This window comes from Fusarium redolens, assembly GCF_020744475.1.
Source record: "Fusarium redolens strain MPI-CAGE-AT-0023 chromosome Unknown BKA55scaffold_20, whole genome shotgun sequence".
Taxonomy (NCBI): domain Eukaryota; kingdom Fungi; phylum Ascomycota; class Sordariomycetes; order Hypocreales; family Nectriaceae; genus Fusarium; species Fusarium redolens.
Window position 1 is genome coordinate 674323 of NW_025763683.1, and position 130544 is coordinate 804866.

The following is a 130544-nucleotide window of genomic DNA, read 5'->3' on the forward strand; positions in this document are numbered from 1 at the left end:
ATCTCATTCTTGGGGTTAAGTTCTTGCTCACTGCCGATCTGAGTTTTAAGTCAATAACTGGTGGGTTATTATAGTGGGGGCTCAACGCTCCATGCCTCGCTAGAATACAACCGCCATCTTCCCATACTATGATTGGCCAGGAGTCCTCGGAGCGAATCTAATCGTTCTGATTGGCCACTCAAAACTAGAAAGCAAGATGAGGCGAGGGCTGTGACTCGCGATGACGCGCCGCGTCTTAACTCAATCTGCAAACCTCGAGCGTCGCACCTGGAATATGAGGAAGAGAATGAGATGAGTTCGTCTGGGCAGCTGCGTTTAAGGACTAAGTTGATTCCCGTGGACTGATAGCCCAGGACCTTTGAATGGCGTATTGACGTGTATGATTTAAGAATAACCCAAAACGAGCACCATGCTAATCTCGACCTTTCTCACGTATGACTCGACCACTCTCGACTGCATGCTTTAAGCGTGACTTCCTCCATACATTCTCTCCAATAATCTGCTAGATAGCGTCCATCCACCCGCCCAATACATATCCTCCATAGGGACAAAACTCTCCCAGCTCTATGGCGGCCGTAGAAATATTTCCCACTCCATAGCCTATCCGTTATCATAGTCCGACCTTTGGACTCAAAGACTTATCTGGATTCTCGGGCGAAGGGTGTCGCTGGGAAGCTAGCTGGCGTTGGCAATCTCCTCTTTATCTTCGGTCTGGCATGATCAAGTTGGGCCTTACCCTTGGCTGGCCCCGGTGCTCGCTGATGCACATCGCCTCGTGAATTGCTCGAAGTCGCCCTTCTTCATACCTGACACTTAGTATCTTCCCGTGGTATGTCAGCTCCTCATCCTTGATGAGGATGAAGGGTATAGGGCGGAACCACATTTGCGGTGTTTGCGATATCTTGGTGTTGATATTGCCCTGCGTTAGGTCATAAACTCGCAACGGCCCTCTAGAGAAGATGGCACATCTATCCAGATATAGGGTACAAGTGCGGAGGACATACGTATGGTCACGGAAAATCTTTGTGAGACAACACACAACACATGACGATCCATCGATCATCGTGTGATCATGTATGTAGGGACCCCTGGGCTGCAGGATGCCCTGTTAAGTTTGAACTCGCCCCTCACAACAAAATGGTCTCGACCGCTGCGTTGGCCAATCAAGGCATTACGGAGGCTCCGTAAGCCCAGGCTTAAGGCTTATTGCCGATCAGGTGGTGTGGAGGTGACATTATCTCAGGCTTTGGTTGGTTATTGGACGTGTTTTTCTACCGGTATCGCGGCTTCTGACGAATTCAAGGACATTAACCATGGTAATCTCCCAATAGCTTACAAATTTAGCTTCGAGGACCTGGTCCTCGTATACACAGTCCCTTAAGAGTAGACCAACGGAGCTTTGAAGCGATGAGATATAAACTGGGGTTTCGGTGTGGGAGCGTTGACAAGCATCCAATCAAAACGGGCTGGAGTTTGAGTTTTCTCCCTGAAAGCCAAAGATATGGGGGTTTGGCACACAGTCCACTAATAAAGAGGACCCGGAACCAAGTCGAGTATATGGAGGGAGAAGGTATTCAGCGTATAAGAAGGGCAAAGCTTAAGGTCCGAGAGGGCTAGACCTCAAGGTGTCTCTCATTCCGAAAAGACACTATCATGTCATTATTACCTGAAGTTATCTCAAATTTAGCTTTAGACGCTTCAAGACTAAATGATTTCACAGCCTATCTTTCAAAAAACCATTGCCTAGAAACCTTTCAATTCATCCAAGATGCCTCGAGATACCGAGCTTATTACGCAGAGATAGTCGAGGATAAAGAAATCCCTTGGGAATATCTAAGACGCCATTACGATTACCTGCAGGAACTATGGGAAGATATTCTAGGCACTTACATCCTTCCTAACGGACATCGCGAGGTCAACCTTCCCTCTGAAATTAGGACTCGACTTCTTGGGTTACGTTCTTCTGCACTTCCTCCACATCCATCGGGATTAGATGATGCCGTGAAGACCGTCCTTGAGCTCATGGAAGACTCGATCCTACCTGGGTTCATGGAGTCTTATGAGTCGCTGGATCGACCTGGAGGTAGAGGAGAGGTTGGTGGTTGGAGGGGAGTTCTCTGCAGACTTCAGCGGAAAATCTCAACGACCACATCAGAACAGAACTACAAAGAGTCTGTGCCGCGGGCTTCCGATTCGAGAGATGATAGTGAGGCCACTCATTGTACACGCCGCCGCTTCCTAGCAGTCGCAGCCGCATCGCCTTACAACCATCTACGGCGGCCCCTAGGAGGGTTGTTCGACCATACTGTTTGCAATGTCAGGGGTATAAGATGGTTAAAGTTGCCGCTAGAGAAGGATGGAGCAGCAGCAGACACCGAGATCGATGATAGGGATGAGCAGGTCAGCGCAAAGCTTCTCGAATAAGCTTGTTGGCGATGGCCATAGCGGAGTATTCGGATGGCCGCAAATCAGTGTCTGGGAGAAATTCGCCAGTAGGATAGTGAAACCTACCCGTTATTAGGGTTTAATCGGAACTCATTGAATTAAAGCTTCGTTACGCGGAAGTATTTAGGTCAAAACTCTCAGAGGTCAGAGGCTGATGCATAGCAGTTTGGTGGAGTGACGAATGAAAAGATCAAGGGTTTCTGCGCGTTAGTGAGTACACTGGAATTATTACTGTCAAGGTGTCATATCTGAGAAGCGTCACAGCCTAGACGAGCTGACTATGCCGTGCTAAGGCGCATAGTAAATACTAAGCGATGAAATAGGAAAATCGGCTACAACCAACACTCGTAGTACAGCAACAAGCTTTTTCCTCTCAAGGCGAAGGGATAACGCAGATCATCTCACTGTCCCACCCCGAAATCTTGTGCATCTTCCTCTTGGGCAACTCTGTCTAGCCCGTCTTTCACCAATAAGTGGTTGGCCAAGCTGAATAATCGCCGGCTTGGCTGTAGGGTTCATCTCCCCCTTTGTCTGTTGATCCAGCGCCACCGAAGGCCTGACACCGACATGTCCTCGCTGCGACATCGACCTCATTCTGACCCTGACCTACTATTAGACTTCCTCCTTGTCTCAAACGGTTCTTCTGGACACGGTGACGTCGACTGAGTGTCTCATTCTCCTCTCGAAGGATCTATACCTTCTGACCTTAATAAGACGATCTAAAACACTATTCCCCTTGTTCCTTTAGCAAATTGATCCACTGCATTGAAAATAGATGTTGGAGAGTTTCCCTGATGCCTAGAGATGCGGTTCTTAATCAAGTCCAACTGTAGAGTCGCCTTGATCGGGTTCTTTCGTATCCTGGACGCCCGCAGTGCCGGCAACTCGTCGACTTCCCGGCCTGGTGTCGGCGTCTGTAGTTCCACATCAAGCTAGTAATCACACTTTCCGAGCTCAGAGGCACAAGGACTGCTTCTTGAAAGTCTCCCAGGAAGTTCTCCTCTATCATAGACTCCTGGATTGCTGTGTGAAAGTCGGGAAAGGAATTCTCCCTACAGTACAGTCCGAACCCGGTCGAGTGGTAACTCTCATGGCCACCTAGGATGAGGAGGCGATATTCGCCAGTCATACGCGGCTTGGTGTACTTATCGAAGTACTGAATCCATCCTAGTTCTCTCTCGTTTGTCGTCCAGCGGTGGTCAGACGTGGCGATGACCTAGTCTTGACGCAGAGGGCTATATTCGTACTACGTCGAGAGGTGATATTGACCTACAATAATGATGCACGACCAAGGTGTTGAAGTAAAAAGGGTTGAGTTTGTTGTTGTTAGTTCTAAGTTACATGTGTCCGAGAGGAGCACACCTCCTTACATAGTATCCACATCCCAGCCACCAGCAGATCGGACCACCTTCGCCGCACTGTCTCAACAGGCGGAACCCCCACCTTGAACCAGGATCTCGTCAGCGATCGCGTTCATTTTGCAGCAAAACGCTCACGGTCGCGCCGGCCTCAACGCTCACTCCCCTCTAAAACTATAAAAATTGTAAAGATTGTAAAGATTGTAAAGATTGTAAAAATTGTAAAGATTGTAAAGATTGTAAAGATTGTAAAGATTGTAAAGATTGTAAAGATTGTAAAGATTGTAAAGATTGTAAAGATTGTAAAGATTGTAAAGATTGTAAAGATTGTAAAGATTGTAAAGATTGTAAAGATTGTAAAGATTGTAAAGATTGTGATAAGGATCTTAGGTGCACCATTTGTGCCCCTAGCGGTGCACGTATGAGTCCCCCGTGGCTGCCTTAAGCTGACTCAGCGATAATCTCCATAGCAACAATCAGCGTTATCTTATCTCTACTAAGCAACAAATTCGTACGTTATCCGTTCCAGTCGCCATTGACAGGCCCGAAACCCGGCACCAATTTCACTGTCTGCTGCCGACTTGGGCAAACCACCAGAACCTCTCTCCTTAATCTAGTCCGCGTAGGTCCGCCGTATTTGCCATGATGGAATCCTTCAGCGAAGTCCAGCCAGGTCTACCAAGTTTACGCAGGATTTCCTCCGCCCGAACCATCGGCCTGATCTCGTTTAGGTCTTGTCCATCAGAAAAGTTCGGAATGAAGCGGCGTCCTGGGTTCTGCTTGCGCAGGATGTCCAGGATGGCATCCCAATTAAACCTCCCCGCGAAGCCGAAAATTCTCTCCTCATTAACATCTGGGAGAACGGTGGCCGCTACATGGAGCCTTGCAGTATCCTGGACGTCGATAAAGTACTCTTTCCACAATCAGCGTTGTCACTGGGCTTACGAGAGCTTGGAACACGTACGGGGCACGATTGATTTCAACGACGAAACCTCACCATTCCAAAGCAGAACGGGAAATATTGAGCTGCTAGGATGCCCCTGCACTTCTGTGTTGAGACTTGGGCCAAAATTGACATTGGGTAATACTGCTAGAGTTAGTATCCCCACAATGGGAGAAAGGCAGGACAGACACACCGGTGTTAAGAACAAAGTCCCGTCGTCGAAAAGGAAACTCCCTGTAACACCTCCAGATTTCTTTTTCCGCCGCTGTCTTGCTGGCCGCATAAACGGCGGATGAACGCTGTGGTCCGTAGGGAGGTTCGGCCCACGCTTCTTGAACGGAAGCTTCATTCCACGTGTCTTGCGTAACAACTACCCCAGGGCTGCTCTGACTCGAAAGCACAGCTGCCGTAGATGAGGACGTGTAGATAAATCGCTTCACACTAGGTTCAGCTAACGCCGCATTCAAGACGTTGACTGCGCCCGCCACCACAGACGGTATGACATTATATGGATTGGGGTCAAATGACATGTTGGACGCGACGTGGGCAACTGCGCACACTCCTAAGACTATCATTAGTCGAGTTCTTCGCCTCGTCGTAGCCAGGAGCTTCTGAACCTACCTTTTATCACGTCACGAAACGCCCCATCTGCTGCCATATCCGTCACGGGGACAAGTTCAAAGTTGCCTTCGCCGTATTTTGCATCGAAAAGCGTCTTCAGCCATAATCCCTTCTCGGTATCACGCACAGTTCCTCGAACTTTGTAACCATAGTGGAGGAACTGATCCGCCACATTGGACCCGATGAAGCCACTCACGCCGGTGACGAGCACAAGTGACCCCTTGACAATAGCGACTTCCTGAAGGCCTGCCATCATAGTGGTTAGTCGCCGAAGAAATGTTTCGTGTCAATGCTTAGGTAAATGGCGGGTCGGATCTACACCGGGCTGAATTGTAGGCAAGAAGGTGCCTTTTATATGAAGTGCAGTAATTCAGAGGCGAAGCCGCCGAACTGCGCGACTGCAAAGCAGCGGTGATGCTGACAAATATAATACTGGTGCTAATTTTCCTACCAGCCAAGGTGACACCTGTCACATTCAATGGCTTGGCAGTGCTGATGCGGGTTCCAGGGGAGAGTTTTTCTTTCGGCGAATCGACCACTGAACATGGTAACGAAAATAGAGGGTAGAAATGAACCCCCACTTGATCAGTAATCACAACAGGCTCATGCGGGCCGCGTGCGAGCCACAGTGGAATCACAGCCTTCTTGATTCTCCTTGATCAGTAATCACATCAGGGTAATACGAGCATTCCTTGACCGCCGGCGTTATGCCGGACTGACCCATCGGAGATATACAGATATGCGTGATTCATGGAAACTCCAGGCCCGAACGATGGAATCCTCCGGCTAGGCTGCATATCAAACTAGTGCGCCTTCACGAGATAAATTTCACCGACAGGCTTCCTCAAACACACTTTTGGCAAATCAGCACCATACCTTGCCATAGTTCCACATCCTTCCCAGTCGGCACCGTAGCTTGTGATGATTCCACATCACAGTCTCGATCCTAGTTGAAGCCTGAATGCACTGCCAGGGGCGCATATGCGTACTCTATATGATGAGCTGAACAGGAAAGAATCAGACGTACTCTCGCAGCTCCGTACGAGAGATGGTGAGGATCAACAGCTAGGTTACGCAATTGGTGGAAACTATTCATGACAACCCGGCCACGCGATAAAGACGGCCGACAGAGCTAAAGCATCTTAATTCATGATTCCACCTTGGTATAAGATCATCTATCAAGCCCCCCATCAAAAAAGCTGTAGGCCATGATCATTGGTTCATTTTGCGCCGTCATCTAAGTAGTGGTCCAGGCGTGCGGCTCAGACGGGGTCCTTTCGCTCGGCAATGATTTCCGGCTATGGAACTCCACTTAGGCAGAATAAGAAGGTCGTATTCAGTGGCCAATGAGCTTCGAAGGCTGATAGGGCTGAGTGTTATTAATCACGGGTTGCTCCAGCTGCACTCCCCGTTTCAACCAAAATTGAGAAATCTCAAACTGTACGCAAAACACTGACATTTTCAACTGCATCGTATTCACCTCCAATCGCTGACCACAGAAATCCCGGGCCTTCTGCCACCCAGATCCGCTACCGAGCGCCGCTCCGCAGTAAGCTAAGCCCTTTGTCCTGTTGTGATGCAGCCCTCTCGATGCAAGACAAAGCTTTTTGACACCGATTCGACGCTAGATCATGATACCGAACACTGCACTCGTGAACTCGCTGCCGAGAAACATTCTAGCGCAGAAACGTGCTCGCACCAGCACGCCCAAAAGCCGTGGTGGCTGCATTGCGGTAAGACTCAACCCGCCTATTGGGCAAGTTTACAAATGTCGCTGGGGTTAAGCCACCATGGGGAGAGCCGGAGGTGACACTGATTGCCAAAGCTTGTTGTACCCCTGAAGCGAGGCAATCCCTGACTAAGTCGTCTCAGTGTAAAAAGATGCATCTCAAATGCGACGAAGGAAAGCCGACGTGCTCTCGATGCGACAGAGCGCACCGGGAGTGCCAATACTCTGGGCTCGACCCGCAGCCAGGTTGCCCTGTTGTCTCTCAGCAGAGGACGATCCTTCCGAAACCGAACGTGTCCGGGCTCGAAGTAACAGGCAAACTCTACATGCAACCAAGAGCAACCAGTCTGGAACCATCTGAGGTTCCTTACTTTGACATGTTTCGGTACCAAATGAGACAGGATTTTGCTTCTACTCACTGCACACTCTTCTGGAATCGGGTAATTCCCAGAGAGGCCATGAGAGACGACTGTGTGCGCTCGTCCGTTTTGGGTGTAGGCGCTTTGATCTTATCTTTCCGTCGCCTAGGCTCTGAGCCTTTCCTCGGCCCTTTCGGAGAAACTGGTGACAAAGCCCATCAATCTGCAATCCGATACCACGCCAGGGCTATCAAAGGACTTCAAGACAGAATGCAGCGGGGCTTTCATACTATTTCACGTCGCAATGTTCTGATCAACATGTTCTTACTGCTTCTCTTTGAGCTTCTGCACGGAAACACTAAAGCCGCCGATCGGATGCTGAGCAGTAGTGTTGAGCTCTTGCGGCAGAGGAAGGATCAACTGCTTGAAGAGGTCAGCTCACAATATCGACCGCAACGTCAACCGCTCTACCTTGCCGTCTCAAATGATGAAGGGCTAGAGGAGGCCGAAATAATCCTCCCTCGGCTACAAGTTTTCTGCAGCCTGAACTCACCTTTTTTCCCCTTGCAAAAGCGCTGCTGGGCCAGACTCCAATCGCGACCTACGCCTAGCGCTGTCCCATCGCCGACTACTAGTTTTGGGGAGTTGGGCGCCATGTGGAACAGCTTCACCACCAGAGCTGTTGTATTTGTCGTCAAGGCAATGCAGGAGTTGGTTGCAAGTGGGCATACAAGGGACCTTGAACCATATTTGGATCATCAAGCCGCCTTTCTCCAACAGTTGGGCCAATGGGAAGAGGCGATTCTGCAGAGATATGAGCAGGAGACAAACGCCATACAGCTACAGACCCTCAAGGTCTTCCACATGGGACAAAAGGTCGTTTTCATTCTTCTCAACTGTTGTCTCGATACCACGGAGCTTGGGTATGACAAGTTCGGACACGTCTTTCAGGACATCATCGATACGACGCATGCTCTAGCACCAGTGTCAAGGGGTATGTCGCGGATCGAGGTGATACTAGATATATATTTTCTTCCAGTTTTGAACTTTGTGTCGCAGAAATGTAGGGACACAGCTGTTAGGCAAGAGGCTCTAGACTTGTTTGAGAAGATGACTTCTAGCATGGGTGGGTGGGAGGCGAGGGCGAGTTTGTTGGCCAGGCGGCAGCTCATGGCGCTCGAGGAGAGAGGACGGACGGCGACTGGAGAGATTCCTGCAGATTCCCGGTACATCTGGAGCGACGCCACCTGGAATGAGTCTCAGTCGGCACTCGAGGTTGTTTTCACGAGGGCTTCACCGAATCCATTCGGTGTACGCGACACTGAAAACTTAGCAATTGAACTGGCAGAACTTATCGGGTAGAGAAACACAAAGGTGCTATAGCTAGCGTAAAGTCGTTTTATTTCGAATATCTCCTATCATTCCTATTCCAATAACGTACTTGATAAGCGAATGGTTAAAACAAGCGAACGATCAATTTGCCACCTCTACCTTCTCCTTCTTTTTCAACTAGTTATCTTTGTTAGAAAAGACGGCTTAGCTTAGGCTAATATTTAGGAATATTTATAAAGTAATATAACGTAGTTGATAAGCGATCCGACCAGACAAGTGATCCGATCAGCGCACTGTACAGCTAAAAATAGCCTACCCTATAATATCTAGCTACCTTAAATAAAATAGCTAAAAATCCAAAAATATTTATTTTATATATTTTATAGCTATTTATATATAAAAATAATTTTTCTAGATTTTTAACTATTTTATTTTATATACTAAAGCTTATTTATACAGTGTAAAGAGTATTAATAAGCTTTTTTATATATAATTTATATCACAAATTAGCTAGAATTATTTTATTAATAATATAGCTTTCTTATAAGGTAAAATATAAGCTTTTAAAATTTTAGCTATTTTAGGCCTAGTTTGAATTTTATATAAGCTTTTAAAAAACAGCTTTTAAGGTGTAAGTTAAGCTGGTCGGATCACTTGTCCGGTCGGATCGCTTATCAACTACGTTATAGTTAATAGATATAACGTGTATGATAAGCGAGTGGGCCAGACAAGCGAGTGGGCCAAAAATCCCTCACCTTCCATCTTCTCTACTTTATCAGTTAGTTCTCAACAATCAGATATGTCACAACCAAACTACGAGGCTAATCTTAATCTTGCACTTCAGGCCCTTCAAGATAATCCAAAACTAAGTATCCGACGCGCCGCAGAAATCTACACAGTCAATCGTAATACCTTACGTCGCCGCCAGCAAGGGGTTCAATCTCGGCGCGATACTATGCCTAACTCACGGAAGCTATCTGAACTAGAAGAAGATACTCTTCTTGAGTTCATTATCGACCTAGATTCGCGAGGATATCCCCCGCGACTGCGTGGTGTTGAAGAAATGGCTAATCGACTGCTTGATGACCGCGACGCGCCACGCGTCGGCGCGCGCTGGGCTATGAATTTCGTCAAGCGACAACCACTACTCAGGATACGTTTTCAGCGGAGATATGACTATCAGAGGGCCAAATGTGAAGATCCGACTATTATTCGCAACTGGTTTAGGCTCGTACAGAACACGATCGCGAAGTATGGTATCCACTCAGATGATATCTGGAACTTTGATGAGACCGGCTTTATGATGGGCGTTTTCTCAACCAGTATGGTCATTGCATGTATAGAGAGGCATGGACGGCCTAAAAAATTACAGCCTGGAAACCGAGAATGGGTTACAGTGATCCAAGCGATCAATGCAGCAGGCTGGGCGATCGAGCCGTTCATCGTGGCTGCGGGCCAAAATCACCTTCAGAATTGGTATCAAGAATGCAACATTCCGGGCGATTGGGCCATCGCCACGACCCAAAATGGCTGGACAGATAACGGGACTGGTCTCGAGTGGCTAAAACACTTTAACCGATGTTCATTAAAGCGAACAATTGGTACCTATCGTCTTCTGATCCTCGATGGCCACGAAAGTCACCATTCCGTCGACTTTGAGCTATATTGCAAGGAGAACAATATTATTACGCTTTGTATGCCGGCTCATGCGTCTCATCTACTTCAGCCTCTTGACGTCGGGTGCTTTGGGCCCCTTAAGAGGGCTTATAGTCGAGAAATAGAGCATATGATGAAAAGCTCTATAACCTATATTTCGAAGACCGAGTTCCTCCCGGCCTTTTATGCCGCCTTTCAAGCCACTATGACGGAGAGCAATATCAAAGGGGGTTTTAGAGGAGCCGGGCTTGTTCCTCTTAACCCAGAAAATGTGATCTCAAAACTTGATGTAAAGCTACGGACTCCAACACCTATTGAGGAGGAGGCTAGCGCATCCACCTCTTGGGTTCCAAAGACCCCAAATACAGTCCGCGAGGTAAAATCTCAATCTGAATACCTCGAAAGGCGAATCAGAGGACATAAGAGTAGCTCCCCAGAGTCAATTATAGAGGCTTCAAAGTCTCTTGCAAAGGCAGCAACCAGAATATATCATAAGGTTACCTTATTATCTGCAGAGAACCGAGAACTTCGACAGGCAAATGAGGCACTAAGCCGACGCCGCAGGGCAAAAAGAACCCGATTACAGAAAGGAGGGGTACTAACAGTAGGGGGAGGTCAGGAACTAATTGATCAGATAGATGTTAATACGCAGGTAGTGGCCGAATCGTCGAGAAGTGGTGGTCAGGGAAGTTCGGCGCGACCGAGGGAAAGGCATTGTGGAATATGCGGCAAGACTGGGCATAATGCAAGAACCTGTCAGGTAGTAACTGAGATATCTAGGGAAGAGAATAATGAGTAGGTTTAATTGATTAGATAGTTTATTATGTTTTTATGATAGTTTATCTTTTGAAGGGTAAGATTTCTGGCCCACTCGCTTGTCTGGCCCACTCGCTTATCATACACGTTATATATTAGCTATCTAATTGTTTTATTTATCCCTTATATAATTCCTAGAGAAAAGATAGCCTATATACCATCTACTATAGAGTAGCTTAATAATTTAAAAAAGTGTAACGGTTGCACTTAACCACTACCCATCTTGGTCTTTAGGTCTGCGCGGCGATTGATAAACTTGATCACCCAGTTGCGTCCCAAGTCGGGATGTTCGCCCTGCTGTCTCAACAAGCCCATGACACAAGCGCGGATCTGACTGTGGGACGGAGCATAGCCCAAGGACTCCTGGCGGAGGATCCAGAAAGCCAGCCTATCTTCTTGGTTCTTGGACAAACGTCGGCGAGGCTGGATCTGGTCTTCAGCGGCCCCACGGCCGTTAAGTCTATCGATGAGGGTCGTTCGGGGCACTCCTCTTCTCTGGGCCGCTTGAGGGGGTGAAAGACCATGATCGGTAATATCCAATATAGCCTCAGCCATATCGTCCTCTGTATATTCCCATTGAAGTCGTGATTTAGGCATTTTTCTGCTGTTGTCGAGGGTAAAGATCAAAAATCACGAGAAAGAGCGGTGAGGAGGTTAGTGACCATTTTGAAAATATTTCAATAGCATGACTTGCATATATCGCGTGCCCAGCACATCCTCAACAGGTCAGAATAATTATCTCCACTCATTTCTATAATCAATAAAAGAAGCTTCTTTTAGGTAGCTATTTATTCTGGCCAACTTTCGTGTAAGTGAAGTTGACGAATTTTGGTGGTGCTCTTTTTTTTTTGCTTGACGAAAGGGTGGGGCTGTCGAAAGGGGGGTTGTATATGGTAGCTGCTGAAGATAGGATGCTAAACATTTGGAGAAGTCGGTCTTCAAGCAGGCCTGTCAAGTAGAGTTAAGCGAGGCTAGAACGGAAAAGACTTCGGACGAGAAGTAGGGCTTTCCTGTATGTCAGACCGGATCAATGCGGAGGAATCGTAAATGGCTTAGCGTACCTACTGGCCCTATGAGATTCGTTCTCCGGGCGTAATAAACTCTATCTATCTATCTATCCACCTACTCCAATGCCCTGCCATGACACAGCCGTAAACACGCTAAGAACACGTAATAATCACATGACGAGAGGCTGGGACGAAACCACCGCAACGGAAGTCCAGGCAAGGGGGGTAAACATCGAACAGACAGCGAGAACTGATTTGGACATCACAAGCAAAACGGCCCGCGATACCGGCACTCCCGCCAGTGATCAGGCCCACGGCCTCCCTTCCTTACAGCCATGACTGGACGCACTACTGATATGCCCGCACTACACGTTGGCAAAAACCCCACCTGTGAATTGGACGATGACTCCCTTGTGTCGAATTGCAACCAAGCTCAGCAAGTCGACAACTCTCGCCATAAAAATAAGAGGATGGCAAGTGGCTCGAATTTCTATTTTCCTTTAGTCTGACACTGGACGAGGAGCTTCCAGACCAAACGAATGCGTGGACTCCGCTGACGTGATGTTGCAGTGCGTGACCCAAACCTCCAGCATCGCGAAAGCATCTCGATTGACAGAGAACAAGCGCCGTTACCGAGCGCGCCAGAAAGAGTATGTGTCGGACCTTGAGCGAAAGGTCGCAGAAGCGCGAGAGCAAGGGATCAAAGCAACGACGGAGGTACAATTGGCGGCACGGGAGGTCGTCATAGAGAACGGGCAGCTCCGGGACCTCCTTCGGCTGGCTGGCTTCACCGACGAAGATATCAACGTATGGACGAGGCGCGAATCCGGTGGAGATGATGCAAATGGAGCGAATTGCGCTCGAAGGCGAGAAATAGAGCGGATGGCCAAGCTACGTGTGACATTGGCATCTGGCCGAGGAGGAGGGACCATAAAAGGGGAAAAGATATCCTTTTCGAGCAAGACCGACGAGAAGGGAGAGCTTGGCCAGGCTAGAAACATATCGGAGAGCACCGGCATACCATCAATTCCAAACGAGCCACTAGATAGCGAGCCAAACCCCTCCAACTGTCCGGATTTCGATACAGCGACTACCTGCCCAGCACCCGAAACGAGCGAGGCTCCTGCTGCTGCACAGCCACAGACTCAAACCTGCCATGACAAACAATCAATGCCATGCAAACTTCTCTCGCGTCTGGCCGAGAATCCTGCTACAGATATTACTCAGGTCCCAGTCCCGCCAGGGTCTGTTGATCCTCTTGAGGATGCTACATACCATGAGGGAGATGTTGAATGCGGAAAGGCGTATGAGATGCTCATGCGCTACGCGACATCTGAGGAGAAGATGGATACCGTTGCTAAAGCATTGGAAAGTGGCTGCACTTCGACTGGGAAGGGTCGGTGTGTCGTCAAAAGGAATACTATTTGGGAGGCTCTCGATAGTATGTGTGGGTGAGCTGTCAACACGATCCTGCGTCAGATAGACTATATTTGGCTGTACCAAGGGCAATTTTTGAATCTCTCAATCAAAAAAGCTCACTCCTTGATACAAAGGACATAGCACTCCATTCCTACCTCGCCTACTTTTCTTAGCCTATCTCTTAACCTGAGCGGTTGGTCAACCATACTGGCCAGCTCACCCCACCACAATCTCCCGAGGCGGCATGGATCGGGCAGAGGTAATACTGGCTTTTATTCAGCGTATGCATTTGTTATATGCAGGCAATCTTTCCTCGTTTAATGCTTTACCAGCACCCAGATGTTCCAAGCAGCCAACCCTCAAGGGAACAATGTTTAGACGGCCATCCCCACATATTCCAAGATCTCTCGCCGTTGCAGCATGTGGCTCTTTTCCAATGCCAGAATGAATCTCTTCATTAATAACAGTCCTGACCGGCTATTGAATAGGAGCAATAATTAGTCTCAAGATTAGTTCACGCGGTGTGTATGTTTTACACTTATTTCTGTACTACGCCCAAATGTGAATCCGGCAATCACCTCGAGCGAGTAATCTACCTGTACAGTACAGGCAGTAAAACTGGGTGCAACTTTCTGAATAGGAATGTTTACCCGGGGAGAAATGACCGACTCCTCTTCGATCTCCTGAGCATTGGCCACCTCTATTTTGAGCCCAGTGAGACATAAAGGTTGTGGGATGACGTCCATGGCGTGCGTCGATTCCCATTTCTGCAATATCGCAAATTTGGAGATGTATCTCTAGACTTGTATTAGTCGCGCTCGTTTGTTTGGCTTTTTATATCTTCCATGGTTTGTACTTGCCATAGCAGCTCCTTCGCCTACATGAAGAACCCCCTTAGTCTTCACCTGCGGATATCGCAAGTCGGATCGAAATGGAGCAATATGCATACGATAGTGAAGATTCAGTGGAACCCAGTCGTCAGATTTATAGAGAGTTACCCTCTAACATGCCCACCTGGCAAACACAAGTCAAAGGCTTGGTCACTCAATAAGGTGATCACCGTGCCCAATGAACAAGCAGGAGTCCGAGCAAGCCCGGAGATAAGTGACCCCACCCTGAACTTCACGCGCAGGAGCGGTGTTACAAACTGCATCATCCCCAGAGTCTACTGAACCGCGATGCAAGGCTCAAGAGGCGGTCGTCATTATGACAAACAAGTCTCTCCCAGACAAGACTCAGCATACAAGTCCAGCAGTCTCTGAAAGACGGACAGGCAATGTTTGATTGGTTCATTATGAGGTGAAAATGCTATGTCTTTGCGCCGCTTCAGGTACCCGCATATGTAAGGCAAGTAGACTTAGCCGAGAAATCTTGTCAGAGGTTTGATATATGGTGCCTTAGTTTTTTTCGATATAATTGAAACTGTGGCCACCTCTTAGGAGAAGTAAGTGTTATTAGGGTTAACATCAGTACACTGGGGGCCGCATAAGAAGAGTTGGTACTTCTCAACCAGTGTCTATATGCTAGTGCTACCGCGCGAGCCATAAATAATATAGAAGACGGCCCCATAACTAGCCCAGTTGTGTACTCATGCTCCCATGGCCCGAAGTGGAGTCTTGCACGAAACCCTCCTCTGAGACTGGTGTTGCATTTAAGGCACGTATTTCACGTAGATTTTCCGAGGAAGCAGGCAAGCCTTGTTATCTTGATCGTAATGAGAGACAATATATCGCAGAACGCATTTTGAGAAAATTCATCTCTTCCTCTCCTTTCAGCACGCTGGGGGGGTAGTGTCATGGCCACATTGCAAGCAGCGGCTTTGTACTCCCTGTAATGCTTGATAACTGCCGCAGTCCCAGCATTTTCCTATCATGGGAGTCTCCATATACGAGTCTAGAAGTTCCTTTATGAATTCCGGAGTCGTACCCGCGATGCCTTCATAGATCTGCCTAACAGGTTTGCTTCCCAGACCCTGAGGCAGATTGATCCTTGCGTACTTGATGGCTTCATCTCTAAGATCTCTGACATAACTTGGCGTCAGTTCATAAACAGCCGGAATAGATCCAAGAAATTCAACAATTTCCGAATCTCTAAGCCTATCTAAGTACTTCGCTGCTGATAGTGATATCAGACTGTCGACTGCGTATTTGTCTGCCAAAGAAAACATTCTTGCATGAAATTGTAGCGCAGATATGTTCTGTTCTTCGATCTCGGGTGCTGCCGAAACATCGTAATCCCCATTATTAAAGTATTCAATCATTTTGTTGACAATGAACAGAGAATCCTCGCTCATCTCGTAAGTTCTCGAGGAGGATTCCTTGAAATAGATATCAGCCATCAGTCCCCAAGTTCTACGCCACCCACTTACTTGAAATGGGCCAGTAAAAGCGGTATGGAAAACCTTGGACTGTGTGAATAGGGCAGTTTTCCGAACATGAAACTTCTTGCTCTCACACATCAAGACAAGGAACTCGCCATTCTCATCCTTCCTAATACAAATTTTACAATCAACAATTAATTGTAAAGTCTGAAATGACGTAGCTATACATACCTCTGTTCGTCTTCCATGCTGTTACAGATAAAGGTATGATATCCTAGAAGCAAAAGTAGGATTCTCCGCCCGGAACCATATCAGGAAAATGCATCATTATTGCGACCGAGGCGGCAGCGAATCATCGGGTCGGTGTCCGTCCATCACATTACCCCGCAAACCTTAAAATACCAAGAAAAGATCCCAAGTGCCAGGAGAGCCCATGAAAAGAGCGGATGGGGAGGCTTGTTACCTTTCTATTGCGTTTCCGAAAATTGTTATCTGTACAAAGGCATTAGAGTCTGTCTCTTGGATGCATCGAGAAGGACCAAAAGGTTGCAGGGAGCGGATCAGGACGAATGCCGAATGTAATGGCCGCCTCATTTTATCCGGCCAATCCCATCTTTTCTATCAGTCCTCTCTCGTAAATATTCTGTAAATTGCACCATTCAGCCACATGATGGCGTAAAAGGGTGATTCGGACATCGAGAGTTATGCGCTCTTTGAGGGGGTCCTCGGCTGGGCTGCCGCTGGCAGAGAGTTTACGGACCTGATGGAGGAATACGATGAGGAAGTGTGGCGCAGAGACTATTCGAAGCACTAAGATGTCCTTATGATGGATAGGGTTGCTTAGAGACAGGTTGATTAATGTCATGGAAATCTCAGGAGATGATTAAACTGTAGCGATACTACACTGGGGCTGAACCATGCATGCAAGATTGCTATTAGTGCTTTGCGCCAGCCAATTAACGTTGTAGTGTCTGTCTCGACCTGAGCTTTGAGGGGATAAATTAGGTTTGCGCTTGAGCCTGATCAGCGACCCGCTTGCAAATAGTCAGCCAATCTTATTAGGTTTAATTTGTGGGCCTGGGATGCGGCATCTCCAGGAACGGTGAGTACCGTTGTAGCCTACTGGCCAATCAAAGCTTTCCTGTCCGTCCATTCTTTCTCAATATTCCCTAGCAAGAGTTAGAAGAGCATAAAAGTTTACTCGTATAAAAGCCAGGCGATGCGGGCTACTCACCGTAATCAGATTTCTCTTCAACCCGCAGGACAAGAGGACTAGGATTTCTAAACAATCGCCAACACCTTTGTTCTCAATGGTGGCTGAACTTACACCCTCGCTATCAGTTGCGACGAAGTTGCACGACAAGAAAGTGGATGAAGAGTCTCAGAAGGTTGACTCTTTTCAGCCTGACTGCAGCGGACCCGCCTCTGATACACATTGTACCGAAGACGACCAGGGCCTTGAAGATAACTCTAACGTCCCCAAACTATCGTATCCGAAACTTTTCTGGTTCTTCTTCTACAACTTTGGCCTCTTTGCTTGGGGCGGACCCGTCGCGCAGATTGCCCTGATCAAAGAAAGGCTTGTGGTCCAGGACAAATGGATCACCCTCCCTCGCTTCCAGCGCGTCTTCTCCGTCTATCAGATCCTCCCCGGGCCTGAGGCTGCCGAATTATGTATGTTCTTCGGTTGCTTGTCTGCGGGTAGGATAGGCGGGATTATTGCAGGGATGGCATTCATCCTGCCCGGGTTTGCTTTGATGCTACTTGCTAGTTATTTGTATACCCTAGCTGGTTTTGAGAATAAGTACTTCAATGCTTCGTTTCGGGCTTTGCAGCCTATCGTCGCGGCAATGGTAGGTGTCTCATCTATTGGAACACTATGAGCATTTTCGGTCATCTGATTCTTACGCTTATTTCCAGATCTTAAGAGCGACTCACAAGATAGCTGACCACTCGGTGAGAAAGCACAGTACGAGAAAAGTGGACCCGTTTCTTGTGATTGCAGCCATTTGCACGGCCATCAACGGCGCACTTCGGATAAACATGTCAGTATTCCCGTACCTCTAGATTAAACATAACTATACAACAGATGCTTTCTGCCGACGCCCGAATCTATTACGACGCTTTTAGGCAGTACGCTGACACCATTACTTCTTCATAGTTTCATCTCCCTTGGACTCTACGGCATAATCTATACTTTTATCGCTCGGCGCCTCTGGATCCCTGCGGCCGCGCTCTTCATCCTTCAATATGTCGGCTACGCACTCTATGTCGTCTTCCGTGGTGTACCCTCACCAGTGTCGTTGGCCCTCGGTATCGCTAAGACACCGTCATTGATCAACCTCTTCGTGCTAGGCCTTGTGGCCGGCACGCTCTCATTCGGCGGCGCGTATACAGCCATCCCGTTTGTGCAGGTTGAGGCCGTCTTGATGGGGGCATGGCTCCCACAGAGCGTGTTCATTGATGGCATTGCCATTGGGAATATCTTGCCGGCACCGCTGGTTATTTTTGCAACGTTTGTGGGTTTTCAGGGCGCATACTTGGATAGGTCGATTGGCAACGCGTTTGCGGGGGCGATTATTATCACTCTGGGAATGTTTTTCCCCTGTTTCCTGTTTACCATTGCGGGGCATGAGTTGTTGGAAAAGTTGGTTCGAAATAAGGTAAGCGGAGCTCTGATTTCCTTAGTTTCCTCGTCACTATCACTTCCGTTATCAACAGGTCTAGCAATAACCTCGCTGACGGCCACCTTCCGGCAAATAGTTCCTCGCTAGCTTCTTTGACGGCCTATGTGGCTCGGTCATTGGCGTTATAGCAATCATCGCGGCGCAGATCCTCAAGGCCAGTATCGTAGGCTCTCTGGAAAGGGTGAAGGATAAGCCAATTGGTGAGGTAATTGACACAACCGCTCAGGTCGGCCCGGCGGCGGTTCTGTACATGCTTGCCCTGGCGGTTCTCTACAAGTTTACTAATAAGTACACTGCACTCTTATTAGTTATCATGGGTGCAGTCGCGGGGCAGTTTCTATTTGTAGACTAGGGACAAGAAAGGTAGTTTGTACAGAATAGCGGCACCGGAGGAGTGCAAAGTCATGGCCCCAGATGGTGCCATTAAGATTGAGGAAGATAAACGATAGAAGAAGCTCTTGCAGGTTATGGGTATCTTTTCTATCATTTAATATCAGATTGAACGGAACACGAGAATATAGAATAGAGGAATACGGCAGGCGGATATCTCAATACCGGGTGGCGGGGGAAAACACCTGGAAGGACAGAAAAGAGACAGAAGAAAAAACAAGCTCTTGGGGACTAGATTGACCCTCCCCAGCCGCCAATCTAACAACGACTGTGCTGCGCCGCAAACTTTTGAACCGAATCTTCATTGGTCGGGTTTGGGGCACAAGTGCTCCGTACGAATGTTGGGTCACAGCTACCCCGCCGCATGCGCTTTTATTAGAGGAGAACCTCCACATTGCAAAATACCTCGCGCAACATCATTCTCAAAATTCGAACAAGCACCATGTCCCCTTTAGTTTACCTAGTTCGACATGCAGAATCGGAACATAACGTCTCAAAAGACTTCTCACAAAGAGATCCACCTCTCACTTCTTTGGGTCTTTCTCAAGCATCGGCCCTAGTCGATACGTTCCCTCATCCAGAGTCAATCGCCATAATATTCACTTCTCCACTCATGCGCACCCTACAGACGACACTGGCTGGCTTCTCCCATATCCTAAGCAAAGAATACCTCAAGAATAATGACAACGAAGAAGGCGCCCGTCTCATTATAGACCAGGACCTACAGGAGCGAAGCGACCTTCCCTGTGATACTGGATCCAAACGTTCTGCGCTAGAGATAGCTTTTCCGCTCCTTGACTTCAGCGTCTTGGCTGAGGATTGGTATATCAAGGATGGTCCTCACGCGGCCAACGATTCTGCTGTTGCTGCACGAGCTAAAAGATTCCGAGAGAGATTGCGGGACACGGTTCAAGCCATCCACGGGAGCGAAGATCTCGCAAATATGCCGAAAAAAGTTGTTGTTGTCACACATGGCGTATTCATGAAGTACCTTGGCGAAGATATGACTATTGATCTTCCCAAGGCAGGTTGGAGGACCTTTGCGATTGCTGATGGAGTTGACGGTGAAGCTGTTTTGAATCCTATCGAATAAACTATACGGTCGATCCTCGAATCGAAGCACTAGATCATATTGTAATGTGACCTACGTAACAATCGCAGCTGCCAGGCTCGAATAAGAATCCCAAATATGAGTCGTCGTAATGATAATAACTCCGGGCTTTAGTGCTTGACTTATCTCTGCTCGTTTAGTAGGATAGGTAAGTCCCCCACTATCATTCGCACGGCCTCATTTTGAGGTAAGGGATAATTACGGTTACAGCTGCCAGGAAGCCAGAACCCTGATTGGCGTGAGTCAGTCACTCCCTCAGCTTGATTGGTGCTGGACGGAGTCAAATTACCGGGACCTGGGACAGCTAAGATTCAGCAACCCCACGTGCTTTAAAGTAAGCCAATTTTTGGTTGGTGCAGTTGCGCCTTTTTAAATCCCTAGTTACTACTCTATATAATACCTTAGAATTGACATTTATTTATATTTATAGAGAGAGCTGCTCGTTCAATGGTCCCCAGAAGATTTTTCCGACTTTCGATATACACCCCTTTTCTATAACGATTTCAGGATGGCAGTCCGGTCCCGTATGGCCTGGCGAAGTTGGCGACCTGTTAATCTGAAGGCCAAGTTTTGGAATACCATCAGCACCAATTACCACCTTGGTTTCACATCCTTCGGCGGCCCCCCAGTGCATTTCAGGATCGTAAGTACTTGTACAATTCTTTGGCGATGCGTACCTAGCGGCGCATCTAAGCATCAAGAAATGACAAGCGCTAATGAATACCCTCCCTTGTCTTAGTTCCGTGACAAATTCGTCGATAAGCTGCAATGGATTGACAATCAAGTGGTAAGCAACTGTTTTTTATGGTTTATTTGCAAGAAGAACAGTAGCGCTGATCGAGATACAGTATCAGGAACTCTTCAGCGTCTGCCAGGCCTTCTCTGGCCCTGGCAGCACCAAGATGCACTACTGCATTAACTTGATTCATGATGGTTTTCTTCCTGCTTTACTGAGCTTCTTCATCTGGAGGTAGGCAACCGCAAGCACACAGGCACTCTCCTTACCGAAGTAACTAATTCCTTCCTTAGCTTGCCTAGGGCCTTGGGAATGTATGGTCTCTCTATTGGCGTCTCCAATATTGGAGACTTTCTTCCCGGACCTGTTTACGCACTTCTCTCCGGGCTCAACGCCTCAACCGTGGGCATTATCGCAGTCGCTGCTGTTCAACTATCAGAAAAGGCCATCACTGATAAAATAACTCGTATACTCGTCTTGCTTGGAGGTGCGGCCGGGATTCTATACAATGCGCTCTGGTACTTTCCTCTTCTGATGTTCATGGCCGGCTGTGCAACCGTCGTCCATGACTATCGCTGGCTTCATGGCCCTATCAAGACTATAGTCGGCTTGATAAAGAACCCCACAAAGCGGCTTAGGGCACAAGAGCCGGAGTCCATCGAGATTTCGCAGGCGCAATCTGCCGACCAGGACAATAATGCCGCTACCACTGCTACTTCTTTCGGCACTACTAGGGAACACAATGACGCGGTGGTCCGCTCGAGCCGAGAAGATAATGCGCAGACTCTACCAGTCACCGAGAATTCACATTCAGAGGCTGACTCAGAACCACGCGTTATCCCACCAGAGCGGTCCCTTAACTTTTCCTGGAGCTTTGGCCTTGGAATTATTGTCTTCTTTCTCATCACCTTCATTGTGATTATGGTCCTTCGTGGCAAATTGCGGGTCAAGACATACCTTTTTAGCTTCTTCGCCAATATGTACCTTGCAGGGACCATTATTTTTGGCGGAGGTCCTGTTGTCATTCCATTGCTCCGCGAATATGTTGTTGCTGAAGGCTGGGTTAGTCCGCGCGACTTCCTTATCGGCCTTGCGATCCAACAGAGCTTTCCCGGTCCCAACTTCAACTTTGCGGTATACCTAGGCGCTTTGACAGCATTTAATGGTGGATACAATTCGGCCGTTGGAGCAATGCTTGGGTTTATTGGCATATTTGCTCCTGGACTTATTACAGTTCATGGTACAATGGGTATTTGGAGCGCTATCCGTGGTCTGAGGTGGGTTAAGTCCCTTCTCAGGGGTGTCAACGCCGGTGCCGTGGGACTCATTTATACCGCGGTCTATCGCTTGTGGCAAATCGGGTATATTGCTGAAAGTTTTCAGCAGGGAACGAGTCTGGCACAGGAGCCGTGGTGGGTTGTTGTGACAGCATCGAGCTTTGTCTTTGGCTACTCATTCAACTTGAGCCCTCCAGTTATTATCATCATGGGCGCCGTCTTAGGCCTAATCTGGTATGCAGTTGCGCTCACTTAGCGACCGCCATATTGTCTGTAATGCTTAACCCCTTGTTAAGCTTTAGGAAAGCGTTAATATAGCGAGTATTGCAGAATAATTTAGCATAAATACTAAAAAGTATATCTTTATAGTTACTTTATTATAGCTAGGTTATTATCCTTGTAATGCCAGAATTTAATGCTTAATTACTATTAGCCAAATTTCAATATATAGAGCCTGATATGCTAAACTTACATGAAGTAAGAATAAGTTCCTGGTCTTGGAAGAACTTTGTTAATCTGCCGAGTACTGCAAGTTCGAACTTCAACTTTATGCTGTACGTAAAGTATTTAAGGACATTTTGAAGTATTCGAAAGCCTGCATATTGGACGCCTAGAAGAACGAAGTCCATGATGATAAGAACCACATTCATAATAATGAGCTCTGCCATCAATCGCTGTTTCCTTTCTTCTGACGTGTATGTCAGGATCTTAGCCGTTCCCCAGATGTAGAGCCCGGATATAACCAACTCTTGGGCGCAGAATATGGTGATTTGGAGGGGCTCCATAACCTTATATCCGAGTTCGACTGCCCTCGGGACTGGAACAATGTTATAGCAGAATGCTAAGACTGTCGTGGGAATAAGAAGGATAACAGCGTTGATAATAATCATTATCAGAACACTGCGAAGGATACAGGGGCTCTGGAGGACAAGATGAAGTCGTGACCACAAGACAAGCGATTGCCCAACGATGAAGGCCCACCATCCGGCAATTGTAATGGCGCTTTGAAGGTACGTGTGAGGGGTTATTTCAAAGAAGTAGGTCGAGAAGCCAATGGTGGCGACGATTAGGCCAAGGCTTGCGACTAAAAGACTCCAGAAATACCACCCGGAGAATCTCTTAAAGGTAACAAAGATTAAAATAATGATTTCCAAGGCATTATAGAGGGTGACTGCTATACAGCCAGCGAAAAAGAATGCCACTGATGGGCTGCTGTCGCTTGCTTGGCCAAACGTCAACATGTTTTAACGCCAAGGAAGGTCACACAATTACTGTAGTGGTAATAGATGAATCCTTGGCTATGGAATGGTTGCAAGAGAAGACTTGAATTTAATATAAGTACTAATTGGATGTCTCAGCATGTGACTGAAACCGCACTATAAATGCCGGACCCATAAGCACTACCCAATTTCATGACTCTGTACGGTATACTAATACAGGCCTCGCGGGTATGATGACGTTTATTAAACCGACTGCTAATATGCTTTTCGCAGGGTTGGCTGTTAAAGTCAGTAAACCTCCTTCTCATTGGTTGTATGGCGGGTAACTAAGAAAGTTTTCTCATGTCTTTAAACCTATCAATTAAGGTGCGAGAAATGCGATGCAGCGTACTAAAAGTTCTCGTATTTTAAATTAAATGCTGACGATTCATGCACTATTCTATGCCGATTTTCTTTTCTTAGTGCCCTAAATTCCATCTGCGGCAGATAGTAGAGATGTTCAATATCTTCATCTTCTTATAGGCGATTACGCAACATATGAATCAATTTGAACAATACGTTCAAGTGCGATAATAGTCGAGGTCCAGCAACCTGGGGTCAGATTGCGCTCTTGCATTCTCAACACCTACCAACAACAAAGAGCGGGGTAAGCACCCACCCAAACTAAAGCTGTCGCCCTCCCTTAAGCAACGTGTTCAGCAATGATGCCTAAGGGCGTTCCCTATCTATCCCGGCTCGTGGAATCCAAGCAGTATCATGACTCGACTGTCGTTTCTGGGGATGCAGCGTTCTCATTAATGCCGAAATCCTCAGATTATAGTTCACAGCCACACCCCACCCTCCGAACAATCACGAGGATCCTTCGCGGATACTCGGTAACAGCCGACACAGACATATCCGAGATGCCGGCGCTAGTGCAATTTTGCGCGCAGTTGTGGCTGTCACATCATGTCGCAACACACAGTAGTGGAAACAGGAGTTTCTGAAGGTAATGTCAGATCGCTATCCATATGGAAAGTACGAAAACTGGACGGAGTGCCAGAAACTGGATCCCTATGTTGGCCACTCCAATGGCGTTAAGGATGTTCTCATTTGTGGGCTTGCTTCGTTTGAAAGGCTCGGGCTGAGTACCAATAGATCCAGATCCATATCTGAGTGATAACCGATAACTATATAAGATGGAGTCTAGGTCGTTAACATGTCACTTCCCTAGCAAGAGTCTCTGAGGTTGTTCAAGACGGAAAAAGACATTCATATTCGGAGGTTTCTAATCCAGGAAAAACTCACTACCTGGCTGTATAAGCGTTAATAGCTGCATTCTATAAGTATACTGAGTTTTTTCTAGGCATATAACTCGAGGTCTACAAAGGAGCTAGGAACGCTGCGCTCTGCCTATCCCTTTGAGTGCCACAGCCCTTAGGGAGGTCACTCGCCCCACTTAGCTTAGTCATAAGGTTAGTACGTGCGGGGTACCGGATGTTCGTGAGATATTCAATTTTAGCAAAATACCATTAAAAGCTCATGCTAATTGATATCTATTGAAACGATGAATTCCCCACCGATTCTTGATGAAATACGAGTTGAGGAATACGACTTCGATGATCATAGCTTTCACACACATGCACAGCAAAGAGGCCTAGGCCCCACCGGAATAATAATTAACCCGCCTGAAGAGGCAGCCGGCCGCAACTTCATGCCTTTCAACGTAGAAGATCGTGATTTTCACATCAACATACTGCCTCCAACACCACTCGAGCTATTCCAGCTTTTTACACCTATATCCCTCGTACAGTCATGGGTCTACTACAGCGATAGCTGGGTCTCTTATCTTACGCAAAATGGCGTTATTGATAGCCATAACTCGGCCATTTCCGACCACTCACGGATCAACCGGTGGGACGGGCTCTCGGCTGCACAAGTATATGTATGGCTCGGGTTGCTGATTTACCTAGGAATTCATAAGGAAGATACAATCAAGAGCCATTGGAGCCCCCCTTCCCTAGGTGTTCAGGCCCCCCTGCATTCAATCATGAAGTTTATGCCTCTGTGGAGATTCCAGTTAATCTCACGCTATATACGGACTTTTGACCACACTTTGCTTGACCTAGGCAATGAGGAGGACCTTCCGAAGGCATTCCAAGCTGCTGAACCGTGGTCTGACCTCATACAGAAGGTGTCAGCCCAGCTCTATATACCAGGGAATAACGTTACTGTAGATGAGTGTATGGTCCCTTTTACAGGCAGGAGCAAGGATACAACCCTAGTCAAGAATAAGCCTACACCCGTAGGGTTCAAAGTCTGGGTTATCGCCCGAAATGGCCTCTTTATTCGGTGGCTGTGGCATGTAAAGGCATCACCATATACCGCTGTTATCATCGAGCTGCCAAAGAAGAAGAAGAAGCCGGCTGTAGAGCCGCAACAGGGGAAGAAGAGAGAGGGAAAGCCCAAGGAGACTGTGGCCCTCAGCAATACGGCAGGAGTCGTCATTCACCTAGTTAATATGCTGCCGAAGCAGATATATTATGTCTTTATGGATAACCTCTTCTCCTTGCCTAATCTCTTCCGTGCCCTTCGAGAAGCCGGTCACGGAGCTATAGGCACAGCCTGCCCTAACTGTGGCATCACTAAGGAGCTTAAAGTTGCAAAAGGGAAGGATAAGGCAGGTGCCTCAGGCTTTAAGTATAATGAAGTAGAGTCGATCCCTATAATAGATGACCTCGTACGCCTGAGGGACTTATTTACATGTAATTCCCTTATTAATTCGTCCTTCTTAGGTTGCTTAAAATCGCTTGGAAGGATAACAGCCTCGTGTTATTTCTCTCAACTGTATACAGTAGTGCTGATGACCAACGCACGCCAAAGAGAAGAAGGAAGCCTGCTAACAAAGGGGCACAATCCAAGCCGATACAGGAGACCTTTGGTTATGCTGCAATAAAGGTTATTCCTATACCGGCTGTATCTGCTTCTTATAACGATGAAATGAATCACGTGGACCGAGGAGATCAGATAAGGTCCTATACAAGCTACGAGCACCGATTTCGCCGTGGCCCGTGGCAAGCGCTCCTTTGGTCCTTCCTTCTCGATATAACACTTGCGAATAGCTTTATTTTGCAGCTTAAGACCTTACAGCCGCGGTGGCCGCCTTATAAGTCCCTCGAGAGCTGGAAGAGGTGCATTTCTGACGCCCTATTCATCAAATTTGGCCAAGAAAGTGGCGCAAGGAAGAGATCTAGGTCAGGGAAAGAGGAGGACTTGAACGATACTCAATCACGGCAAAACCATCTGCAAAGGGATATCAATCATGTCAATAGGGGGATATTCTCGGATTGCCTTGCTTGCAAAGGCTTCAAGTAGGGGCAGCCTTGACCCTTTAAAAAGAGGAAGGTTGAAAAGAGCTTCTTTTTGCAGCCGATAACAGGTAATGCATAAAGTCGGCACCGAGGAGGCTTAGGTAGGCAGACCTTGTACGGCTGTAAAGTCTGTGAGGTAGCGATTTGTAACAATCAAAACTGCTGGGACTTTTACCATCATACAAATTAGTATGTGTAGAGAAGTACCGCTAGTTTGATATATTTTGATTGGTCTGATACCCCTGTCGTGACCCCGCCTAAGGGCTGTGGCACTCAAAGGGATACACCTTAAATCCGGTTCTTAAAAACCTCTTTAAAAATCCAAACTAAGCCTAAAATGGCCACAATTTTAGTAGCATATATATAAGTCTTAAAATAAGCTATTCTATCTTTTTAAAAAATCTAACAAAATCCTATATAGCTATAAACTTTAAAATATATTTACACTGTAAAATATACTGTATAATTAAGCTTTTCTTTACAAAGGAAATTTTCTAAAAATGTAAGAAAAATATATAATATAGCTATTACTATATTATTACTAAAAATACTTTTTTTATATTTTTAGCTATTTTATTCAAGTTTTAAATTACTATAGGGTAAGCTATTTTTAGCTGTACAGTGCAGTGCGTCGCATGCTTATCTGCGTCGCATACTTATCAACTACGTTATCTCTTTGAGTGGCACAAGGCATCAAACAGGTCACGACAGGGGCCTAGAACCAATCAAAATTAGTCAAACGAGGGGTACTTCTACACACACCTAATCTAGCGTGTGATAGAGGTACCAACAAGTCTCATTGTTACATATTGCTACATCACACACTTTGCAGCCGTATTGGCTATACGCACCTCGTGCATTTCCTGATATCGGTTGGAGATAGCCTCCTTTTGCCTTCCTTTTTTTAAAGGGTCGAGGCCGCCCTTGCCGGCAGCCTTTGCAGGCTAGGCAGGGCGAATAGCTGCCTCTATAGACATGGTTGATATCTCTTCTTAGGTGTTTTTGCCGTGCTTCTGTATCTTCAATGTCTTCTTCCTTCCCTGACCGGCTTCTCTTCCTTGTGCCGCCTTCAGCAGCATATATGTTGAAAAGGGCATTGCAAATACACTCCTTCCAAGCTTGTAGCGTGCTGTAGGGCTTCCAATAAGGGTGCCGGGTCTTCTTCTGCAAAATGAAGCTATTCGCAAGTGCGACTTCGAGGAGGAAGCTCCAAAGCAACGCCTGCCACGGACCGCGGCAGAATCGATGCTCATACGTTATATAGGACCTTATCTAATCACCGCGGTCAACGTGATTCATTTCATCGTTATACTAAGCGGCAACAGTAGGTATAGGGATCATCTTGAAGCTATCCCCATTGAAAATCTGCTGCAGCTGTTGTGCCTCTGCCTTCTTGCCTCTCTTAGCCGGCAGCTTCCTCTTTTTTAGTGTGCGCTCGTGAGAGGCGCCGCTATGCACAGTTGAAAGGAAGAGCACCACGCCGCTATCCTTCCAAGCGATTTGGATGACCTAGGGGGAATAAAAAGGGACGAGGATTTTGATGAATTTGGTGGTGAAAAATCAAGCAGCTGTCTGACGAGAACTTCACGTACCCTGCAGGTACTAGCGTGGTTAGTCAGCTAAGTGGGGCGAGTGACCTGTTGATGCCTTGTGCCACCCAAAGAGATAGTTAAAAATGACCAGAGTACGTGGGAAGATTAGTCATCCATTTTCGTTACGTCAGCCAGTAGGCATAGTTATATCCATATACAGAGTTAAAGTTTAATACCATAGCAACACCAAAAGCAAGTTTAAGGAATATTCAAATTTTAAATAAATAATTCAATAAATAAAGATATCTATAGTATTATAACAGTCAAAATAGATCTGTTTATAAAATTGCCCCAGTTTCCGTTTGTAATTTGCAAAATATGCCGTTTTGCATATATTATAAATGAGATCGAGTTAACGTACATGATAAGCATGTGCACCAAACAAGTATGTGCACCAACAAATCTTAACCTTCAAAATGGAAATCATCACAAAAATACCACAAATCATCCGATGAATTGGAATTAATCGCCAGACTCTTCACCAGATATTGAAACAACTATCTGACATGTTCTTGCATTATGTCCTGTCTTGCCGCATGCTCCACAACGCCTTTCCTTCCCTCGCGCCGACCCTCCCTGACCACAACTTTTCGACGATTCAGCCACTACCTGCGTATCAGCATCCAACTGATCAATCACCTGCCTTCCTTCCTCTACTGTAATTGCTCCTCCTCTCTGTAGTCGGGTTCTTTTTGCCCTCCGCCGCCGGCTTAGTATCTCATTCGCCCGTTCAAGATCTTGGACCTTGACCCTCAATAAACTAACCTCATGCATAACCGCCTTTGTCCCCTTGGAAAGAGATTTTAATGCTTCCAGAACTGATTCCGGGGAGCTGCTGTGATGCCTTCTGATTCGTTTTGCGAGATACTCCGATTGCGACCCTGCCTCAAGCACAGTCTTTGGCGTCTTTGAGACCCATGGGGTAGAGGGGCCAGTCTCCTCCTCAACCGGCGTTAGAGTCCGTAGCTGCACATCAAGTTTCGAGACCACGTGTTCCGGGTCAAGTGGAACAAGCCCAGCACCTCTAAAAGCTGCTTTGATATTTTCTTCTGTCATAGTGGCCTGAAATGCGGCATAAAAAGCCGGAAAGAACTCGGTTTTGGAAACATGGTTTATGGAGCATCGGATCAGACGCTCGATTTCTCGGCCATATGCCTGCTTGAGCACGGAAAAGCACCCGACATCAAGAGGCTGAAGCAGATGAGACGAATGAGGCGGCATAAAAAGCGTGATGATCTTGTTCTCCTTACAATATCTCTCGAAGTCGACCGAGTGGTGACTTTCGTGGCCATCAAGGATCAGAAGACGATAGCGACTGTTGGATCGCTTGGCTGTAGACCTGTCCAAGTGCTTTAGCCACTCGAGACCCATCTCATTATCGGTCCAGCCATTTTGGGTCGTTGCAATAGCCCAATCGCCCGGAAGGCTACTTTCTCGGTACCAGTTGGCGAGGTGATACTGTCCCGCACCTATGATGAACGGCGGGATCGCCTGGCCTTCGGCATTAATTGCTTGAATGACGGTAATCCATTCCCGGTTTCCAGGCTGCACTGATTTCGGCTTTCCACGCCTTTCTGCACCTGTGACAACCATTCCACTTGCAATGACGCCCATCATAAAACCAGTCTCATCAAAGTTCCAGGTGTCATCTGATCGGATGCCGTACTTGGCGATTGTGTTCTGCACGAGCCCGAACCAATTGCGAATAATGGTTGGATCTTCGCACTTGGCTCTCTGGTAGTCGTACTTACGAAAAAAACGCGTTTTGAGCTCTTTGTGTCGCTTGACGAAGTTCATAGCCCAACGCTTGCCGACGGGTGACGCGTCACGATCGGCGAGTAATCGGTTGGCCATCTCTTCCACACCACGTAATCGTGGGGGAAATCCTCGCGAATCTAGGTCGAGAATGAACTTGACTATGATCTGTTCCTCCAGATCAGATAGTTTGCGTGATTTCGGGATCCAGTCACGTCGCGATTGAATCCCATTTTGTCGGGGACGTAACGCCCAATAGTTGACTTGGTATAACCTAGCAGCGCCTCGGAGACCTAACTTTGGGTTGTTTCGAAGCGCTTGAAGTGCAAGAAGAATTTGACATTCAGAATGAAGTTGAGGCATGGTCATTGGTTGAGCATTAATCGATCAAATTGGCGTTTGTGATGGCTGAGGGATTTTTGGTGCACATACTTGTTTGGTGCATATGCTTATCATGTACGTTATATTTAAAGAAATATTATAAGGGTATCAAAGCAGCAGTAAGGATGGAGATTGCAAAGCAAGTTCAGGGCATACCTAATATTATTATAAACTAAAGGGGATTATTATTATGGCAAAAGCCGCCACCTACAACGGATCCGATCCCATATATCTAACCGCTAACAAACGATAAGTTAGGTTGTAACGAGGAAGGGTGTTTATACGTGGATCAGATAACATCACTGTCGATCTCCTGAAAGCCGTATGACACATCATCGGGACACACGTTCGCCGTCTGTTCGAAAGATGCCTCTACAGGCCACCACCCAAAACCGTTCAAGGAGGCAGAAGTGGTCATGATCGCCAAGCCCGGACGCCGTGATCTCGCGTCGCCACGAGCTTGGCGACCTGTCTCTCTGCTCTGTTGCCTCGGTAAGGGACTAGAACGGCTGATCGCACGCCTTCTAGCGTGGGCAGCTATCCACTACCATCCACAACCCCTCTTTCGGCATAACCCCTCTTTCGGCAAGCAAAATAAAAAAAGCTTCACCAAAACTCATCAACTTCACTTACACAAATATTGGCCAAAATAAATAGCTACTTGGAGGACAATGCCTTTGCTGATTATAGAAATGATTGGAGTTAACGATTGTAGCCCTCTAAGGCTGTGCGGGGTACGCGATGTATGCATACCGTGCTATAGAAATAGTGTTAATTCGATCATCAAGTTCTTCACCGCTCTTTTCTGTGTTTTTTGGCCTTTATCTGCGACAACATATGAAAATGCCTAGGTCAAGACTTCGATGGAAATACACAGAGGAAGACATGGCAGAGGCAATATTGGATGTTACTGATAATGGTTTTTCACCTCCTCAAGCCGCTCAGAGACGGGGAGTGCCTCGGAGCACTCTAATCGACAGACTTAACGGCCGCGGGGCCGTGAAAGAGCAGGTCCACCCTTATCGACGCTTGTCCAAGAGCCAAGAGGATAGGCTCGCTTTCTGGATACTCCGTCAGCAGTCTTTGGGCTATGCTCCGTCCCACAGTCAGATCCGCGCTTGCGTCATGGGCCTGCTGAGACAGCAGGGCGAACATCCCGACTTAGGACGCAACTGGGTGAACAAGTTTATCAATCGCCGTGCAGACCTAAAGACCAAGATGGGCAGACGTCAAGAAGCCAAGAGGTTCGACTCTTTCACACCTAGAGCGGTTCATTGGTACTTTGATATCAGGGAGGGCCAATATGGTTGGATCAAGCCTGAAAACACCGTCAACGTTGATGAAGGCGGTATTATGACTGGTTTCGGCAAGTATTCACCTCTATTACTTGTCGGTGCTTGCATTTTGACCGACTAATTATCTTCATTCAGGCCTAGATAGCTTAGTTGTTGGAAGCGCGGACCCGAAGCGCAAGGCCTTCCTCAAGGGACCACAGACTCGGAATTGGACTTCATTCATCGAAGCCGTCACTGCTGACGGCCGCGCTTTAGTTCCTGGCATAATATTCAAGGGGAAACAACTCCAGAAACAGTGGTTTCTTGATGAGTTCAAGCAGATAGCAGACTGGTATTATATAACATCGCCCAACGGGTGGACTGATGACCACATAGGCATTGAATGGCTTGAAAGAGTTTATCTGCCCCAGACTACGCCTGCCGACGACTCTGATGCGAGACTGATCATTTTAGATGGTCATGGAAGCCATGCAACAATATGTTCACTATTTTCCCCACCTCAAGATCAGTGCTGAGTGATGGAAGGATGAATGGATGGCCACGTGCTTTTTGAACAACGTTTATTGCTGCTATCTACCAGCACACTGCTCTCATGGACTCCAGCCACTGGACAATGGAGTATTTAATGCGTCGAAGGCTGCATATCGACGAGAGTTGGAAAAGTTCGCTTCGTTGACTGATTCCGCTCCAATGGACAAGGTCAATTTCATCAGGGCCTACGCCAAGGCTCGCCGAGTTGGAATGACCAAGAAGAACATACTGTCTGGCTGGAGGGTCACTGGGAACTGGCCAATTTCACGTGCGAAAGCGTTACGGCACCCTGAAATCCAACAAGATGGGCCAAACGGCAGCCCAAGAGTGACTCCTGAACCCAGGCCGTATCTTGGCTCGGACGATACGCCACAGACGAGCCGTCAAATTCGTGACCTTGGGTTGAACAAAACACCAAAGACGCGGAGACGGTATAACGTGATAGCCAAGGGCTTTGAAGCTCAACAGCAGACAGTAGCGGCGCATACGCAGAGGATTGCCAGCCTAGAAGAAGAATTGGCTCGGCTGAAAAGAGGGAAGAAGAGGAAGGCGGTGCCGAATCCTAACAAACGTTTTATGACTCTTGGAGAGACTCTAGCTAGTAAAGAGTGCATACCAGAAGGGGCGACTCGTTATATGCCTGTTGGGGTGGAATTTGTCTCTTCAAGCGAGCAAGAGTCAGAATCGGAGGCTGGTTCTGTCATCGAAGTCAGAGAGGAAAACATACCCCACCAACCACCCAGGCGGTCGCGGCGGGTGGCGAAAAAAACCAGAGTACAATAGATAAACCCTATTTATGATTTATGAAACGAAAAATTTCACGGATTTCTATCAATTCGGTCAAGTTCTGTGTAAGTGAAGTTGTTGATTTTTGGTGGTGGCTTTTTTATTTTGCTTGCCGAAAGAGGGGTTATGCCGAAAGAGGGGTTGTGGATGGTATATAATAGAATTAAGTTTAGCCAAAAAAATTGGTCGCGGCCATAAGACCTAAGTCGCATTTGCCTACTGGATTGGACATGCTGGGCGATGCTGGTTGGCGGTACACGCCACACTGTTTGCAAACAATGATACGCCAAGAAGGATCGTATTAAAAGAGATCTTCAAGTTCCATAGTGGAAGTCGGCTATACTCGACTAGCCGTTCGATAACACGAGCTCGTAAAGATCGTTGGAAAGAAACCTCGGATTGAAATTACAGTAAAGAGGGTGGATAACGTATAAAAGCTAAAGTACGCGTTCACACGCGTGAGTGACGCGCGCGCAGATCATCGATCGAAATGGGACAAATCAGTCGCTATAGAATGGATTATATGGAAATAAACCGGAGATAGACAAGCAGTTGAGAAGTGGACAGGGGTACACGACAATTAGGAATAGAAGAGTAGGGATAAATTGCACTGCATGGTTCAGATTGCAAGTTCGAAGCCGTCATAGTAATCGTTATAGTGACTTGGTCCTTGATAGTAAGATCTGAATGATGATTATGTTTCGATCAATAATGAGACCATTTAGTAGTATGATATACCCCCCTATCGCACTTTACGCGAAAGGACGCGTCGCGTTCTGGATAAACCCCTGCCTGTTCTGATCAGCACTACTATTCCTGTATATAGAACAATGTCAAATCAACTCTACACCCTGGCAATAATCAACCCTACTAGGTTTAAAGTGGGTCAATAAAATCAACTCTACTAGAGTTAATTTTGGACTGGAGGACTAGGTGTGTTTCTTAATCGACTGAACACATTGCTTCAAATCACTGAGCTTGTGCAGTATGGAAGTAGCCCAAGCTGGTATTTCAGCTTTAGTTTTGTTATAGTCATCATCCTGGTTCGGGTCGTTGGTTTGTCGTTGAGGCAGCGCTGCCCCAGCGGCAAACCAAATCCAGTGTCATATTTGAGATATTTGATAGCCTCCAGTACTGGATTTGTTGTTTGAAATATTTGATCAAATATGTCAAACATTTCATATCTCAACATCTGTGTTCTCCATACTACTATTTCCAATCTCCCACTGGAGTTCATCCCTCCCCACCGCTGTCGCTCCCAGCTTCACCGCGCCATGTCTGACCCAGTTCTTGAGACATTGCAACTTCTCCAGTGTTTCCGTCGTCATCGAAAGCCTCTGCGTCGTCAGCGTTAGTTTGGCTAGGCTGAACGACCTCTCGCAATCAGTCGCCATCGCCGGTATCGCAAGTATATCGAGGGTGCTTCCCCTGGCGGTCAAGGAAATGAGCCGTGACTGCCATGACAGCGTGTCGATCCGGTGATGTCCACAGGTCGAACCCCAGGTGAATTTTGCTAAGGGCATCCGAGAGCTCCTGCTTGACCTTATCGTTCTTGGTCTTGTACATGTCATCCAACAAGCGGCTCATCGATTGCCGGCTCCCTGATATCTGATCAGATAGATGAGGGTCAAGTTGCCAGGTGAGCTGCTGAAAGAATGAATCGCTAAAGAAAGAAAAGGGAACATTGGTGTTGATCAGAAGTCCCAGGCTCAGTTCTCGGATCATCGCGACTCTAGCACGCGGCACGGCGCTGTACTGCAAGCGTCGTCGCTTCGCCTACTGTTGCTCTCATAATCATCCAACCCATCAGCGCCAACAACAAGCCCCCCCCCTCTCGTCGCCAGGGACAGCGGACAACTACCGCCCCACCCCGAGAGGACCTCCGTGTCTTCATCCGCCTTGAGGCCGGAGCTCCGGCCGGAGCCCAAAGTAGCTACGCGATCCGGACTCACATCTGCGAGAAGCTTGGTACCGCCTCGGACAAGATTCGACAGGTATTCCAAGTTAAATCGGGATGGGCTGCCCAGACGACCGATCTTGAGACCCGCGACTTCCTTGTAGAGAAGCAGGCCGAGTGGGCGTCAGGCTTTGGGGCCACCGCAGTAGAGACTAACAAGAAGTGGTTTACCTACGCGGTCGCAGACTTTCCTCGCAGACTGGCCAACTTCCATGGCAATGAACTGGATAGCGAAAGTGTTGTCAACGACAAAATAAAAATGCAGACGGGGCGCAAGCCGGTTGACGTGCGCCCTTCGCGACACTTGTCAGAGAACCCCTTGACTAAGACCTTACTTGTATCTTTCCTGAGACCGACCAAGAAATACTGGTCCCTCTTTGGCAGCCGTGTTAGCAAGCTTATCGACAAAACCGATCGTCCCAGACAGTGTGAAACATGCTGGGACTATCACCCAGACCGTGTCTGCAACAGACAGCCTCCTTGCCGACGCTGTGGCAAGACTGGCCACACGCCAGATGATTGCGCTGCACCAGAACAATGTGTCAACTGCCTTGGCCCTCATGAAGCCAACTTTCACAAGTGCCCGGCCGGCCCGAAGAAGATACACGTCGTCTTTCGCCGGCTGACCAAAGAGCAGAGAGAACATGTCCGAGCAGTAGGTGCTGAAATATACCGTCAGCGCAACCCAGGACCGCGACTAGAACCACAACGACGCGTATCTGAACCGCAGCAGAGTGATATCAGTCCATCACAAGAGCAGCTAGATACCCACGTGTCTAGTCCAGCCGCATCGAGAGCGCCCTCATGCATCATGGTGGCTACAACCTCCGAAGCAGAGGAAGAACCAGATCACCCTAGGCCTGGCCGCCTGGTTCACCAAGAAAGCGCCGCATAGTCCTTATCACCCGCCCTCATGACTAGGAATAGACATTCGCAGACACACAAGAGCGACGGAAAGCCGCTTAGGATCTTTCAGGCTAACATCGGCAAGATCCCCCCTGCCCACGACTGCGCCCTGGCGCTGGCCGATTCCGAACGATACGACATCATCCTTCTGCAGGAACCATGGACGACTTACACAGACACCTGCTTTCTGACCAAAACCCACCCGGCATACGACACATTCACACCTATCGAGACATGGGATAGTAATGACGCTCGGCCTAGAGTTATGACATATGTCCGACGACACCCGAGGTTTCTAGCGGACCAAGTTCGGCCCTTTTAGACTCGAGATACTCTTTGGCTTACAATCAACGACATGACGATAGTCAACTTCTATCGTTAGAATGACGACAGCGATGCCCTGAATACACTGCTACGATAGCCTGTTCCGGAACGCTGCCTCGTCGCCGGTGACTTTAACGCCAGACATCATGCTTGACAGACGGGACATAGGTACCGCCAACCGGGGTTAAGACATTGTGGACTGGTCCTCAGCAAATGACCTTGACCTACTAAACACTCCAGGTATACCGACAAATACGCACGGAAACACGATTGACCTTGCCTTTACAAACATACCCCTCGCCGAGGCCGTTGTCGAAGATCACCTCGTGTCAGACAACTGGCTCCACAGGGATCATTGATGGCACCAGTCAATTGATGAGAATTATCTGAAGAACAGAAGAAATTGAGCAGCCATGTGTTCGGGCAGAGCTACTTAAGCTCATGTCGTTAGGATTGGAATCCTTGATGCGACAAGTTGGATGTGAAACCGGATACACGACCCCAAAGTGTGAGCCACGACTCATATCCAGTCGCACGAACCTAGCGGTGATATGCGACATGGTGCCCTGGCCCGACTGCTGTTGTGGTCGTGTAATCGCCTTTAGGGATGACTGGCTGCTCGATAATACCGTAAGCTCTCGGCATCGAAGTCCGTCGGGCATACATCGAAGTGCCATCGCTATCACCTCCAGCTCGGCCGTGTATGAGTTCTGGTCGTCTCGCGAACCGAGAGTGACCGAGTACCTGGCTACTACCTTATTTGCCCGGCCAGGCGATTTGTGGCAGATGACGCCTCCCATGCCTATACTCAAAAGACGAGTTGTGCAACGGAGGGTGTGACCAGAAGAGATTTCTTTGCGCTGCTTAATTCTATCCAAGGGAGCGACGAAGGTCGGCCTCTTATACCTATGTTCAGTCTTCCAATATCATAGGCAGCAGGCTGCTGCCTGATGCAGGTTGTGATCGTTCACGATGATCGTGATTCTTGCCTTATTTCTATCCCCATTCCAACAACTTGTTTGGTGCACAAGCTTATCATCCACGTTACACCTAAATCCGCGTTATTTCTGCCTTCCAAGAGATCATCGTTCCCGCTGCTCGAGGTTCGCGTGGCATTGGTTGCTGCCCATTTCACTGTTCCTGAGCTTTTCTCTAGAACCTTCTCTTGCGCTTTGAGGTTCTCTTGAGCTCTTGTGCTGAGCGTTGTCGTGCGACGTGGCCGTTGGGTCCCAAACGTGCCAGGGCCGACCACGATTTCAAGTTCTGTCGGATCCCCCAAGGGCGTGTCCCGTGTGCAGCGCGACGCGCCCCGCTTCCATTGCCACGCGATTAAGGAGTGTAAAGGGGTGTGAAGGAGTCCAAGCCGATGAAAGTCTGAATCACATCATTAATAGGAGTGATTCCCAACAACATCCGTTGGTCTCAGTGTGTGTCGGAAGGAGGTTCTGCCTCGGTTTTCTGCCGCCTCCTTGTGTAGCCACGTTCTTAGCGTCGACCGAAGCGGGTAGAGCTCCCGTAGCGTCTCCGTTGGCGGCCCTGGGGACCGTTTTGTCTCCAGCCTGTGGCTTACTTAGCCACCTTGTAGGCGCCTTTGTTCCCACGGGTGTGCGCCTCGTATCCATCGAATCTCGGTTGGGAGTCCTTCAGTAGGTATGCGCATGGCTTGCCCTTGGGTTTAGGAGAGGTTGGCGCATGACGAAGCGTCACAGTAAGAACTACTCGACGGAATCAATCGGCAGATTCGAGACCAGAACGAGCGACTCGAGGAATGATGACAATGGCTCAATATTGGAACAGGAGAGATTGGATCGGCTGAAGGCAATGGTACCGCGGATCAGGAACAGAGGAGACTGACTTCTGGGGTTTCACGGCACATGACCCCAAGGAGGGGAATACCGAGATGAGAAACCGCGGAATTTGTTTATGCAGTGCTTAGAGCAGACGAATGATGGACCGATTTTCACTGAATGGATCCAGACCATGTCAACCCTGACCGAGAAAAAATGGATTAGTGGCGACGAGACAGACGATCCTTCCCTGATCTGTTGGGGGCAATTTCTCACGAGCCAGCGACGGCCACGGTTGCGTTAGGCAGGAAAATTAATATTATAATTAGCATGGCCGCTCAAGCTAATACCGCAGTGGGCTGTCCAATTCATCATCAGAAGGTACAACTACTCCCTCGTAAATAAGGTAGCTGGAGAGGTATTCGGAACTTTCCGCGGACTGCTGCTGTGCCAAGCAACGCCGTTTCCCTGAAAATCTCATGGGTCTGATCTATTTGACACAACTACAGCTCGACTCCGCCCCTATAATTTGGCCCTATGAGGTTAGTCCACCCGGCAGCATAGCTTATTCGGCTCGCCGAGTTCAGAAATGCCTCACACTAGTGGTAAGATGGCACAACTGACGGAGCAACTGACAGCTCCGTTGAAGAACGAGCTTATGGCAGTCAGCTTCTTTACTTTTGCGAGTCCAGGACAGATGTGAGATGCCTGGATTGACCCCTGCTAAAGCATCACCCTCAGGATAACTATAAGAGGCCGCTCAATGCATCGAAAGAAGCAAGAGGACTCGTCAACCTCAACTTTAACCATCGCCCCTCGAAGGTCAATACCCACACCCAGCAACTCATCATGAAGGTCTCCTCCATCCTCGCCGCCGCAGCCATGGCCTCCGTGGCGCAAGCCTGGACACTCGATTTCTTCGCCAGCAAGGGCACACGAACGAAGAAGGTCTTCGCAAACGGACATGAAAGGAACGAATGCACCAACCTTCGCTCTGATTACAACTGGCCTACAACTGAAATTCATTTCAACCCCGAGACTGGCGGCTGGCCAGACGCAAAGGGGTACACCGCCTACAGCAAGACCAACTGCAAAGGCAAGGCATACTACGGGGTGGAAGGGAACCAGTTTATGAAGAAAACATTCAAAAGCTACAAGGTCACGGGCTAAAAGTCTTCGGTGTATTCGCATCATCTTCGACAGGGAGTGCATTGAGCAATTCCAATGTTTGCAAATGCTAGGGCGAGGCAAATGGCTCTCAGTTGAGAAGAATATGAAGATTGGAGAGGTTTAGATGAAAGGGGAAATGGTCACGTTGGAGTACTCGAAGGAGTAGAAATATATTGCCGTATTTGGGACCTCGATCTCAGGAACCGAACAGCAAATCAGGATGCTTCTGTGTGACCACGGCCAAATTTGAGGGTCACCTTTTGAGCCTGTCCTTGCCTTGCAAATGCCGCATTGCTAAGCGTAAACTGGCTGGATTTGATCCTGATCAGAGTTGGGATCATCGTGTTCGGGGGCTCAGCCAATAAGATCGCGTCTTCGACGAATAGCACCCTTGTCGATTCTAGGAATTAATACGCATTGGTTTTAAATCGAACGCCATCCCTGTTAAATAACACGATACCCCGGTTCATTTGATAAGATCAAGGATAATCCGGATACCGCAATAAATGATAATCCGGACACCTCTTCACCCAGCCTCGGAAAAGCGCTTCATTTCTTTTATGTTTTACAATATTTCTTGTTTAATGAATATAGGACATGCGAATCGGGCTCCCTCCAGGAGGACTTGATGGAATTCGGGCGGGTAGTCGACAGAGGCATTTTATTTTGTCAAAATTCAACCACAACGATGTATCTAGCCATTTTTTTATTTATCGTTGGCTCAAAAACACGCAAACGAAAGCATCTGACTCGGTGTCGAGACGAAAGCATGGTCTGAGCTCAAACCAATGAAAGGAGGGCTTAGTATCCTTGTTGACTCCACAGAGGTTTCCTGAAACAGCCAGCTGAACTGAATACAGAAGGCAAACCGGTCGCGGTTTGCGCAAAAGAGCCTTGAGGAACGAAGATGGCTATGGCGGTTTTCGAGTGCTCCAACAGCCCGCTAATGAGATTTTCAAAAGTTTATTCAAAAGCTTGTGTGGGAGCATTTTTGGAGGATGTGTCTAGGGTATCCGGGTGACGCTTTGAGGATGCCTTGCAACGTTACAATTAAACGCAATGACGGTTTGAAAGGTGGAGAAAATGAGAGGCTGGGGAGCAGCGCTCATCATATGTCAATCAAATCAACTTTGACCTCAAAGTTGATCTGATTGATAGCCCTCGAGCTCAAAGTTGATTTGTTCGATTGATTGATGTTCTATATCAAATTCTATGGGTGGAGACCCCTACGCGAAGTCATCCCCTCGTGCACACCAAAAGTCAGCTACCCACCCAGCTGCCCAACTTTACTCCGCCTTGCCTGGCCCAGTTTTTGAGGCACTGAACGTGTTCCAATGTATCCAAGCCCATCGAAAGCCTCTGAGACGTCAACGTCAGCTTCGCTAGGCTAAATTGTCTCTCACAATCGCTTGCCATCTCTGGAATAGCAAAGACATCCAGAGCAAAGCTGCTCAGTGAAGGAAACGAAGCCTTGTGGTCTCTCCACCATTGGATAGCATCCTGCGTATCCTGTGGCTCGAGACGGAGATACCTTTCGAGCTCGCCAACACTGCCGCCCATCGCAAACGCTTTCTTCGTCTTGCTATTAATCCATTAAGTGTACTGATCATCCTCTGGCCCATCGTCCTTGGCGCTGCATCGTACGTCATTGTTTCTTCACACAGTCCCTGGTTCGCATCGTACCAACGGGTAAAGTAATCCTTGATTCCAGCCTTGGCATCACGAACCCAAGCGAGTTGCTCCTCAGACACCCAAGTGGCTTCTAACCAGCTGATCCCGAACCTCGGATGAAGAATGATCGCTGCCGCAAACAAGGGAGATTCTCCGAGTTTGTTATAATACTTATTCAGCTTCTTCTACCTGTTGTTAATCGATGCCCGGATATAGGCTCGATGGTCTGCTGGTAATGTGCTCTTTTGCGACGTCTTGGACGCTGATCGCTTCTCCACCGTGGAAAATTCAGCCCGAGAATGCGGCGGTAAGGCAGATTCAAGCCTAATCAACCGGGCAACTGAATTGGTTGGTTGCCAAGCATAGCGTGCCGGATCTCGGTTGGGTTGCACCGTCAGACGGCCTGACCAGGCCCGACTATGAATACATCAGCCCTTTTTCCGCCCCATCTCTCATCACCCGGTCGCAATCGTCTGCAAAATGTCCAGCCAAGAAGCCACACTATACACAACGTCGTCGGGTTCAATCTCGCCTGCCCCGGGATCAACGTCGCCGGCACCGGCCACTGCCCGCCGGCGCCCGATCCCCCGCAAGGGCCACACCAAGTCGCGCGCCGGGTGCACTAACTGCAAAAAACGTAAGGTTAAGTGTGACGAGGTGATCCCGGAGTGCGGGCCGTGCCGGCGTCTCGGCCTGGGGTGCGAATATTCGAGGGCGGGCCGCGATGCTGTAGCAGTGACGAGAGCGGCACCTCCGGCCCCGACCAGAGCGCTGCCAGCGCCCGGCACCTTTAGCATGGCGGACCTGCGCTTCTTCCAGCACTTTCTCGTCTGCGCGTACCCGCCATTGCCCATCGGCGGGTGGTCCGTCTGGCAGCTTGTGTCGCAAATGTCACACGAGGTGAGCCTGCCGCCGCTGTATTCGAGTCCCGCGTCCTGACCCAGCAGCACGACTTTCTGGCGCACGCGATGCTCGGCCTCGGGGCGTCGCACCTCAGCGTGCTGGGGCCGACAAGATACGTCCAGGACGCGCTGCAGCACCGTGTCGTCGCCATCAGGCGCCTCAACGAGTTCCTCGCGCGCGGGCAGCATTCGGTGTCCGATGCCGTCGCCGCGTTTGCGGCCATCCTGGTGCTGACCTACCAGGCGGCGCACATGCCCGATGGGCTGTACGACTTTCTCACCATGATGCGAGGGTGTAAGTCTTGTCCCGTCCCTGATTGTTCTAGGCTGACATGGCAGGCTTCCTCGTGGGACCGATGATCGGGGAGGAGTTTCGGTCCTCGGTGTTTCAGACGATTGAGCGCGAGTGGTACGTCGAGCGCGCCGTCGAGCTCGTGACACCGGAGGCGCACCACTTCCACGAACGGGGTCTGGCGGACGGCTTCTGTGCGAGCCTCGAGCAGTTGGGGCGGCTGTTACAGAGCGTCGCCGAGGTGGAGTACCTAGCTCTGATGCGGCGGATTGCCTCGTCCGTGGGCGACGACTTGGCCGAGAGTATGTCTCGTGGTCACACGTGGTCTTCGAGGTCTCCGCTAACAACGTCAGGCTACCGGCAGCACACCTTCCTGTACGAGAAGCTTGGCCACCTCACGGCCAACGAGTACGCCTCGTTCGTAAACCCGGGTAACCACGTCTCGCGGCTTATCATCATGCACATGCTGGTGCTGGACTGCATCATGGCCGGGCGTCTCGAGGGGAGCGACGAGAAGCGGCGGCCTGTGACGGCGACGCTGCACGACTACGACTCCCGCAACATCATGGTCTGCGTCTGGGTTGGGAACATTTACGCGAACCTGCCGCGGGAGCTGCGGCAGTACGCGGAGTGGCCGGCGCGGTTTGCGCGCGACTTGATGAACTTGATTGACGCTGACACGAGCTGCTAGCGGGAGGGAGGGATGGCCGAGATGCTCGGCTACGGCGTTCTACTGTCTCCTTATCGCTAAGGGCCGGCCAGGCTGGCGAAACCAGCGCTTTTTGCCTGTGCGCCCCACACTCTTATCCGACCGCACCTTTATGGGCGCCGCGCGTTCATTGCCCAGATATCGACTTGTATGCCAGACGCAAGAGACGGAAATCCACGCTCGAATACACGAAATAAATGAGCGGCTCCGGCTTCAACCAGCAGCTTATCCAGCAGGGGGACGGTCTAATATTCCGAGTCACACAGCAGACGATAACTAGGTGGATGGCAGGGTCTCGAAGTTAGAGGAGCGCGAGGCGGAATTAATGCGACGCGATGGTACCACCGCACAGCTTACAGCCACGGTAGTAACTGTATTTCGGCGCCGTACTGACGCTTCAACAAGGCTGGAAGATAGCGAGAGTGTCGTGGAACGGATATAGTGGATGTAGTGGATTAAGGGATGAGTTTATTACGCCAGCGCCTGCAGTTATTCACCTTTTGGATGTCGTCTCCGAAAGCCCAGCGAAGAGCGAGTGACTCTTCTTCATTCGGAGAGTGTCCAGCCACGGAAATGACGCCAAAACATTGCTCGTGAAATCGTGGTTTTCTTCGTCTTCGAAAGGGGTGTCAGGCGGTCAGATTCGGTTTTGAAGAGCGGCCGGAATTGAAGATGGCATCAGAGAGTCGGGTTAGATGGGGAGTAACAAGGCAAGAATTAGGCGAGGCTATCGTAGATATCAAGTTCTTGGTCGGCGTCAAAATCGGGTGGCAGATGAGGCAAACGGAGGAGAGGGAAGACGCACAGGTGGGCAAACGCGCGGAGCTGAACCAAAGGGACTCCGATCAACGCCGGGATAAGGGGCACTTGCCGCAAAGAACATCGGATGATCTCCAGGTATTGTGATAGCAGACTAAAGCGGGAACCTTCACTTTTCAACTACGCAGCGAACAATGGCAACTCTACATGCTACGCATCGGTCTGCGTCCCGTCGAAACCGATGTATGCAACTGTGACCGGCATTCGCGGGCTGCGGAGCTGATTCCGCCGCCGACGCCCGCTGGGACGAAAGCTCTGGCTCCGAATCGGTGTCTATGTTGTCCCATTTGGAATAATCGATAGGAGTAATGCGATATGACCAGCGAGTTAAATTAATTGGCTCTATTAATCCGATCCATGAAGAGTTGCAAAAACACATAGCCCGATGGCACAATGAGACGGCGGGCTTAGACCCAGATTTCAACTCCAACCTATCCTCTGCTCAACTCCAGTTCCGTTCCCCAAGGCATTGGCGGTCCCCACAGGGGGCGGCTGCCTTTAAGATAATAGCCTCTCCTCAGCCGTAAGCTTGCCGCCCACACAGCCTCAATGGGACCCCGGTATTGCGAAATACGGCGGCCTTGGCAACTGGAAGAATGCGATCGGAAATGACGAATAACTTCGCACGCCAATACCGAAAGTGAGAATCCGATCGGAATCGGATATGACGAATTCTTCGCCACACCAATACCGAAAGCGCTGGCAACAGCCCATGCACCGGGCTTCATTATCCTGGCGCTCTACGCTACGAAAGTACCGAAGCTAAGCCCGCCCTGCGCTTTTGTGAGGCTAGCAACGCAATGTGGCCTAGCTGCAATCTGTACGTGAGCCAGCAAGTACGTAGACACCTGGCGAGCCCATATTTCTCGCGCGTGAACCACTCCACACGGCGACCAGGTGGTGGGCCTTGCACGTATCGGACGAGAGGACTCGAAGGCCTTGCTCCTGTCGTATCGCGTTCCTGACCCAGTACAGCCGGGACGAGATGATATGCTACAGCGACGTCGGTAGTCAATAGGTGGCTTATAGGCCCTAGTGAGACAAGGTGTGGGGGCAATACTGTTCGCTAGACTCAAATAGAGACAGTTCACAGTCCAGGTAAGTATTTATACAAAGCTCCCACCCGTGAGCTTCAGTAACAGGACACCCGTTGGACATTGTCGGCAAGCACTTATCTAACCTCGAAAACACCAACATTGGCAAAGTAAGCCTGCACAGTATTCCTGGTCATACCATGATGTTGCGAAAAACCCTCATCGCAGCAACATTGCCAGGCCTTGCGCTCGCCTCCTTCGACTGCCGGCCTCCAGGACCAATCGTTCCGCGGCCTACAGATATCGCCTCCCATCCCGCCTTTGCTCTTGCCTCGTCTGAGCTTAACAAAGTCCTCCAACTAGCCACCTCTAGAGAGATTGAGGCGGGTTGGCCAGTCGATGACACGTCCTTTTCGGTCGGTATCATCTCTTGGGACCAGCCAGACAAGGCGGTTCCCGTGTGGGAGTACCATTACCTGGCGCCGAACACCGTGAACGGGACCAAGGAAGTGACCCGAGACTCACAGTATCTCATAGGCTCGGTATCCAAGGTGATTTCGGACTATATCTTGCTCAGGAGCGGTCTCTCTCTCGATGACCCTATCACCAAGTACATCCCGGTGTTGAAGAACAATTCGAGTGTCATTGATTGGGGCACCATTACATTGCGGCACTTGGCCAGTGGGCTCGCAGGCATACCACAATACTGTACGTTTTTCTTCCTCCTGTGCCTATCCGAACAAAATATTCGATATTGATGTGGCATAGATGGGGTCTTTGAGCTCTACTCCCTCAAGGAATACTACGAGTCTCTCGGTTTTCCGCAGCTGGAGGATGAGGACTATGAGCCGTGCGGTGTCATTGGTTTAAACGAGCCCTGTTCTGAACAACGTACATTCCTTCTCCCATCTTGACGACCACCACAAGCTGCGAGAGCTCATATCTAACTTGATGTGCTCACAGAACTTTTCGAAGCCTTGCTGGACATTTATCCTGTTGCGAAACCGGCGAGCCGCCCATTCTACTCCACTATTTCTTTTCACATCTTCATTCGCGCCATCCAGGAAGTCACGGGCAAGAATTATACCCAGCTCGTAAAAGAGCTTGTCACGGAGCGCTTAGCAATGTCCAGCACACTAGAAAGTCCTGGCAGCGACGCGAGGGCCGTCATCCCTCCTGTTGAGAACTTCTGGGGCAAGTCCTACAGCTACTATTCTGCGTAAGTTCATACGCTCTGTCTCCTTTGCCCTACAGCATCCAAGTTCTCACGTTGCTTGTTGATAACTAGTGGCGCTGGTCTTGTCTCAACCTTGTCGGACTTGTCGGTATTCTTCCACGGCATCCTTGATCGTTCCATCCTCGACACTGAGGCCGATGTTCTCGCATGGCTCAAGCCTAGTTCCTCCACCGGGTCTCCCTATGCACTTGTCGGCATGCCATGGGAGATCTATCGCACGCAGACTCTGATACCTAGGCACCCCCATACCATCGACCTTTATGCCAAGGGTGGTGCTGCGCAAGGGTACAGGTCCCAGGTTGCCGTCATTGATGAGTACGGAGTCGCCATTGTATTGCTCACAGCTGGGCCTCCGACAGCGGCCAACTTTATCTACAACGCCGTGCTCGAGACACTAGTCCCGGCCATCGACGAAGCCGCACGAGATCAAGGATTAGCGTACACGGGAACCTTCGTTGACAACCCGAGCAAGTCAGACGCGGCGATCACCGTCACCATCAGCCAAGACGTGAATTCGACGATCCTTGCGGGACTCGAATACAACGGGACGGACATGATGGCGTCGTACCGCGAGATCTTCTACAGAAATATTGGTGAAACGCTCGACATGCTACCTACCGTGGCCCGAATCTACCCGCTCGATATCATTACGAACTCCACTACCAAGCAAGATAACGGATACGAGAAGAAGGTCCTGCGGGAGGAGTGGCGCATTGACTGGGATCTGGTAACCAACACGGCCACAGAGCTGCCCGGTGCGGGTGTCAGCATGAATGATTGTCTCTACTGGGTAGCGGGTGACTGGACCTACTACGGAAATGAGTCTCTTGATCGGCTGGTGTTTGTGAGGGATGCCTTGACAAGAGAAGTTCTGGGGGTAGACATTCCGATCTTGAGGAGCGGTTTCTTGGGAAAGACTAAACTATTGTAAGTCGCAATAGCATGTGCGTTGTGTCGATTTTGGGGCCAGAATGCGATGCATATGGAAGAGCTGTTGGGAGCGCTAACACACACACCTGGCATCAGCTGTACAGCTAAGAGGCTTAAGCGGATTGGAAACTATACGACTAAACAGTCATCTTAACGTTCGTCGAGACGTGCTTCTCGCCACCACATGTCATTGGATGTGGGGGTGGTGACCGTTCAGTCGGCATTGCAACCTGACAGAGCTTCATCTTGACGGATCAATGTGGCAGATCACTGTTTAGGGTACGGGGTAAGGAAGCTAGACTGCTAGTGGGACATTATCAAGACTAGTCCCATTCTAGTCTAAATTTGGTTGTCGTTTATCTCTATACTACTTATACAATTTCTATTTACATTTTGTCTCGGTGCTAAGAACATTGCATTTTAGGTATTTATTATCGTCTGCTACTTCTCGGGAAGGCAGAGAATGTGAGGCATCATCGCCACCCAGGCTGAAGACGATCTCGAGGCCCTGTTGCGCGTGGAATAGCCATCAGATCAGTCCTGTTTCTCCCCAAATGCTCACCGCTAGCGACGCTCTCAGTGTGCTGCAACAAGACGCCCATTGACGGGGAAAAAGTGTCGCAATTTGGACATGTCAATTGGCGTCGTCATCTTGTGCCCATATTAGTTCGCATATCTGCTCCATGATCGCAGCCTCTTCCCATACTATCAAGGGTTAGTCCTACTCCAGTTTGCGAATCGTGCCACTTACACGCTCCAAAATAAACGGTAGTGGCACCAGCATGAGGGATATGAATCCCAGTGTGCTCGACGCCCATCCGATGCCCAGATTCTGCAGCATGCGCGGCGCAGCCAGAGGCAGCGCGCCACCAAACGAGCTCCGAAAGAAGGTGTTGCCTGCAAAGACACCAGCAACGTGCTGTGGGTACGACTCGCCGAGGTAGTTGAGGATGGACTGGAAGGTGAGATAGAAGCCGGGGGCGAAGAAGCCAGAACCGATAATGGGGACGATCCAGTGGATGCTATAACGTTATTTTCAGCATTCTTCTCCGTAGTCCTTGGAAGAAGTATTGGGTGCGTACCTTTCGCGAGATGTCCATGCAAAGACGAAGAGGCAGATGGGGATACAGACGGCACCGACTTGGCCGGGCCGGAGGCGGTCTTCAGGCTGTACAATGGTCTCAGGGTCGGCGACTCGGGGTTGGTAGACGAAGTAGAGCCAGAGAAGGTATGCTGAGACCGAGAGTACGGCGCCGACGAGGATGCCAAAGAAAGTAACTGTCACGTTAGAAAACCAGTAGTTGCGTTTAGAAACCGAAACATTACTTACGCGCCTGTTGTGTCGCATCGAAGCGGTATATGCCTCCGAAAACTACACCGTTGTCAGCATCACGGTCACAGTTACCGGTAATATGATTTAACCGTAGGCTCACCAAACGGAAAGAGCTCGAACCACAGATACAAAATGCCATAAATGAGCATCGTGTGTATGTTGACAAACAAGATGACGGGATCCATGCAGGAGAGCTTAAAGTCGTCGACTGTCTGGCGTGCGACACCGAGGAAAAAGCTTCGCAATGAATGATGTTTGCCCTGCGTATTTTCCTGCTGCAGGCGACATGCTCGGCGGTGCTGAATATTGGCCATGAGTGTTTCGGGCAGGAAGAAGAAGATGAAGATGGTCGTAAACCCGGTGATGCCAGCAAGAAGCCAGAGCGTCGCCGTCCATGTTTTCCAGCGGGTACTAGACCAAGTCAGCGCGAGTCCCGAGACAACCTTAGTGCTTGTCACATACACAGCCAAGGTTCCAAAGATCTATGGAAGTCAGTGTGAAGCAAGATGGTGGATATGAGAGAGGACTTACTGGGCCTAGAATCGGCCCACAAACACCACTGACGGCGTAAAATGCAATGGCATACGGGACCTCGGGCGGGCCATATATCTCCATCAATGTGGCGCCGCCGACGCTTATGGGGGCACTGCCGACGAAACCACCGACGAAGCGGAGCGCTAATATTGTAGAAACATTCTTGGCCAGGGCTGTCCCAATGTTGATAAGGCAGAATGCTAGTGATCCGAGAACGTAGACGGGCGAGCGTCCTATGGACGGTAGGTTGGAGAGGGGCGACAGCTGCAACGTCTAGTTAGCTCGGACTCCTGGGATGATTGGGGACACATACAATGAGGGGGCCGATGCCATATGCAATAACAAACAGGGACAATCCCAGCGTGCCCTGGCTTGCGTTCGCGCCGAGTTTCTCCTCGATCAGCGGAATACTCGGCGTGTAGATGGCCGACGCTGCGTAGAAGCTAAAGTTGAGGAGCATCACGTCTGCCATGACAAAAGACTTCACTAGGGTCGGCCAATTTCTAGGCCGGTCGAGGTCTCCAGCATGCTGGCCTGTCGAGTCCTGAAGCTCGATGGAAGACTCTTTATTGGTTAAATCACGATGATGAGGAAAAGCCTTGTCTTTGGTGAGGTAGTTGGCGGTGCGACCAAACAGGCTCTCACTGAGTAGAATGTCCATTTTTGCAAGTCGATAAATGAGATTGTCCGGTAATGTAACACATCTCAGCTGTGGTGAAAACGTGTTTAAATACTCGAATATTCGCATAGCGCGAACGGGCTTACGACCTTACGGAGGAGTTCCGAACCACTTAATTTGACAAAGCTTTCTCGGTCTACCGTATGAGTCGGAGTCCCGTGACAATGTGGATCACAACGACATTTTGTACCCGGAATTCCGAAGAGGTGGCAACTTAACCCCGCCATCAATCGGAATTTCAACCATTCTCAACACGATGGCCCCGACACGGACACAGAGGCCTACTCCGTCGCGCAAAAAGTCGTGTCTGCCGTGTGCAAGGTCCAAGGTCCGTTGCGACCTTGAACGTCCGTCGTGCGCGCGATGCGTTGCATCGAATCGCCCCTGCCGATACGCAACGGCCGATGGTCCTTCATCACCGGCCGCGCCTCGACATGTCGTCGCGCCGACGAGCAACGCAACATCCGCATCTCTGTCGCCGATCTTTACGGGTCTGGCAGAAGCAGACTATGTGGAACCGTGTGTGACACGTCAAACTCCGGCCCCGACGCAGGACGTAACACCCCAGACTTGCCATCTGATCTCGTTGAACTTCTCACACCTGGACCTTGTACCGCTTGCTGATGCAGATCAAGTTCGCGACCGGTGGTTGCGGCCATTTCTCGATGTCGGGGATCGAGTGCCCAAAGCGTTTCACCCATACACGCTGCAGTACATGAGCTGCGTACTGCGAACGTACCCCAAGCAGATGGCCGGAGACGACGTCCCCCCAATGATTCATCCCATGCAACTGTCGGACGGCACCCCGACAGCCCTAGCAAACTGCTACAGCTTGGTCCGCTTGTGGCATCATCGCGCAGATGGAAGCGAGGGTATCGTCGCGGAGACGGTTGGGCGGGAGATGGACAGGCTGGCGCAGCATGTGAGTCCATGTTATCCCACAATGTCACAGTCACTGATAATTCAGGACCCGAATGCCGGAAACGTTGATACTTTGATCGCTTTCCAGGCATACCTCGCCTACTCCATCATGGCGTACTTCTCTCCCATCTCCAGTAGTCCCCTTGTCAATAACGCCACCATGGTCACACTTGAAGAGATGGCTTTCCGGACCGCTCAGGGGGGCCTCGTCTTGCACTCCGAACTAAACGGCACCCGCCCCTCATGGGAGTCGTGGATCGTCGCTTCGGTCAAGCGGAGGGCCATGTTTACGTTTTACCTCCTCAGCAGCGTGTACAATGCCGATAGCAACTTTCCCAACTTCCTCGCAGAGGAACTACAGGAAGTGTACGCGCCTGATTCGAAGCGAGTCTGGGAGGCAAGGAGTAGGCAGGAATGGGAGCGTGAGTACGCACGGCATCTGTCGCTATGGCCGGATGGGCCGCTAAAGATCTCCGAGCTGTGGCGATCGCCGGATACGGGATCAACCGGCCGTCGACAGAGGATCGACCGGTGGGTGCAAGGTGCCGACGAGTTTGGCATGATGCTGTTTGCAGTCTGCGTGCACCTTCACGGATATTGATTGTCCCTAGAACCATGTCGGCCGTCCCGACCCTGCTCCACCTGATCGCAGCACCGCGTCGGAACTCCGGGTGGGGTTGTCCGGCGAGGTTTATTTAAATCAGCCCTGTCCTCACATACCACCCACTCTTCAGACACATGGGACGAAGTTAAAGCACTAAACAGAATGGCATTGAATCGGTCAGTTTACTCGACGGACCACTCCTCGTCCGTCCTGCGCACACACAGCTGGCGCACCGTGGCCAACTCGGCCAACTACCTCATCCCTCACCTTCGCCCGGATATGAAGATCCTCGACGTCGGGTGTGGCCCAGGCTCCATCACCATCGACCTCGCCCGCCTCGTCCCGCAGGGCCACGTTGCCGGAATTGAATACGTGCCAGATCCGCTTGACGGAGCCCGTGCCCTCGCCGCATCGCAGGGAGTCAACAATGTCTCATTCGATGTCGGCGACATCCACTCTCTCCCGTTCAACGATGATGCATTTGATGTCGTCCACGCCCATCAGGTCCTCCAGCATATTGCTGACCCTATTAAAGCACTAAAGGAGATGCGTCGCGTGACCAAACCCGGCGGACTGGTTGCCTGCCGAGAATCCGCCTCTATGACCTGGTATCCTGAGTCGAGCACGCTCGACAAGTGGTACAGAGTCACGGCCAAGATGGCTGCCGCCAAGGGCGGCAATCCCCATCCCGGCAGCCACATCCACGTCTGGGCGGAACAATCAGGGTTCGCCAAGGGCGACATCTCCAGGAGCGCCGGGTCGTGGTGCTTTAGCAGCGACGATGAGCGCGAGTATTGGGGCGGGTCGATGGGACAGCGGGCGAGGTCATCGGGGTTTGCGACAATGGCGGTGGAGGAGGGCTTCTCGACTGTAGAGGAGCTGGAGGAGGTACAGCAGGGATGGGATAAGTTTAGGGAGGATGGGGATGCGTGGTTTGGGCTGTTGCACGGTGAGATTTTGTGCAGGAAGTGATTCTTTCGCAAGGGTGGTGGCGGCCAACAGGTAGACTTAGATTCGATAAAGGGGCCGGTATGGCAGAAGGTGATGCGGGAGCCAAGCGTGCTCGACGTTGCTGGAGCGGGTATACACTCTGGCAGCAGGGCTAGAAATACATTATGGTGATTCCCATCATGGAGATTCCCATTTATAGTGCCGCTAATTACATATGCCCTACCCTGTACGAAGGAAACTCCCCCAATGGCAAGATATTCAGAAAAGGGGTGCATGCACGCGGGCATTTAGTCACGGTGCACGGGCCCGGGCAAATAAAATACTACGTTAGCACGTTGAAAGCGCGACAAAAGTCAGCCTTCCGGCCACGAAATGATGGTGTTGAATATGTGCTGAAAGATTGAAGTGTCGCATATCAAGCCCTAGTCCAACTAGAGCAGATGCTACTGCCTAAAACAGGCAACCACTTTCATTTGTGTATAAAGAGCTGCACGACTTAGCGCATCTTGTCGTTGGGTTCTTAGACCTCAAATAATTCTCATGCATCGACTGGTATAATCATCAATACACACATAATTTCACCTAAATATATGACAGGTGGGGGGAGCTCAAGCATCACCAAGTCCAAATGGGATAGCGGACTGATCGCTCAATTCAAAAAGGTTATTTATGCGAGCCCAACTCTCTAAGAAACGAGGCACAATTCGACGTATAGAACACGGCCATCGTATTTAGCCTACCCCGATCTTTGTTGCCGTGATGGGTGAGCAATCATCATCCTTGTTCTCGCGGTGCTGCATTGACGGAGCTGTAGGTAATTTCGTCGGCGATGTTATAGCACTGACATGTCTCGAACCTAATCAGATGATGGTCGTACTTCTGATACGTGCTACTACTAGCACTTGCGCTGTCATGCTATGTATTACCCGGAGCGGAATGTGGACGTCGCTGGTGCAGCTGACTGGCCGCCTTGAGCTTGCCATGCTCCCTTGCTAATTAGGTCCAGGACATACACAGCTGTCGATTGTAATCTTGAGTCATCATGATATCATTCTGTACATAGCATTCTGTACGTGGTCTCGGCGCTAGGCCTAAAGTGATTACTCTGGCGCCGATGCACACTATGTCAACGCCCTCAGTCTCCTTTTAAAATGGCCGGTGCTGCACTGCCTTGAACGGCACGAGTATGAGTTCCCGCCGGACTTGTAGGTGGCGGCAGAGGGGATCGTTCTCGTGAGCCGAAAGTCGTTGCCAACGTTACCCTGTTCTGGTAGGCGGGCGTGGTAACCCGACCCCATGCTCCGGATCCTCTTCAAGACTGCCACCTGCTTCTTCCAACAGTTGAGGGAACCATCTCAAGATCCTGTCTCTGAATACTTCATACCCGGCTCCCATTCTCAAGACCTGCATCTTCTCGGCGTCAAAGTTGACACCACCCCGATCATACATATGCCACTTCTGCAGACCGTAATCCACGACCAAGTCGGCGCAGGCAAGCACGGCCGGTTCAACGTCTTCAATGCGGAATCGCTGTCCCTGCCCCGTAACGTTTGCGGAAGTCCCGAACATCAGCATGCCCTGTGGATCGTCATCGCAAAGCCTGCCAAGCTCTCGCAAGAAAGGCCCCTCTGTAACGGCGATGCTGATCGTATCTCCCTTTGTGACCTGAGAGAGTGTGGTATTATCTAGGGCTGCCAAACGCGGGTGAAGATTCTTGGAATCGTATTTGGCGATGATTCCAACCATCATCCCCATATCTTCCGTCAAGACACGTGTAAGTTCAAACTTGGACTCGGGTAATATATGCATTTGCCGATGCTGCTGGTACGTCCCAATGATACCGATGTTGTGGCCCTGTTGACGGCCTTTAGCGGCGAAGATCCTCTGGACTCCATCTTGCGTGCTTGCCATAAGCGCGTAGCCTACATCGGTTGAGGCGATGATGACTCCACCAGACTGGAGAGCCCAATAAGCTTGTTGCGCATCCTGAGACACGTTTGGCACATTGCCTGGCTCCGGAATGACGCGGGGACCCATGGAGTTGATGGTCTGGACGAGTACGCTGAGTGAAGTGGTGTTTGAAGTTTTCGGAGCTTCCTTCAGCGGGGGTAATGCTATAAGTATGGATAGGCGAGCGTGAACTGACGTCATGCAATTTGAAGAGGCGACTGGCCCGTTGCTGCTAGGACAGGGGAGCTTGGCGCAAACTTTGATTTCGGGGTTCCGGTCAGAGTTATAGTTCACCTCCGGAACTCCGGGTCATATATATATATATATATCTATGATGGTTGGATCAGGGTTGACCTGTGCGTTCAAACAGAGCAAAAAAGCAGATCTCGACGCAACACCTTCCAACCGTAGTGATGCGCGGACCAAAAAATATACCACGCTGTAGTAAAAACTTCTATAAGTTGATTTAATCGAAGAAAATGCATTTTTTCTATCCGAGGCGACCTGTAACAGCCAAAAAGTTGACCATAAAGTGTATATAGGGTAAGCAGCTATTCAAGCGGGCTCTCTCCCCTGCTTCACAGCAACCAATCAGCAATCGTTTAAAATGCACGACATCCCTGCTATTTGCTCATGAACCAATGAACGCTTGTTTAAAAGCGAATACCCCTGCGAGTACCCACTTGCGACGTCCTGAACATAACAAATTGATGATGGGCGCTGGATCGCAAACAAAGTTAATCCGTATTCTCGCGTCGTGTTCGGCACCAATCGCCACCCTTGTATAAAATGTGATAACTCCTCCTACGAGTTGTGTGATTCGCAACTGCCGTTATTTTTAATTTAACTTAAACACGTAATTAGACTTATTCGGAGAGTCAGCATCGCAATTGAAATAAAGAAGGGAGCTGCAATCACGGCGGAAAAGATGAATGATCAAGTCAAAGGAAGCAAGTTCTTCGTTAAGTATGGGTCGTCGAGCCTTCACAAACCCATACAAGGTCGAAAGCGAAAGCGAGCGGGCTAGGAATCGGCGCCGTCGACAACAGCAGAAACACCGAAGCCTGGTTCGTCAGGAGTGCCCTGCTTACCCTGGTTTTCGCGTGATCAACTCTTCCCATGGTCAGGTGCCACCTGAGGACGGGTCGCGTAACGGTCTGATGCATACTGGCACTGCAATTACTTTGCCAGCGCGCCAGACAGTACCTTCCGCTCCCGCCTTGGCTATAAACGTGCGTGCAGAAGCTAGGCCTTCAGTATGGGTTGATGAACATCCGCCGTCTTATCCAACGGCCTCTGATAGCACCGATGGTCAGGCAGTTCCTTCACTCACGGGCCAGCCGAAAGAAACGAGGCATGATGCAGGACAGTTCGCAGCATACGTCAGCGCGTCACCAACGCTAAGACTTCGGTCTGCAGGCCAGCGAGTTTCTCCCGAAACGTGTACTCCCCGAGGATGCACGCCAGAGTCTACCCGAGCGCGTACACGACTCCGTGTTCAGAGATACCGCAACCGATTGCATCGACTACGGATTCCACCAACACTACCCTCTGTCGCCTGTACGGATGGACTAGCCTTGGATCCCTTGAGAGAATCCAATTCAGGAGCGATAATCGGCAATCATCATTCTCAGTCCATCGCTAGGGCCCCAGGCCCTCCAGCGTCAATATATCGTGTCGAGACAGATCCACAGATGCACCCGGAGTGCTCACGCGCCGGCTCTTCACAATATGCCTCTGGGCTCATTGCCTCCGATGTCGATGGAAACCGCAATGAGACGCTCGATAGCTTCATTGAGACCCTCCGGCATCAAGACAACGAGTTAAGGTCTGATTTTTTCGACTCGCATGAGACTGCGTACGACCAGGCTTTCCGAATTTTCTTCCATTCTAAGTGTAAATGTACGTCTTATCGTATCTCTTAACGGGTTATTGAATGTTATATACTGACAGGAACACTTGGATCAAGTGAAAATGATTTCGAGGTCAATGAGCCAGAACATACTTGTTCTCTCCGAGAGAGCGTACAGTACCTACAAAGCTGCCTTCCTCCTCTACCGACGGTTTTTGGTGAAGCTGGATCTTATGATCCTGGCAGCTTTTTCTGACAATGGAGGGACTTCCTGTCAAGCAAGCCTGACCAGCCGCTTTCGTTTCGCAAATCGCAGATGCAACTTCTCCCCGAGAACGAACCAGAGTTGGTTCTGTGTAGACAATAGGATATTGACAGCATTTGGCTTGGGGCTACAGGTCTGCAAGCAATTCGACCTCCCAACAACTTCCGCCTATCTTTTCTACCCTCTCTCGCCCTAAACCTGTCATGCGACCAGGTGATTCAACCTCATGGACTGGACCTGGCCAAAACAAGGCATATCAAGTTTGGTGCTTTTAACACACATAGTGTACATTTTTCGGTCTTTCTCTTTTTCCCTTGTGCGGCCCCTGATCCAACCTCAGCCACTCGGAATGCTCTGTCCCTTGAGCGTCAAAAAGATCTTTATGATCACATCATCATCCCGGCAGCTTGTGAGGCCATATCCGATCCTTGCCGCCAGGAAATACCACGAACGTACGACATAGCGTATGCGAAGTCTCGTTCGTTCCAAGAAAAACCAGGAAATAATCGATGGAGGCCTGATGATGTCAACAGGGCAGTCCATCTGCAATATACGATCCCAGCGGAAGACCTTCCTCTTTTATGGACTCTGGTAGTCAGCAAAGCAGACGAATTCCAGCTCACAACCAAGAGCGGAGAAACTGTGCCATACTTCAAGGGTCCTTAGTTACTTTTTCAGTCTCACGACTTGAAGAATACTTTCGGGAAAGCAACACTCAACGCATCCTTAGACGATTTCGAGAGCTCAGTCCTTCAGGCTCTTGATCCTGCACACCTGGACATTCACTCCTGTTGGATCGATATTGGAGCCCGCGATTATGTTGCGAGTGATCCACCCCATAGTACTGCCAGGCGGGGACCTTTCACTGTTCTATGGAAGAGTCAATGCCATTCTTATCTGCATGAGCAAATTTCCAGAATCGCACCCGAGTCTCGTTCGGATGCTGTAAAATTCCAGAAGTTCTTACTGCGTGATATCGGGGACTATCAAGTTAAGGCGAAGCGTACTCGAGCCACCAACCCAGGCCATCCCCACGAGCGCAGGCCAGGGGTCATTCGCGCCAAGGCCTATAGTTGCCATAAAGAGCTGTTTTCTGTCATGTTCAGTGATTATGAAATATTCGGGTCAGGTTTTCTTCCACTCCTCGCTTTGAGTGAGGGTATGTTGAGCGATCTTTCCGCGAACAATCGAGGCCGGCGGCAAGCCTCGAATACTACGCAAATTCGTCGCGGTGCTCTTTTAAAAGCCTGGGAGGCTAACAAATGGCACTTAAGAGCTACTTCGAATTCGACAGCCCTTGGAAATTACGGTGTTCGAAAGGAAATGACTTTTCGACTCGATGTGATTCTTAGAATGTGGCATCGAGGCTATTTCGAGCCGAACAGAAGCCCCCATGTTGGCAATCGGTCTTTCAAGGTGTTAGATGCGTCAAGCGATGGAGAACACGATCCATTCTGGGTAGTCTCCACCAGAGACATGAATGATTATGTGTTCACCCAGGCTGCAAGATTTATCCTCCCTCTCGATCACTTGTTTCAGGAGGCGTCTCTTCGTACTACTATCTCGCCCCCTGCCTTGATTCTCGCTTTCTATACTGCTCAGCTCTTCTGTCGACTTCTCACTTATGCACTCGCAAGTAAAGAACGTTTCTCATATGACAATTGGATTTGGCTGCCGCAGTGGACGGTTCAGACTCGTCGAAAACCCAATATCCGACTTTTGCTAGAGCGACGGGGCCTTGGACTTGACATGGCTATCGAGGACTCTGGAATGCTGTGGATTCCTCCCTCGAGTCTCGATTAGTATGGCGGACATATTGCCTTAGAGGTTCTCGTCCAGCTTTATATCCCTCGAAATCCTTTCCAGCGCGGCCTCGTATCTCAAATAAGTATCCAGCGTTTTACTGTGTCCAAAGTCGCGATCAAAGTATGCCTCCGACAGTTACTTGAGCACGCCCGTTCCGAATTCGAACATGGGCGTCGTCACACAGCAGAAGAGTTAGTAGAAAGAGTCCTTCGTCTAGCTACTGAAGAAGTTGCTCGGGCTTACCACCAGCATATGCTTTCCAAACTAAAGCTGAAATGGGAGGACATGCGTAAAGAATTCGGGCAACGTGTTCTACCCCGCCTTGAACGATTAGAACAAAGCTAAGAGGAGTCGGCCCGACAAACAGGCTGTCTCGTTACGGCACAGACAATATGGGAGATTTACGATGAAGCTTGGACTACTTACGTCCGAACACGCGCCAATTCTGAAGTAGACGATAAGCCAGAAGACGTCCCCTTATGGATGGGAACGCGGAAGTATCTACCCCCGGACGACAGCTGGTCGAATTCTGTGTTCAATCGTCTTTTCAAACGCCCGAAAACCTCATTCTGGTACGGCCTCTACTTCCTTGAACTCTATCACCGAGTCAAGCGATTATGGGGCATGATTGAGGACCACGCGGGCTTATTTGATGAACAGTTCAGCCGCATCATTGGCTATTACATCATGGTTACTTTCAATAGTGATGCAACCAAAGATGTTGCTGTTGACCGTAGACCAGGAATTGAGCATTAAAGAGCAACCTTTTTCCGAATACAGTTTTGGGCTCCTTATTTCTCGCCGCCTGAATGCACCGCTCCTATGTCACGGGCCTTAACCGATTGTTATCGACACCAGAACCCCTACACCCCCCGACCGCGATATCAAAACCAATCGACGCCATGGTGTTCCAAAGGTATTCTACCAGTCTCATACAGCTATGGACACGGCTAATCAGCCACAATAACCAATTATGCCAGGCTAGATTAAAAGAAAGGAACGGAGTCTGTAAAGAGGTCATTGACTGCTTGATGGCTCTTGTTGGACTTAAATGGAGCCACAAGGATAATTGGGTACACGTAGAACCTTGGAGGTTTTATGAGTCATCGATGGGAGACGGACAGCGTGGAGACCCGTTCTGCCTTCCAATTTCTGCCATATCGACTCGATCGCCGATCAGCCCTAATCAACCCACGATTCTGTTGCCTTCTCGTCATAATGTCATGGCCCTAATTAACGCCATTGAAACTGTACCTAGACTTGACCAAACAATTCTTCAGCAAGCAATATGGATCCGCGAAATGCTTCGCAACGATGGCCAGCAATATGATATCCGCAGTCATTTCGAAACAAGACAAAGAGAGATGGATGACGTGATCCAGCCTAATTCCATACTCCGGCAATTCTTAGCTCGAACAGAGCCCCCCCATAGAGAGATTCAGGTGCCCGATAACTTTGACCGGATTTAAAAGCTTAAAAGAACGGCGAGGGGGTTGGTTGTTCGACTGGATGAAGCTTGTGGCTGGGTACTACTGCTGAAAAAAGCTGGAGTATTTTATCTAAAGTGCTGTAGAGAACCCGCAGTAGTCTGCTATGACACTGGTGATTTTTGAATTCTACCTGACCTCTTACGTGAGCGAACGCGACGATATCACTCAAGAACTTCCGCCTACAGCCGAATTCTCGGGCCTTACTTTGCATGATGACCCAGCCTCACCTATTTCTGCCAATGAGGCTCAGCCTGGACCGGGCTGCGGACCAGATGGCGAGCCTGACCCCGAGTCCGGGGCTGAACCAATACTCTTCTCGTCATCTCCACGCGATCTTACTGCTTATGTAGAAGATGGAGACGACAGTGACATATCCGAGAACTTCAGGCTCGCCAACGACGCCGTGCCAGACCTATCGATCCTAGCGCGACCGTCATCGACCGGCTCTACTCAGCATAACAGTCAATCACCTCAGCACAGAAACTGTTCTTCCTCGTCAACGCCAAGCCCCCCAGCCTCATTACCTTCGCCTTTGTCCAGTCCATCTTCAATACCGTCAGTGGGTAGAGACGAATCCATCCTCAGCGGCTATCTTCAAGCGATTAGTAGACAGTGATGATAGTGAGGCAGAAATGCAGGCTGTTTTATACTAAAATTTATATAACAAGAGGTTTCTAAGATAGTAATTGTATAAGCTTAGCATGAGCTCTTTAAGCGGAGCGATTTGTTTGTTAAACGATGTCGAGTGAAAAGCCCCATTTCTCTTGCTTCCCCTAAATTGCTGTGTTTTTGCTTTTGTTGTTGTCTGGCGGACGTGCTTAATGGCCAACTTCCCCAAGTGTTCAGCACCTTACACTCACCAGCTGAATTGTTGTCTGTCAAATCAATGGGTTTCGTGTTATTATTTCTAGTTGTGGCTGTTAATATGCTCCAATCTTCTCCCATGGCCATGGTCTTCCTTTTCTACCATGGATTTGATTATTTGCCTGCAGCGTCCTACTCAACCATTGGGAAAAAATGTGGCGTTTCCAAGCGAATGACTAGACAAGTAGCCACGTCCCAGCATTCCAATCAGCCCATGACGAATTCGTCAGCCCTAATTTGAGCTTTCATAGGGGGCTTACTGTCCCAGTTGAGGCCCCGACAGCTCGGGTAACTCCTCTGGCTTCCCCCAAATCCCACTTGGCCCCGTTCTTTACTTCCAAGCTCCATGTCCGTCTTGCCCGGATCGTCCTCCCGCATCAGCACGCATGTTTTGGCGATCCGTCGCGTTTACGTTACGTTATTGAAACCTCATGGCCGGCGACGAGTCTGTCCTTCGGGATTCTGATGATAGCAAAGTGTCCATGGTTATTGGCGTCGCCACCTTTCTCTTGGCCACATCCACGCTTATGGTGGTGTTGCGCGTCGTGAGCCGAGCCATGGTGAAGCAGTTTAGACTTGACGACATGGCCGCTATCGCGTCTTTGGTAGGTTGACGGAACTCGCCGAAGGAAATAAAAGTGCCAGTACTAACAATTTTCGCAAGTTGACCATGATAGCTTGTGGTATTGCGATAACATCAAGTTTGTCCCACTACGACCCTATCATCAGAAAACAACAATTAACCAGCATCAGTGACTCGATTTGGTCTTGGAAGGCATATTTCCACAGTTTCTAGTAAAGATCAGATTCTCTACCTAAGGGTAAGCGCAGGCCGTATTCCTCCAAGCAAAGTCGCGTCTAACCTCGAACCCAGTGTTTTTGGGTGTCCGTATTCTTCTACATGCTATCACTATTCTTCATCAAGATGTCATTTCTAATCAACTACTACCGGCTCCTCTCTGCCTCCAAACTACGGCCATACTGCATTGGAGCAATGGTACTGATTGTACTCTGGGGCGGTGGCGTTTGTATCTTCGTCTTTGTTATGTGCATTCCTCTTGCAGGCTTCTGGGACCCAAACGTTGACGCGAAGTGCGTTCCACACACAACCATAATGTGGTGGTTCAACGGCGTTTTCAACTCGATCGGCGACCTATTCATCCTGACGCTGCCAATTCCGGCTCTGTGGCGACTCCAGTTGCCACGCCGACAGAAAGCCTACTTGTTATTCGTTTTTAGTCTCGGATTCCTGTCAGTTAAGCAATAAGAAGCAAATCCCATCAGTGGAAGTCACTAACAGAAAGCACATAGGACTGTGGGCATTTCCATCGCACGGATGCGATGGCTCAAGATGGACGCCGACATGACTTGGTGGAACGTCACCCCTGCGCTCTGGTCTCTCGGCGAGTTGACGTCTGCCATTTCTTGCTCCTGCCTGCCATTCTTCAAGCCCTTAACTCTCCGCGTCAAGTCCTTCATGAGCCGTGCCACTGCAGGTGATACTCGCCCACAAATGACTGGCGGCGAAGGAGACAAGGGGGCTAATGCTCATTCCAGTGTCGGTGCTGGGCAAAAGGAGTTTATCCAAAATAGCAACCTGATGGTCAGTCTGGATGGGAGCCAGAACGGGCTGGTTGAACCAGTACCGAAATAGCAAATGGTTCTTTTTACTTTGTCTTTCCACTTGTACAATACAATACATATGGCCTTTAGGAGGGAGCCAGTATTGAGTCAAAGGCCAGGACTGGTCAGGCGCCGCTGTCGTATGCCGCCGAGAGTGGGCACAAGGCCGTCTTCAAGCTGCTGCAATCATATAAAGGTCAATCGCCAGGTCAATCATATCAACCGGAAGGTAAAATTAGATTGCCTAACTTGTAAGGGCCTTCGGCAGGGGCAGTCAAGGGCAAAACGCCTGAAAAACGTTCCTCTAGGAGAGGTCAGTGGCAACAAGAGAAGGTATCACGGGCGAGGCGGGTAGGCTGTGTACGGGTGCAGGTTAAGCGATGTTGCGATTTGTAACAATCAAAATTGCTGGGACTTCTATCATCATATACTTTAGGTGAAGAATTATGTACCCTTGATTTGGCGTATTTTAATTGGACCGAACCCTCCATATACCTATCACCATCATCATCACCGCCTAATTCTTTATAACGACTAAAGTCACAACTGTAAGTAACCTGACAAAGCAACATAAGAGGAAAAGAGTACTCAAACCACGTGCCTAGCTCCGTCTTATCTGACCATGTGCCAACCAGAACATTATGACTACATTCTCGCCTGCATTCTCGCCTTCTCCCGGCTGATCCGAGCCATTATTCTTTACTGATTCGGTCTTCTTCGCGGCCGCCTGCAGCTTTTCCTGCAATCTCGCCGTCGGTTTTGCGGGTCTCGAGGACCGATGCGTCGCGGTGACGGAATCTCCAACCTGGACCAAGATCTCCTCAACGGTCGCGTCCATTTCGCGGGACAAAGGCCCGCGGCCGCATCAACTTCCACGCCCACTCAAAGACACCTGATTTACCGGAGGTCCGGCGGATCGGTGACTCAGATCTTTTGTTCTGCGTCCCCAAACCAACCCCCGCCGAGAGTAGCCTGAGATAATCCACGGCTCGCTGTCGTCCTCTTGTTTAATCTTGCTCAAACTTCGCTTGTGAGCAACAATAGAGAACTTAATCCCAAGTGCCTTGCTTTTGACTGGCTTCGGCCGATCTATCTGTGAATGTAACATGGGATGAAAGGCGTAGTTATAATGTGTTTACAACTATCCAGAAGAGTCTAGGACTCCTACATGAGGTACTGAAGGCTAGTAGGCAAATTTTGAAGTCTCAGATAGCTTGCATGAATGCTTCTCTTACGGCGTCTCGTTGCTTCCTATTGTCTCTGCCTCATCACGCATAGCATTCTTATAATCATCCTCAGACCCGAAACCAAGCGCTTCGGTGCGTCTGAAGTAAGGCGAGTAATCATCATCATCCTCAAAGTCCTTAGGGTTAAGATCCCAGATTGCTTCTATCATCCAAATGAGCCATTCGGGTGGAGGCGGCCATCTGCGAAAATACTCAATTCGCTGCTTCTCGTCAAGTTGCTCTTTTTGTTGCTCCCACCAAGTGGAATAGATCATAATATAAGATTCGCCAGCACCCATGCGCCAGCATATGTCGTACGGATGGACTTTTGGAAACATGAACCAGGGTGGAGGAACTGCTCCGTGTTGCTGAACCAACTTGGCAATTTCATTTTGGTGCTCTGTGGAGGTGTTCATTATCCGTACCAGTATAGTACAGACCACGCCTAAGCAATATTTTAGAGGTGCGGAGTTGTAGAATTGTGATATATCTATCCCAATGTTGGTTGCGTTTGAAAGAGTAATAGGTCGTGAATTTTCATGGGGGCAATAGCTGATTTGATTTGATTTGGTTGGATTGGATTGGATTGTATCTATCGCACTGAGCGTGCTTAAAAGGTTAAAGTGAATATGATGAGCAGCAGTAAATGTCTCGACTTGTTGTTGTTTTCGTGCGGGGTATTCCATCCCGCAGAGTTACCTAAACATATAACGTATACGATAACGTGCTTGATAAGCGAGTGAGCCAGACAAGCGAGTGAGCCACATATCTTAACCTTCCAAATTAAATTCGCAATAAAAACACCACAATCTATCTGATCAATTAAAATTAATTGTTATACTATTCCCTATTGACCTCAATTGCCTCCTGACAGGTCCTTGCATTATGCCCGGTCTTTCCGCAAATACTACACTGCCGAACCTTTGCTCCTTGTGACCTTCCGCGACCACCTCTCGAGGATTCAGCTGTTAGCTGCGCATCAATATCTATCTGATCAATTGCTTGTAATGCTTCCCCTATAGTTAAAGGCCCTTCTTTCTGTACCTTAGTCCTTTTTCCCCTCCGGCGTCGCCCTACTGTCTTATTCTCTTGTTCAAGTTGTCGAACCCTATCATCTAGTAAGACCATCTTATGCATAAGAACAGTTGTTGCCTTCTCAAAATGCTTTACGGCTTCAATTATTGACTCAGGGGAGCTGCTCTTATGATTTCTGATCCTTCCTTGCAGATACTTAGAATGCGATTGGGCCTCTAGCACTGTCTTTGGGGTCCTTGCAGTCCAAGGGGTCGATGGTATTATGACCTCTACGGGAGGCGTCGGAGTCCGTAGCTGCACATCAAGCTTCGAGATGACATTTTCTGGGTTAAAGGGAGCAAGCCCAGCTCCTCTGAAACCTCCCTTGATATTGCTTTCTGTAATAGCAGCTTGGTGGGCGGCGTAAAAGGCAGGAAAGAACTCAGTCTTCTTAATATAGGTTATATTGCATCTGATCAGATGCTCTATTTCTCGACCATATGCCTTTTTCAGCGGCCCAAAGCACCCTACGTCAAGAGGCTGAAGTAGATGAGAGGCATGAGCAGGCATACAGAGCGTGATAATCTTGTTCTCTTTGCAATATTTCTCGAATTCGACGGAGTGGTGACTTTCGTGACCATCAAGGATCAAGAGGCGATAGCGACTGTTCGTTCGCTTAGCTGTAGCCCGATCAAAGTGCTTTAGCCACTCGAGACCCAGCTTATTATTAGTCCATCCATTTTCGCTCAATGCAATAACCCAATCGCCGGGGAGGTCGCATTCTTGGTACCAATTGGCAAGGTGATCCTTGCCTGCACCAATGATAAACGGCGGGATCGATTGACCGTCCGCATTGATCCCCTCGATCACAGTAATCCATTCGCGGTTTCCAGGCTGTACTTGCTTTGGTCTTCCTTGCCTGTAAGAGCTTGTGACGACTGTTCCGGGCTCAATTACGCCCATCATAAAGCCGGTCTCATCAAAGTTCCAGATATCATCTGATCGGATACCGTATTTCGCGATTGTATTCTCTACAAGCCGAAACCAGCCACGAATAATAGTCGGATCTTCGCATTTAGCTCTCTGATAGTCATACCTCCGAGATAGACGTGTCTTTAGCTCTGGTTGTCGCTTGACGAAGTTATAAGCCCAGCGCTTGCCGACGTATGGCGCGTTGCGGTTGGCAAGTATAGAATTAGCTATATCTTCCACATATGATAGTCGCGAGGGAAAACCTCGCAAATCTAGGTCTAAAATGAATTGGACTACTATCTGCTCTTCCTGATCAGATAGTTTCCGTGACTTTGTGGGAGTATCACGCGTTGAAAGAATGCCATGCTGGCGGCGACCTAAGGTACTACGGTTGACATTGTAGATATTTGCCGCCCGTCGGACTGTAAGTTTAGGGTTATCTTGAAGGGCCTGAAGGGCAAGAAGGATTCTAGCTTCATTTGAGGACTGTGGCATATTTGTTGGTTGAGATATAGCTGATTGAATTATAATGTTGTAAGGTGAGGGATTTTTGGCTCACTTGCTTGTCTGGCTCACTCGCTTATCATACACGTTAAGTTAACTTAGAAGTTATAACTTAATTAATTAAATGCATGTGATAGGGCACGTGACTAATTGACCTTTTGTATAAGAATAGGAAGCTTATATCCTCTCAGATTGCCGGTAGCTGCAACCTAGAACTATATATCCCTAGGGAAAACCCTTATCTCTTCAGGCGGCATAAAGCTCCGGCGGGGTCACGACAGGGGTGTAGGACCTATCAAAATGAGCGCTACTTGAAGTACATTCTCACACACCTAAATTTGCGTGTGATAGAAGTACCAGCAGTCAGCCGTGTTACAAATAGCTACATCACATACTTTGCAGCCGTACACGGTCTGCACCCTTCGTTCATTTCCTGATATCGGCTGTAGATAACCTCCTTTTTCCTTCTTCCTTTTAAAGGGTCGGGCCTGACCCTGCCGGAAGCCTTTGCAAGCTAGGCAGCTTGAATGTATGCCCCGATGGACATGATTGATATCTCTTTGTAGGTGAATTTGCCGTGCTTCTGTATCCTCGATGTCTTCTTCCATTCCTGTACGGCCTCTCTTCCTTATGTGACTTTCAGTTGCGTATCTGTTGAAAATGGCATTATAAATGCACTCCTTCCAAGCTTTAAGCGTGCTATAGGGCTTCCAACGAGGCTGCCGTGTTTTCTTCTGTAAAATGAAGCTATTCGCAAGTGCGACTTCAAGGAGGAAAGACCAAAGCAACGCTTGCCAAGGACCGCGCCGGAATCGGTGCTGATATGTTGTATAAGACCGTATCTGATCGCCGCGGTCAACGTGATTCATTTCATCGTTATACTGAGCGGCAACAGTAGGAATAGGGATTATCTTGAAGCTATCACCATTGAAGACCTGCTGCAGGCGCTGTGACTCTGCCTTTGTGCCTCTTTTGGCGGGCTTTTTCCTCTTTTTTGGTGTGCGCTCGTGAGGGGCTCCGCTAAGCACAGTTGAAAGGAAGAGCACGATGCTGCTATCTTTCCAAGCGATTTGGATGACCTAAGGAGAAAGGAAAAGGACAAATTAGTAAGGGAAATACAGGTAAAGCTGTCCATACCTGTTTATCTTGTGTCGGGATCAAATATACCTTATTATATTGCAAAGCTATGCCGTCAGGAGCTTTTCCGGTCTCTTTTATATGCTTCATCTCGGTGGTGATGCCGCAGTTAGGGCGTGCCGTGCCTGTGGCACCGTGGCCAAGCTGCCGAAGAAGGCGGAAGAGCTGCGGCGACGAGAAGAGGTTATCCGTGAAGACGTGATGTGTCTGCGTTGACAGCCTTTTTAGTAGGTGAACCACGACGCTTTGTGTATTGTTGAGAGGAATCTCGGTCCGTAGCTTTCCCTTCTTGCCATACGGCGTTGGTGTAGGTAGCTCGACTATAACAGCCTTATATGGTGATGCCTTCACGTGCCAAAGCCACTGCAGAAAGAAGCCCTGTTGGGCGATAACCCAGACTTTGAACCCCACGGGCGTGGGTTTATTCTTGACGACTGTTGTCTCTTTTGATCTGCCTGTAAAAGGGATCATACACTCATCTACAGTGAAGTTAGTCCCTGGAGAATAGAGCTCGATAGACACGCTTTGTATGTGATTAGACCACTCTTCAGCCGCTTGGAAGGTCTTTGGAAGGTCGCTCTCATCCCTCACATCGAGCTTGGTGTAGTCAAAAGTGCGGAAATACCTCGTGATCAGCTCGAACTTCCGTAACGGCATGAACTTGATGATTGAGTGAAGAGGGCGCTGATCTCCTAGGCTAGGGGTCTTCCAATGGTCTTTGATCGATATTTCCCTATGAATTCCTAGGTAAATAAGGACCCCAAGCCATACATAAGCTGTTGCAGTAGAGATGCCTTCCCACTTGAGAATGCGGGACTGTTTGGAAAGGGGGGTATTCCAGTTGTCAATAATGCCATTTTCAAGTAAGTGAGTGACCCAGCTGTTGGTGTATTTAATCCATGACTGTACAAGGGAAATAGGTACGAAAAGCTGGAATAATTCAAGTGGTTCCTTGGGTAGAGGGTTGATCTTGAAATCACGATATTCTAGGTTAAAAGGTTGAAAATCATCACCGCAGCCCTCTTCGGGCGGAAAATTAGGCACGCCGGTGGGGTCATCAGCCGCCCTCAAAGGCGGGGTATCAAAGCTGTGATCATCTATATAATCAGGTATCTCTTGGGAGCTCATCGTTTTAATTAAGACGCGTTAGGGTCAATTTGTATGAGGATTTTGATGATTTTGGCTGTGTTGAATGAAGAAGCTGTCTGACGAGAACTTCACGTACCCCGCAGGTACTAGTGTTGTTAGTAAGCAATGTGGGGCGAGTGACCTGCCGGAGCCTTATGCCGCTCAAAGAGATAGGAGAAAAACCCAAGGGGTTTAAAACGCTACTTTATGGACGAGATAATCGCCTTGTTCCACGGTCTCCAGGTAATCTCTATACCATTTTGGCCCAGTATCACTATCTTTTCTCTCCTATCATCCTACCGATTTAGTAATATGTGGCAGGAAGAAGCCAACAGAAACATAAAGCACGAAAAAGTTCAAAAGAAATCTCCTCAAGACCCCATAGAAACGAAGCTTTCCCGCCCGTACAGACATACGTTACCAGGGCTACTAATAATATCTCATGCAAAGGTAAAATAAAAAATAAAGTAAAAAGGCACAGACAAACATGACCCTCTCCACCAACCCCCAGGTACCTAGTTCCCCTTTCTTACCGTCCTCACCATCTTTCGACTCACCAGCTCCCTCTGATAGTTTGGAACTTACTTAGCGGTGGGGGGGCATTTTTATCAGTCTCAAGACGAAAATATTGTCTTTCAGGTGTTGGACGTGACAGCCTCATCGTAACCCTTCTCCATCCAATGTCATATCCTCGGCCTCTCATCCATGCACTAACTCCTTAAGTCGCTTCTCAATCGTTTCCCTTCCCTCAAACGTCTTCCAAACCTCATGCGGCGCCCCATCTATAATATCCCAGCTCTTCAACTTATCCGTCAGCCTAGTCAAATCTCGCTGCTTCTTCTCCCACGTACTGCTCTGCTTGACATGTAATCCTGAGGTGATCACCACAAGCGGCGTATCCTTGTCCTGGATCTGCCGACTGTTCTTCGCATCTCTTCGTGTAAACGATATCGCCACGAAATTCTCTTGCAGCTTGGCAAAGATGAACTTGCCTCCCTGCTGCGCTGATCGCCCGTACACGCGATCCCGGCTCGTTCGTCCTCGAAAAATAGCTCCTGGTAGTCGATCCAGGCCTAGCGGGGAGATGACGCCGTGTAGCCAGAGTAGGAATCCTCGCCCTGGGGCTCCGACTTGGTCAAGCAAGTCCTCGTGTAGGGGATCGATCAAGAGTAGGCCCTTCACCCGATCGCCATTGTGGGACGAGAAGACTCGCGAGTAGATTGAACCGATTCCGGCGCTGGCCAAAACCCAATGCCCCCTCTCACCTGCCTGGGCCAATGCCTCGCTCACCACATCAGTCACGAATCCGGCTGAGGATGGTGAGGGAGAAGTGTCTGACCAGCCGTATCCAGGACGGTCTGCGAAACAGTATCGAGAAATAGAGCCATTGTTGACAGCACTATCCGCGAACGACCAAAAGTCTCGCTCAACCGTCGACTCACCGCCTTCAAACAGCACCGTAGGCAGCTCATTGCCTCCTGAATCCGTCTTGTTACCATGGCAGTACACATGGATGCGATACTTGCCATCATCGACCCAGTAAAGCTTTCCTGGCGGTGCCACGCCTGCGTCAAGATCTCGGAGAATGATGGTCAAGGTGATGAGGAACAGGGCCATTGACATGATGGTGTACGCAATGGTCGAAAGCATCACCTCGAACCATTCAAAGAGTGTACGTCTCGTCTCGGCGCGTCCGGTCAAGCGCTCCTCCTCTTCGGCCTTGCCCCATTTCACCATGCGATCCGTGAACAGAGTCCACAGGCTCATCAAGAGAGCCCACATGACGCTGATAGTTCCAACCCAGTTTTCCTCATATCGAATCTTGTGCACAGCTAGGAGAAGGATCATATCGAGAGTTAGAACACCCTATCGGTTAGATTAGCGTTGCTTGGTCAACATTAGCATGGGATGAGAAGGGGGAAACCTACCGAAATGAAGATTACCAACATCCTGACTGATTTCGAAGGCACACCAAAGAACACAAGCGTAAAGAGCAGGTTTGCAAGTGTCAAACTGGCATAGTTATAGGCTAGCCATCCACTACCTGGACGCTGGAATCCCGGAGGTGTGGCAAACGTAGACATTAGCAGTAGAACCCACCAGATGAAGGTCACAAGGGTGAAGACAATAGTGAGATATCTCAAGGCCCGAATGCTCCATAGGTTATACGGCGAAACAGCTGGATCATCGGGTGCAAATAAGCCTTGAGTCGAGTTGACGCGATTCGGGAGTAGACGTGTGTGCTCATCTGGCGCAGATTGCTCCCCTTCTTCGGGTTCTGGTCCGACGCCATTTTGGCGGACGTCTTCGCTGGGATCTCTATTGTTGAAGAGCGGCATTGTGAACCCGTGAAGGCTCACTGAACCTTTACTCAGCCGGGTTGATTTCTTTCCGAGGTTCGATGCTTTGTAAATTAATCGTTCATTCACACGGCCAGCCTTCACCTAGAAACTTCAAACAAGGCTACACTTCATTAAAAGTTATGATATGTCTTAAATATGAACGAGCACCACCACCTCACACTAAAAATCAAATGACACCAAAAAGTAGAATACGTCATTCTTGAGCCAATTCACCGTCATAGCTCACCAATCAGCGACACCGAAAGACATGGGAGTCACATGCGGGAGTCCATCGGACACAATTCTTGGCATTTGTTTTTGACAATTGATAGGCACTAATGAAGAATTGATAGGCACTAATGAAGAATTGATAGGGACGCAGGAGCCTTAGGGACGCAGGAGCCTTAGGGACGCAGGAGCCTTAGGGACGCAGGAGCCTTAGGGACGCAGGAGCCTTAGGGACGCAGGAGCCTTAGGGACGCAGGAGCCTTAGGGACGCAGGAGCCTTAGGGACGCAGGAGCCTTAGGGACGCAGGAGCCTTAGGGACGCAGGAGCCTTAGGGACGCAGGAGCCTTAGGGACGCAGGAGCCTTAGGGACGCAGGAGCCTTAGGGACGCAGGAGCCTTAGGGACGCAGGAGCCTTAGGGACGCAGGAGCCTTAGGGACGCAGGAGCCTTAGGGACGCAGGAGCCTTAGGGACGCAGGAGCCTTAGGGACGCAGGAGCCTTAGGGACGCAGGAGCCTTAGGGACGCAGGAGCCTTACAGCCTCTGATTTGCCTGGGCCCGTTGACATCATCAGCGGCATACAACCTAGCAGCATCAATTCTCGCATACCTTCAGCAGAAATCGTTTCGATCTCAGCTTCCAATATCGAAAACGCTATTTCTGAAGGGTTCGAGTCGAAGACGATGACCAAAGTCGAAGATACCACCCAACCCAAAAAACGAAATGGCGAACGGAGATGATGAGTCAACGTCGACGAGCAGAAACACGACATGCCTACCTAGCATCCAGCCTCCCTCATTATCTACAAACAAACGTCAACAAAAGAATCAATGCGCTGTGCCTAGAATAATGGATAGCGATCTCATCAGGTTGCATAGGAGGTCACTTGGTCTCGGATTTCCGAGCGAATTCATCAGATCCGGATATACGCGAGTTCAAGTACCCTCACCTGAACAACAGACTGGCCGATTGCATACTAGCACAGCGCATCTGCCTCACGACCGAACCATACCTGTATGGCATACTAGACAACCATGCACACCGCAAGACACGCTTTCATGTCTACCACCCGGTCTCGGGGCTTTCATTCCCAGCTCTACCGAAGGTAGCTCGTCGACTACGCCTGGCCGGGACCAGTCTCTCGGGCCTTATATTCTTCAATGTCCAACTATTCGCATAACTGGGGGAACGTGAGCCAGTCAGCAAATTCCTTCAGCCCCTGTCGAACATCCTCGTCGGTCAATACATTGAAGGAATCATACACGATGCCGCGATCGTTCAGGATACGAACGATCCGCCGACTAAAATGACACACGGGCGATTTGGGTATGCCTTTCATGAATAACATAATAGGGTCAACCTTAGCCAGTTCTATTAGACGGGCAGTAAGAGCCTCCTTCGACTGTTTGGGGGTAAGGGCTGGATCGGAAGCCCCAGGCGCCCAGGAACTGGTGGTTATTCTACCGGGGCAAGGTGTGTATACATTGCCTAGGAGCACGATGTTAGACATGCTTCGCTTTATAATCAGCCGTGTAAAAATACCGTCCGAGCAATTAGGCGATAGCGGCAGGTTCGCTATTTTTCTTGCCAATGGTCCGTATAGATGGGTTATGTCGCTGGCTTTCAGTCTGTTCTGTGTCAACAGAGTTTATGGCATTGTGTGGTTTTTTCTTTGTAAAAGTACCATTGGATACTTTCGGGTGGCGTGGTCTGTAGCCGTTGCCTCGTTTTCACCCAGGGTCGCCACGATGCATTCTCTAGCCTCGCGTTTTTCTCACATATGCCTCGCTGGGACATGACCAACTTCCGTGATAACCAGACATCCTCCTCTGTCAATTCCCGAGAAAAATAATTGACGTGCTGTAGAGGTGCGGTCCGCCGCGGCGTATCGTCTTGGGCGTAGCTTTCCAGTCTATGGAGGCTGGAAATCCTTACAAGCACAGTCCAGCAACTGTTGTATTAGACGCAAATAGAAGTTCGACGATAGCGTTCTAGAATGGTTGATAGTAGCAATTTGGTAAGCTAGCAGTTCAAATGAAATGTCATATCTGCAGCATTTAGGCTGCGTCCTCGCAGACCGATTTATATTTCCGGTAGCCGAATAATCCAGAAAATCTGTGAGTGAAGGGGAAGCGGGTGAATGGTGCGCCCCAGGAAAGTTAATTTCGGGAGTCCACCATGGCGTGCAGTCGGCGATTCGACATTCCTGCCACACTATGGCGTCACAAAAAACACTTGCCTAAGAAGTGTGTGCAGCACGCAAAGCAGCCATCGAATCTGTGGTGCCCCATCGGTCCTGGTAACTGCAGTTACAGTTTGACAGGGGGCTGTGTGACGGTCCGTATGGACTTAGATTTTGATTCGCCTCAACAAGACATGTCAAATGACACATTGGTATTTCTAGGCTTCCCAGAATGTTTATACCAAGTTTTAATACACGCTTTCACCATGCCATTTGTTGGGATCGCTATTAAGGTGCATTGTGTTATAATGCGACATTTGTCCCCAGTCTGAACTTTTTTCTGAACAACCGTATAAACTGTTCATTAGAAGAGCACACCCCTCCCTTGCCCATAAGACGTACAAAGTTTTGTTGGTTCTGTCTACAATGGTATCAGTAAGTGAACAGACGTCGACATGTCGAAGGACGTGGTCTATGTGCACCGCCCCCGACAATATACAGAGATCTTGCTGACCCAACGTGCTTGTAATCAGACTGGCGAGGAAACAGTACAAATCGAAGATGGAGAGAACAAATATGCGATACACCGAGACAATATGGCAACGCAACCAGGACACGGCTCCAAGGGCTTCACCTTGAATCTAGCGGATGCCCTTACGCCTGATCCGGGCACTGAAGATATGTTCAAGACTGAGGACAATACGTTCGCATTTTCGCCAGGGCATTTGTCAAGGATGTTGAATCCCAAGTGTCACAATGCATTCTACGCGCTAGGTGGCCTCGTGGGCTTAGAAAAGGGGCTCAAGAGTGATAGGAATGCTGGATTAAGCGTCCACGAAACGACTTTCGACGAGTCAGTGGCCTATGAGGATGTTGCGGCCAGAGATGCTCCCAAGTACGGCACTGCTGGCGATAAATTGCCTGAACCAAAGACTCTGACGAATATTCCACCTGCCACGTACGACACCAAGGCTAGTGGCTTCTTAGACCGCAGACGCATTTTTTCCGAGAATCGACTTCCCGACAAAAAAAAAAAAAACACTCTTGCAGCTAGCGTGGCAGACCTACAACGACAAAGTCCTGATCCTCCTGACTATTGCGACTGTAGTCTCCCTTGCTCTTGGCCTCTATCAGACCTTTGGAGGTGCGCATGAGGAAGGCGAGGTAGGTGTTGAGTGGATTGAGGGCGTCGCAATCCTGGTTGCCATCGCTATCGTGGTTATAGTAGGAACTCTAAATGACTGTAAGCGAGCTTACACATGCTGCATGCAGGGAAATTTACTAATCATCTTTTAGGGAACATGCAGCGGCAATTCAATCAGCTGAACAAGAAGCACGACGATCGATACATCAATGTTGTCCGATCTGGAAAGCCCATCGAGATCTCCATCTTCAATGTGCTTGTGGGTGACGTTGCTCTTCTTTCTGTCGGAGACATCGTCCCAGTTGACGGAATCTTCATCAAAGGCCATGGGGTGAAGTGCGACGAGTCCTCTGTGACAGGTGAATCGGATTTGATGAAGAAGACGCCTGCAATTGATGTCTATGCTCCCATCGAAGATCTGGCCCAGAGGAGACTTGACAATATCAACGTGGATAAGCTTGACCCTTTCATCATCTCCGGTAGCAAAGTTCAGGAAGGATTCGGTAACTTTCTTGTTACGGCAGTTGGTGTCAATTCTGCGTATGGCCGCATCGCCATGTCCCTTCGAACTTCACAGGAAGACACGCCTTTGCAGAAGAAGCTTAACGGTCTAGCTGATCGTATTGCCATATTTGGCGGAGGAGCGGCACTGCTATTGTTCATTGTTCTCTTCATCAAGTTTCTCGCTCAGCTTCCATCCAACAAAGACAGCCCAGACAAGAAAGGTGCGCAGTTCTTGGAACTCTTCGTTGTCAGCGTGACTGTCGTCGTGGTAGCTGTACCCGAAGGCCTTCCACTCGCTGTTACCTTGGCTCTTGCATTTGCCACGACTAGAATGATGAAAGACCACAACCTGGTTCGAATCTTGAAAGCTTGCGAAACCATGGGCAACGCCACCACTATTTGCTCTGACAAGACCGGAACTCTCACACAGAATAAGATGACGGTCGTAGCTACGACCCTGGGGGCAGACATCAGCTTTGATGGTGCAGAATCTATTCCAAGCAGCATTGGGAACGTGGCAGACAACGCCGATGAGTTATTGTCAGAGTTGTCCACTTCTGAACTCATTCCAAAAGTGTCTGCTGAGGAGTTCGTGCAGTCCTTGGATTGCGAGATTAAACGGTTGATCATTCAGTCAAATGCGGTTAATTCCTCAGCTTTTGAAGGCATCCAAGATGGAAAGACAGCATTCATCGGCTCCAAGACCGAGGGTGCGTTGTTAATGTTCGTCCGAGATGAACTAGGTGCTGGGCCAGTGCAGGAAGAAAGGAAAAACGCCATCATTGTACAACAAGTGCCATTCGACTCGGCGGAGAAGTTCATGGCGTCGGTTATCAAGCTGCCTACCGGAAAGTTCAGGGCATACGTCAAGGGAGCCTCCGAGATTGTACTCGAAAAGTGTACCAGGGTTGCCACGCACGTTGGTTCTCGGGAGTGGTCCACAGTTGAGCTTACAAGCGCGCATCACAAGGCTTTGAAACAGACCATTACGTCTTATGCTGGCCAGACCCTCAGAACCATCGGCTCTACTTATCGTGATTTCGACTCGTGGCCTCCAGAAGGCTCTGCATCGGAAGACGATCCAAGCCTTGCTAACTTTAGCAAAATACATCACAGCATGACTTTGCTCGCCATCTTCGGCATTAAGGACCCTCTACGACCTACAGTCATCGATGCCCTCAACGATTGTCGACGGGCGGGTGTTGTTGTCCGCATGGTGACGGGAGATAACATTTTAACGGGGAGTGCTATTGCGAGGGAGTGCGGCATTTACCGTCCTGAAGAAGGGGGGGTTGTCATGGAAGGGCCAGAATTCCGGCGAAAAAGTAGCGAGGAGCTCAAGGACATTGTACCATACTTACAGGTTCTCGCTCGATCTAGCCCGGAGGATAAGCGAATTTTGGTAGAGACTCTCAAGAGCCTTGGAGAAACGGTGGCAGCTACCGGTGACGGCACGAACGATGCTCCGGCTTTGAAGCTGGCTGATGTTGGATTTGCCATGGGTATTGCCGGTACGGAAGTAGCCAAGGAGGCAGCTGATATCATCCTCATGGACGACAATTTTGCATCCATTGTGAAGGCTCTACTGTGGGGCCGCGCCGTTAATGACAGCGTCAAGAAGTTCTTACAGGTACGTATTTAATGCCCATGTTAATGCAACTCATCCATGCTAATTCTTGGCTCTAGTTTCAACTTACTGTCAACATTACAGCTGTCGTTTTGACCTTTGTCTCGGCTGTGTACTCGGATCGGGAGCAATCAGTTCTCAATGCCGTTCAACTGCTCTGGATCAACCTCATCATGGACACCTTCGCAGCTCTGGCTCTGGCCACAGATCCTCCAACTCGCAGCGTTCTGGACCGGAAGCCTGACAGGAAGTCCGCCCCACTCATAACTTCTCGGATGTGGAAGATGATTATTGGCCAGGCGATATGCCAGTTGGCCATTTCATTCGCTCTCTACTTCGGAGGTGACTTGCTGCTTGGATATAATTTGAAGGAGGAGCAAGAACAAAAAAGGTTGAACACACTGGTCTTCAATACATTTGTGTGGCTTCAGATCTTCAATGAGTTCAACAATCGACGGCTGGATAATCGACTCAACATCTTTGAAGGCATTACACGCAACTGGTTCTTTATGATTATAAATGTTATCATGGTTGGTGGGCAGGTGCTCATCATTTTCGTTGGTGGTCAAGCCTTCAAGATCGTTCCTCTAAATGGAAAAGAGTGGGGCTTATCCATTGGGCTTGGAGTCATCTCTGTCCCCTGGGGTGCCGTCATCCGTAAGTTTCCTGATTCGTGGGCCGAGAGAATTGGAGTGGCTGCCGCATGGCCATGTGCCAAACTCATCTCTTTCCTCCTCTTATGCAAGAGGAAAAGGGACAAAAAGGTTGATGAAAAGGATATGGAACAGGCAAAGAAAGATGATGAGAAGTGGGAGGAATTCCGTCCTCCGCCTTTGAGGACAATAACATCCCTCAGAGGTCCCAGAGTCAGCGAACACATTGGTCTTAGGGAGCGAGTACATAATGCTAAAGACAGGGCGAAGGGTGGAACGAAGGGGTAGGGTTATTCCTCGCCATTAATTGTATAAGAGAGTCGGAGGCGATTCGCCATACGCATCATGCTTTGAACAAAGTCTGTGTCCAGTGGAATGACCACCGGCGAGAGGAAATGGAACCACAGCCTCTTGTACCGAAGCTCGCCGAACCGTGGACTGACTATATAAATTCATAGCGTAACAAGTTTCGATCCTTATCATTCGTGAAGGAAGGTATCGCTATATCACAAGAAAATGACAATCATGGATCAAGTCTGTGCCTTGCAGTTTTGGCTTAGAGCACTGGTTTATGTTATTAGATCCGGCAACCGCGTCTAGTTATTACGACTGGTGTTGTAGTATCTAGTATAGATCGTTGTGGTATTGTCGCGATAGCCGGGTTTCGCCATGGCTATACGCTTGAGGTTTGGTTAATGGTCTGCTTCGGCGTCTCACCGAAAGGCATCTCACCGAAATGTCAAGAGTTCCTAGAGTAGACAGACACTCCACATCCTACAAGCCTTTTGCCTTGGTGAACCTTCACACTGGCACACGGGCACTGCTCTTGTTGCACGTTGACTCTGCTCGACAATGCTTCGCAGCATCCCTGAAACCTTTTTGGCACAGTTCGGAGGTCATAGAATAACAAGCATGAAGTTATAGAATTAACGATATTAATAGAGGAGTAAACCGTTGGAATTATTGTTAAACAACTATGCTCCTAAACATAAAGCTAAGCGCAAGCTACGAAAGGTAGATTATATGCGGTGTGGCGTTGCCATGTCCTAGATTAGACAACTGGAACATCCTCCCAGAATACTTCACTTACAGACGGTATAAGTTAATGCATCTCACATCGCGCCTTAATCTGGATACGCCCGTCTAAGAAGCTATCAATTGTATTTACGCCGGACATACGTATCAGTAGCAATCTATACTGCGACGCTGCCCTTTGACGAGGTAGAGGATCATCCCTACACCCAACTCGTCGCACTAGAGGCAATGAACGAAGAGAGGTTAGACAAAGGGAGAAACAGGCATGCGCGTCAATTTTCCAAAGCCACCCTTGTGATGCTGGACTTGATCCTGCGGTAGACGAGACATTCGAAATTCCAGCAGGCGTGGTGCGACGGATTATTTTAATTCTATGCAGCAATGCCTTTAAATTCACTAGACAAGGTTTCATCAAGGTCGCGGCATATCAGGTGCGTCCAGACCCTGCAGCACCAACAAACAGAATAATCAATATCGATATCACCGACACTAGGCCAGGCATTGCACCTGACTTTCGTCGCCACAACTTTTCCCTCCATTTTCCAAAGAGAGCATGAATATGCCCGGTACTAATACAGGCCACAGTCTTGCCAGGAGATTCGTCGAGGTGGAGAGTCAAATAGGTAAAGGCACTCACGTTGTTACAAAGCCACCAATATCTGTTTCTGACTCTAGAACAAGTGAAACGGTACGCGACTATGACGATTTTAATGCCCGGGTCATTGCGCTCGCTCACTGACGTGTGTCCGTGACGTGCTTTTCCACCGCCAACAACGATTGGAAGCGGTGCTGGTAATGGCAATAGGTTCAACGAACAGACCTTGATGGAGCGGGTTTGCGAAAAGTGGCTAAAAATGCAGGTTGTCGATACTGAACGGAGCGGTGGGTTCGTGCCTGATTCGATCCTCTGTGATGTGTCTCATCTCAGATCTTTGGACTACCACGCTCGGACCGAGCTGGTCTCTCCCATCATAGTCTTCTGCCGTACCGCGCAGTAGCCCGCGAGCTAGAAAGATCAGCCAAGTCCATACACTTAGACAACCGCAGTATCTTTAACCTTATTTCCCGCCCGCAAATTTCCTGCTTCTACGAACATAGCTGCCTTCACATATCTCCAGTTTTGGTTATTTAGAGTCGCCCCAAGGAAACTTGCTAGGGCCTTCGGGCTCTGTTTCAGACGATGGCCTATGTTACAAGCGACCGCTGCTGCAGACAGGCTAAGTGTCTCGACCGTTGCAAAGGACCCGCCAATAGAACACATGACTTATCCAGGTAATACTCCGTCAAAGACACACAGGAATGGGGATGGTTACTTCAACATTAATAAGGAACCATATCCAAACCAGGAGCGCAAGTTTTCATTTATTCGGTCACACTTGTTTGGCAGAGCATAGCTTATTCTGTCATTCATACTTACATGCGTCTAGAGGGAGTTGCCCTAGGCGTAGCAAAGTTAGGATATATATGTCTGGGAAAATACACAGATTTTCATTCTTCACATAGATGCCTAAGAATACAGTACTGTACTCCAATACTTAGGTATAGTTCTAGATTCGGGAACCCCAAGCGAAAGTTTCTGTCCCCCCAAAATCTGTTACGCAAAATAGCAACTTCGCGCGCCAAAAGACCCTTGTCCAATCCACCTATTCGTCATCACAACCACATTGCAGAACGGACTAGCCATCAGATAACCACAACTGGATCTCACAATCAAACACAGGATATGCTATTCACTACAGTTAGTAGCAGACCGACACACCTTCACCAACCAGCTACCACATGTTTGCGGAGTTAGTGGCCGATTTTGGCCATTATGGTGGCTAATCAGGGTCGGGTTTTGAGGATTAGTGGTAGAGACGTTTGTGACTATTAACACCGAATCACCCATAACGTCGTCATATTGCGACAAATAGGCGGTAGGAGGTCGCTGAAACCTAGGAGGACGGCTGTCAGCCTCATTATGGTTTTATAACTACGAGTAAATGAATAACGCCTGGGCACAATACACGCGTGCTTAGGTCTGTTAGCCAAGCGTGATAAGATTTAGAGCCATAAATAACTGTAGAAATATTATAGAAATATTACCAGACAATATATATAGCTCTTAGCCAACTAGGGATCCTTCACTTTTGATGTGGGAACTCGTACATTAGAGCGATATCTCTCAATAGCTGGTCCCGCTCCTTAGCCATCGCCTCAAAGCCCTCCTCGAGCGACACGATGCGCTCTCGCGCAAGGGCTAGCACTTCGGCTCTGCTAAAGCTATGGTCGCAGCTATCACGGTTATTGCCATCTTTAGAGGGTGGCCTTGGTAATATGGCGAGCAGACTTTCGAAATGGTTCTTCAGCCGGCTCCGGTATCGCTTCTCAGCCAAGTTATGGTTCTCGTGTGGCTGTTTTAATGCTTCTGAGGAAGACGGCTTCTTATAAGCCATCTTCTTTGTTAACCGCTTCTTCGGCTTGTGCGACGCGGTACGTAGATTAACACTAGGACCTCTTTGAGTGCTGATGTATGCGCTGTTGCAGCGCTGTCGCGAATTTAGTAGTGATTCTCTCTCTAGGGTTGCTGGGGAAGGCTGCTTGATGTTGTAGCTGTCCATCCCTCCCAGCTGGTCCAAGAATTGATAGAGATCGGCTGGGCAGATACCGTCGGACGCAAAAAAAGCCATCTTGATCTTGGGAAGAATTGGTAGTTGTAATAGCAAATTAAGAGGCCACTGGCTCCCTTTACTAGTTGTCTGAAATTGTGGGATCTTGTGGGTTCGGGTGAAGGTGTTTTTGATCAAATAGTTGATGGATTTTCAAAGTAGGAATGATGAGGAAGGAAAATCAGCGGGCTGGGGCGACGAGGGAGGGTGCGGAGATAAACATTTTCGACTGCGGTAAGCCTCTAGTGAGAAACCTCAAAACTGCAGGTACCTTAGTATGCATGCTTTTTCGCCGCGTTGGCAAATGCGTTTAGTATCAGATTTGAAAGGAAGAACCCTCCTTCGATAAGCATTATTAGTTGTCTCTAAAATTGGTCTAACGATAGAGCAGTTACCCGCTTGAGATTTAACCACACGTTGAAGGGTACTTGTAATAGCGATTAAAATGGGCCGAGGCCGAGGGTTTGTCTCATTTTGGACTGGCAGCTCTAGAGACCCCAATTTTAAATCATCTCATATCAGCGGCATATCCCATCAGACCCGTCATCCTTTTCGTTGCAGGCATTCGAATTATTTGCCGCTGACCGGCTCAAAGTATTCAATTGGGGAACCCCAGCACTCGGAAGCCCGTTGATGAGATGGCTTGCTTAAACCAATGACACTTATGTCTCGGGCACCACCTGATCGGCAATAAGCCTTAAGCCTGGGCTTACGGAGCCTCCGTAATGCCTTGATTGGCCAACACAGCGGTCGAGACCATTTCGTTGTGAGGGGCGAGTTCAAACTTCACAGGACATCCTGCAGCCAGGGGTCCCTACATACATGATCACACGATGATCGATGGATCGTCATGTGTTGAGTGTTGTCTCACAAAACTTCTCTGTGACTATACGCATGTCCCTCCATCCTGACCCTTAATCTATATCTGGATAGATGCGCCAGCTTCCCTCGAGGGCCGTTGCGGGTTTATGACCTAACGCAGGGCAATATCACCACCAAGATATCGCGAACACCGCAAATGTGGTTCCCCCCTATGCCCATCATCCTCATCACGGATGAGGATCTGACATACCACGGGAAGATACTAAGTGTCAGGTATGAAGAAGGGCGACTTCGAGCAATTCACGCGACGATGTGCATCAGCGAGCACCGAGGCCGGCCAAGGGTAAGGCCCCACTTGATCATGTCAGACTAAAGATAAAGAGGAGATTGCCAACGCCAGCTAGCTCCCCAGCGACACCCTTCGCCCGAGAATCCAGACAAGTCTTTAAGTCCAAAGGTCGGACTATGATAACGGATAGGCTATGGAGTGGGAAAGATTCCCACGGCCGCCATAGAGCTGGGAGAGTCTTGTCCCTATGGAGGATATATGTTGGGCGGGTGGATGGATGCTATCTAGCAGAGATTGGGGAGAATGGATGAGAAAGTCACAGTCAAAGCAGGGAGTCGAGAGTGGTCGAGCCATACGTGAGAAAGGTCGAGATTAGTATGATGCTCGTCTTGGGTTGTTCTTAAGTCGTACACGTCAATACGCCATTCAAAGGTTCCAGGCTATCAGTCCACGGGAATCAACTTAGTCCTTAAACGTAGCTGCCCAGACAAACTCATCTCATTCTCTTCCTCATATTCCTGGTGCGACGCAGATTGAGTTAAGACGCGGCGCGTCATCGCGAGTCATAGCTCACGCCTCATCTTGCTTTCCAGTTTTCAGTGGCCAATCATAACGACCAGATTCGCTCCGAGGACTCCTGTCCAATCACAGTATGGAGAAGGGGGTTATATTTTAGCGAGGCGTGAAGCATCAAGCCACCACCATAATAACCAACAAGTTCTTATTTTCTTCGACCCCCATTGCCGCTGCACTTTGCCGTCGCCGCGTTCCTGTTATCATCGTGAAATGGTCTGCATGTTCCATCGTGTCTTGTCATATAACCGATACTAATGACTGAGAGATGACTTTGCTCTAAAGCCTGAGACAGACACGCGCCCCTCGTAAAGCTCAGGGTTGGGAGTGTAAAGTGGGGTCAGCGTCTGTGTTTTATTCTCCATCATCTTGGCTCGACCAAAGCGACGAGCATACGGTCCGCGTTTAAACGTTACGACATTAATCGCTGTTGTAAGCCACCGACAAGGGTGTAACCGGTATTTCATAAGCACCATTTTTAGCGGGCTTTGGTCTGGAACTGGATTGACTATGAAAAATGATGAAGAAAATGGGATGCAAGGCGCAAATATATATTAAGATATTCTTTGTATTATTGGGCGTGATAATAATACTTTGGAATATCGTCTGGTCTATTTTTCACTTGCCTATCTGCGGTGGTGGACTTTTCACGGATTTTAATAGTGCTCTCTGGCCGGCACTCGAGTTTGACATTGAATATCCGGAAGGATAACCCCGTGCAACATTTACAATTTTGCCTGAATTTAGCAATGTGACATGCAGGTAGTGATAACGCTCTATATTGATTGTGACATTGCGCCACACTTGCGCGTGTATCTCCCTATGAACAATGCCGTTGCCGTCGCCAGCGCAAACTTTCCCTCCCAATCCTTTCCTCGTTCCTTTTAGACGCCCACTCTTTCGAATTCTTTACGGCCACCTGTTTACTAGTCCTCATATAACCCTTGACAAATAAACCTCTGTTACTCCCCTGCTCCTCTTTCTCAGAACAGTCGACAGTTATTCCTTCAGGCGTCGTCGTGGCGCCGCTCGCTCCTGATCACATTACCACTTATTCTTTCAGTCGCTGTCATACCGTCTCCGCCTCAATATTCAACCAGCGCTTGTGGAGTGGCATCCTCGCTTTGGCCACGGCTGCCCTTGATCGTACCCAAAACGTCATCGCTGCCATCCCGGAGCCTACTGCTATTCCACCTCGCCAGTCCAACGGTGCCCACTCGAGATCTTCACTGCTTGGCAGGTCCTCGCCTCGAACCCAAGGCAAATACCACCGCTTAAGAAGTGCATCGAGCCAGCCTCTCTTGTCTAGTCCTAACCTAGGCGGCAAGCTCGTTTCTAAGGTGGTGCTGGCGGACTATCCGCCTTCCCAACCTTACACACGATCTGAACTATCTGTCTCCCGTCTAATCTCCCTCCACAAACAAGATGCATCAGACATCGTCGGGCTTGCTGCGCATGGCGGACGATGACCGCCCCTTCACCAAGGTATGTACCATGGCTCCTGACGTCTGTCTGCACGCCTATCTAACACTTTTCTCTGGTGGGCGGGAGTGCGGCCTGCGTCGAGTCACTTGCGATGGCCGCCACTGCTCCTCTGCTTCCTAAAACCTCGTTCTTTGCTATAACATTGACCTTTAGCTGATTTAGTAACATAATAGGACTTTGAGGATCTGTTCTCCACTCTTATCGTCAGTCTGCTTCCGCTCTCGGCTTACCGCGTCCGGTTGACCAAGATCGAGTATACTTTTCTGTCTGAAGATGCCATCAACAACTTGAGCTCTCTCAAATTCTCCCAGGCCAACCGCATACGTGACCCTAATAATCCTTCTAGCATTATCACCACTACAATTACTAGCACGTTCTCCATGGCCAAGGATGTGGCTCGCTCCACCTGCCAGCGCTTCGTCGAGGCCCGGCTCATCGAATTAGCTGGTGGTAAGTACCAGCAGGTGTATACTATGAAAGGATCCGTCTGGCTGCTAACAACCAAGGGAATCGCCGTGTTGGATTATTTCTGCGCGAGAAATGGCATTTATGAGAAGCAGGTGTCGGAACTTGCTGATCTTGGAGTCATCCAGCTTCTCCACATCGAACGAGACCCACAAACTGACAAGCTTATCCATGACCAAGACACCATCGATGTTATCTTCCGTCGGTTCGTCTCTGCTGGCGGTCCTAACTTTAAGTCTAGTGTGAAACTGGCTGATTCAGACTTGTTGCAGGACTACCGGGATGGTCTTGGTGGTGTAAAGATGGCTGCCGAGCTCATGGTCAACGGAAAGAAATACAGGAATACTTTCACCGGCAAAGCTACAACGGACTGGTTGATGGATTATTCTACCGTTATGGACAAGCGGGAAACCGTTGAGGTTGCCGCTCTCTTCGTCGAGTATGAACTGGTGGAGCCCGTTGCCCAGGACTGGACTTACATGTCCCAGAACCCCGGATGCAATATCTTCCAGCCCACCGAGTATGCCATCTACCAATTGATACAGGGAGGAAGGGACCTTATCAATGGCTCAGGACTACGTGGGCGGGTGTCGGAACGCGAGGGTGGTGCTATTTCTCAGCGGAACGGCATCAATGTGGATTCCAGCACTCAGCGACTTAACGAGATCCTAAACAACCCTGCCGTGCGACTTCTCTTCCGCGAGCAACTCCGGGATACGCATTGTGAGGAGAATCTGTCTTTCTACCAAGATGTACACGAGTTTTTACCGAGATGTAAGGCGGCCACGCGCGCTGCCCAGAAGGCGCGCAACTTGAACGCGATGGACGGCATCAAGGAGATCATGGCTCAGGTGTACGGCATCTATAATGCTTATCTTGCTCCTGGCTCGCCTTGCGAACTCAACATCGATCACCAGCTGCGGAACAGCCTCGCCACTTTGATGACCAAGGTTGTCGACCAGGATATTGCCATGATTTACCCTCTTCAAGAAGCGATGCCGCTATTTGAGGACGCCCAAACTGCCGTGCTGAAATTGATGGCCAGTGTAAGTTCGGCTCAACGCTCACCCCTAAGCCCTAACATACCCGTTCTCAGGGTCGCCGACCAAACCCTAACAGGAAACAGGACTCGGTGCCGAAATTCCTGAGCAGCTCCAAATATGAGCAGCAATTGCGAAACTAATGTCTCCCCTCCTTGGAAAAGTCCTCGAACGGAGCCAGAGCCGATCCAACCGCAAGTAACATGGGCGCTGCCAAAGCCGAATTGCCCAGTAACAGCGCCCCCAACTGCAACCCGATGGAACCAACAGAACCATGACAGGTGGGGATATCAGCTCCGGCTTGCTCAGGACGCATGACGCAAATAACCTCCCAGACACGAACATTACAGACTCCTGACTTGAATTAGCTATCAGGTTGTTCGCCACTTGATCCATATTATACCCCAGAGCCCATCTCATCTCATTACAGGCCCATGGATACGAAGAGACTTGATGCAAACCAGCCTGGATCACTTACTGACCCACAACATTTAGCGGCCATACCTGGCGATACTAACACCAAACAGCCTCAAGTTGACAGACCATGCTTCAGCTGCTGAAGATAGGATGCTGGACACTTGGAAAAATTGGCCTTCAAGCAGGCCTGTCACACAAAACCAAGCGAGGCTAGAACGGAAAAGACTTGAAGAGAATTGGGGCTTTCTCTTTGCGTAGACCGGATCAATGTGGAGGAATCGTAAATGGCTTAGCGTACCTACTGGCACTATGAGATTCGTTCTCCCGGGCGTAATGAACTCTATCTATCTATATCAGTCGCCTACAACCCTGGCAGTTATTGTTTGCGTCGGCTGGCAGCCGACGATTAAATTTGTATGGGAAATTTAGTGGTGCTTGCTGTTGAAATGAGCATATTGTGTTGTATTAATTAAAAAGAAAAAACTAGCGCTAACTAGCGGAAGCTATTGACAAGACATCTTCATCCCAGCCACCAATGGATCGGAATAGCCATTGATCCGTTAAACCATGGATCTCAACAGAAAGATACTTCGTTTTCCATAGATGAACACAGAGCTACGACTATACCCGCTAACATATCTTAGGCGGCACGTTGGAAGATTCACCAAGTGCGCACCACGCGTCGGGCGCGTCGAGTCGCATAGTACTGAATTCGGACTGCCATGCCACAGGATTTGGTATGCCAGATATAACTTGGTCACATGTTTTACTGATAACGATTGATAACTGACTGCTGCTTGGTGAGAACTCGGTCGTTGCGTGCTTTCCGAGCTTGATTTGGGCTGATTGGCCATGATGCGTAGTGAGGAAATGGTTGCACCGTTTGCGTCAGCCGCAGATCCAGGATGCAGCGCTGCCCATAAATCCAATCCAATCAAACAAACTGCCAAACAAATCAATCAAATAAATGCAAAATACTGGATTTGAAATAATACTTGATATATTTGATACAGGACGGAAGATTGGGGATTTAACCTGCTCTGCTGATGAGTGCCTCTTTGTAGCATATTGTCACGGCCCCTCTTTCCACGCACTAGTGCTGACACTCAATTCCTCCTTCCATCATCACAACATGTGACGACCAGCTAGAGTGCACCAAATTGAGCATAGAATGAGGTTTTCAATGAGCCTTGTATTTTCTAGGTTGTTGGCTGAAGCGAGCTGCTTTTATAGATAGCCTTAGCTTTAGACAGGGGAGATGCTGCTCGGAGAATCACGGTCCGTCTGATATGACCCGTGGTTTTCCCGACATTACCAGTTTGGACAATAAAACATCAACTTACTCTATCGACTTAAGGAGTTTGGCGGGCCGGTGTCACAGGTTACGCTGCCAAGGCTGGATTGTATCCCTGACCAGGGCCCTGGCTGTGGCCGAAAACTGTGTCAAGATCAGAGTTGAACAGGCGTAGCTGACGAAGCTGTTGATCCTCATGATCTTGCTGATCCTCGCTGCAACATAATGCTACCGAGTAGTCCTTTCGATCAGAGTTTGATGACTATGACCGCGGCCGTGACCTTAATTTTAACACTACTAGAAGTCTACAACATGGAGGAGACCATGCAGGAAGAATGGCTGCGTAAGCTTGGGGATACAAGCTGTGGAGGAGCATCTGTCCTATACATAGATATTGAAGAACAAATTGGCTCAGGGTCATTGGCTCTAGTGCCTGGTTGCTTCCATACCCGAGTCTAGAGAGCTACATCAAGCCCTACTGGCGCTCTTGGCTCTGTCTCGGACCACTGCCGTGAGTAAGCACCATGGTGACCTGTCTTGTAGTGACCCAGGGGCCATGTATCCCCTTAAGCCCCAGACGGGGAGCAGCGGTAAGCCTTCGGCCAGTCTAGGTACCTTCCGGTTCTTCGAAAAGGGGAGTATGAGTCCAGAACCGGGTATTGTGTAATAGCCAAAAGTGCATGATAAGCGAGTGGACCAGACAAGTGAGTGGACAAAAAGTCTCAGCCCTTAATATAGGAATCGCCATAAAAACACAACAAACCGTCTAATCAATTAAAATAACTCACTATATTCTTCCCCAGACATCGCAACCACTATCTAGCATATTCTTGTGTAATGCCAGTCTTGCTCCATGCTCCACAAAACCTTTCCTTCGCTCGTACCGACCTTCCTTAACCACCACTTCTCGACGATTCGGCCACCCCTTACGAATCAACACCCATCTGATCAATTACTCGCCTATCTTACTCTACTGTCATCACCCCTCTCTTTTATAGCCGGGTCCTTCTTGTTCTCTGCCGCCGGCTTAGCATCTCATTCGCTTGTCGAAGACCTTAGACCTTAACCCTAACAAGGCATCCTCATGCATTATTGCCTTTATTCCCTTAGAAAGAGACTTTAATGCTTCTAAAGTTAACTCTGGAGAGCTGCTTTGATGCCTTCTGATTTGTCTTTCGAGATATTCTGACTGAGACCCGGCCTTAAATATGATATGGTCTTTGGCGCCTTTGAAACACAAGGGGTAAAGTGGCTAGCCTCCTCCTCAACCGGCGTTGGAGTCCGTAGCTGCACATCAAGCTTTGAGACTACACTTTCCGGGTCAAGAGAAACAAGACCGGCTCCTCTGAAAGCTGCCCTGATATTGCATTCTGTTATGGCCGCCTGAAATGCGGCATAAAAAGCGGGAAAGAACTCGATCTTGGAAACGTGGGTTATAAAGCATCGGATCAGATGCTCGAGTTCTCGACCATAATCCTTCTTAAGCAGCCTGAAGCACCCGACATCAAGAGGCTGAAGTAGATGAGACGAATGAGGCGGCATATAAAGTGCGATATTCTTATTTCTCTTGCAATACGCCTCAAAGTCGACGGAGTCGTGACTTTCGTGACCATCGAGGATCAGAAGACGATAGCGACTATATGATCGTTTGGTTATGCACCGATCGAAGTGCTTTAGCCACTCAAGACCCATCTCGTTATCGGTCCAGCCATTGGGAGATGTTGCGATAGCCCAATCGCCCGGAAGGTTGCTTTCTCGGTACCAGTTGGCGAGCTGATATTAGCCCGCGCCTATGATAAACGGCTGGATCGCCTCCACTCGCTTATCATGCACGTTAATGGGAATTGGGCCGCGAAATGTCTACATCCCTATAAGCAACAAAGCACCGACGACGGGTCCGATTGCCCGTAAAAAGGGAATACGTTCTCCACTGGTGCGCATAATATTACTGGCTTATGTCTTTCGGGTGATTGACATCTTGGCTCATCTGATGAACTTGCGAGGTGGCACCGCCCGAGAAGGCATCATTAAGCCGCCATCATGAGCCGTGTCTCTGCCCTACCGGCCAAGTCAATGACGAACAAATCGGCACACTTGACCGGATACAGATTCGGCTCATTTCTTCCGCCAGATGTGTCTCGCAACTCAAGATTCTACAGACCGACATAGAACCTACCGCGCTCCTTTCTCCCTTAACTCTGAGGACACCAAACGCGCATTATAAGAAGCATAGGTGCTGATCAAGAATGATTATTCACGCCATCTCTAACGTTTCCATCATCAATAGTGACAGGATCAACGCTTTGGCCAATATCAGTTTGCATGCCAGCCCTGGCGACATCATCAGCACCGAGGCCAAGGCCAGCGATCTCACCAGCGTCAACACCGTAACCGATGGGATATGCTGTATGCTGCTCTCGGACTCCATCGACGCGAATATTGACACTGCAGCAGCTGGTAGGGATCTGCCTGTTTTTGCCTCGTAAGGCATCGGCACCGTCCTCGACATGAGCCGCACGAAGGCTGAGATTCGGACCATGCAAGCTGAGTCTAATACAGAAGTCGGGTTACCTTCATACCTAGCGTCAAGCCCCACCGCAACTGCGCAGACAGCACAAAGGGCGTAGATTCATCTGCGGTGCGAGATTAGAGTGGTTCGATTCCGTCACAGCCTGCATCAGTAGTCTGAGTAAGTCCGACTATATCAAGATGCTTATCGACCTGTCAGGGCTTAATGGCTCAATACTCGTTGCTTTTATATATGCAGCCTATCGATACGGGAAGTTAGCGGTCGCACACGCCTTTCCAAAGATCGGCTATTCTCGTGCTTTACAAGCGGGGTTTGATATTATAACCCTGGTACCTATAGACGGGGTCAGATATATCGAGTTCGTATCTATACCAGGATAGAAGTAAATCAGATATCGAATATGTCTATATTAATTAGTGAGAGTACTCACGAGCAGTTAGAGCTGCTTGTTTACATAGGCCTCTCGAATATTGACGCACTCAGCGCAGCTAGAGTTGTTCCTATAATAGTAATTGGTCTGGAAGATCGCGGCGTGGTTTCACCCGGACGAAGAGTGGATATGGTAGTGGCCGAAGGTGGTATATTGCAGGACATTATGGCCACGAGAAGGATTCAGACCGTATGGATCCGCCGAGTTGAGGTAGAACGATGGGATGATACTGAGATCTGAATATTCGTGGACGACGGGTCGATGCCTATCGTTAGTAAGGGGTTGTCAGGTTGGTGCCGCACGGGCCGTATGTTGACGGGTTTCTGCCTTGTCTGGATTTCTACTTCTTCGTCCACGGCTGCGTCGCTATCCGCTTCGTTGCCATAGAGGTCGGTCAGCTTGCAGGGGTAATCTGAGACTAGGTAGATAAACCATTCCTGTCTAGTCTCTATGGCGGCGGCTCCTAAGTCGGTTGCCCGTTCAGTCTGTCTCTGCACAAGGAGGTCGCGAGTGGTTATGTCGGCGGTAAGGACGGCCCATCCGGACCTGACTTGGAGAACCCGCGGGATCTTTCGTGGATCCACTTCGAGTTTCCGGGATATATGGGTCCGGATTGCATAGTCCTTATGGGTCCTGGCCGAGGATTCGGCGTCCAGCCGGATGAAGACGCGGAGATCCTCTCGGGGTGGGGCGCCTGCAGCCGGTTGTCCCTGGCGATGAGGGGGCTGTTGTTGTTGTTGACGTTGTTGTTGATGGTGTAGGGGTTGGTGGGCAAGGGCGTTGTTTGCAGCCGGAGGCGAGGCCGCGACGATACTGTAGGTAGGCGCCGGAGCAGATTTGGCGTCGGTAAGCGCCTGATTCCAGGAGTCCAGGAAGCTATCGGCAAACTTTTAGGCGAATTCCCGCTCGGGCCCAATGGTGAATTGTTTCGCTGCTTCTTCAAATTTAGCGCATAAGGCCTGAAACACCTTCAACTTGGCATTGTACTCCTCCACATGGTCGCGTGCGAGGTTCGTGGCTGCTTCAAAAATGGAGACTGGTTGCTGTACAGCAGTCGAGGTAGGGTCAGGGGAGAAGTCAGGATGGGCGATCTGGGCTCCTTCCGTAGCCGCAGCAGTAGAGATTGCATTGAGAGGCGAAGACGGCGTTTGAGCCGTTCTCCCGTTGGCGGGCGGGACCCCAACAGGTCCATTCACGACAGCGGGGCTGTTTTGTAAGAGGGCAGTGCTAGCTCCTCGATTGAGATTGGCAGGAGTATGGATTCCCAGGTCAAAAGGGTCCGGGACAATAGGCGGGTAGGAGGTGGCGGATGCCATCGCCGCCGCCGTGGGCTGCGCGAAGCGCAGGATTGTGGGTGTTGTAGTGCACTTGTTAAGAAGATTGGTGTAATTAGGGCTACTTTCTTAACATCTGCATGCCAAGAAAGTAAGATGACAAAGGAAGGTGTGCAGCAGTGAGGGTGCTATCGTGCATACGTAGCTGAATCTTATGCTCATCTAACTGTAGGGTAAGCCACCTACTGGAGCCTTAACACACTAGGGATACTTGGGGACAGCTGCGAACACACCATCATCCAACCTTGGATCTGCCCTTAGAGCTAGTTCTATTGGAGCTGTCAGACTCTCAGATAGAAGGCTATTACCATTAGCGGTCAACTTACCGAATACGAAGACGACAACAGCTTGATTTCCCCGCCCACCCAAGACTTTGACGGTGAAAACGTCTATCGCGCAAGAGCAGTCGAATTTGTTTGGCCCGACATAGGGTACGTTCCACAGAAACGTCACCTGCTTGTTCGCCTCGGATCCAACGACTCGGTATGTAACAGAACCCTGAACCCCCCCGCCTATATGGTTCGATTACCCGTGGGCTAACTCGCTTATCATGCACGTCATCGTTCTATATGCATTATAGTGAGCCGGGTCGACACGCTTCGGCATTGATCCCTTGGATGACTGTAGCCCATTGCCGGTTTCCAGACCGGGTTAATTTTGGTTTTCCATACCTTGTTGCTCTCGTGACGACCATACCGCTTGCAATAACGCCAATTAGAAATCCAGTCTCGTCGAAATTGTAGATATCAACTACGGTGATACCATATTTCCTGATGGTATTCTCTAAGAGCGCGAACCTGTCACGAATAGAGGCGGGACCTTCGCATGTAGCTCTTTGATAATCGTATTCACGATTAAAACGTATCACGAGCACTGGTTTTCGCTTAACGAAATTGGAAGCCCAGTGCTTGCCGACGCGTCACGCGTCGCAGTCGACGAGCAGTGGGTTAGCCATTTCTTCTGCATGACTAAGTCACGGGGGAAATCCTCGCGAATGTAATCAGTGATATGTTTAACGCGGTAGGGACCAGAAGGTCTTACAAAATGCCATACGGCTGCATAGTATATAGGATAGGTCCAAATTCAAACTGGCGCCAGTACATGAACTGGACTGAATAGCCTATCAACATGTTGGAGCTGGGAACCCGTAACCTCAGAGTCACGCCTCCCGTTAACTTCAGCTTGTTGAACTTCCGGACTACGTTCCGGCCGTGCCACATATACTGACTTACACAATGGACAATTGAAGTGCTGCCGTTGAAACCAAGGGTCAATGCATTGCCGATGATAGACATGTTCGCATTTCAAACGTCGAACGGTATCCAAATCCTCAAAAATTTCGAGACATATTGCACTAAATAATTTAAGTAGTTAGCAGTAAAAAGTAAAAACAGAAAAAATCAAGAATGTACCAGAGTTCTAATGAATTTGATGTGTGCGAAGCCAAGGATGACTGCGATTTGGACGCCTGGGGAAATTCGTAGTTTTGGGCTGGACTTGTGGTTTCGAGATTTTGGAGACTAATTGTACCGTTCGGGACGTCTTCCCGACTCTCAATATCTATTTGTGCTCCTAGGTGTTGTCTTCTCCGGGTTAATATGCATCTAGATTGTCAGTGTAGAGATAGAAGCAGCTAGGGAAAAAAAAAACACTGACGGGCCAAGGGCCATTAGGGCCACCACGGCCACTAAGACCGCAGCAATCACGCCCAGCATGGACGAAAGCGATAGCCTGGAATCGGACCCGTTTGCCTTTGTTGAATTTGAGTAGCTGGTTCCGTCCATGGCGTATGCAAAGCCTCGGGTATGCGAATAATCCCAGCGAGTAAAGTAGAGAATGAAGGACCCGTAGCAAAGATATAGTTAGTCAAAGTGTCAGGTTTTTTCCCCCATTCATTACGATGTAAATATGGGCTTTATAACGACAACTCATCTTATCACAGTGATTCACTAGATGCTGGGTTGATTGAGCACACCTTTTTTTGACGAGGATAATGAAGAAGGCGAGGCAAATTTCATACTACGGAACCATGGGTTTCGACAGGCCGAAGAGTGCGATTATGAGTTAATTCCTTTTGTACAAAAAAAAAACCCCCCTCCTCCTCCCCCCCCCCCCCCCCCCAAAAAAAAACACCTAATATTCAAGCTTCGTTAGATACGGAGTCAGACAGCGGTCCGAAATTAGACTTTCTAGTTTAAGAAAGTGGATAACTGAGTCTGGAAATCATACCTTGCGAAAGCGGACGGCACCACTGAATTCAAAGGGTCCAATCGCAGCCCAGCCGCACCACCAAGTAGTACATGGCATGCAGAATTGAGGTTCACGCTAATGATGTTTCTTGTAGGGCTGCCGGGCTATACAGATAATGCATCATCCTTACGATGTGGCTGCTGCAAGGTTCGCGCTGCGCATATCCGTGATGAAAGTTGCTTGGAGAGAGGCGTTAATATGGTGGTCGTACACCGTGACGGGGTGTTCTCAGAATGCTCAAGCAGCGCTCACATCCATGATTTGTAAATAACTTTTAATACATGCTAAGGTTGTCGTATCGCCTTGCCGATTCGCATGTGCGTATCAGTCTGTCGAGCCAGTCCTGCCAGGCAAATAATGGCGACACTGAGGGATGACAACAAATATGGCCTCCCTTTCCGGGGGTAGGGGAGGAGCTGGGTTAAGATTTGATGGCGAGGTGCTTACCCGAAACCCCCAGTCTCGGGAGTATGTTCAAGATATGTATGCCTGATTGGAGTACTGCCAAATACTACATATTACATTAAAGGCATGGCATTCTCATTACTCACAGTAAATTTCCCCCAGCAAGTTGACATGCCACTGCTTCCAATTGATTTAACTCTTTTCCCTGAGCCAAAAGTTTACTGGACACTCTGCGCTGGTTTTGTTCAGGGTGATGGTAGCACAGTGAAAAAAACTAAGCCAACATGGATCAGTCTTAAAACACTTCGTCCTCTGCCGTAACACATTGCGAGGATGAGAACCTGAGTGAGCTTGGCCAGGCGGGTTCCTATTGTACATCGACTTCCCGAAATCCTGTAGAGAGTCTTCGTCCTAGAGTTAGCGACACCGTTGATGCAATTTCCGAAACACAGCCAAACGAGGGCCTCGAGAGACCCCAGGACGCTATCTTGTCGAAACTGGGCATCTTCGACCAAACCGTAGATCTGTCTAGTCCATCTTTCGATTTTGAGAGATGGTCTCGCATACTTTTCAACTTGAGGAATGAACTAGGTCTTCCAACGCCACCGCGTTCCGGCTTTGCATTCAGGAAGTCGACCCTGTGAAGTTTGAACTCACCCCCCCACACAAAAAAATGGTCTCGACCACAGCGTTGGCCAATGAAGGCGTTACGGAGGCTCCGTAAGCCTAGGCTTAAGGTTTGTCGCCGACCAGGTGGTGCCCGAAACATAAGTGTCATTGGTTCGAGCCATCTCGTCGACGCGCTTCCGAGCGGCGGGGTTCTCCGACCGCGTCCTTGGCATCTTGTAAATCTTAGCAATCGCTAAAACATATGTTTTTACTACGGATGTGGCTCAGTCACTCGAATCCGACTCTGGATAGTAGCTACGTAGCGATAAGTCGTTTCTAAATATAAAATAATAAAAAGGGGAGGGACAACAAAAGGGGAAGATGGGGTTACTGAGGTGCGTGCTGGTTCTGTGACTAACTAAAGGCTTACTGGAGTCGAAGGGATATGTCCCCGCACCCTCTCCCTCTTCGCATAAACCCGCCAATCCTCCTTTCTCATCATTTCCACCGTGAAAATCCGTCAAACCTTTGGTTGATACCGCCCTCACCCGGTCCGGCCAGGCACCGTTGAGTTTCATATAACTGACAAGGGAAGCTGCTGCCCTTTTAATTTGCCGTTATACCTCGACCTTCATCCGAAGACCGAGATGGTATTTTGTGCATCGCACAGTATCTGCCCAGCTGACCTCCACAATTCTCCGATCAAATGGGAAGAGTAGATAGCTACAACCACAAGTAGCTTTATTCGGCAACCCTAGAGAAAGAAGACTTAGTACCAGCTTCCCTGTGAGTTTATTGGTCGTGCGTCTTCGAGCTGGCGCAAGGTGCTCCACTTTGGTGAAGCTAACTCAACCTCCTCCAACCTTAGCTCACCTTGAGGCGTCCTCCCCGTTTCCTAACTTCATCTTCCATCTTCTGGATCGGCTTCTCCCTCCTCATCTACCTCTCATTCTGCTCTAGCGCTTATTATGGTAGACCCACGCGAATCGTCGTCGTACTCGGTCATCCCGAGGATTCGCTACAACACCGTCGGTGGCGTCAACGGCCCCCTCGTCATCCTCGAGAACGTACGTCGGCATTCAAGGATCCGCTTAGCTTATGTCTTACCAGCTGACAACACTAGGTCAAATTTCCGCGATACAACGAGATCGTGACGCTCACTCTTCCCGATGGCACGGAGCGATCGGGTCAGGTCCTGGAAGCTCGAGGTTCGTGCGGTTATTAAACAAATCCTGGAGGTAATGACGCGGCACAGGCTCACAGTGATGAACAGGTGACCGAGCGGTCGTTCAGGTTCTTCCTCGAAACGCGATATATTTCAACAAGGCAATTAATAAGTGTAACAGGTCTTCGAAGGCACTTCCGGCATCGATGTCAGAAAGGTAGGCAACAATGAGTGCCATAATAAGAAATTTGGACTGAGACGTAATAGACTAAAGTCGAGTTCACCGGCCAGAGCTTGAAGCTCGGTGTGTCTGAGGACATGCTTGGTCGTATCTTTGATGGGTCTGGACGAGCTATCGACAAGGGTCCCAAGGTGCTGGCCGAGGACTACCTCGACATCAACGGCAGCCCCATCAATCCCTACTCTCGTGTAAGGCTTCCTGCAGGCACTCTGGTGTTCAAACTTTGACTAACAACCCTAGGAATACCCCGAAGAGATGATCTCGACCGGTATCTCTGCCATCGACACCATGAACTCGATTGCCAGAGGACAAAAGATCCCCATCTTCTCCGCCTCTGGTCTGCCTCATAACGAAATCGCCGCTCAGATTTGCCGTCAGGCTGGTCTGATCCAGAAGCAGGGTGTTACCAACAAGGGCGTCCACGACGGTCACAAGGAGAACTTTTCCATTGTCTTTGGCGCCATGGGTGTGAACTACGAGACTGCGCGTTTTTTCACTCGCGATTTCGAGGAGAACGGCAGCTTGGAGCGTGTTACTCTCTTCCTAAACCTCGCGAATGACCCTACGTAAGCGCAGCCGTCATGATATCATTCAATTGAGACTAGACTGACCCCGCTTAGTATTGAGCGTATCATTACTCCCCGTCTCGCCCTCACCACTGCCGAATACTACGCCTACCAGCTCGAGAAGCACGTCTTGGTCATTCTCACAGACCTCTCTGCCTACTGCGATGCCCTTCGAGAAGTGTCAGCCGCTCGAGAAGAAGTACCCGGTCGACGCGGTTACCCCGGCTACATGTATACTGACTTGTCCACCATCTACGAACGAGCCGGGCGTGTCAAGGGCCGCAACGGATCCATCACCCAGATCCCCATTCTGACCATGCCCAATGACGATATCACTCACCCAATTCCTGATTTGACTGGCTACATTACTGAGGGTCAAGTGTTTGTTGACCGAGCTCTGGACAACCGCGGTATCTACCCTCCCATTAACGTGCTGCCTTCGCTGTCCCGTCTGATGAAGTCTGCCATTGGTGACGGCATGACCCGCAAGGACCACGGTGATGTGTCGAACCAGCTGTATGCCAAGTATGCTATCGGTCGTGATGCAGCGGCCATGAAGGCTGTTGTCGGCGAGGAGGCTCTGTCGGCTGAGGATAAGCTATCTCTGGAGTTCTTGGAGAAGTTTGAGCGCCAGTTCATTAGCCAGGGCCAGTACGAATCGCGAACCATCTACGAGTCTCTTGATCTCGCATGGGCCCTCCTCCGAATCTACCCCAAGGAGTTGCTCAACCGTATTCCCGCCAAGATCCTCAATGAGTTCTACCAGCGAGCCGCTAAGGATGCGAAGGCCAATGCCAGGGATCGGGGGGAGACTGGGCCCTGGGGTCAGCAGCAGAACAAGGAAAACTTAATTGACAGCTGAGGAGCCAATTTGTTGACACTTTGATAGGGAATAGTATAATGGGCACGCAAGGCAGAAGTAGGGCTCGTAGAGAGTGCAACCTGTTTTCAATGGATCGTTTATATGCTCGTGGAGTCGTCTTAGAGGAAACTGTAACGCACAAGAGAAGGTCTGAGAGTGTGAACATAGGTAGCCGAGTTAATTCCATTCAGTCAAATCCTCGGCCGATATTTCATCAAATTTTCTACAACAAGTGATCATAAAGCGGGCCGTGCAGTGCTAGAAATTCTGGTTTATATTGCTGTCGAACTATTCATTCCGAAGTCAAGCTAGACTGGTATAAGAAAAGAAGTTAAGGAAGAGGGAAAATGACTTGAATTGTCTGTTTCTTACTCTTCTATATTTTCATATTAAGAGAAGGGAGGAGGACCAGCGACAGACTGACCTTGGCACGATAGCCGATATTAGGGAGGCCTAGCTGGCTCAGTCGACTTCGTCCCCCACCGCCGAAACTTAGACGGCACGAACGACACAGAATAGAGGAGCGCCATTGAAGCAACCAAAAAAGACGTTCAGGGGTCGACGAACCGCGGCTGAGGCCGGGTGAGAGTGGTGCTGTTCACGCTTTGCTTACCGCTTCGTGGCTACCAGTTTCTTTCTTGAGTTTGTGAGTCCAAAGTATGAGTGAGGATCATGTAGCCCACATCTCTTGATAATATTGCTACTAAACCTCGAGAGCACCCAGATTCTGGAACCAAGCTCCCAAGGAGATCCTCGGAGATCCCAATCTCAAGGCCGCTATCGCCCTCTGCAGGCTAACTACAACGTTGGGATCCCCATGATGATCCATCGTATCAGTTCCTCAGGTGCCCAGATAGCTGCACTGTAGTTACATGAAGGCCTACTCCTCTTTGCTAGCACCTTCTCCCACATTCTCGTCCAGCTCTGCCCGGGCATCCCGAGACTTATGGGCGACATTACCTACGGCGCATGCTATATTGATGATTACACGGCGCGGGCGCTTGGTTACGATCTACTCGTCCCTTATTCTCATGACTGTCTCATCCCTGTCGAAGTGACGAAGACCAAAGTTCTCTACGTCTTTGTCGATAGCGGTATCAACGCTTCACATCTTCTCGCGTCCCTGGGGCGCAACCTTTCCAGCAGTAATCAATGTTGCGTCTGGGTCAGGAATCGCGACGTTCTGGGTCCTCGCTTATGGCTGTCTCTATCGGGCATCCAAGGAGCAGGTGGAAAGACATCGCATGTGACAGTACTGGTTTGTAGTTGCGACATAGCTTAGCTGTTTAGGTGAATTTTTCTGACTTAATCGTTCCTTGAATTCGTATAGTAGCACAGCTGAAAGGCCCTGACACTCCGGTCCAGAAACTGCGTCAACGCGCCCCCCCCCCCCCCCCCCCCCGGTAGCCGCCATTCCTCCTTTCAGCTCCATGGCTTTGGACCCCTTCATTTCTTTCTGGTTTTGCTTGACGCGAGACATCCCTTACCAAACCAAGACACATCAAATCAAATTTCTGCCACACATTTTACCCCTTCCTCACTGAATTGTTTTCTGCAAACAACTAAGATCACATCCCAAGTCTAGTGAGAATGGCTCAAGGCGAAACTACTTAGTACTCCTAAATAAAACATAAGTCGCATTACAAAGTGTGGATCACTTGCATTTACCTCCTAGCATAGCAACAACAATGAACGAAATTCCGCGGGCGATATTAAACCGAATTGCAATGCAGGCAAGGTGCCGGGGGCGCATATGATGCGGCATCTAGGGGGATACTAATCAGCGAATTTGGCATTAGGTGTCATCAAGCCAGATCTTGGAGAAGGGCTCCATCCAGCAATCTGAGGTCGGCTTGCCCGATTCTTCCCCCCGCAAGAGCTTCACACTAACACCGTGTGCCCAACGGATGCCATCACCGCGCCAGAGAAAAAGGAACGGCTCGTGGGGAGCCATGGTTGGCCACTAAATTGTGAGAAAGTCCAGGTTCCTGTAGCTGGACTATGAAATTCGTGGCTTCTGATTATAATTCTTGCGATGTCACCGATAACATTAATCCCTTCCAACTTGGATATGATCCAACCCAATCGTTTCTGCATATCAGAACGATGCAGCTGCATAGTCAACAATGGAATGTCTTTCAGCCATTACTATAGTCGCAATATGGTTTCAAATCTTCCTCTCATGGATCACACTCACTCTAGAACATTGCTGGAAGTCTTCGGTGGCGAAACAACGGAGTTGGTGCTACGTTTCATCGGAGATTGCGTGCAGACCTGGCCTATTTCATATGGTCGCCCAGTGTCATTGTTCGCTTTTATTGCTTCGTCTAGAGTATTATTTGCTAAAATTTCCTAGAGGCTGTTTGTGTCCTGATAGCGGTGCGCAGAAGCGTTTGCATCAAGAAGAGTAGGGTGACGGTGCACTCATGATGTCTTGAGAAGGGGAGCAGATGACGCATGCCATAGAGTCAGTCCGGTATAGGCGATGTGAACGATGACGACGGCGCTTCCGGGTCCAGGGCAGCAGTAGCGATGGGATGTGGTCTTGCGCGCATATTGGGTCTTGGGTTTGGGAATGGCCCGTATAACGGAAAAATAGTGATAAACGACCTTACGTCCATAGAGAGCGGTACACAACCGAAAAGGTCTCGATTTATTCGGTCAAGCACTGGGATCCCAAGACCGTGTGATGGTAGCCAAACGCCCTCACCATTCCATAAAAATGCGTTGCCGCAGCGGGCAGGACAAACATGTGGAAGATCTGATGGGAGCTGCCCCATATGCCGAATGCACCTGGAAAACTCCTCTCCGGCCATCGAGCCTACATTCCCAGTCAGTCAGTTAGTCACCACCACTATGGGAGACGATTGGGATGCCCGATCACATAGAGAACTGCGCCGAAGAGATACATGGCGCCATGGATGACGATACAGGTAACGCTGACTCTGTCATCGAGCCCCTTGTAGCCGTAGATGGTGACGCCGTGGATAATAGGGATGAAGCCAGATAAGCCGGCGGCGGCGAACATCATGGCTCGGTATGGCCGCCATCTTGGGGTGCGTCTGCTTCCATTACCTTAGTCGTTTTCCGTCAAGCGGCTCAAGTACATAATGCGCTAAAGAGTGGGTCTAGCGATGCCAGTGGTGCTATTTTTTTCACTGTAGCTCTGAAGCTCATAGCGCTCGCCTGAACGATTAGCCGCAAGTTGTTTTGGTTTCGTTTAGAGAACGACTATCTGTTGGAAAAACTGGGGACTCCCCTTCCCTTCAGGATTCAGATTGTTAGTCTGAAAGTCCTAGATTTAAAGTACAAAGTCCCAGACGAGATCATCTAGAGATTTAAACCCGAGAAGAACTCTCATCTCAATAATAAACAATCAAGTTAAATAAATATTTTCACTAAGCACCCCTCCGCAACATAAACAACACTATCGCAATACCTTAGAGTTAGTTGGGTACCGGCATACAATAAGCCGTTCTCCAGAATTCCATAAGGCCGCGTCACTAGGTTTGGTGTCTTGGACGATCTGCAGAGGTGGCACAACCACGTCCATTATAGTAGCAGCCATATTCGACACCCTTCCAAAGCTAGATGTCTTTATATGGCCGTTATCTATTATTAAAGTACAGTACATTGGGATTTTATTGGCACATTCATCATTTATATAACCGTATTGATCTAATTACTCTCTCCTTCCACAAGACCGGAATCGCCTCGTTTGACGGAGCGATATCTCTTCTTCTTTCATGCGGTATAGGAATATGAGCTCGACGCCTATACGGTCGACAACTTATATAACTGGGTCATCAAGCTATTCGTGCCGTGGCCGCGCCATGTTCCTCCCCAAATGAGGAAGCTAAACCAAGCCTTCAGGATAAGACCTAGCACACGTATACATCCGTTAATAGCGATGCGGATCAACTCGCGCAGTTATTGGTCTTGCGTTTTCAATATCTTGCCACTTCGGTGTACGCAGCTTGAAGGCCTTCATGATGCAGGGGCGGGTCTACATACCCTCGCACACAACTGACACACTATCTACCTCTTCTACTTCCAATACTTCCCCAGCCGACGAGGATGCCCGCCTCCAAATTTGGCCCCACCGGCCCCGCGGCTACTTAATCGTGCTCACCTTTACCCTTTCTCTTCTCTTTCCTTGTCAGCTCAACTCCCAAAATCTTTCCTTAGATCTTTTGCCAGCCAAGCCATTGTCATCTCGGTCAAAATAGAGCGCCCACGACCCCTCATCTTCTTCCACGGCCATGAAGCCCTCCCAGCCCTCCAAGGTAATTCTCTTATCAATACGAGTGCAATCCCATGGCCCAGCAAGGTGGTGTTCTGACTCTACTCGCGGGCCGTACTTCACCTCATAAGTTTCTTGATCCACGTATATCCAATTTAGCTGTGGAGGTTCATCGTAGATTGTAGACACCAGGCCCTCTCCCTTGCGACCCCAGTCTTGGTCAGGATAGGGGAGGAAATAAAACCTGCAAATAAATGACCTGAACAGTTGACTCGACCCTCAGTCTTGTTCACCGCAATGTATAGCTGGTTATCAACTGCATTAGCGGTCAAGGGGACAGTTTGTTGCGTTGCCAGATCGCTTCGCAGAATGCGTACCTTGTTGTTGCGCAACACTATGGCACACCCATCGACGTCCCTACCCGCGGGTGAGGTACTGCGGCAAGAAACGATGAGGTTCGATTTCACGCCCCTGTGTTGTTCTTTGGCATTCTTTCTCTGGCCTTGGCGAATCGCTTCAGTAGTAACAATGATCGCAGGACAAGCTGCTATGGCAGTCAGAATTCCTAGGACCATGATTCCTCGATTAGTGCTTGAATTTAAAATTATCTCGCAGAATTTACTATTTGCTACGACCAGGGAGAATTAAAATTGAAGTTCGTTGGAAAAAGGAAAAAGAAAGAAAAAAAGCTTTACGTGGGATCGCGTCAGTGAAACGTATTTCATTCACATACGATCCTATGACACATTATGCCCATTCCCTACAGCACAGCAAATGCCTATTTTTCAAATAAACCGGTTATGGGGAGAGTTCTGGTGTCATTCGCAGGTCACATCGCAAGCCTGTTCGTGTAGTTTTGGTGTCATACGTAGGTTCATATCACAAGCATATTTCCTAAATACAGGTTACAGAGATAGGTCCCATGTCTTGTTATCCCTTCAATTGGCATAAGACTTCGGTCCATACCCCGCCCCAGTGTTGTGCCTCTAACAGCTTAGCACCTACGGGGCTTTAGGGCAAGACACTGTTATAGCCTTATTGCCAGTCTGCTTGCTCTTTGCGCGGAAGATAGTGTAGGATAAGGTATTGTCACTAACGAGCGCTCTGATTGAGCCGACCCCGCTGCCGTGACCTGTACGAAGTCTTATGCCCGTTAAATGGATAGGGTCCCTGGTACCGCAATGCATATAAAATACCACAACTTTCCATCCATCCTCCTTGTTACTATACATATTGCTCTATTGATTTTAAATCTTATCAACATCGATCCACTATGTCCCAAGCGTAGGTCTCCATAACAACTCTTGGTCTTCAACTCCCGGCACTGCCTTCGCGAGACTAATGGCATGTACAGAGAACAGCAAGAGAACAGCGCCGAAGAGTCCGAAGGCGACTTACCTCTTACCAAGTCCCCTTCCAACCCAACAGGAGGCCGCAAACCTACCAAACTTGCGATGCAGAATGCAGCCGTGGCAGAAGAGGTCACTGAGGACGGCGCACTACGGCGCACAAATCCTGGTAGAAGAATTGGTCCAATTCGTGAATCGCGGATCAAAGATCGACCAGCGAAAGAGGGCGAGAAGGATAGCAGCCTGAAGATCAAAATTGAGCTGGATCTTGAAGTCGAGGTAGAGATTTATGCACGAGTTAAGGGTGATGTAACAATTGGGTTGATGTGATAATTAGGTTGAAGTCTATGCTAGAGTCAAAGGGGATGTTACGATCGGACTCCTGTAAGATGTGAGTTGACTTCGGCCTCGAGGGACAGCATATTAACGATATATATTGCAGTACCAAATAGCTTGGCCGGATGCTCACCTCAGGGTGTGCACTGTACTACTGCCTTCTTGGTAAAATGGGACAATGGTGAACCTTGAAACTTACGAACATACAAGCGTTAGCAACTTGAGGATGATGCATGATATATCCGTAATGGGCATTAGGGTTGCGACTGGTCTTAGGGGAGGTTCTGAGATGAAGCATTCAATGAAGTTGGTGACTTGATGTCTATTTTGTTCTTGTGATTCCCAGTAATAGCCACATCTATCAAGACATGCTGAAATTTCTGCGAGGACCAGCTGCACAGGAGATGGCTAGCATCAAAATCTCTTCGATATTCGTGTTGAAATGAGCATGTTGTATTGATTGAAGAAGAAAAGACTAGCGCTGAAACAGCACAATCTATTTAACAGGAGGACATTCACATCCAGCCACCAATGGATCGGAACAGCCATTGATCCGTAAAACTACGGATCTCAACACTCCCACTCGAGCCATTGGTGCGAGATGTTTCCGCTGACAGAGTGTGGCCTCATTAAAACCTCAAGAACATGTTCATGGGTGAAAAATAGGAAAGAGCTTCTGTTACCACGCCTGCGTTGGTTTGCTTGGTCACTGCAGCCTTAGCACCCCAGTTGTTCCGAGATATGTGATAGACAGTTTGTGAAGCTAACAGCTGTTTGACTCTCTGGTTACTAGAGCCTCAGCACCCAGATTGTCCAGAGTGCTTGAAGTTTGATATACGGTTGAAGCATCGGAATCTTCGATCACCAGAGCCTTTGTGCTCCAGAGGTACACTCCCTTATTCCAAGCCGTTCACGACTCTGATCGCATACTTATAGAAACATATCAATCCTTGATGACATAAACGGATGTCGCAAATCTTCCAGTTTGGCCCATGTCGTGCCCACCTATCAACCAACGACTTGCTTCCCCACGGGGCCAGCTAAGAAGGTATAAAGTCATACGCCCTCTACTTTGTCTATTCCACGTCAGTGTCACCAAATGATAGATCGCTCAGAGTGGCTAGTATAGCTGTTGCTCACACAAATGGCTGTATTGATTGGTTATTTTGAGTGTTGTTGCAACCAACTCCATACTCTTGGGTCTATAGTCCTATAACCTGCCACTTCAGGACTATTGAGATCAACCCTAAGCTAATAGTTATTGCAAGAAGCTTCAACCTGATCAACCATAACACATCGCGTGCCTCCACCACAAAAGATTTTCACAGCGTATCCCAAGAATTGTCATCTGATTCTATCTGCTCGTCCTCGCTTGAGCCCCCCGCATTCGTAAACTCTTGGAATATCGCTATGTCCTCAAACCTGTCAGCCAGGCTTTCCACGCTGGCCTCCGAAGGGTTAGTCATGGCAAGGTTCAAGTCCGCCATAAATGTGGCCCGGATGTCGTATGGTGGGTTGATTAACCGGTTTTCCTCGTACTGTTCCATTATGTGTCGCGCCTCGCTCGCTGGTAAATCGCCTTGCTGCAGTGCCATTGATAGTAAACTTCGGCCGATGGCTTCTGCAAAACGGTATGCCTGCCGTAGACGTCCGTAGCATTGAATGCAGAAAAAGAGATAGAAACGCCAAGCAGGGTCCTTTGTGTCGCCAAGATTAGCGTTTGCCACATGAATCAGGCCTGTATGCCATAGCATCGTATAAGTCGAAGACATATAATTCTTGCGGTATACCACAATAAGGCGCTTGAGTTGATTTACAGACGCTTTATAGGCCGCATCGGGCGAGCTCCTCTTACAAGGGAATGTCTTGAATCGTAAAGACCTCGAAGAGTCCCTCGCTCGAACCGTGAAGGGGTGCAAGATACTAAGAATTGCTACGTGAAACCAGATACTGTCGTACTGTTAGAAGTCTTTTAAGAACTTCGTTCAGAAAGGAACAAAGAATTGCAACATACTGAAAGATCAGAACATGATGTGGACTTTGTTCTGAGCGCACCATCGACGGTGGCAGCGTTTCTGCCCAAGCTATGAGCTCGCGATACTTGTATTCGGCAAATGCAAGTGTGATATGATCGCTCAGGCCCTCGCGCGGATAAGGCTGATCGCGATAGTATCGCAAAGTCACTTGGTGGATTATTCGCCAGAATCGGCAAAGGACTGGAAATGTGTCGCCCATGTAGGTCGACTGCAAAGTTTGGCGGATAGACTCGGGGCTGCCTTCAGAGGTTTCATGCCAGCCATTTCCCGGTATGGGCCATACGGGAGGGTGTTCAGGGTATGAAAGGCCGGGCTGTTGGTAAAATAGAGCCATAAGCCTGACGATGTTAAGCCTCTGGATATTCGGCGCTTACTCTCAGCGTATCAACTTACACTACCCAATTGAAGCTGCCCCAGGCGGCATAGGATGTTGCACTTTGTAGTTCAGAGTTTACTTGTCGTACCTTGGGCATTGCAACAGTGTGTTCGGTTCCAAAAAAGCCCATACGTGTTCCCATGGAGTTTGCTTCTGACACATACGTCAAGGCATAATGATCTTTGCCATCACCCAGATATGCCAAGCCTAGCAACGGTATTCCGGCGAGAGTTAAAAGAGAATCCTTCGACTTGTCTTCTGCCCAACGCTTTTCCGTCTCGTCACTGAACTGAGGCGTATACTCTTTGACGGTCGGATCGAGCGCACTATACATTTGCTGTTGTATTTGTGTCAGCGAGACAGATGCTGCTATGAGTAGTTCAGGCGACCTACACAACCCCAATACATGACAGCACTAAGTAGAAATCGACTGCAGAACCTCGTTTCACAGTTAATTAAGTCATTCACAAATAGATCCGGATCAAAGGTACCCAGCAGGGGGTGATCTGTCTCTAAGTATAACAATATAATCTTGGCAGCCAAATCGGAAGGAATAGGCACGGTAGTCCAGAAACTTATGTTCAATTTCTCCAATCGCTCGTCACAAGGGCGTAAGATCGGTGTTGGATATTGCCGAGGATGATGGGTTTGAAATGGATTGGATTCGAAGTCAAACGGCGAGCCAGCGTTCTGGCTGTCGGTGGCTGATATGCGGCCAGTGCTGAGAACTGCCCTACAGGGCGTCAGCTGAAACTGAAAGAAGGAAGTTGAAATTCGACAACGAAAGGCTGAATGCTGGGGTTTGCCTCGGCGCGATTCAACTGACTTCAAGATACTAGACTCGAGGGGTTGGAGCCGCGGGAAGGATAATGAATGCCTTGCCATGAGCTCGGACTCTAAACCTAAATGTCGAGTAGGCCCACGAGTCCGCTCTTGGCTACAAATATGTCGTGTTGGACTTATTCTCGGTTGGATTATTGAGAAGGCTGTGTCAAGGTCGGTGTGACCGTAGAATTCGTAGGACGTGGATGGCCTGGCTCTCGGGTCCTGACTTCATAACGTCGAAGAGGTTAAGAATTTGCTCCGTTTCTTTGCTCGTCTGGCTTTGGCTGTGGCTTTCGACGTAGACACATGGCTCTTGTACGCCTCGTCGTCGACAAGCCTCACAATGAGGCTTATTTCCGTCGCACTAGTTACCAACGTTGAGATAAAGATAATAATGAAGTCGATATTAATGCAGCTTACTCGAATCTTTCTTTTGCGACATGCGTTGCATGCTAGTTGTGTTCCGATCCGTTGTCGTTTCAATAGCTCGCTACTCGAGGATCCAGAAGTAGAAGAAGATCCAAAAGGGTGCGAGTTGGATGCTACGTCATCTGTATCCGGGATACGGAGTAGCTGACGGTATCTTTTGGACATTGCTGAGGGTTAGATACTGGCTGGGGATGGTTATAGCCGAGGAACAAGATATCTTTCGATCGCGTCAAATAAGTAAAACGAGGAGGTAATTATGATGGATAGATAGATTGCGCCCCAGGCTGCCAGGTACTGTTCTCCAGTGCGATTCACGTGGCCCTGATACATAAAGTACATCAATGCTTCCCAACGTACAAGCCCAATGATTGGCTCGATATTTTCGGATCCTCCGTTGAGTCTTATTGGCTGAATGACCAGCGATGACTGGCGATTCGCTATCCTATGAGGTTCCATCGATGGCCAGTAGAGCACCAGGGCCCTCTGCGATCGAGATCTATCTGTCTACTTATTCGGCCCTGTTTCCTCCACCAGCTTCTTATTGTTCGCATTTATTAACAACTCGCTGCGCCTCCATTCAACCAAGCTCGCCTCCATAGCCATTTGCTGATGCTTGACGGCGCTGCGCAACCCGCGGTCCATGTCACGCAGCTCCTGAATGATAAGCTGGATGTGACTCTCTGCACTATTTGTATTCTTAGCTTAAGCACTGCTGGTTCAGGCTGGGTGATACGCACACATCTTTGGGCTTGAAAGTACAGCCCGTAGCCACCATGCTACCTGTCTTTGCGGGGACTGCTGTTGCCCACCTGCCGGGCTAAGGGGCTTATTGCTCGGGAAAATCAAAATGTGGGATGCATAGGACCTGGCTGGCAGAAGGCGGGATCCATAAGTTGACACCATATGAAAATTGGACAGTATTGAGCACTGACAATTTCCTCTTCTGCAATAACTCTTGTTGTTTGACAAGATCACCACACAGTATAGGGCTCGTACTCTTTCCTACTGTGAACAAAGAATAGGCAACAATTAGTCAGTGAATTGAAGTACTTCAATGGCTTATGCAAGGTCAAGGTACGCTTGACTCGCACTGTCGGCCGGTCTCCACTCCCCCGGGTTCGCGCCCCAGTCTTTTAGGCAGCTGCGGTACTTGTGGATACTTCCCCTCGACCAGCCAGAAATTGATTGTAGGCTGGTTGAAGGGCCTAATTCTGATGCAACATCTGCTTCCGGGGTAGAGTCATGTACCTAGCGGTCCCCACCCTAGACTTGATACAAAGCATGTTATTTTGGAGCGGAAGCTGCCAATGCTCAATACTACATTCTACCATGAAGGCAGTCTTTACACTCGGAACTGGCTCGTTCAGCTCTCGATGTGATGGCGCGGTTCTAGACCGCAATCTACTCGCCAAAGTGCTGAAGGCCTAGATCACTAGGAATGTGATATACAGTACTACTAGGGTGACTTCATTATGTACCCCGGAGCAATTCCACCGGTAGCGGGGAGACCTTATATTGCAACCTGGCCAATCAAAGTGAATCATTTGTCGAGCACCTGAAGCCACGCGGAGAAACTTGCGTCACAGAGACTCTGCTTTTCTCTTTGGAAAAACATGATTTCACCTCAGGGGGCAACGCTACTTCACTCTGCGGGGCGAAATCAAAATCAGGATCACTTCTAAATATCTTTCTCGTTACGTGGAAACTCTCAGGGCGCCTACAACCCCGCCCAGGCTTCTTATGTCGAGTAGGTACCGGCCGCTGCTTCCCAACACTACGCCAGCATCGAGTTCAACAGATGATGCCTCCGGCTCTCAGTCTCAATCTTCGCATTCAGGCCTCGCTAAGATCTCCCGAATTGGAACTCGTGCGGCCTGTGAATCCTGTCGAAAGAAGAAGACGCGAGTAAGACCTTGCTTAACTTGGTGGTTGATTCTATTCAGGAAATCATGCAAATTAACGCGAGTGCAGTGCAATGGCGGCAGGCCTATGTGCAATCGCTGCATTGAAACCACCACAGAGTGCATCTACCGCTCCGATGAGGAGGAAAAGAAGGTATTAGCCCTGGAAATGCGCATTAGCGAGGTGATCAACGAGTTGGAACAGCTGCGCGAGCTATACGGCATAATACACTCACGGTCGACCGAGGAGGCACAAGAGATCTTCAACCGCATACGGACGAACAGTGATCCCATCGAGGTCTTGCAGATGGTCAACGCCTCAGATCTACTGCTACAAGGGACTTTACCCGAAGAGACAGGCATGGAGGCATCGACCAGGCGGGAACGAACTTCCAAGTGAGGCGAAATACTTCATCATGAGAGAAAACCCAACCCACAAAAGATATTCGCATTCTCATCAGAGTTCCAGAAGAGCACTAGGGATGGACAAAATCTCTCACCAACTACGCCCTGCGCGAGGCTACCCGGAAGACGCTGGGTCTGTCACTTATCGACATCCGGGATATCCAGCGTACGGCGACGGGCTTCGCCATACGCCTCGAAACAAAATGAGCCGACAAAGGATCTTAGCCAAGGAGCAGGTATTAGGACACTGCCTCGAGACCACTGAGGTTGAACTACCGACAAAATAGTCCAATTACGTCGTGCCGAACTGCCCGACCAAACTAACCAACATGCTAGGCGAATTGGTCGGCATCGGCCAGGTCATCCAGGACGAGGTGATCGCCCAAACAGGTCTCAAGACAACCAGCGTGCGGCCTTCCGAGACATAAACCGTACCCGGCGGCCGATAAAGGGTCCTGGATCGTCTCCTACCTAGAAGAGGTCCCGCCCTCCCGGCTATTTTGGACAAGCACATACTCGCGACTCATCGAAAAGAAGAGGCCAGTGACACTACGGCATAATCCAGGATGCCAAGGTTACCACTCCAGCCTCCCCTGCACACGCACGCCGCGCTGCGAGAACTGTGGCAAACCAAACATCAGGGACCAATCACAACCACAGCCATGCACCGAACGAGCGAAATGCGCGAACTGCTACGGACCCGCACCCGCCGGGCACGAGAACTGCCTAGCTAAGTCTTTGAGGAAGACCAAAAGCTCAAGCTGCCCACTAAGAAGAAACCCGCTGCCGTTAGGTGGGTGAAGCAGAGACTTTTTACCAGCGCACAAAGCAAAGCGAGTGACACTTAAGACGAGCCCACGGATGGAAACCTTAGAACAGGTGACCTCCTGAATGACGCCAAAGCACCGCGAGGCACGGCAGAGCTCCAGGTATGATTTGACAAAAACCGGCGAGCCATAGAATGCGTGTACTGGATCTGTATATTTCTCGGCCTTAAAACTGGGACTAGTGAAGAATACTATTTACTAACCCTCTCACGCTAGCGATGCAGGGGTTGGCTATCACCCGGAGTACTGTTGTCCTCATTTGCTATTCATCAAGCGCTCGAGGCGCTTCGTCTGAATCCTCACCATGCTCAACACCATTGCTAACATTAAGGCCATCAAGATGGCTATCGGAATGGTAAGAGTTCGCCCGTCGGCTCACATGCTTCTCTGACGATGCGGTATTGGCTATATCTGTAGATGCGTCGTCATCTTCGTCGGCCGTGGAGTTCTCACCGCTAAACGGCGGAAAGAAAATGGCAGGAGATGGCAGTGGGACTGGCGCCAGCCTCTTGATGCGCCTGGACTGATACTCAACCTCGACAGGCGGTGGTTCTTCGCTTGATTTTGTCTTTAAACTGACAAGGTCGGGACAAGAGGTTGAGATCGTGGCTAGTCGATGAATGATCCCTTCCGTGCTCTTATTCAACCTCCCAATTTGAGACTCGGAAGTCGATGGGAGGACATCTTGCTTGGACCGCTTAGTAGTGACAAGCACCATAAAGTGGTCCTCTGGGGAAACGCCGCCAAGTCCGCAGGGCTTCAAGGGCTGGTACTCCATGTACTGCTGATTGTCGGTCCAAATCAAATCCAGCTCGATGTCGCTCATTTGTTCGCTATCATGGTTTGTCAGACCCGGAGGTCCATTATTATCCTCGTCCATAGCTGAACTCTGCTGATACAGGGGCTGACCTCGATCAGACAACGGCCTGTAGTTGATGAAGGACCCAGACGATGTTCGCCGAGAACATCGATTTTTTACCCACTCAGACTGGCCACTAAATGTAGTATAAAACTAATTACCATTATATAAATACATACACTATAGCCTTTAGACTCAACTTATTTATATTCTTATAAGACCTTCTCGCTTGTTGTTGGTATATTCGTCTTGGAAGTTGCTGACCTCGTCGTCGGCCCCAAGCTTTGCAGCCAATCAGAATTTAGCGGTCAAGATGTGGCCGTTTTTGGATATGTGGGGCCGTCACTTAGCCAATCATGAATTTCGTGGTCAAGATCCATCCATTTTCAGAAGCATATCGCCGCTAATTCATATAGGGCCTAGCGCAGCATTCCAAAAAGCTAAGCCGAAAGGGAGACCTGTTAATTGTCCTTCAATGTCTGTGTGAGTTTTCTTGTCGGCCGTGTTATTGCATGAGTTAGAACATCAGAATACGAATCCGCCCCGGCTAATACTCTACTCCCTGCGTTATAAGAGAGTAGATGTCTATATTGCAGGTATACTGACTGTAGCTAATCTAGCCCGCCATATAAGAGGTATTCTCGTGGGCTGGGGTACTGATTAGCACATGCTGCTGTAGCAACCGCAAAACAAAATAATCATAGGGGGTATCAAGAAACAATCTCCGGCATCAACATAAAGTAACTCTTACCACCTCATATAATAACACATACTAAAATTAATATGGAGAGACCACTAAAACGTGGACGACCACGCAAATATGCAACAGCCAAGGACAAAGCGACAGCAGACACTCAACGCAGACGGAACAAACGGCAGAAAGCAGCGGCTAGAGATAGAGGCTTACCCTATAGCAATTTTCATAACTCGCACTATCCCATCCAGGCGCCCTGCGCGCGGCCAAAACTCGTCCAGCGATGCTTCCATCAAGAACAGATGCCTCCACTCCAGATGGCGTCAAAAGAGAAATCGACCGGCGCCTTCCTCCACTGGATTAAGAGACTCGACCCGCTCACCTTGGTCGTATACTCGGATGGCTCTCTATCCTCGGAAGGAGCTGCAAGCTACGGCTTCACCATTCATCAAAACAATGTCCCCATCTTCGATGGATCAGGTCGCCTTGGGCCTGCCGAGGTCTTCGACGCTGAAGCTACTGGGGCATTAGAGGGCCTCAAAGCTGCCCTGAACCTGCAAGGGTCAGCAGCGCAAACCATTTTTATCTGTCTAGATAACCTCGCAGCCGCCACGTGCCTGCGAGGCACGCCCTCCGACTCCTCTCAATACGTCTTTCTCGAGTTTCAGGCTCTAGCGGCATCGCACGGAGCCACGCAAGTACTCTGGATCCCAGGACACTCCGACATCCCTGGCAATGAACAGGCCGACAAACTGGCAAAAGCAGCGTCATCTCTCCTCGAACCTGAAGGTGCTCAACCAACGCTGGCTTACCTACGAAGAATCGCGAGACAAAAATCAAAAGAAGCATTCGAGACGTGGTGGTCTACCTCCGCTCCTGAGCAATACAAGAGACTCAACCTCAAGGCGACCACAGGCTGCCCACCAGAGCTGACGCTCCCGCGCGCAGCCTTACACCACTTGCTGGCAGCAAGGTCCCTCCACGGGGACTTCGCCGCGTATCACGAGAGGTTCGACCACGGCGATGCGCGCCTGGTCTGCTCATGTGGCCGACGCAAAGCACCGGATCACATCTTCTACTGCAGAAAGGTACCGCCGCGTCATCGGATGAGGCTGGCACCCTCACCGAATGCAGCAGTCAATCTAGCAGTAGGAAAAGACTTTACCAAGTTCACCGACCTATCCAAAGACAGCGCGTTCTTTGGAAAGATTTGCCCTCGCTATTAGGCGATGACGACGAGAGAAGCACTCGCGACTCTCTCTTCGACTTCTCTTTTGTACACCTTTACTTCTTCTTTATCTTCTTACCAGTTCTCGGCCAGATGAAAGGCGCTGGCACGCCCCTCATCCGGCCGTGGCTACCTTCAGGCAGTCTCAAACTGCCGCACGCACAGGCTGAGCTCAGCCTTCCTGACTTCAGGCTCCAAAAGCGGCTGCGATATGCCAGCTGCGCCTTGTCGTCCCGCTGACGGGTAACAAGCTCGATAGGATGCGCCATTTGTGCCGATGATATGCTGGATAGAGTGTGTTTGGTCTACTAATGCGGTTGCAAAAATTGGAATCTGAGGGAAGACTAATTTCGCGTCGCGAATGACTAATCATCCTTGCAGCCAATGGTATTTCTGTAATTAGCGTATAGATAGATACCCAATTCTCTAGCTCAGCACGTCCTTTGCCCCAGCAGGGGACTTTCGGGGCCTACGGCCCCCCGGACGAAAAATATACATAACATAACATAACATAAATAATAACTATCCCATCCAGCAGTTAGGTAACTCACAGAGAAGTGCATTTACACAGCTACAAGAACAAGACATCAGCAACTTTCTGCCTCCCCCTAGTCCTCCACTCCAACCCACCACTGAGGGGGTATTCCCTGACCATGATGAGCCTCTCAGATCACCATCGATTACGTCCTCCCTGTCCCTACTCGCAGCAGATCCTCAGCTACCCGGAGATATCGATAAACAGAGTATACCTAATATCAGAACTTCCACCTATGCGGAAGATCCGGTAGCTGTTTCAGATCGCCAGGGTCCTGACCCGGTTCAGGATGTTGTCTCTGATATAACCCCGGAGACCTCCCCAGAAGTGGGGGACGGCGAGCCAGATCCAATTGAGCATCTTGCGCAAGAGCTGGCAGAACAACTTATCAAATTTCAAGGATGCTGCAACGAGTGCCACCAGGCAGCTAAACGCAATCATATGGAAGATACCAACGAACATATCAGCCTTGCCGTGTACCTGAACTTCACGCCTGAATTAGGTCCCGACATCCTCAATCACGAGACTATCGCACACCAGAAAGATGATCTGGCTGGAAAACTAAGCCCTGAATCCAGAAGACAGCTCTTTTGTGGCGTTGACTCCAGAGAGGAGGTACCATATATCTGCTTAGATGAAGATGAGCGGGTTTCAGATAGTGCTGGGGTTACCTTCGATATCGACAGCGTCGTGGCCTTCCCAAGTAACCTTGCTGTCGCTAAGAAGGGAATTCACTGGTCTCCTACCCGAATGACTGTATCTGATCTTCAGTCTGATCTCCACCTTCGATCAATACCTGTCACGTTCCTCGACACAAATGGAAAACAACATCAAGTCCACCGGCCTGTACACCAGATTCCTCACTATACATTCGGTCGTGTTATTGGATTTGAGGATATATCTTTATATCTTCTATTCCCTAACCTATATCGAGAGGAGCAGAAGTGTAGTAAACTCAGGGATGAAGACTTTCGACTATGGATGGATGGTATTCTGCTTCCTGCAATATATCAATGCTACAGCACAGCCCATGTCCAGCATTATCCGTCGAGCTATGACCACAGTCGTTACAATTCTACCGCTCGCGGAATAGAGGGACTTTCTCAGCGTGTGCATCCAGTGGCACGGGAACAACAATTAGTGTATTATTTACCACCAGAGACACTGGCAGATGTTTGGGCCAACATCACCACTGCCATTCAAGAACCAGGATTCCAACAGTTCCGGGATGTTATTATTCTCCTTCAAGCAAAGAACCTGAAGGTTCTCACAAAGGACGTCACATGGGAGAAGATGATGTCGCGATTTGAACAGTATTGGACCAGCGCAATCGATAACAGCCATACTACAACAGACCTCTATTTTGATGTTGGGAAAGAAACTTGTCCTCAGCAGCTATCTCAAGTTGTACCTTGGAGCCAACTGGCAGCTGGTATTATTAACGATCCACCACAGAAACGAGCAGAAACACTACTTTACCGGCGATGTTGCTTAGAATCATATGCCTTCCAGGTCAGCAATAGGTATACTGATGATAAAGGGACCCAAAAGCAGGTCTTTTATCCATTCAGTATGCTTCAGGATACTGGGAGTCTCACTATAGAGACTGGAAAGCGCTCTCCACGCCGAGCTGCTGGTCTTTTATACTCTCAATTCTACTCCAGTGTCAAGGAAGTATTTGCAGCGGGAAACGTGTATCCATTCACAAACGCAGCCATCGAAACGCTTGCCCTTGATAAGAAGCTAAGAAAGACATGGGAACTTGTTGGAGGTGGTATTAGTCACCAGCCAACTGCATTAATCAAGGCATACCTATACACAAAGCTTCGATACCACCATGCCATATCAGGATCTATGCAAAAGTCTTTCGGCATTCGAGAAGAGCATCGTGTTTCGAAGGAGCTCTTCTATGCTATTGACAACCAGATGAAATCCAGAGAGCTACACGACAAGCGCCTCATTATACCTACTGACGATGGTTCCCCATACTATAGTTTCACGACCAGTACTCTCCTTACATGGGTGCGGTGCAACATCAATAAGTTCTGTGTAGGGTTCGAGATGGTATACAGCTTTCAAGATCCACATTTTGTGACTTGGGAACACACAAGAATTATGCTCGTGTTTCTTCGCTGTCTCCAATTCTCATATACAGGCCGATTGATACAGAAGGTCGGTGGCTGCTGGCAAGACGTACGACAGCAACCCGATGCAGGTCAGCCAAATGGACTTCGTCGCCATGAAGGACTCGGATTCAAGCTCACTATGGAGAGGTATGGTTATGCTTGGTTTCTTGACAAGATCGACTGGAATACGCTTACTTTCCGCCAACCTTATGCACCTTATATGATGTTCAACAACCCATCCATGCAGACTGTATATCGCGCTCGATACCACCAAGTCCGAGATGTACGGATCGACTTCATTCGAGTGAATAAGGCCTATCAGTGGATGCTTGAATTCAGCTCTATTCCCACGTGCCTTGACCTCCTAGAAAATTACCTTCGAGAGCTGTGTCTGTGTGCCTTTCGCAAAGACGTTTTCTTCCACGTCAAGTCAGCTCTGAAGCCAGAATATCTGGAATCTGCATTGTCAGGAGAGATTCCTCTGTGTTACGATAGTGTTAATAACGCCATGCTGAAGGATCACCAGCCACTTCAGCTTGCACAAGGAAATCGACTGGCGGTAAAGGATATTCATGTCTTATTTGCTTGGCTTTGGAAATCGAAGGATGACTATTTTGAACGGCAAGGATGGAACGAGAAGCCATATCGCATGCTATTCCAACAGAGTTTCCATGCCATCAAAACTGCACGAGGCAAGGCTGGCGCACGGAAGTGGCGGCAAGACCTGAAAAGGTCGTTTCTTGGAAGCCACTGGATTCTCCCTTATCCACATAGCCGGGGATTTATGCGCAAGGATAAAGAAGAAAATCAGTTCATTTGGTGGCCTAGCGCACATCAGGGACTCATCAGACACTATGCCAAGTCCCGACAGACTGGGACTCTTGCACATCCACTGCCAGCATCCAACATCATTCTTCATCCTGTTGATGGCTGGCAATTAGCAACTACTCTATTTTCTAAGGGCTACATGCCCTATGTCATACAGCCCGAACGGGAGTTGATTCGAATGTCTGAGAACGAGCTTTATGCCAAACTAGTTTGTCTTCGGGAGCAAGTATCAGCCGGGCTGACCCAAAACCCTTTTCCAGTCCCTATACTTGAATTAGACAACTCCCCTGGTCTCTAGTCCCGGGCGGGTTCACGCTGAACCACAATGGCAAGCGGGGTTGGGGTTAATTCTAATGTAAGCTGATTGGCCTAAAAAGTCAAAGGCACGGACCATTCACGCAGAACCACAGTTCACGCAGAACCACAAGCAAAAACAGCCAAACAGGCAGCTAACCCCAAGCTAACCCCAAGCTAACCCCAAGCTCCCCAGGAATCAACCCCAAGCTCCAACCCCAGACAGATAACAAGGATCAGCATCACCATAAGCAACGATAAAAAGCAAAATAAAATAGAATTAGAGCTCACACTATAGTATAATAAACATATTAATATTTATTTATTTATTTATTTACCTACTTAGCCCTGACAATTATTGTTTGCGTCGACAGCCTGCCGACGATTAAATTTGTATGGGAAATTTCGTGGCGCTAGCAAGACATGGGTGACGGGACGATTAAAATGAGCGTGTGCCGACGATTAGCGTTTCGGGCGCTATAGTAGCTACAGTAAGTTTAAAACAGGTAAGAATATAAAAGAAATGCTTGCGAATCGATTGATATCAATATCAGTATATGAACTCGCGATATTGGCAGCTGCGTGGTGAATTTGCTTCGAGGTCATTTTTTTTTTACGGTTGTTGGGCGACAGGGTTTGTGAACATGGATCAGTCTGCCACGGCCAACCAGAGCGCGTTCTTGATTTACAAAGTTCAGCAACAGCTGTAGCCATATGTCGCAGGCCGGGCATGGTCTCAATGATCCTCAGGAACAACAGCCCTTAGTAATCAAGCTGGGTGATTTAAAGTAAAACCTGTGGGATGGAATACCCGACACAGAAGATAGAACCAATCAACTCACTACTACTACTCATTATGAATGACCCGACCTTCAATCCATTTTAAGCACATCCAGTGCGACAACATACAATAAAGGACATCAAGGCGCACGCGATCCGTTCAACAAGTTCATTACGCCCGGGAGAACGAATCTCATAGGGCCAGTAGGTACGCTAAGCCATTTACAATTCCTCCACATTGATCCAGTCTACGCAAAGAGAAAGCCCCAATTCTCTTCAAGTCTTTTCCGTTCTAGCCTCGCTTGGTTCTGTGTGACAGGCCTGCTTGATGGCCAATTTTTCCAAGTGTCCAGCCTCCTATCTTTAGCAGCTAAAGCATGGTCTGTCAGCTTAAGGCTGTTTGGTGTTAGTATCGCCAGGTATGGCCGCTAAATGCTGTTGGTCAGTAAGTCATCCAGGCTGGTTTGCATCAAGTCTCTTCGTATCCATGGGCCTGTAATGAGATGAGATGGGCTCTGGGGTATAATATGGATCAAGTGGCGAACAACCTGATAGCTAATTCAAGTCAGGAGTCTGTAATGTTCGTGTCTGGGAGGTTATTTGCGTCATGCGTCCTGAGCAAGCCGGAGCTGATATCCCCACCTGTCATGGTTCTGTTGGTTCCATCGGGTTGCAGTTGGGGGCGCTGTTACTGGGCAATTCGGCTTTGGCAGCGCCCATGTTACTTGCGGTTGGATCGGCTCTGGCTCCGTTCGAGGACTTTTCCAAGGAGGGGAGACATTAGTTTCGCAATTGCTGCTCATATTTGGAGCTGCTCAGGAATTTCGGCACCGAGTCCTGTTTCCTGTTAGGGTTTGGTCGGCGACCCTGAGAACGGGTATGTTAGGGCTTAGGGGTGAGCGTTGAGCCGAACTTACACTGGCCATCAATTTCAGCACGGCAGTTTGGGCGTCCTCAAATAGCGGCATCGCTTCTTGAAGAGGGTAAATCATGGCAATATCCTGGTCGACAACCTTGGTCATCAAAGTGGCGAGGCTGTTCCGCAGCTGGTGATCGATGTTGAGTTCGCAAGGCGAGCCAGGAGCAAGATAAGCATTATAGATGCCGTACACCTGAGCCATGATCTCCTTGATGCCGTCCATCGCGTTCAAGTTGCGCGCCTTCTGGGCAGCGCGCGTGGCCGCCTTACATCTCGGTAAAAACTCGTGTACATCTTGGTAGAAAGACAGATTCTCCTCACAATGCGTATCCCGGAGTTGCTCGCGGAAGAGAAGTCGCACGGCAGGGTTGTTTAGGATCTCGTTAAGTCGCTGAGTGCTGGAATCCACATTGATGCCGTTCCGCTGAGAAATAGCACCACCCTCGCGTTCCGACACCCGCCCACGTAGTCCTGAGCCATTGATAAGGTCCCTTCCTCCCTGTATCAATTGGTAGATGGCATACTCGGTGGGCTGGAAGATATTGCATCCGGGGTTCTGGGACATGTAAGTCCAGTCCTGGGCAACGGGCTCCACCAGTTCATACTCGACGAAGAGAGCGGCAACCTCAACGGTTTCCCGCTTGTCCATAACGGTAGAATAATCCATCAACCAGTCCGTTGTAGCTTTGCCGGTGAAAGTATTCCTGTATTTCTTTCCGTTGACCATGAGCTCGGCAGCCATCTTTACACCACCAAGACCATCCCGGTAGTCCTGCAACAAGTCTGAATCAGCCAGTTTCACACTAGACTTAAAGTTAGGACCGCCAGCAGAGACGAACCGACGGAAGATAACATCGATGGTGTCTTGGTCATGGATAAGCTTGTCAGTTTGTGGGTCTCGTTCGATGTGGAGAAGCTGGATGACTCCAAGATCAGCAAGTTCCGACACCTGCTTCTCATAAATGCCATTTCTCGCGCAGAAATAATCCAACACGGCGATTCCCTTGGTTGTTAGCAGCCAGACGGATCCTTTCATAGTATACACCTGCTGGTACTTACCACCAGCTAATTCGATGAGCCGGGCCTCGACGAAGCGCTGGCAGGTGGAGCGAGCCACATCCTTGGCCATGGAGAACGTGCTAGTAATTGTAGTGGTGATAATGCTAGAAGGATTATTAGGGTCACGTATGCGGTTGGCCTGGGAGAATTTGAGAGAGCTCAAGTTGTTGATGGCATCTTCAGACAGAAAAGTATACTCGATCTTGGTCAACCGGACGCGGTAAGCCGAGAGCGGAAGCAGACTGACGATAAGAGTGGAGAACAGATCCTCAAAGTCCTATTATGTTACTAAATCAGCTAAAGGTCAATGTTATAGCAAAGAACGAGGTTTTAGGAAGCAGAGGAGCAGTGGCGGCCATCGCAAGTGACTCGACGCAGGCCGCACTCCCGCCCACCAGAGAAAAGTGTTAGATAGGCGTGCAGACAGACGTCAGGAGCCATGGTACATACCTTGGTGAAGGGGCGGTCATCGTCCGCCATGCGCAGCAAGCCCGACGATGTCTGATGCATCTTGTTTGTGGAGGGAGATTAGACGGGAGACAGATAGTTCAGATCGTGTGTAAGGTTGGGAAGGCGGATAGTCCGCCAGCACCACCTTAGAAACGAGCTTGCCGCCTAGGTTAGGACTAGACAAGAGAGGCTGGCTCGATGCACTTCTTAAGCGGTGGTATTTGCCTTGGGTTCGAGGCGAGGACCTGCCAAGCAGTGAAGATCTCGAGTGGGCACCGTTGGACTGGCGAGGTGGAATAGCAGTAGGCTCCGGGATGGCAGCGATGACGTTTTGGGTACGATCAAGGGCAGCCGTGGCCAAAGCGAGGATGCCACTCCACAAGCGCTGGTTGAATATTGAGGCGGAGACGGTATGACAGCGACTGAAAGAATAAGTGGTAATGTGATCAGGAGCGAGCGGCGCCACGACGACGCCTGAAGGAATAACTGTCGACTGTTCTGAGAAAGAGGAGCAGGGGAGTAACAGAGGTTTATTTGTCAAGGGTTATATGAGGACTAGTAAACAGGTGGCCGTAAAGAATTCGAAAGAGTGGGCGTCTAAAAGGAACGAGGAAAGGATTGGGAGGGAAAGTTTGCGCTGGCGACGGCAACGGCATTGTTCATAGGGAGATACACGCGCAAGTGTGGCGCAATGTCACAATCAATATAGAGCGTTATCACTACCTGCATGTCACATTGCTAAATTCAGGCAAAATTGTAAATGTTGCACGGGGTTATCCTTCCGGATATTCAATGTCAAACTCGAGTGCCGGCCAGAGAGCACTATTAAAATCCGTGAAAAGTCCACCACCGCAGATAGGCAAGTGAAAAATAGACCAGACGATATTCCAAAGTATTATTATCACGCCCAATAATACAAAGAATATCTTAATATATATTTGCGCCTTGCATCCCATTTTCTTCATCATTTTTCATAGTCAATCCAGTTCCAGACCAAAGCCCGCTAAAAATGGTGCTTATGAAATACCGGTTACACCCTTGTCGGTGGCTTACAACAGCGATTAATGTCGTAACGTTTAAACGCGGACCGTATGCTCGTCGCTTTGGTCGAGCCAAGATGATGGAGAATAAAACACAGACGCTGACCCCACTTTACACTCCCAACCCTGAGCTTTACGAGGGGCGCGTGTCTGTCTCAGGCTTTAGAGCAAAGTCATCTCTCAGTCATTAGTATCGGTTATATGACAAGACACGATGGAACATGCAGACCATTTCACGATGATAACAGGAACGCGGCGACGGCAAAGTGCAGCGGCAATGGGGGTCGAAGAAAATAAGAACTTGTTGGTTATTATGGTGGTGGCTTGATGCTTCACGCCTCGCTAAAATATAACCCCCTTCTCCATACTGTGATTGGACAGGAGTCCTCGGAGCGAATCTGGTCGTTATGATTGGCCACTGAAAACTGGAAAGCAAGATGAGGCGTGAGCTATGACTCGCGATGACGCGCCGCGTCTTAACTCAATCTGCGTCGCACCAGGAATATGAGGAAGAGAATGAGATGAGTTTGTCTGGGCAGCTACGTTTAAGGACTAAGTTGATTCCCGTGGACTGATAGCCTGGAACCTTTGAATGGCGTATTGACGTGTACGACTTAAGAACAACCCAAGACGAGCATCATACTAATCTCGACCTTTCTCACGTATGGCTCGACCACTCTCGACTCCCTGCTTTGACTGTGACTTTCTCATCCATTCTCCCCAATCTCTGCTAGATAGCATCCATCCACCCGCCCAACATATATCCTCCATAGGGACAAGACTCTCCCAGCTCTATGGCGGCCGTGGGAATCTTTCCCACTCCATAGCCTATCCGTTATCATAGTCCGACCTTTGGACTTAAAGACTTGTCTGGATTCTCGGGCGAAGGGTGTCGCTGGGGAGCTAGCTGGCGTTGGCAATCTCCTCTTTATCTTTAGTCTGACATGATCAAGTGGGGCCTTACCCTTGGCCGGCCTCGGTGCTCGCTGATGCACATCGTCGCGTGAATTGCTCGAAGTCGCCCTTCTTCATACCTGACACTTAGTATCTTCCCGTGGTATGTCAGATCCTCATCCGTGATGAGGATGATGGGCATAGGGGGGAACCACATTTGCGGTGTTCGCGATATCTTGGTGGTGATATTGCCCTGCGTTAGGTCATAAACCCGCAACGGCCCTCGAGGGAAGCTGGCGCATCTATCCAGATATAGGGTACATGGATGGGGATATACGTATGGTCACGGAAAAGTTGTATGAGACAACACACAACAGATCACAATCTATCGCTCATCGTGTGATCATGTAGGGACCGCTGGCTGCAGGATCCGGTAAAGTTTGGACTTGCCCCTCACAACGAAATGGTCTCGACCGCTGCGTTGGCCAATAAAGGCATTACGGAGGCTCCGTAAGCCCAGGCTTACGGTTTGTCGCCGATCAGGTGGTGCCCGAGACATAACTATAATTGGTTTGAACCATCTCATCGACGCGCTTCCGAGCGGCGGGGTCCCCCGATCGTATCCTTGGCATCTTGTAAATCTTAGCAATCGCTAAAACATATATTTTTACTATAGACATGGATCAGTCACTCGAATCTGACTCTGGATGGCCGCTTCGTAACGATAACCCGTTTCTAAACATTAAATAAAGGGGAAAAGGGGGGAGTGGTAATATACGGAGAAGATAGGGGAGTTTATTATTACATTTATAAATTCTATGAATGACGAGATGGGCGACGTGGCAGTGGCATTATTTAGTTATAAATGTCGAAGGCCTTATTCGATTTGGCAATCCTGGTACGTGAAGAAGCGTAGGGGATAATATCAATATCGTTCATAATTCACAAAAGAGATTGGCCGCGCCCCCTCATGTCCACACAACAAGGTTGGTCTACATAGAGTTAGCCAGAGCCAAATAGTAACGGTTGAGGCATAACATGCAATGATCTAGATACCGAAGGCATCACCCTCGCCTGTAGGGATATCTCGCTTGTCACACAGACAACCGTACTGTGGTATGTAAATAAGGTCCCCGATTGAATACTCCAGGCCGGCCAGCGGTAAATAATTCGAATATTGCCTGCAACGAAAACGATACCCGTTGGCTCGAGCCGGGGGGGGGGGGCCAACTAAGCAAGCTTAGTTGGCCACAAAAAGGCGGGACAGTCACAAAAGGGTGGGACAACCCCGCTCCGCCGGCTGTCGCGAATTTCCTCGATTTTATATGTGAAATCGACCTAAATCTAGACGCCAGTTAGCCAAAAAAGGAGTACTCTTGTCCAAGTGCATTATGCCTTTAAATGCAAATATCAGAGCAGCTCAAGCGGTGGTTTCTTCACGCCAACGACTCCAAAAGGGCCTCTCTCGTGATGCTTCTAATGTGATAAGGAAGCCTCTTTCAATACGCGATGCTGAGCGGCAGTACAAGGGCTCCCGCAAGTCATCCATTGCGCGTATCGTCAAGAAGCTTGAAGAAGCCAAAACAGCGGATTTTAGCCTGGTTCCTGAGCCAAATAAGGGCCGGCCGCGACTCCTTTCGGATGGCGAAGAAGAAGCTATCATATGCTTCATCATTTGGATGCAGAAGTCCGGTCTTCCGGCCTCTAAAGGCGAGATTGAAGATGCAGCAAATACAATAAGAAGTCGCCGTGATGCTGCTGCGCAGCCGGTCTCAAAGATGTGGTACAGTCGCTTCCGTGACGATCATCCCGAGCTTGATACATCGATTTTGAAGTCGAAAGAAGCCGCTCGCTATGAGTATGAAGAAGCCGGCGTGGAGGAGACGAAGCAGTGGTTTAAACGACTTTCTGAAGTCATCACCAGATACGGGATCGGCGCCTCAGAGTGTTGGAATGCTGATCAAGCCGGAATTAGAGTCGGAATACTGCGAGAGCGCGTGCAATGCCTCGTCGTACGTACCAAGAAGAAGACTCCAACAGAGGTATTCTCGCCGGAAGATAGGGAGACTTGTACGGTAATTGGTACGGGCAACGCCGCAGGAGCAACTACTCCTCCTTGGCTTATCTTCAAAGCTTTTCCAACGATCGAGTGGTCAGATATCGATGGTGATCCTAATATGCGCTTTGCACAGTCAGAAACAGCTTTTTCCAACGCCAAGATAACGCTCGAGTGGGCGAAGCACTTTAACCGGTAGTCTTAGGAGAAATCTGCTATTGTACAACATCGTCAGCTGGATTTTGAGCAGTGGTTTAGGTGTAACGAGCACCTAAAAAGCGAATTCAACCCTATTACTCCATATAATACGCCTCCAGGCACGGAAGGAAAGGAGGAAGAAGAGCTCGTGTGGCGGTTGCTCATAATCGACGGCTTCTCCGGTCACGGCTCCTTCGCCTTCAGAGAATATTGTATAAAATTCAATATCCTCGTTGCTTTCCTTCTTCCTCATTCAACACATATACTTCAACCGATAGACCTAGGCGTTTTTCAGTGGTTAAAGAATGCACACCAAAAAAGGCTGCGAGAAGCTTTGCGGAAGGGAAATCTGACATTCAACCGCCGTGACTTTGCAGGCTCCTTCAAGGTATGTGTTAGCAGCTCACATCTTCTCCAAAAGATACCTCTTTTCACATACTAATTCTCACAATATCAGGAGATCTTTGAAGAAGGCTTCACAGCTGCCCACATCATCGCCGGCTTCGAAAAGTCAGGCATTTTCCCGCCTACCGAGGTGCCAGCGGTTAGTTATCTGCTGAAGAAGAAGTTAAAGACTCGTAAGGCTATCGATCCGGCGTTATCTTCGCTTTTACCGGCGGAAAATCGCTTCCCTTTGGCCTCTGATACAGCAAGAGATGTCAGCAACCGCTATCACGATATTCTGAGCTCCCCAACGCGCCGGGGACTTGAAGCTGTACAGAAGATTGTTAGCGAAGCTATTATGCTTAAAGATATCGTGAAAAAGCACGTTGCCGATCGTCAGGAGCGTATTGAGAAGAGATATCATCAGAGAAAGCGTGGAAAGCGAGGAAAACCGGTAGGAGATTATTTTCATAATATAAGCTTGGAAGAGCTTCGTGAACAACAGGCTGAATTTATTGAAGTAGGAGCAAAGGCTGAGCAGAGATCTCAGCTTCGGAATATACGATCTTTTGCAATCCGGCAGATGGAAGAGATAAAAGCTGAGTGGCAGCAAAAGAAGGAGGTTATCGTCGATGGCGTTGAAAAGAAGATGCGCTTTAAACAGTGGCTTGAACACACCAAAAGAGATATAGAATACGCTTCTCTCGATGCATCACGAGCGGAGATATCCTCACAACTAAAGAAGAAGGAAGATTGCTTTATGATCGATACCCAGCTTGCCCCGGAAGCTCGTGAGGCTATTCGCAACGCCGGCTTCGCAGCAAAGCCTCTCTCAGCAGCAGATTTAACCGGCCTTCTCAGCAGCGATGACTCTGTCGATTTTCAACTTACGCAACCGCCAGCTGATGCCGATTTTAACGAAGAAGATAGCCTCATCGATTTATCGGAGGAAGAGGAAGTCGCGATGCCCTCATCGCCGCCTTGCCTGCCTGACTACGAGTCCCCCCTTCCAACGGTGCCCTCAACACCATGCCCGGCTCAACACCAAGCCCAATTTCGCGATGCCCTCATTTCCCTCATTGAAGAAGAAAGATCTGCTATAGGAGCCAGTCACAGGCCTCAGGAAGGACAGGAAAGCACCTAATTTACTAGAGAAGGCGTCATCAATCGGCAGGCAAGCTTGCCGCCGCTGCAGCTATTTCCCTCTTACAGTTACAGTCAATAGCAGATATATCATCACAGGAAGCTTCATTTCAATTGATTCAGCAATTTCACCTCTTTTGACGCCTTCAGAATAAAGATACATTGAAAATGCCACAAAACACACCAAAAATCGGGCCCAACGGGTGTCCCACCGTTTTGTGACTGTCCCGCCTTTTTGTGGCCAACTAAGCTTGCTTAGTTGGCCCCCCCCCCCCCCCCCCCGGCTCGAGCCAACGGGTACTTTTTATCTGTGCACATTCATGCTTCTCCTTTCCCACTTTCATCCTGTTCCTTCTACCTTCCTCTACTCTTTCGCCTTCTGCTCCAGCTTCAAGACATTAAATAACAAAAGAACATAATAATGCATAGAAGCAGTAGTAATTACCAGATAACAGTATAGCGAGGGATAAATGTCATGGAATCGTCACCTATTGCCCCGACTGCAGGGGTACAACAGTCACAGTCGCCTTCTCAATTTCTCGAGTCGCTCTCTTTATGTGTTCATCCTGATTCGCAACTACTAATCTGCTTCGACGAGGACTGCAGACATGCGATCTCCCCTAATGGTTCCCATCCCACCGATCATCTGAGAGATAAACACAAGATTCCTCTATCTCGGCGGAAAGGTCTCAGCAAGATATTAGCTACCCTGAACCTGAAAAATCCAGAACAGGCTGCGCCTCTTGTAGATGGTTCGCCTGAAGACAAAAGGCTCCGGTCTTACGATGGATTTTCTTGTCTGTATTGCAAGTATCGCACCATCAACCTCACGCTCATCGTACGACATTACAGCCAAGATCTGCCCCGCAACACCCGCGGAAATCTACCAGGAGGGCAGACATTGAGACATATTTCGAGTACGTGTATTTGCAAGCATGGGCCTCTGGGTCATCTCGAGCCTACTGGATTGTTGAACGCGATGGTCGACTGGTCCGACCGGCGGTATACGTGGTCTGGTTTTGAGCGGTCGAGACAGGACTGGCGATGAACAACAAGACTTGATTAATTCTGTGAAGGCGCGCGAGTACCAGCGAAATCGCCGGCTTGTGGATGGTCCTGGTCTTGCAGGCAATACGCAAACTACAGCTGCGGGTTCTGCGACGACGTATGCCGAACAGCGGCCATGGTTGGAAAGGACAAGGTGGGAGACCACGTACAAGAACAGGACCGGAGCCTGCTCCGTTGCCTCATCCAAACACCTTATCTACAACTCCATGGGAGGCCAGATGCGTCGCCATACCTCCTAGCTAGCGCAACCCGAGTCCCTGGCCTCTCCGTCGATCTGGCTAGCCCACGCGAGGACGAGATTAGGATCGACAGGATCTTGAAGGTAGTGGACGTTGTCATGGACCGCTGCGAAGAGACGGTCCACAGCACGAGCCGCAGCCTCCTTTGTTGGCTAAAGAGCAACCATCCCCATGTGCCGTATCCAAAGCCGTTCACGCTAGTCAAGCATGCCTCGCCAACCACCAGATACCGCTTACTATTGAAAAAGGCATTGGCATTCTGTTTTTGGGCATACCGCACGGCAGTAGGCATGACCTCTTATGGCCGACCATACCTGTACTCTCTCTGACGCATCCGACATTCATTACCGGACACCGCCCTTCTCGTTCCAGCGTGAGCGGAGGAATCACGACAGATGACACTCGCATAATCTCGAACTTTGACCTCGGCCTGATTGTGGAGATATTGAATCAAGCCCAGTGTAGTTCTGACGCACATTATTCCGAACTTGACCTTCGGAGCTCCTCCAGAGCGTTAGAAAACTGCGGCTTGACTCGCCGCCGAGTGTCAAGCAGAGCCCATATCCTTAAGAGATGACTACGAGACGCGACCAAGCGAGATATTGGGCGACAGAGAAGGCTCGGCTGAGCGCTTTGCGTCTATGGTATCTCTTGGTGCAAATCACTGGAACAAACCCGCCAGGTCAAGTGTTATATGATGGGCACTCAAGGTCTCCTGTTATTGCTCTTATGAGATTGATTGTATTGAGTTTGATCTAAAATCCGACTCTGTTGATAATCATCACTGCCCATTCCCGTGGTGAGACCATTAGCACCGCCCGTCTAACTTCTGGTCTCAACATCGTCCCATGGCACATATCTCAGTCCCGCTTCCAACCTCAAGGTTGTGACCGACATTCAATTCTTCCTCCTCGTGCTGTTACAGAGGGCTGTGTCGGTCATCTGTCTGGCTATACACACTACAACTGGGTTGTGTAGCACTGCATTGACTTGTAGCCCTTACCCCAGTTACTATTTTATGCATAGTTAGTGCTAAGGCGTATAGGGCTGCTGCAGCAGACGAGGGAATGTTACCTGATGCAGGAGGAGCCTGATCCTGAAAGAGCAACTGTTCGGACGGAATTCCCCTTGCAGTTATCCTGCTCAAACATGTAGCAGGTGCAAGCAACACTGTTACCACCACAGCTGACAATGTTTGCGCTGTTTGTGTTGCTGTAACTATATCCGTAACATCTGTTGGATGTGCCGGGACTGAACTGTACAGCAAAGTCCATACAGCCGCCATCCTTGTAGTACTGGACCTTCAGATCGACAGCACGGGCGTGGAGGTCTTTTGGCTGGTCGCTGAAAGCTGGTGTGGCCTGTACGGCTGCGATAGCAAGGAATGCAGTAAAAAGGCTCTTCATGGTGAGTTTTGTAACGGTTGATAGATGAATGCAAAGTTGAAAGATTGCGTTTGAAGATGTGACCTTTAACCACTTCTTATACAAATGACCCCTAGCTGCTTTGTACATATTTCCAAGCAGCTTTACCCAGCCTTGTTATTTCCGTTCTCGTATAGTAAGTCTCTAGAATGCTAAGCCGGATCTCATTGGTGTTTAATATTAGTTAGAACCAGCATGTTATGTGTAAGTACATTACTAACCTTAGTAACGCACAAAGTGGGTACTATCAATCTTAGTAACATGCAGATATACCTTGTAGTCCATGTCTCACCCAGGGTATAGCATTGGTCTTAGCGAGAAAGTATGGAGGTGTCAGCTGTTTCCCCGAAAGTCAGAAGTTGATTGATCGTATCTGCCACTCGTTTCTGGTAAGCGCGCGCTGCAAAGAAAAGGGCCGTTTACCAGTTTTCCATGGCTTGTATCTCCTTGACAGTCATAAGGCACAAATACATTGCATGCAAGGGATCGACAGGGACGTCATCCAATTATAATTTAGTAAAATTATGGTACTTCCTCCACAGGCATTTCTTGCCTATGATAAAAGTACCAACATTCAGGCCGTTTACAAATAGCTACCATTGCAGTACCCACCTACCGGTAAGTAAAAAAAAAGTTACCCCATACAAACTGCTATTTTTCAACCCCCTCACAAAGAGTCACCAAAAATAGGAATAACAAGTTGATTGCTGTTTTCCAGTTCGGAATTGAATGTATTTTAATATTCTTTTGGCCTCTTAACTGCGCGCCCTGCGCGCGTGCGTGCCACAGGTAACTCTTCCGCCTCCGAATTTGAGCCCTCATTCTCTTCCACTCCTCCCACCTCGATCACTTCCTCAACAGCCTCTGTCTCTTCAGCTGCTTGATGTGGCTCTGAAATAGCATCACCAGCCACTAGAGCCTTATCACCAAGACAATTATTTATTTTCAATTAGCACCAAGTATCGCTGAACGCGGACGATGTTGTTCGCATAGATGAGAGAGATCGAACATTGCTGGGTTGGCTCATCGGTGGAGTGCGGGCTACGTCTGGATGTGCAACTGTTCTCGCACTTGTTTCAGCTCTTCCGTGGTTTGTTCTTGCGCCTGTCTAAGTTGCTCGTTTGTTTCCTGTATCGCCTTTAGTTCCTCGGCGGTCTGTTCATGCATGCGTCTAGTTTCTGCGGCCTTTTTCCGTTCCTCGGCTGCCTCGGCCCTGACCGTCTGTATCTCCTGTTGGAGTCGTTGAGTTATTTCCAGCTGGTCGCTCACCATCTTCGTCGCCGATCCCTGGTTCTCCAGCAACGCATCCCAGAGCCTCTGCAGCATCTTCTTCTGCTCGCTCATTATATGGGTCGACGTTTCCTGGAGCATCGTCCGGAGCATCATCTGGATTAGCGACTCGTTGCCGCTCACTGCGCTCTCCATGGCCTGCGATCCCTCGACCGCATTGCCACGATCATTGTCCCCTGGTGCCATTTGCTCTGCGCCAGCATTCTTTGACGTTCCGGCCTTACTTGAGGCTGCCTGCGCACTTTTCTGGGCTTTCGCGGTCGGTTTCACGGCTCTCGATGAGCGACGCGTCGCGGCCACCGAATCCCCACCCTCGACAAGGATCTCCTCGACGGTCGCGTCCATTGTCGCGATGCAACGCTCACGCAGCGCCAGCCCCTTCTTTCGCCTGTAAAGAGTGTAAAGAGTGTCTCCTGCGCGACTTTACTTGGGCACCTAGGTGCCCATGTATTGGCCGCCATTACAGTGGGTGTTGCTGACTAAGTGTACGGGCCTGTGACTGTACGGACCTGTGCGCCTAGATGGCGCCACCTCAACCAACCAAGTCAAGTAACTTGGCTGTTGGACACACTGACTGAAATACCACCAACAGCGTATCCTCCCGCTATGTCTACACCAGTTGATGGACTTCAAGGGGTTGCACATCTGACACTCAGTTCTAACCAATAACACGGACATGCACGTCTTTGGTTTGCAACCTGGTGGGGGTCTTTGTCCCACACGAGTTCCATGGAGGCGAAGCAGGCTCTAAAGCAGTCAACACTGGTGGCCAGCTCAACGAAGATCCTCCACCCAGGTCACGATATTTCCGGCGGGAGCAAGCGATTCTCCTTAGCGATGCGGAAGTCGCTCTCATGGGATATCAGCGCGGCGTAGGAGAACAGGAAGCCGAACACATGTTGCCGAATGCCTCGCCCGCGCTCCTGGGTGCATCCTTGGGCGTCGTCCTTTTTGCTGGAGCAGCCGCAGCCCCTTCCGCAAGAGAGATATTGCGTCCAGAGCTGAGGCTCAAGCAGGAAGCGCGGGATGGGCTTGAGAAACACCCGGCCTGTTGTCGAGACGAGATGTATATCCATACGCTCCATGATGACGATCTCCCGACCGAGAACGAGCTGGTGGTGCAGAGGACGCGGCGGCATAACCCGTCCCGTGACCCAGAGCCAGCTGTGAATGCTGACCAGCCGCTGCAGGTCGAGCTCCTTCTCGACGCAGGGCGTGACTTGACGACCAGCAGCAGCCAAGTCACCGGACTCTGTGCGGCACGACGCGGGCAAGAGCGACAGGAGCTGGTCGTGGTCGTGTCGCGACGCGTCGGCGCCGTGCTCGTTCTCACGCTCAAGGACCCAGAGGATGGGGGACTCTGTTCGCATAAATGTTAGCTTGGACGGGTCAGCGACAGAGAGCACGGGCGGCGAATACCCGACATGGCGGCATTCCGGTTTCGCCTCCGTCTTGAGAATTGC

At 49.2% G+C, this 130544-nt stretch overlaps 51 protein-coding genes across 51 annotated transcripts in view; 26 read left to right on the forward strand and 25 right to left on the reverse strand.

Moving 5' to 3' along the window:
- Positions 1 to 498: 498 nt before the first annotated feature.
- Positions 499 to 988, reverse strand: BKA55DRAFT_581744 (uncharacterized protein; the record flags this gene model as incomplete). Its single annotated transcript, XM_046194068.1, has 1 exon — positions 499 to 988. A coding segment is annotated over exon 1 (174 nt), but the record flags the coding sequence as incomplete, so codon positions are not given.
- A 665-nt stretch (positions 989 to 1653) lies between these two features.
- On the forward strand, positions 1654 to 2424 carry BKA55DRAFT_524358 (RGS domain-containing protein; the record flags this gene model as incomplete). The annotated part of the gene is made up of 1 exon (XM_046188716.1): positions 1654 to 2424. One exon carries the CDS (start codon positions 1654 to 1656, stop codon positions 2422 to 2424), a length of 771 nt encoding a protein of 256 aa, XP_046043710.1.
- A 1939-nt stretch (positions 2425 to 4363) lies between these two features.
- Positions 4364 to 5623, reverse strand: BKA55DRAFT_667461 (uncharacterized protein; the record flags this gene model as incomplete). Its single annotated transcript, XM_046197835.1, has 4 exons — positions 4364 to 4716; positions 4768 to 4890; positions 4940 to 5308; positions 5368 to 5623. 4 exons carry the CDS (start codon positions 5621 to 5623, stop codon positions 4412 to 4414), a joined length of 1053 nt encoding a protein of 350 aa, XP_046043711.1. The 3' UTR covers positions 4364 to 4411.
- Positions 5624 to 6998: 1375 nt separating this feature from the next.
- On the forward strand, positions 6999 to 8817 carry BKA55DRAFT_523994 (uncharacterized protein; the record flags this gene model as incomplete). The annotated part of the gene is made up of 2 exons (XM_046188688.1): positions 6999 to 7100; positions 7240 to 8817. The coding sequence occupies 2 exons, from the start codon at positions 6999 to 7001 to the stop codon at positions 8815 to 8817; spliced, it is 1680 nt and encodes a 559-aa protein (XP_046043712.1).
- Positions 8818 to 12827: 4010 nt separating this feature from the next.
- BKA55DRAFT_524473 (uncharacterized protein) lies at positions 12828 to 13073 on the forward strand (the record flags this gene model as incomplete). Its single annotated transcript, XM_046188721.1, has 1 exon — positions 12828 to 13073. A coding segment is annotated over one exon (246 nt), but the record flags the coding sequence as incomplete, so codon positions are not given.
- Positions 13074 to 15379: 2306 nt separating this feature from the next.
- BKA55DRAFT_195492 (uncharacterized protein) lies at positions 15380 to 16426 on the reverse strand. The gene is made up of 3 exons (XM_046185091.1): positions 16237 to 16426; positions 16054 to 16174; positions 15380 to 16002 (listed from the first exon to the last, which is right to left on the reverse strand). Exons 1-3 carry the CDS (start codon positions 16251 to 16253, stop codon positions 15457 to 15459), a joined length of 684 nt encoding a protein of 227 aa, XP_046043714.1. The 5' UTR covers positions 16254 to 16426; the 3' UTR covers positions 15380 to 15456.
- Positions 16427 to 17262: 836 nt separating this feature from the next.
- BKA55DRAFT_713714 (chromate transporter-domain-containing protein) lies at positions 17263 to 19292 on the forward strand. The gene is made up of 5 exons (XM_046200848.1): positions 17263 to 17679; positions 17794 to 17858; positions 17926 to 18050; positions 18095 to 18668; positions 18769 to 19292. The coding sequence occupies exons 1-5, from the start codon at positions 17316 to 17318 to the stop codon at positions 19042 to 19044; spliced, it is 1404 nt and encodes a 467-aa protein (XP_046043715.1). The 5' UTR covers positions 17263 to 17315; the 3' UTR covers positions 19045 to 19292.
- A 190-nt stretch (positions 19293 to 19482) lies between these two features.
- Positions 19483 to 20439, forward strand: BKA55DRAFT_581761 (phosphoglycerate mutase family protein). Its single transcript, XM_046194069.1, has one exon. The coding sequence runs from the start codon at positions 19525 to 19527 to the stop codon at positions 20173 to 20175; it is 651 nt and encodes a 216-aa protein (XP_046043716.1). The 5' UTR covers positions 19483 to 19524; the 3' UTR covers positions 20176 to 20439.
- A 216-nt stretch (positions 20440 to 20655) lies between these two features.
- On the forward strand, positions 20656 to 22539 carry BKA55DRAFT_581764 (chromate transporter-domain-containing protein). The gene is made up of 4 exons (XM_046194070.1): positions 20656 to 20836; positions 20933 to 20980; positions 21042 to 21163; positions 21223 to 22539. Exons 1-4 carry the CDS (start codon positions 20702 to 20704, stop codon positions 22460 to 22462), a joined length of 1545 nt encoding a protein of 514 aa, XP_046043717.1. The 5' UTR covers positions 20656 to 20701; the 3' UTR covers positions 22463 to 22539.
- A 107-nt stretch (positions 22540 to 22646) lies between these two features.
- Positions 22647 to 23447, reverse strand: BKA55DRAFT_524557 (uncharacterized protein; the record flags this gene model as incomplete). Its single annotated transcript, XM_046188724.1, has 1 exon — positions 22647 to 23447. One exon carries the CDS (start codon positions 23445 to 23447, stop codon positions 22647 to 22649), a length of 801 nt encoding a protein of 266 aa, XP_046043718.1.
- Positions 23448 to 34535: 11088 nt separating this feature from the next.
- On the reverse strand, positions 34536 to 34892 carry BKA55DRAFT_479581 (uncharacterized protein; the record flags this gene model as incomplete). Its single annotated transcript, XM_046186192.1, has 1 exon — positions 34536 to 34892. A coding segment is annotated over one exon (357 nt), but the record flags the coding sequence as incomplete, so codon positions are not given.
- Positions 34893 to 38939: 4047 nt separating this feature from the next.
- Positions 38940 to 39260, forward strand: BKA55DRAFT_544897 (uncharacterized protein; the record flags this gene model as incomplete). The annotated part of the gene is made up of 1 exon (XM_046190762.1): positions 38940 to 39260. The coding sequence occupies one exon, from the start codon at positions 38940 to 38942 to the stop codon at positions 39258 to 39260; it is 321 nt and encodes a 106-aa protein (XP_046043720.1).
- Positions 39261 to 41726: 2466 nt separating this feature from the next.
- On the forward strand, positions 41727 to 42816 carry BKA55DRAFT_696042 (uncharacterized protein; the record flags this gene model as incomplete). Its single annotated transcript, XM_046200224.1, has 4 exons — positions 41727 to 41831; positions 41879 to 42128; positions 42173 to 42427; positions 42479 to 42816. 4 exons carry the CDS (start codon positions 41727 to 41729, stop codon positions 42814 to 42816), a joined length of 948 nt encoding a protein of 315 aa, XP_046043721.1.
- A 2074-nt stretch (positions 42817 to 44890) lies between these two features.
- BKA55DRAFT_598476 (beta-lactamase/transpeptidase-like protein) lies at positions 44891 to 46855 on the forward strand (the record flags this gene model as incomplete). Its single annotated transcript, XM_046196238.1, has 4 exons — positions 44891 to 45395; positions 45456 to 45578; positions 45651 to 45906; positions 45976 to 46855. The coding sequence occupies 4 exons, from the start codon at positions 44891 to 44893 to the stop codon at positions 46853 to 46855; spliced, it is 1764 nt and encodes a 587-aa protein (XP_046043722.1).
- Positions 46856 to 47517: 662 nt separating this feature from the next.
- Positions 47518 to 49382, reverse strand: BKA55DRAFT_598477 (major facilitator superfamily domain-containing protein; the record flags this gene model as incomplete). Its single annotated transcript, XM_046196239.1, has 8 exons — positions 47518 to 47559; positions 47606 to 47876; positions 47937 to 48132; positions 48185 to 48226; positions 48288 to 48598; positions 48650 to 48669; positions 48719 to 48985; positions 49035 to 49382. The coding sequence occupies 8 exons, from the start codon at positions 49380 to 49382 to the stop codon at positions 47518 to 47520; spliced, it is 1497 nt and encodes a 498-aa protein (XP_046043723.1).
- Positions 49383 to 49656: 274 nt separating this feature from the next.
- BKA55DRAFT_523989 (uncharacterized protein) lies at positions 49657 to 50922 on the forward strand (the record flags this gene model as incomplete). The annotated part of the gene is made up of 2 exons (XM_046188686.1): positions 49657 to 50322; positions 50368 to 50922. The coding sequence occupies 2 exons, from the start codon at positions 49657 to 49659 to the stop codon at positions 50920 to 50922; spliced, it is 1221 nt and encodes a 406-aa protein (XP_046043724.1).
- Positions 50923 to 51087: 165 nt separating this feature from the next.
- On the forward strand, positions 51088 to 51897 carry BKA55DRAFT_696046 (putative ubiE/COQ5 methyltransferase; the record flags this gene model as incomplete). The annotated part of the gene is made up of 1 exon (XM_046200225.1): positions 51088 to 51897. The coding sequence occupies one exon, from the start codon at positions 51088 to 51090 to the stop codon at positions 51895 to 51897; it is 810 nt and encodes a 269-aa protein (XP_046043725.1).
- Positions 51898 to 53133: 1236 nt separating this feature from the next.
- BKA55DRAFT_544902 (DHBP synthase RibB-like alpha/beta domain-containing protein) lies at positions 53134 to 53913 on the reverse strand (the record flags this gene model as incomplete). Its single annotated transcript, XM_046190763.1, has 1 exon — positions 53134 to 53913. One exon carries the CDS (start codon positions 53911 to 53913, stop codon positions 53134 to 53136), a length of 780 nt encoding a protein of 259 aa, XP_046043726.1.
- Positions 53914 to 54467: 554 nt separating this feature from the next.
- BKA55DRAFT_581807 (uncharacterized protein) lies at positions 54468 to 54889 on the forward strand (the record flags this gene model as incomplete). The annotated part of the gene is made up of 2 exons (XM_046194071.1): positions 54468 to 54608; positions 54638 to 54889. The coding sequence occupies 2 exons, from the start codon at positions 54468 to 54470 to the stop codon at positions 54671 to 54673; spliced, it is 177 nt and encodes a 58-aa protein (XP_046043727.1). The 3' UTR covers positions 54674 to 54889.
- Positions 54525 to 59255, forward strand: BKA55DRAFT_667472 (uncharacterized protein). Its single transcript, XM_046197836.1, has 10 exons — positions 54525 to 55208; positions 55461 to 55732; positions 55796 to 55889; positions 55962 to 56023; positions 56057 to 56601; positions 56653 to 57735; positions 57769 to 58056; positions 58096 to 58475; positions 58530 to 58654; positions 58708 to 59255. The coding sequence occupies exons 1-10, from the start codon at positions 54759 to 54761 to the stop codon at positions 59216 to 59218; spliced, it is 3810 nt and encodes a 1269-aa protein (XP_046043728.1). The 5' UTR covers positions 54525 to 54758; the 3' UTR covers positions 59219 to 59255.
- An 87-nt stretch (positions 59256 to 59342) lies between these two features.
- BKA55DRAFT_696049 (uncharacterized protein) lies at positions 59343 to 59855 on the forward strand (the record flags this gene model as incomplete). The annotated part of the gene is made up of 1 exon (XM_046200226.1): positions 59343 to 59855. One exon carries the CDS (start codon positions 59343 to 59345, stop codon positions 59853 to 59855), a length of 513 nt encoding a protein of 170 aa, XP_046043729.1.
- Positions 59856 to 60450: 595 nt separating this feature from the next.
- On the forward strand, positions 60451 to 61789 carry BKA55DRAFT_581813 (uncharacterized protein). The gene is made up of 5 exons (XM_046194072.1): positions 60451 to 60708; positions 60768 to 60804; positions 60857 to 60924; positions 60978 to 61354; positions 61415 to 61789. Exons 1-5 carry the CDS (start codon positions 60535 to 60537, stop codon positions 61755 to 61757), a joined length of 999 nt encoding a protein of 332 aa, XP_046043730.1. The 5' UTR covers positions 60451 to 60534; the 3' UTR covers positions 61758 to 61789.
- A 390-nt stretch (positions 61790 to 62179) lies between these two features.
- BKA55DRAFT_581815 (uncharacterized protein) lies at positions 62180 to 62629 on the reverse strand. Its single transcript, XM_046194073.1, has one exon. It carries the CDS (start codon positions 62562 to 62564, stop codon positions 62328 to 62330), a length of 237 nt encoding a protein of 78 aa, XP_046043731.1. The 5' UTR covers positions 62565 to 62629; the 3' UTR covers positions 62180 to 62327.
- A 328-nt stretch (positions 62630 to 62957) lies between these two features.
- On the reverse strand, positions 62958 to 63368 carry BKA55DRAFT_598483 (uncharacterized protein; the record flags this gene model as incomplete). The annotated part of the gene is made up of 1 exon (XM_046196240.1): positions 62958 to 63368. The coding sequence occupies one exon, from the start codon at positions 63366 to 63368 to the stop codon at positions 62958 to 62960; it is 411 nt and encodes a 136-aa protein (XP_046043732.1).
- A 5038-nt stretch (positions 63369 to 68406) lies between these two features.
- BKA55DRAFT_524578 (uncharacterized protein) lies at positions 68407 to 70046 on the reverse strand (the record flags this gene model as incomplete). Its single annotated transcript, XM_046188727.1, has 2 exons — positions 68407 to 69573; positions 69636 to 70046. The coding sequence occupies 2 exons, from the start codon at positions 70044 to 70046 to the stop codon at positions 68407 to 68409; spliced, it is 1578 nt and encodes a 525-aa protein (XP_046043733.1).
- Positions 70047 to 71412: 1366 nt separating this feature from the next.
- BKA55DRAFT_581824 (uncharacterized protein) lies at positions 71413 to 71977 on the reverse strand. Its single transcript, XM_046194074.1, has one exon. It carries the CDS (start codon positions 71784 to 71786, stop codon positions 71445 to 71447), a length of 342 nt encoding a protein of 113 aa, XP_046043734.1. The 5' UTR covers positions 71787 to 71977; the 3' UTR covers positions 71413 to 71444.
- Positions 71978 to 72884: 907 nt separating this feature from the next.
- BKA55DRAFT_713838 (uncharacterized protein) lies at positions 72885 to 76674 on the forward strand (the record flags this gene model as incomplete). The annotated part of the gene is made up of 5 exons (XM_046200849.1): positions 72885 to 72893; positions 72992 to 73433; positions 73513 to 73701; positions 73755 to 75736; positions 75793 to 76674. 5 exons carry the CDS (start codon positions 72885 to 72887, stop codon positions 76672 to 76674), a joined length of 3504 nt encoding a protein of 1167 aa, XP_046043735.1.
- Positions 76675 to 79015: 2341 nt separating this feature from the next.
- BKA55DRAFT_524515 (uncharacterized protein) lies at positions 79016 to 80090 on the reverse strand (the record flags this gene model as incomplete). The annotated part of the gene is made up of 3 exons (XM_046188723.1): positions 79016 to 79147; positions 79181 to 79355; positions 79570 to 80090. The coding sequence occupies 3 exons, from the start codon at positions 80088 to 80090 to the stop codon at positions 79016 to 79018; spliced, it is 828 nt and encodes a 275-aa protein (XP_046043736.1).
- An 898-nt stretch (positions 80091 to 80988) lies between these two features.
- Positions 80989 to 81591, forward strand: BKA55DRAFT_581836 (uncharacterized protein). The gene is given in 3 exon segments (XM_046194075.1): positions 80989 to 81234; positions 81246 to 81254; positions 81304 to 81591. The coding sequence occupies 3 exon segments, from the start codon at positions 81088 to 81090 to the stop codon at positions 81358 to 81360; spliced, it is 213 nt and encodes a 70-aa protein (XP_046043737.1). The 5' UTR covers positions 80989 to 81087; the 3' UTR covers positions 81361 to 81591.
- A 1587-nt stretch (positions 81592 to 83178) lies between these two features.
- On the forward strand, positions 83179 to 84886 carry BKA55DRAFT_696055 (regulator of G protein signaling domain-containing protein; the record flags this gene model as incomplete). Its single annotated transcript, XM_046200227.1, has 3 exons — positions 83179 to 83238; positions 83412 to 84749; positions 84800 to 84886. 3 exons carry the CDS (start codon positions 83179 to 83181, stop codon positions 84884 to 84886), a joined length of 1485 nt encoding a protein of 494 aa, XP_046043738.1.
- A 3703-nt stretch (positions 84887 to 88589) lies between these two features.
- Positions 88590 to 89132, reverse strand: BKA55DRAFT_667476 (uncharacterized protein; the record flags this gene model as incomplete). The annotated part of the gene is made up of 2 exons (XM_046197837.1): positions 88590 to 89004; positions 89071 to 89132. 2 exons carry the CDS (start codon positions 89130 to 89132, stop codon positions 88695 to 88697), a joined length of 372 nt encoding a protein of 123 aa, XP_046043739.1. The 3' UTR covers positions 88590 to 88694.
- A 252-nt stretch (positions 89133 to 89384) lies between these two features.
- BKA55DRAFT_523991 (uncharacterized protein) lies at positions 89385 to 89654 on the forward strand (the record flags this gene model as incomplete). The annotated part of the gene is made up of 1 exon (XM_046188687.1): positions 89385 to 89654. The coding sequence occupies one exon, from the start codon at positions 89385 to 89387 to the stop codon at positions 89652 to 89654; it is 270 nt and encodes an 89-aa protein (XP_046043740.1).
- Positions 89655 to 90949: 1295 nt separating this feature from the next.
- BKA55DRAFT_524599 (uncharacterized protein) lies at positions 90950 to 91228 on the reverse strand (the record flags this gene model as incomplete). The annotated part of the gene is made up of 2 exons (XM_046188730.1): positions 90950 to 91017; positions 91075 to 91228. Coding segments are annotated over 2 exons (222 nt in total), but the record flags the coding sequence as incomplete, so codon positions are not given.
- Positions 91229 to 91942: 714 nt separating this feature from the next.
- Positions 91943 to 92101, reverse strand: BKA55DRAFT_486746 (uncharacterized protein; the record flags this gene model as incomplete). The annotated part of the gene is made up of 1 exon (XM_046186229.1): positions 91943 to 92101. A coding segment is annotated over one exon (159 nt), but the record flags the coding sequence as incomplete, so codon positions are not given.
- A 2879-nt stretch (positions 92102 to 94980) lies between these two features.
- On the forward strand, positions 94981 to 96846 carry BKA55DRAFT_524061 (vacuolar ATP synthase subunit B; the record flags this gene model as incomplete). Its single annotated transcript, XM_046188693.1, has 7 exons — positions 94981 to 95079; positions 95136 to 95220; positions 95286 to 95305; positions 95359 to 95394; positions 95445 to 95606; positions 95659 to 95984; positions 96039 to 96846. The coding sequence occupies 7 exons, from the start codon at positions 94981 to 94983 to the stop codon at positions 96844 to 96846; spliced, it is 1536 nt and encodes a 511-aa protein (XP_046043743.1).
- An 874-nt stretch (positions 96847 to 97720) lies between these two features.
- BKA55DRAFT_467927 (Diphthamide synthesis DPH1/DPH2) lies at positions 97721 to 97984 on the forward strand (the record flags this gene model as incomplete). Its single annotated transcript, XM_046186124.1, has 1 exon — positions 97721 to 97984. A coding segment is annotated over one exon (264 nt), but the record flags the coding sequence as incomplete, so codon positions are not given.
- Positions 97985 to 99377: 1393 nt separating this feature from the next.
- BKA55DRAFT_581854 (hemolysin-III related-domain-containing protein) lies at positions 99378 to 99907 on the reverse strand. The gene is made up of 2 exons (XM_046194076.1): positions 99728 to 99907; positions 99378 to 99667 (listed from the first exon to the last, which is right to left on the reverse strand). Exons 1-2 carry the CDS (start codon positions 99875 to 99877, stop codon positions 99500 to 99502), a joined length of 318 nt encoding a protein of 105 aa, XP_046043745.1. The 5' UTR covers positions 99878 to 99907; the 3' UTR covers positions 99378 to 99499.
- Positions 99908 to 101005: 1098 nt separating this feature from the next.
- Positions 101006 to 101664, reverse strand: BKA55DRAFT_598491 (uncharacterized protein; the record flags this gene model as incomplete). The annotated part of the gene is made up of 3 exons (XM_046196241.1): positions 101006 to 101304; positions 101334 to 101394; positions 101467 to 101664. 3 exons carry the CDS (start codon positions 101662 to 101664, stop codon positions 101006 to 101008), a joined length of 558 nt encoding a protein of 185 aa, XP_046043746.1.
- Positions 101665 to 102444: 780 nt separating this feature from the next.
- On the forward strand, positions 102445 to 102828 carry BKA55DRAFT_490436 (uncharacterized protein; the record flags this gene model as incomplete). Its single annotated transcript, XM_046186252.1, has 2 exons — positions 102445 to 102747; positions 102793 to 102828. Coding segments are annotated over 2 exons (339 nt in total), but the record flags the coding sequence as incomplete, so codon positions are not given.
- A 983-nt stretch (positions 102829 to 103811) lies between these two features.
- BKA55DRAFT_667478 (uncharacterized protein) lies at positions 103812 to 106660 on the reverse strand. Its single transcript, XM_046197838.1, has 8 exons — positions 106432 to 106660; positions 106194 to 106375; positions 106013 to 106150; positions 105580 to 105919; positions 105204 to 105523; positions 104789 to 105148; positions 103915 to 104724; positions 103812 to 103850 (listed from the first exon to the last, which is right to left on the reverse strand). Exons 1-7 carry the CDS (start codon positions 106603 to 106605, stop codon positions 104097 to 104099), a joined length of 2142 nt encoding a protein of 713 aa, XP_046043748.1. The 5' UTR covers positions 106606 to 106660; the 3' UTR covers positions 103812 to 103850; positions 103915 to 104096.
- Positions 106661 to 106944: 284 nt separating this feature from the next.
- On the reverse strand, positions 106945 to 107215 carry BKA55DRAFT_524702 (uncharacterized protein; the record flags this gene model as incomplete). Its single annotated transcript, XM_046188734.1, has 2 exons — positions 106945 to 107125; positions 107178 to 107215. 2 exons carry the CDS (start codon positions 107213 to 107215, stop codon positions 106945 to 106947), a joined length of 219 nt encoding a protein of 72 aa, XP_046043749.1.
- A 1097-nt stretch (positions 107216 to 108312) lies between these two features.
- Positions 108313 to 108702, forward strand: BKA55DRAFT_486380 (uncharacterized protein; the record flags this gene model as incomplete). Its single annotated transcript, XM_046186225.1, has 2 exons — positions 108313 to 108345; positions 108412 to 108702. Coding segments are annotated over 2 exons (324 nt in total), but the record flags the coding sequence as incomplete, so codon positions are not given.
- Positions 108639 to 109173, forward strand: BKA55DRAFT_195850 (uncharacterized protein). Its single transcript, XM_046185092.1, has one exon. It carries the CDS (start codon positions 108758 to 108760, stop codon positions 109031 to 109033), a length of 276 nt encoding a protein of 91 aa, XP_046043751.1. The 5' UTR covers positions 108639 to 108757; the 3' UTR covers positions 109034 to 109173.
- A 607-nt stretch (positions 109174 to 109780) lies between these two features.
- BKA55DRAFT_598493 (frequency clock protein) lies at positions 109781 to 112229 on the reverse strand (the record flags this gene model as incomplete). The annotated part of the gene is made up of 3 exons (XM_046196242.1): positions 109781 to 109804; positions 109953 to 110561; positions 112206 to 112229. 3 exons carry the CDS (start codon positions 112227 to 112229, stop codon positions 109781 to 109783), a joined length of 657 nt encoding a protein of 218 aa, XP_046043752.1.
- A 781-nt stretch (positions 112230 to 113010) lies between these two features.
- On the forward strand, positions 113011 to 116141 carry BKA55DRAFT_544919 (uncharacterized protein; the record flags this gene model as incomplete). The annotated part of the gene is made up of 2 exons (XM_046190764.1): positions 113011 to 113097; positions 113160 to 116141. 2 exons carry the CDS (start codon positions 113011 to 113013, stop codon positions 116139 to 116141), a joined length of 3069 nt encoding a protein of 1022 aa, XP_046043753.1.
- Positions 116142 to 117697: 1556 nt separating this feature from the next.
- BKA55DRAFT_696064 (regulator of G protein signaling domain-containing protein) lies at positions 117698 to 119405 on the reverse strand (the record flags this gene model as incomplete). Its single annotated transcript, XM_046200228.1, has 3 exons — positions 117698 to 117784; positions 117835 to 119172; positions 119346 to 119405. 3 exons carry the CDS (start codon positions 119403 to 119405, stop codon positions 117698 to 117700), a joined length of 1485 nt encoding a protein of 494 aa, XP_046043754.1.
- A 1587-nt stretch (positions 119406 to 120992) lies between these two features.
- BKA55DRAFT_581900 (uncharacterized protein) lies at positions 120993 to 121658 on the reverse strand. The gene is given in 3 exon segments (XM_046194077.1): positions 120993 to 121280; positions 121330 to 121338; positions 121350 to 121658. The coding sequence occupies 3 exon segments, from the start codon at positions 121494 to 121496 to the stop codon at positions 121224 to 121226; spliced, it is 213 nt and encodes a 70-aa protein (XP_046043755.1). The 5' UTR covers positions 121497 to 121658; the 3' UTR covers positions 120993 to 121223.
- A 3771-nt stretch (positions 121659 to 125429) lies between these two features.
- Positions 125430 to 126117, forward strand: BKA55DRAFT_195951 (uncharacterized protein). The gene has a single exon (XM_046185093.1). It carries the CDS (start codon positions 125536 to 125538, stop codon positions 126106 to 126108), a length of 573 nt encoding a protein of 190 aa, XP_046043756.1. The 5' UTR covers positions 125430 to 125535; the 3' UTR covers positions 126109 to 126117.
- An 839-nt stretch (positions 126118 to 126956) lies between these two features.
- Positions 126957 to 127863, reverse strand: BKA55DRAFT_742978 (uncharacterized protein). Its single transcript, XM_046201530.1, has 2 exons — positions 127442 to 127863; positions 126957 to 127378 (listed from the first exon to the last, which is right to left on the reverse strand). Exons 1-2 carry the CDS (start codon positions 127771 to 127773, stop codon positions 127327 to 127329), a joined length of 384 nt encoding a protein of 127 aa, XP_046043757.1. The 5' UTR covers positions 127774 to 127863; the 3' UTR covers positions 126957 to 127326.
- A 969-nt stretch (positions 127864 to 128832) lies between these two features.
- BKA55DRAFT_598497 (uncharacterized protein) lies at positions 128833 to 129216 on the reverse strand (the record flags this gene model as incomplete). Its single annotated transcript, XM_046196243.1, has 1 exon — positions 128833 to 129216. One exon carries the CDS (start codon positions 129214 to 129216, stop codon positions 128833 to 128835), a length of 384 nt encoding a protein of 127 aa, XP_046043758.1.
- Positions 129217 to 129652: 436 nt separating this feature from the next.
- BKA55DRAFT_195960 (uncharacterized protein) overlaps positions 129653 to 130544 on the reverse strand; it is a 1166-nt gene continuing 274 nt past the window's right edge. Inside the window, exons 1-2 of the mRNA XM_046185094.1 lie at positions 130501 to 130544; positions 129653 to 130441 (exon numbers count right to left, since the gene is read on the reverse strand). The exon at positions 130501 to 130544 is cut by the window's right edge and continues 274 nt beyond it. Of these exons, the coding sequence (XP_046043759.1) occupies positions 129879 to 130441; positions 130501 to 130507 (570 nt within the window). The 5' untranslated portion in view covers positions 130508 to 130544 and the 3' untranslated portion in view covers positions 129653 to 129878. The remainder of the gene's footprint in view (positions 130442 to 130500) is intronic.

What these genes read in the sequence shown, in the direction of transcription:
- BKA55DRAFT_667478 (XM_046197838.1), bottom strand. Translation starts at nt 106,605, where the DNA reads ATGTCCAAAAGATACCGTCAGCTACTCCGTATCCCGGATACAGATGAC. An exon ending in GTCGCAAAAGAAAGATTCGA is followed by an intron (nt 106,376 to 106,431) that starts GTAAGCTGCATT and finishes GTTGGTAACTAG; the next exon opens with TGCGACGGAAATAAGCCTCA. An exon ending in CACGTCCTACGAATTCTACG is followed by an intron (nt 106,151 to 106,193) that starts GTCACACCGACC and finishes AATCCAACCGAG; the next exon opens with AATAAGTCCAACACGACATA.
- BKA55DRAFT_195492 (XM_046185091.1), bottom strand. An exon ending in CTTTTACTGGCCCATTTCAA is followed by an intron (nt 16,003 to 16,053) that starts GTAAGTGGGTGG and finishes ATCTATTTCAAG; the next exon opens with GAATCCTCCTCGAGAACTTA.
- BKA55DRAFT_581854 (XM_046194076.1), bottom strand. Translation starts at nt 99,877, where the DNA reads ATGATGTTCGCCGCCGCCGGCTTATCTGGCTTCATCCCTATTATCCAC. An exon ending in TCGGCGCAGTTCTCTATGTG is followed by an intron (nt 99,668 to 99,727) that starts ATCGGGCATCCC and finishes CTGGGAATGTAG; the next exon opens with GCTCGATGGCCGGAGAGGAG.
- BKA55DRAFT_581813 (XM_046194072.1), top strand. Translation starts at nt 60,535, where the DNA reads ATGGCCGGCGACGAGTCTGTCCTTCGGGATTCTGATGATAGCAAAGTG. An exon ending in ATCAGATTCTCTACCTAAGG is followed by an intron (nt 60,925 to 60,977) that starts GTAAGCGCAGGC and finishes CCTCGAACCCAG; the next exon opens with TGTTTTTGGGTGTCCGTATT. An exon ending in GTTTTTAGTCTCGGATTCCT is followed by an intron (nt 61,355 to 61,414) that starts GTCAGTTAAGCA and finishes GAAAGCACATAG; the next exon opens with GACTGTGGGCATTTCCATCG.
- BKA55DRAFT_713714 (XM_046200848.1), top strand. Translation starts at nt 17,316, where the DNA reads ATGGTGGCTGAACTTACACCCTCGCTATCAGTTGCGACGAAGTTGCAC. An exon ending in AGCCTATCGTCGCGGCAATG is followed by an intron (nt 17,859 to 17,925) that starts GTAGGTGTCTCA and finishes GCTTATTTCCAG; the next exon opens with ATCTTAAGAGCGACTCACAA. An exon ending in AAAAGTTGGTTCGAAATAAG is followed by an intron (nt 18,669 to 18,768) that starts GTAAGCGGAGCT and finishes TCCGGCAAATAG; the next exon opens with TTCCTCGCTAGCTTCTTTGA.
- BKA55DRAFT_581824 (XM_046194074.1), bottom strand. Translation starts at nt 71,786, where the DNA reads ATGTCTAACATCGTGCTCCTAGGCAATGTATACACACCTTGCCCCGGT.
- BKA55DRAFT_667472 (XM_046197836.1), top strand. Translation starts at nt 54,759, where the DNA reads ATGATCAAGTCAAAGGAAGCAAGTTCTTCGTTAAGTATGGGTCGTCGA. An exon ending in CAGGACAGTTCGCAGCATAC is followed by an intron (nt 55,209 to 55,460) that starts GTCAGCGCGTCA and finishes CATCATTCTCAG; the next exon opens with TCCATCGCTAGGGCCCCAGG. An exon ending in AACTGTGCCATACTTCAAGG is followed by an intron (nt 56,602 to 56,652) that starts GTCCTTAGTTAC and finishes CTTTCGGGAAAG; the next exon opens with CAACACTCAACGCATCCTTA.
- BKA55DRAFT_742978 (XM_046201530.1), bottom strand. Translation starts at nt 127,773, where the DNA reads ATGAAGAGCCTTTTTACTGCATTCCTTGCTATCGCAGCCGTACAGGCC. An exon ending in TCAGGCTCCTCCTGCATCAG is followed by an intron (nt 127,379 to 127,441) that starts GTAACATTCCCT and finishes TGCATAAAATAG; the next exon opens with TAACTGGGGTAAGGGCTACA.
- BKA55DRAFT_581836 (XM_046194075.1), top strand. Translation starts at nt 81,088, where the DNA reads ATGTGGTTCCCCCCTATGCCCATCATCCTCATCACGGATGAGGATCTG.
- BKA55DRAFT_581815 (XM_046194073.1), bottom strand. Translation starts at nt 62,564, where the DNA reads ATGGACGCGACCGTTGAGGAGATCTTGGTCCAGGTTGGAGATTCCGTC.
- BKA55DRAFT_581764 (XM_046194070.1), top strand. Translation starts at nt 20,702, where the DNA reads ATGGCAGTCCGGTCCCGTATGGCCTGGCGAAGTTGGCGACCTGTTAAT. An exon ending in CCCCAGTGCATTTCAGGATC is followed by an intron (nt 20,837 to 20,932) that starts GTAAGTACTTGT and finishes CCCTTGTCTTAG; the next exon opens with TTCCGTGACAAATTCGTCGA. An exon ending in CTGAGCTTCTTCATCTGGAG is followed by an intron (nt 21,164 to 21,222) that starts GTAGGCAACCGC and finishes TTCCTTCCTTAG; the next exon opens with CTTGCCTAGGGCCTTGGGAA.
- BKA55DRAFT_195951 (XM_046185093.1), top strand. Translation starts at nt 125,536, where the DNA reads ATGGAATCGTCACCTATTGCCCCGACTGCAGGGGTACAACAGTCACAG.
- BKA55DRAFT_195850 (XM_046185092.1), top strand. Translation starts at nt 108,758, where the DNA reads ATGAGAGAAAACCCAACCCACAAAAGATATTCGCATTCTCATCAGAGT.
- BKA55DRAFT_581761 (XM_046194069.1), top strand. Translation starts at nt 19,525, where the DNA reads ATGTCCCCTTTAGTTTACCTAGTTCGACATGCAGAATCGGAACATAAC.
- BKA55DRAFT_581900 (XM_046194077.1), bottom strand. Translation starts at nt 121,496, where the DNA reads ATGTGGTTCCCCCCTATGCCCATCATCCTCATCACGGATGAGGATCTG.